At 43.7% G+C, this 144,179-nt stretch overlaps 2 protein-coding genes across 2 annotated transcripts; one reads left to right on the forward strand and one right to left on the reverse strand.

Annotated features, from left to right (window-relative positions):
* Positions 1–6,483: 6,483 nt before the first annotated feature.
* On the reverse strand, positions 6,484–61,871 carry ATP6V0D2 (ATPase H+ transporting V0 subunit d2). The gene is made up of 8 exons (XM_069600684.1): positions 61,199–61,871; positions 46,329–46,500; positions 20,924–21,102; positions 19,646–19,725; positions 17,731–17,808; positions 10,317–10,493; positions 9,097–9,174; positions 6,484–7,409 (listed from the first exon to the last, which is right to left on the reverse strand). The coding sequence occupies exons 1-8, from the start codon at positions 61,326–61,328 to the stop codon at positions 7,248–7,250; spliced, it is 1,056 nt and encodes a 351-aa protein (XP_069456785.1). The 5' UTR covers positions 61,329–61,871; the 3' UTR covers positions 6,484–7,247.
* Positions 61,872–76,270: 14,399 nt separating this feature from the next.
* PSKH2 (protein serine kinase H2) lies at positions 76,271–105,371 on the forward strand. Its single transcript, XM_069600353.1, is given in 11 exon segments — positions 76,271–76,334; positions 81,223–81,335; positions 87,747–87,904; positions 96,410–96,444; positions 96,447–96,536; positions 96,539–96,762; positions 96,764–96,960; positions 96,962–97,067; positions 105,072–105,120; positions 105,123–105,228; positions 105,230–105,371. Coding segments are annotated over 11 exon segments (1,284 nt in total).
* Positions 105,372–144,179: the final 38,808 nt, after the last annotated feature.

Here is a 144,179-nt window from a genome sequence, read left to right on the forward strand (position 1 = left end):
TACTGAAGGACATCTTGATTGCCTCCAAGTTTGGGCAGTTATGAATAAAGCTGCTACAAGCATCCGTGTATGGGTTTTTGTGTGGACATAAATTTCCAACTCCCTTGGCAAAATACTGAGCAGGGAGGTGATTGCTGGTTAGTTTTGTAGGAAACCACTAAACGGTCTTCCAGAGTGGCCGTACCATCTTGCATCCCCACTAGCAATGAATTTTGCTCCAATGCCACCCTCCCCCAACCCCACCACCAGCATTTGGTGTGTGAATCCTGGACTTTGGCCATTCTAATAGGTGTGTAGCAGTATCTCGCTGTTGCTTTAATTTGCATTTCCCTTATGATCTATGATGCGCAGCATCTTCCCATATGCTTATTTTCCATCTATGCATCTTCCTTGGTGAAATTCCTCTTAAGGTCTTTTTTTAAATTGGGTTGTTTATTTTTTTAGTGTGGAGTTCTAAGAGTTCTTTGTATGTTTTGCGTAACAGTGCTTTATCAGATACGTCTTTGCCAATATTTAATCCTAGTCTGTAGCTTGTCTTGTTATTTTCTTGATACTGGTTTTTGTAGATTTAAGTGAATGTGTAATGTCTATCATTCTTAGGGAAGGTGTCCATCGTGGTCATCAGATTCTTTAAGGATTCAGTCAGTTCAGTCGCTCAGTCATGTCCGACTCTTTGCGACCCCATGAATCGCAGCACACCAGGCCTCCCTGTCCATCACCAACTCCGGAGTTCACTCAAATTCATGTCCATCGAGTCAGTGATGCCATCCAGCCATCTCATCCTCTGTCGTCCCCTTCTCCTCCTGCCCCCAATCCCTCCCAGCATCAAAGTCTTCTCCAATGAGTCAACTCTCAGCATGAGGTGGCCAAAGTATTGGAGTTTCAGCTTTAGCATCAGTCCTTCCAATGAACACCCAGGACTGATCTCCTTTAGGATGGACTGGTTGGACCTCCTTGCAGTCCAAGTAACTTTCAGGAGTCTTCTCCAACACCACAGTTCAAAAGCATCAATTCTTTGGTGCTCAGCTTTCTTCACAGTCCAACTCTCACATCCATACATGACCACTGGAAAAACCATAGCCTTGACTAGACAGACCTTAGGTGGCAAACTAATGTCTCTGCTTTTCAATATGCTATCTAGGTTGGTCATAACTTTTCTTCCAAGGATAAGCGTCTTTTAATTTCCTGTCTGCAGTCACCATCTGTAGTGATTTTGGAGCCCCCCCAAAAAAGTCTGACACTCCCCATCTATTTCCCATGAAGTGATGGGACCAGATACCATGATCTTTGTTTTCTGAATGTTGAGCTTTAAGCCAACTTTTTCACTCTCCTCTTACACTTTCATTAAGAGGCTTTTTAGTTCCTCTTCACTTTCTGCCATAAGGGTGGTGTCATCTGCATATTGGAGGTTACTGATATTTCTCCTGGCAATCTTGATTCCAGCCTGTGCTTCTTCCAGCCTAGCGTTTCTCATGATGTACTCTGCATATAAGTTAAATAAGCAGGGTGACAATATACAGCTTTGACGTACTCCTTTTCCTATTCGGAACCAGTCTGTTGTTCCATGTCCAGTTCTAACTTATAATAATCTTAAAGGATTATTTGAACTCAAATGATTAGAGCCACAGTTAATGACTCATGTTAAAGTTGGTGGCTCAGGTAATCCTGGTATTTCACAGAATTACCTCTAGCACAGGGAACAGTTGAACTATGAACTGATAATTCCCTATGATATGGTTTATGTTTATTTATTTGCATGCGTGGTTCTTGCATAACTTTCTTCCAGTCTTTCTGCTGAAAGCCTTTCGGGTTCTGAAAGATTTGTTCAATACAAACCTCTCATCACAGCACCAGGGTGAATCCTTGCACACAACCATGTGATCTAGACACACGGAGCTAGAATTGATGGTCACCCAAGCTTCCATGTTTCCGCATATCTTAAGAAATAGATTGAGTTAAAATATATCTAATCATGATCACTAAAGGGCTTTCCTGATAGCTCAGACAGTAAAGAATCAGTCTACAATGTAGGAGACCTGGGTTCAACTCCTGGGTTGGGAAGATTCCCTGGAGAAGGGCATGGCAAAGCATACCCTAGAGAACCCTTGGATAGAAGAGCCTGGTAGGCCACAGCCCATGGGGTGGCAAAGAGTCAGACATGACTGAGCACCTAACACAACCGCTACAGCCAACAATCATGACCACTAAAATCTTACCCATAGATTTCCTCTAAATTTTCACTTACATTTGGGAAAAAAAGAAGTCAGTCTCATAGAAACAGAGTAGAAAAGTGACTAACAGGGGGAGGGGCTGGTACAAATAGGGAGAAGTTTGTAGAAAGGTCCAAACCTTTGGTTATAAGATGAATAAGGTCTTATTAATAGAATCTAAAGTGTTACTTGATGACTATAGTTGATAACACTGTATTGCATATTTGAAATTTGCTAAGAGAATAGAACTTAAATATTCTCTCACATACAAGAATAAAGGTGTTGACGTGATGGGAGGACTCCTTTCACAGTGTCTGTGTCCATGCATATCAAATCATATTGTGCACTAAAATATCTTACAATTTTGTCAATTATTCTTCAAAAAACTGAAAATAAATGAAAATCTGTTAATTAAAAAAAATCCTGATGTTGCAGAAATGAACTGTAATATTTCTCTCATTTTTTAAAAATGAATTTCACTCATTTTTTTAAAAAGCAGAAAATTAAAAATAAAACACTAAATCAAACCAAAAAATTAAAAACAGTGAACATCTTATACAACAAAATATGTATCTCATCAGCATGAAGAGCTGAATACAGAATGAATTGCTTTGATTTTTAAAAACTTACAAAAGAAGAATCTGAAAATGTTTAAATAGTTTAAAATCTAAAATTGCTGTTTGTTCAAAAAATGACAAAGGTGATAATGACTATCACCTCTGAAGAGCGAGACTCGGTGTCAGTGAATCTGGTGCTGCCAGACCTTATTGGAAAGCAAGATGCCACACTGTCGCCTGGAGTTGCGCTCCTATCTGGCCTTGGGCATGACATTTCTGTCTTCAAATGGCACAGAAGTAGTCCCTCCAGGTCAGAGTCAAGACTCATTTGCAGGTGATATACGTAGAAAACCATGCCTACCCCAACCACCTGCAAAGATGCTTGGAGAGTGGATGACTTAGGCAGGCCTAAGAAAGGACTTCAGAGTGGCCACAGGCACTATAGGCCATGTCAGTGGATGACTACTGAGCGCCATCGTTCCGTTTGTGCTACTGCATAGAAGTACCCTCGATTTAGTGGTCCAAAGCAACAACTCTTTATTAAGCTCAAGGATACTGCAGGTCAGCAATTTAGGACAGGACTTGTCTAGGTAATTCTCGCCTGGGATCTCTCATGCAGTTGTGGTCAGGTATTGCATTGAGCTTTAGTATCTGAAGACTGGCCTGGGCTCGACATGGCAGTCGAGACGTGATACTGTTGGTTGGAGTTCAGCTGGGATTGTCTGGAATATACCTTGCTCCTCCACGTTGTCTGAGTGTCTAAACTTGGCTGCTGTATGTGGCTTGGCTTCCTCACAGTATGGGAGGCTCAGGGGAGCTGGACTATTTACATGGGTAGCTCAGGACTTACAATCCAGTAAGCAAAGGGAACTGAATAACCTTGGAAGGCATACAGCACTGCTTTTCTGGATTTTGCTGGTTATGAGTGAGTCCCTAAAGATAGCTTATGTACAAGGAGAAGGGACAAAGACCCCCATCTCTAGGTGGAGGAGTTTTAAAGAATGTGAAGACATGCAACCTTGCAGTGAGGCACGACAACCAGTCTTAATGACAGCCTGCTCTATTGAAAGGGAGTCTGGTACTTGCTTCCTGACATGGAGATCTAATAATTTCTTATGTATTTATCTATAAAACTTGCTTCCAACTTCGTCAATTAGAGATCCACACTAACCGGAATGTTGACAACATTCTTACAGATATCAGAAGTCTGCCTAGAGCTACCAATGTACTTTTATAGCTTCTCAGTGATCCCAGTCTTTAAACGACATTTTGTGGATCTGAACAGAATGATAATTTTCTGGGGACAATTTCCAGTATATTGCTTGCCACTTGTTTCTGGGTGCGTCTTCTTAGTGCATTCTCTTTTCTTTTCAAAGAGAATTCCAACTTGCCTTCCCTTGGATAAGCAGCCAGATGTTCTCATTGAGCAGTGCTCTGACCAATCATATTTCACTTAGTGATCAAGTTGGTTGTTGAAGCTGGAAACTGAAGCAGAAAGTGACTGAGGAGAAAGCGGGCAAGTGATTGATGGGAGGCCAGACAGAGTAATGAAGATGTGAAAGAGGAAAATGAGCATAGGAAATTGCTCAGGGCAGGTGGTTTGGCCCTTATGATAGTTTCTGCAGCCTATTCTCTTATTTATAAAGCTCGTACATTTTGTAACTATGTTTGCAGCAATCCAAACTGACATAAAAACTCCCTAGATCAGGTCTTGCCACAATGCAGGAGACGTGGGTTGGATCCCTGGGTTGGGAAGATCCCTTGTATTCTTGCCTGGAGAACTCGATGGACAGCAGAGCCTGACGGGCTACAGTCCATAGGATCGCAAAGAATAGGACAGGACTGAATGACTAACACTTTCACTTGCACATATATCTACATCTTACCTGTGAGATCTGACATTACCAGCATGTTTCAAGTTGTAGGTTAAAAGTTATTACTGATGAAACCTCTCAAATCTGATCACCAAGTCTTTCTTCACTCTACAAAGTTTTATTTATCTTTCTTAATGTCTTATTAAGTTGCTGTCATGCTGGGGGGAGGGGTTAATTCAACTTGTCCAATATTCAGCAAGCCAGCCTTAGGTGAAATTCACCCAGATTCAGAATGGTCCCTTTTATTTGCTCTCAGCATTCCTAAAGCATTGCAACAAATGAAAGGACTGCAATTTTTTTTCCTGCCTCAGATATCCTCCAAATTTCCTGAGAACTGCAATTGCTGATTTTGAATCCCCAAGCACTGCAAATTTCGACTGCAAAACTTTCTTAGAGGTTTAACAGGTTCCTGCCCACAGACAGACTGATAAATGACTTTGGAACCTTCGAGAAGGTGGTGGGAATGAAGGGGTAGGGGTGGCCGGAAGTCTGCCTGTGGCGCGGGCTGGACCGGGTACAGACTGAGCAATTCTGGGTGTAGAATCCACTGGACTACCATGTGCCAAGACCAACCTCAGCCGATTATAGAGGTGGAAATCTTAAGACTGATGGAATACTGCTATGAGGTGGGTGCTAAAGGGATGACAAGGAGCCTCTGCTTCCACCACTTAGGAAACGAAATGCATTTTTGCCTCGTGGTTTTTTGTATTGCTCTCTGTACCTGATCTGCTGGCCTGGTTTCCAAATGGTCCCCGAGGTATGACAGAGAAATCGGATCCCAGTCATACTTAGAGGCTATAACTTCGAAGCCAAGTTTTTCCAATGGCAGAGGGTGCGCCCCTTCTCTAACAGGGCAAATCCTGCAGCGTGTGCCGCATGAGGTGACAGGAAATTCCTTTCTCTTCTGCCCACACGATGGTTAGACTTGGTGGCTAGGGAGGGGTTCGGGGGGCTGGCGGCTTCATTACTCGCACAGAGGTGATGAGAGAGGTAACCTCAGCCTGCAGCCCTGGGCACGTGAAGGGCCCACACGGGTCATGGAGAGGCGGGTGGGAAGGTCTGAGAAAGCACTGGACTTTCTGTAAGGGGCCGCTTTGCAACCAGCATCTTTGCTCTCGACCCTTACGGACGCCCAGTCTTACCAGTCTCCCCCGCTGCAGACTGCAGAAATGCAGTTTATAGGCATCTCCTGGCCCCGGGCTTCGGAGGGGAAGATGGCAGCTGCAGGTAGGGGCAGGGGAGAGCCGGGGAGGATGCCTTCCGCGCCAGAGGATGCCCCTGGAGCAGCTCCTGGTTCCCGCTGCTGAATCCGCGCTGGAGCCCTCACAGCGCGGCCTCCACGTGGGCACACGGCCCGGGCCCCCTGCACAGCTGAGCGGCGAGGCACCTGCCTGCCTTCTGACTCTCTGAGCCACTGTTTTTCCTCCTGCTTAAAAATTCCCATCACTGAAATTAGAAAATTTTTTATGAGAAGTTTATTTTTCCCCCCAAATGGATTTACTTCTTGGTCTTTGTGCCTAATTCAGTGTAGATATACTCTCTGTGTATTCCTGGACTTCCCTGGTGGCTCAGACGGTAAAGCGTCTGCCTACAGTGTGGGAGACCTACGTTCGATCCCTGGGCTGGGGAGATTCGATCCTCTGCAGAAGGAAGTGGCAACCCACTCCAGAACTCTTGCCTGGAAAATCCCATGGATGGAGGAGCCTGGGGGGCTACAGTCCACGGGGTTGCAAAGAGTCAGACACGACTGAGTGATTTCACTTTCTATACTCTCTGTAAATATTCTTACTTGAAGAACTTTAAATATATGTTTACCTTTTAAAATATAACAAAAAACCCAGATTTTTCTATTTAGGAATTTTTTATTTTTAAAGAAAGCACAGTGTTTGTTGATTTTTCTTTCTCTGGTAAACTGGAGTTTATTTATAGAGAATTCATATCCTGTGAACTTATAAATCATGTTTCTGAATGAATAAATATAACAACTTTTTCTTCTCAAAGTATTAATATGAAGAAACTGTAAGAAAGAGAGGTATACCTTTTGTTTAATGAAAGTTGTGAGACAATAAGTTATAATTGGTAGCCTTAATAAGAAATTTAACACTAGCTGCACCTATGGAATATGATTTGGAACTGTGTAGCTTTCCCAAGCCTACCAGATCAAAATCTGTATTAGAAGAAAAATACAGTGTTTTCCACCATGTGTGGTCCTTGCTGCCTATGTACCACTCTGGATTTTTGCGGACATAGATAAGGAATGGACAGTTAACAAGTAAAGGAGGCACTCAGTGTTTGGGCCTGTGGAGAAACAGGAGAAAGCAAAACACTTTTTAATAGATTTGATTTTATAAGAAGGAAACAAGAATAGGGAAAGTACCACAGGTTAATTAAAATTAATGTCTAAGGCCCAGTGAAGAATGAGACATAACGAGATTTAAGGCTCCTGGAAAAAGATATGCTTTGTCTCAGGGTTGCTTTGCTGTGTTTCATGAAGTGCAACGTCTCTTACTTTTGTGTGATCTAGATAACACAACAGAACTCTTTTATTTCCCTCATAACTTCCTCTTAACATTTATGATTTTCTGCATTTGAGGCCCCTCACTGGGCTATAAGATTGGAATGTAACTGTTAATTTTAGTTCGTTGTCTCTGTGAAATGCATTCGGCTATCCACACGATATTTCTCATTTCTTGTTCCTTCAGCTTGGTGTATGCATAAAACACGCCATAGTGGAACTGCCGGTTAAATGCCAGCACGTTCATCTGTACCTGAGGAAGGAAAAAAAACATGGACCATCAACTTATGTGGAACATTCTACGTTAATGAAATAATATGAAGCTACAGACCAGCTAGTGCTTGTTTGGTGCTTATCTGTATTTAAATAGACAGTTTCCAAATTGGGTCAAAGAAAGGAAAGCAGCAGGAAATTTAGCAAGTCTAGAGGGAGAGTGTCACTTTGCAGAGAAAGGCAGGCAACCAGCAGTTTAAGAAGTTAAGTTTGGAAAATTATAAGAGAAGCTCCAAATCTCAGTAGCACTGCTAGCACTGACTCACCGATTCCTAGGAGGACGTCATGTGTGTGTGTGTGTGTGTGTGTGTGTGTATGTGTTTGAGTAACTTGGTAGTGGTATTGATTTGGCTTCTAGCTAGTGGGCTTCTCTCATTTACATAAGGCCTTTCCTTGGCCACAACGGTTTACAATTTTCAAGTCGTTTTTAGGCTGTTGAACTCCTTTTCAGGGCAATGGCATACAGGACTCTGGAATCCGGACCAGGTGACACTATGAGTTTCCTTAGAAACTTGACATATAGTTAAACCGTTTAAAGAAAAATTTTAAAAAAATCATTTTAAACTAAGGTACAGTCTGAAATGGAACAATCCCTTTCTTCTTTTCCATTTAGGAAAAAAAAGAGGTACCAAGTTCCTTACTCTGTTCTGAAAACCTCAAGCAAAGCTGTCAGGAAGGGGAGGCTCCCCACTGTCAGGAGCAGGCAGGCATTCTTCCTGCCAAGGGGGGCCCTTTAACAGCGGTTTTTGCAGCAGAAGGGCAAGAGTGTGGGCTTTTAAAACATCCCTAATATATGAAACAACTTGCATTGCTTTCACTTCCTTCTAGAGAGCTGTTAGACAATGTCTAGAGTAGGACTTACAGGAAGATTCTCACACTGCTTTCTGGAGCCAGTCTGACCCTAAAGTGTGGGTAAATTTCAGGCTTCTCTCTAAAACCAGTGGTTTTAGGGAAATGAATAAAACACATCGTAAAAAATTCTCCAGATGTGAGAGGCCCCCCATTGGGCTACCTGCCCAAAGTCCTCTCGTTATACGTTTCAGTAGCCCATGAACTGGCTACAAGATTAAAATACTCTTCTGCCTTTTCAGGGAAACAGAATAATCTAGACTGGATGGATTTCCACGCAAATAATTCCTAAGTGTTGTAACTGCACAGGAGTGATCAACCCTCCTTGAAGAAGGGATGGGTTAGAGGGTGTGCCCTTAACAGAGTGTGATCCATGACGGCTGTCAACACACAATCGTGAGGGCATCCTGGCTTTGTTTCTCTGGGTAATTATGGACGAGCTACCTCACTTCCATATTCTTGCCTGGAGAATCCCCTGGAGAGAGGCGGCTGGTGGGCTACAGCCCAAGGGGCCGCACAGAATTGGGCACAACTGAAGCGACTTAGCACAGCACAGCTGGCTCACTCCCGGAACTTCACGATGAGCACATCTGTCTGGATGGGACAATCCCACAGGAAGCCATCATTTGTGAACCTCAGGGCCTTGACGCTCCAAGGCAGGGACACTAACTAAGACCTGTCCAAGCTACGGACGTGCCTAGTCAATTGGCCTGGTCAACTGTAAAGAAAATCCAAGGCATTAAAAAAAACCAAAAACTAAAACCCAGAGTATGAGAAAAAGGGCGTAAACGCTAGGAACACTTCCATTTCCACCGTACCTCACGCTCATAAAACACATCCTCCAAAGTCTTTCCCCCACTGCTGTCACTTACGGCCTCAAACAAAGGCTTGTATACCTGAAAAGTAAAGGCAAGACATTATTTTTTAAACAAGTTTTCACGTTTTATAAGCATAAAAATTATATCTTTCCAGCAACATAAGAATTGCGCATCTATTTTAGAAAATCTATCCAGAAGGCCTGAATGTTTTTTGTAGGCTCTTTGGTCTCTTGAGGAAATAAAAAAATCCAAACAAGGAGAGGAGGGATGGAATTCCATTCTGTTGGCTTATTCAGGCCTACAAGGCGGGAGGCAAATGCAATTCTACGCTCTGTGCACATGGTTTGAGCTAATTTCCACATTTGTCTCTTAGGGCTGGTTAGACACATTATAGAGGCTAAATGAGTGCTTGTGGGTTAATCAATATGGCTTCACGGGTTTTGAGATGACACCTGATAAAATTCATATGGAAGGGGTGAAAACCGCGGAGAAGCTCACATTTTAGGATTATGCTCGAGAGACGTTACAAAGGTTCATGCATTGTTGGTTGGCTTATCTTTCCCTTGGGGCAAAAATCCATAGGCAAAGATGAGAAGGGTGTCATTCTGGTTCTGGAAAAGCTCCCTAGAGGGTCTGTGTGTTACTGTCTGCACGTCAGAAGGGAGGGTGCCAGGGGATGTGGTTGTAACCTTGAGCTGAGAAGCTTCAGGCTGTCCAAGAGCAGCCGGGTGCCGCAGTAAGAGAGGAGGTGGCAGCCCTCTTTCCTGAATCCTGGCCACCGAGCAGAGGGAGCATTATAAACAGTGTGACCATTTCTCCCCTGTCCTTCTGGGGACATTCTGTACCTAACACTGTTTGTCCAGTGGGGCATTTGAAAGGGCGGCTGGGGCAGGCTCTTTCACATAACTCTGACATGAGCTCACATTTCCACTGTACCAGTCCCTTGGGGAATTTGCTCTATCAAGCACTTAAAAAAAAAAAGGCTCAAATGACCATCCCCTGGAGATTTAAACAAGTACTTGCTTGGCAGGAATCTTAAAAAACACACTAGCTTGGGTTAGAAACTCGATGTATTTCTTTGGGAGAGACATCATAGCAAGAGATACTGCCTTCTAGCCTATAAACATTATAACCGCGTTAGATAAAGTGTAAATGTGATGTGTGGCCTTCTAAAGCATGCGAGAGGAAAGCACGCAAGACATTCCAGGATAAGCACGCACTCCGTAACTGTCTGCCACCCTCTTCATCTGCTCGAAGTCCTCAGCCTGGGCCAGCAGGCGCAGCCCCTCGGGGTGGAGCTTGCCGCAGGTCGGGTAGAGGGTCTCCCGGTCCTCTTTGCTCAGCTCGGTGCCAAAGGAGTTCAGAGTGATGATAAACGCACGCCGGTCAGCCTCAAACTGAATTTGCAAGACATCAGAGTCAACGAAATTGAACCACCTACTAAATGCTCTAGACAAATTCATTTTCAAAACGATCTGCTTTCTTTCCAATCTATGGCTAATTATAATACGGACATGTGTTATTAACGCTCGCACAGTCTCTTCCTGCCACAGAGCAGCAATGCTGGCCAGAGAAGGAGCTCACAGCCCAGGCGGCCAGGGCATCCCACTCACTGCAGCTCCCAGGCTGTCATCAGTTACTCACGCGTTCCTCTCCTGTAGGCTCCTAGAGTCCCAAATGTCTCCTCCATAAAAATCAGAATAAGACCTACTTGCTGGGATCAATTCAGAGATAGGACAAGATAATGTACACAGAAGGTCCTGGCAAAGTGTTTAGAACAAAAACGGGCATGTCATACCAGTTAACATCCATTTCTGAATGCTGACATGAGTTCAGTTCAGTCGCTCAGGCATGTCCGACTCTTTGTGACCCCATGGACTGCAGCACGCCAGGCCTTCCTGTCCATCACCAACTCCTGGAGTTTACCCAAACCCACGTCCATCAAGTCGGTGATGCCATCCAACCATCTCATCCTCTGTCGTCCCCTTCTCCTCCTGCCCTCAATCTTTCCCAGAATCAGGGTTTTTCCAATGAGTCAGCTCTTCGCATGAGGTGGCCAAAGTGTTGGAGTTTCAGCTTTATCATCAGTCCTTCCAATGAACACCCAGGACTGATCTCCTTTGGGATGGACTGGTTGGATCTCCTTGCAGTCCAAGGGACTCTCAAGAGTCTTCTCCAATACCACAGTTCAAAAGCATCAATTCTTCTGTGCTCAGCTTTCTTTAGAGTCCAACTCTCACATCCATACATGACCACTAGAAAAACCATAGCCTTGACTAGCCAGACCTTTGTTAACAAAGTATTGTCTCTGCTTTTAATATGCTGTCTAGGTTGGTCATAACTTAAAACAAACCGAGCTACTTACCATTTGTTTGTACTTCCCTGGTATTGGTTTTATTCTTTCAAGTCCTAGGGTAGATATCAATAAATCTAAGCCTGTTGCTAAGGATCATGGGACTTGGCACAAGTGACTTTGCTCTCCGGACCTGTTTCCTTATTTGTGAATGGTGAAGTCTGACCACACGCTCTCTCAGGAGGGGTCAGTCTACCCCAACCTGTCTCCTCTGTCTGAGCCCTACTAGACACTGAGCTCCCAGCCCCACTTCCCGCCTCTCTGTTTCATCTAACCACCAAATCCTTCTTGAAATCGCCTTCTATTTCTCCATACTCCTGATGGTTCTGCTTCCACCCATGCTGACCGTTCCATCTCAGTCCGTCCCCCACAGCTACCTCCTCTGCGCGCCAGGGGAATCTGCCGTGATGACCTTGGGCTAAGAAGACCTTCTCCATCTACCGAAAGCAACCTGTGCTTACCACATTATTTTAAAATCTCTGCATGCGCCTTTCATCCCACTGCACTCTAAAATCTTTGAGGGGTCATGTCTGTCTTGTTCATTTTTGAATATCTAGTGCCTGATACAGGAGGATCTCAAATGTTTACCAACTCCAACAGAATGGTCCACAGTCCTACCACTCTAAAATTCTCTAATATTCTCTACCATGTTGCTACCCTAGGTGTGTTTCAAGGATTTGTAGCTTTGACCTCACTGGGAAGCTGGTTAGAAGTTCAGAGTCTTAGACTGCAGTCCAGACCTAGTGAACTAGACTCTGCTTTTGAAATGAGATCCCAAGCACGCTCATATGCACATCAGAGCTGAAATGAATTGCTCTACAGTATTATTTATTTTTACTAATTAACCAATAGCAAATCCAGACTTACAACAGATCTTACTGGAACTGTTGTGTTAGAACAGGTGTTTCCTATCAGTAGAGTGAGAGTTGGTTTCTTCTGTTTCTTTTGATTGCTCTCATGGAAATTATGGGTGCGTCAGAAGCAAGGAGAAGCCTTATATGGAAGCAAAGGCAGCTGCCTCTGGCTACTGAATATAACCAAACCTGTCAGTAATCTTAGGCCTTCCAGGGATAAAAGAAATGCAAGAGGGAGATTTCATGGCAATAAGAAACCCTGAAAATAACCAACAGGGCAGGCGGAGGGACAGTGGAGTTCGTCGTCCCAGATGCTCTTCAGTGTCCTTTCTAGCGCCAAAATGTTAGAATCACAAGGAGAGAAACGGGCCGGGGAGGGGAGCAGTGCAGGCACCAAGGCGGAGGAAGAAGTCGCGCGGGCAGAGCGTGGCGTCGCGGGGGAGCGGCCGAAGCTCCAGGTCCGGGGACGCAGCCACAGAGGCGGCAGGGACGGGTGGCTGGGAGGGAACGGAGAGGCTTCCCAAGCCTCGCCCAGAAGAGAGGACTTCGACAGACGCCACTACTTATCTGCACACGCCGCTCACTTTCCACCTTCTGGTCCTTGTTAGCACTTGTCCTACGGAGCACACACGCCATCTCATAATGCTCCAGGTTGAAATTCTACCTGCCTTTAAGGATCTCCTCAAATACAATCTTTTTAGTCTGAAGCCTTTCTTCTCTCTAACCGGATACGATTTCCTTTGGCGCCTTATTATATTTTAATTTCCCTTTTATTATAAGTGTCTATCTACCGCTTTCTTCTAGCCTAGAGGCCGTGTGTGTGTTTGTGTGTGTATTCTCTTCGTGAAAAGAGCTATAATTTTTGAATTGTAAAGAGGCCACCCTGTCTCTGACCGTCCCTAAGCAGACACTTTGCCATGACACCTGATGACGGAGGCGTGTAGCTGGGGTGGTGCTGGTTTCCCGGAAGCCCTGTATCACCTGCCGAGGGCAACCAGCCTGTGTGGCCCAGCGTACCCTAAACATCCTGTCTTTCCTTTCCCTGCAGATACTTAGGCATTGTAAACCCATAACGTATTTTCCGTTGCTGTTGCAAAAGATAGCTGTGCACTGTTGACAGATTCAAAACCTGTGTTCGTTGCTTATGACAGAGTTGGGCTGATCAGTTGAAAATTCTTGCCAGTTCCTTACAGGAGGAAGGGTCTCCCTAGTGGGAGCAGCGGATAGAGGGGTCGATGGCAGAGGAAGAGAGTGAAGTGAACCAGCCCCTCCTTATCAGCATGTGTCCTGGCCCAGGGAGGTGAAACAAACATACTCTGTGCTTATTTTCACGGCCTCATTAACCGTGCAGATCATCGGAAAAGCAGGAATGAGGCAAACAGTCCACTGCAGCACATTTGCCTGGGATGTAAGTCAATTTCTTTTTTTAAATATGAAGCCACAATCTCGTAATTAGGTCACATTTTCATCTGCAAGCCTAGGTTTATTCCCTCTTCCACTATATTCAATCTTTTGAAGTCTCTTATCAAATAAGATCAGATGAGAATATATACGGAAGAACTTCAAAATTCTAAAGACTCTATGGTTGTGCAAACAAAAGGGGAAGTAATTACATGACCTGGGGTATTGACAAAAAGCTGACACACCTTTTCTGATTATATCATTAGACATGTAATAGTTGCACACCATGTGTAACTGATATTTTTACTTAAGCACATAAAGTTAAATGGATTTTTATGTTTAACACTGCTTGAAAAAAAAATCCGATAAGGTAGTATCTTGGGTATCGGGAAAGGACAAAGAGAACACAGGGTATAAGTATTTTGACCAAATCCTCCTGGCGATAAGTATTCTAATACTGCGCTGTCCTTTTCACGTGACCAAGGATGACAAAGACGAAATTCTTATTTGCTTCTGGTTTTTAGAGCATGGGGAGTGTGATCTTGCTTAAGAATGAGCACTTAGCGTCATATGGCAGGGCTGCAGGTGAATTTGATGTAGAGGTGATCTAGCGCGGTAGATAAACACATCAGAACTGGAGCCGGAAAAGCTGTGTTCAAATCCTGGCAGCTGTTTGACGTCAGGCAACTTACTAGCCTTCTCTGCGCCTCAGTGTCCCCTCTGAAAGAGAGGTCCTAAGCTACACATCTCAATGTGCTCTTTTGAAGTCCTTGTGAATTCGTATATATAAAGCACCTAGGACAGTAGCTGGTATACAATAAAAGTTAGCTATTAATACTGCCATTGTATACCTCTGTAAGGCTATTCTTTTTTCTTTTTTATTAAATGAAAGATTATTCTATAGCACTTTACGATTTTTGCGTCACATTTCATAAAATCCCATGATAACCCTTCCTTTCCCCCATTCTGCCCCTCCCATTAATTTGTCCTCTTTATCCACCAGTCTGCTTCTTTTCTTGTTTTATTCACTGGTTTGTTTTATTTTTTAGATTCCACATATAAGATAACACACAGTACTTTGTCTTATTTCACTTAACATGCTGCTGCTGCTGCTGCTAATTTGCTTCAGTCATATCCGACTCTGTGTGACCCCACAGACAGCAGTCCACCAGGCTCCCCTGTTCCTGGGATTCTCCAGGCAAGAACACTGGGGTGGGTTGCCATTTCCTTCTCCATCACTTAACATAATGCCCTCCAAATTCATCCAAATTGCTGCAAATGGTGAGATTTCATCCTTTTTCATGGCTGAGTAGTATTCCGTTGTATATATCTACTACACCTTCTTTACCTTTTCATCTGTTGATGGACATTTAGGTTGCGTCCATTCCCTGGAAATTGTAAATAATGCGACTATCCACACTGGCGTGTATGTATCTTCCCAAATCAGTATCTTTGCTTTTTTTAGATGTGTATCCAGGAGTGGAACTGCTGGGTCACGTGGTAGTTCTAGTTTCTTTTTTTTTTTTTTTGAGAAACCCGATACCATTTTCCACATGGAGAAGGCAATGGCACCCACTCCAGTACTCTTGCCTGGAAAATCTCATGGACGGAGGAACCTGGTGGGCTGTAGTCCATGGGGTCGCTAAGAGTCGGGCATGACTGAGCGACTTCACTTTCACTTTTCACTCTCCTGCATTGGAAAAGGAAATGGCAACCCACTCCAGTGTTCTTGCCTGGAGAATCCCAGGGATGATGGAGCCTGATGGGCTGCCGTCTATGGGGTCGCACAGAGTCGGACACGACTGAAGTGGCTTAGCAGCAGCAGCAGCAGCATACCATTTTCCACACCTATTTATGTTCCTAATTACAGTGGCGACGATTTCCTTTTCTTCACATCCTTGCCAATATTTGTTGTTTATATTCTTTTTGGTGATAGTCATTTTGACAGATGTGAAGGTTATTAATCTTAACATAACTCTTTCCCACATATTTGGTAGGTACAAAGTATGTGAATCATTGCTAAGCCACAGGAATTATGCCATGTAGAATCTATACTTTGAGCCATAGATAATGTGGCTTTTTATAAAGTGGCTAGTAGTTAAATTTATGAAAAGAAAGTGAGGTGCTTCAGAGGGTCACTAGGCTGCTTATATTATGTGCTCAGCATGTCTGGAACTCACTTTCTGACAACTGGCATGTCTTGAAAAAATATCTTTTGATGCCCACTGCCTATGTAATACAGATAGAGATAAAAAAAAATATTTTTGGAGTCCTCCAAAGAGTTCTTACTTTGAGGACTGCTTTGATTTTAAATTTTCAACAGTATCTTTAACTGTAAAGGTTTAATAATTAGATCTTTGAGGGGAGTTACTTTTATCAGGGGGCTTCCCAGGTGGCTCTAGTGGTAAAGAACCAGAACTGCTAGTGCAGGAGATGTAAGGGATGTGCTTTGATTCCGGGGTCAGGAAGATCCCCTGAAGGAGGGCACGATAACCCACTCCAGTATCCTCCCTCACCTGGAGAACTGCATGCACAGAGGAGCCTGGTGGGCTCCGTCCATGGGGTCGCAGAGTTGGACAGGACTGGAGCAACTATGCACACACACACTTTTATCAAATGCAGTGTCAGAACATTAGGTTAAAATGTGTGCAGATGAAGCTATTTCAGCTTTTTCTCTTCTTCTGCAGTGAGTAGCTCTTATCAGGCTTTTCTTGAAATCAGAAGTCATTCAAATATGTAAATGTTAATATCTACCCAGTCCTGAGGGTTCATTGGAAGGACTGATGCTGAAGCTGAAACTCCAATACTTTGGCCACCTGATGCGAAGAGCTGACTCATTTGAAAAGACCCTGATGGTAGGAAAGATTGAGGGCGGGAGGAGATGGGGACGGCAGAGGATGAGATGGTTGGATGGCATCACCGACTCGATGGACATGAGCTTGAGTAAACTCCAGGAGTTGGTGATGGACAGGGAGGCCTGGCGTGCTGGTTGCAAAGAGTCAGACACGACTGAGAGACTGAACTGAACCCATCAATGAAGCCAGTATAACTGATAATCTAATGATTAAGGATATTCTTTAGACAGAACTTCTTTCCATAGGGCAAAGCGAGAGCTTTCTAAGCCCAGTAAGTTTTGTTTTGTTTTGTTTTTTGGCCGTGCCATGTGGCTTCAAAGATTCTTAGTTCCCCAATCAGGGATTGAACCTGTGCTCTTGGCAGTGAAAGTGAAGAATCCTTGCACTGGACCACTGGGGAATGCTTTTTTTTTTTTTTAAAGATCCGAGTGAAATAGTAAGTCAGCAAGAGAGATCCAGGTAAAACAGTGCAAACTACGCCCAGAATTCCCCTCCCATCCCTTATCTCTGGCCTGAGTCTCCCGTGTGTGTGCAGACTGACATTTGCAAGCAAGAGAGCCTCTGGGCACAGATGAAAGCTGTGATGATGAAGAGGAATTAAAGGGAGTATAACATCAGTTAGAGAGGTGGGCGCCGATGGTGGCATCTGCCATGCTGTGAGGAGTAAGTGAGCACGCCAACTGTGAATCACCACCCCTGGTCTTTCTGCGGTGGTGCTCTAGGGTTGCTCGTGGAGGCTTTTATTTTAGGACTTACATGAGAAGTGCCACCCACAGTGGGTTTTGCTGACAAGTTGTGGGGGCTCCCAACAGGCCCAATATTGGGAGGGAACTTGGTGATTGTTATGGGTACCTATAGTCCACCAGTTGTCCAAACCATACTAAATTTTTAATGAATTATAATCTGCTTCCTTCATACTATATCCAAGTAAATCATGATCAAACTTCTATACACATTATTCTTTTTTAATTCCCAAATAGCTCTTCTCTGTAGAAAACTAGGAAAATACCACTGTTATTTGAAGACATCAAATGATACGTTTAATAAAATATACTGCTATTTTATTTCTAGATAAAAGAACTTCTGAGAATTAAAAAAAAGGTAGGATTATATAAATAAGAAGTGTGTAAGCCTGTTATTTGGCATAAAAAAGTCAAGGTCTCTTTCTTACCTCCAGAATGGGACACATGACTTCCGCTGTGACATCACCGTGATTCTTACAGAATTTATAGAATGCCTCGATGTAGGACTTAAAAAGAAAAACAGAAAACAATAAAATGAACATATTTTCCTTTTGGAAATTTCTAGATCAGCTTTTCAAGACTTATTAAACTCTTTAATGAAAATTGAATTACTTCTCCCATAGGGAGATACTTTATAATATACTTGATGGAAACTTTCGCCAGGCAGTACAACGCATAGCCTAAAAAGCAAAACTCTGTAAAAGAACAAAATTGAACTTATCATAGCATGAAATACCTTCCCAAGCACTTTTTTGCATGGCTGTTTGATTATTTCACAGTCAATTCTCACTATTCTAACAAGACTATGAACCTCTCTTATGAGCTCAGCAAATAAGTCCAGAATGGGCCCTATGAAAAGTGAAAGTCCTAGCGCTCGGGAGACACATTTGGGATGGCGCTGAGCGTGGACAGTGCACGGGGAAGGCCGAGTCTAGGCTGTAGAGTCAGGCAGTCTGCATCTGAGTCTCAGCTCTATTGCCCACTGGCTCGCTGACTTTGTCTGAGTCTCAGATCTATTGCCCACTGGCTCGCTGACTTCTACCAGCCAAATTTACCTCTCCATGCTTCCGTTTTCTCATCTGGGAGCGGGGACGGCATGTAGTTTTGTTGAGTGGATTAAATGAGCTAATGCCTAGAAATGTTTAAAACAGTGGCTTCTGTTAGCTGTATCTCAGGGATGCCTCCTCTAAGCCCATAAGTCTCTTTATAAAAAGGAAACTGCCACAATGCAGTGCCCTGGAGAGGTTTCATAGGTTTCAGCATAAGAAGCTAGACAGAGGGCATGTCCATTCAGTTGCTCTGTGAGAGTGTCTAAAGATGCTGGGGTTGCATGGGTGAAAATGGACAGCCCCTTTGACTCAGCCCCTATCACACAGGGCATCTCAGAGGGCAGCAGCACGGTCCAGACAGATGGCCGCACTGCACAAGGTGGTGCCTGTGGGGTTGTGTCCACAGGTTGGCCATCCTCGGGTGCTGCACACTGTCAGTAACTTAAAACTGTGTGGGCAGGTTCACTGTGAAATTCACGGACTCTAACAGGGCTGAGGACAGAATGAAACCTACATAACCCAGGGGTCGCTGTGTGCACTGCTGCTCTGGAAATGGATTGGCGCTGTTCACCCCACTTGTCTATCTACCTATCCGTCCATCTGTCCATCCAGGTGACACCTTTTATGTGCCAGGTGCCATGTAAGAGCTAAGTTTACAGAGAGGAATGGGATCATCTCAAGAATCTTGCTGGATGGGAGAACTTGACATACGTGTATTTAACTAGAGGACAAGTCAGGACTAAAAAGAGATTTGTTCCCATTATGCCTAACCTCATATTTCAGAAGTTGGCTAGCAAGAGCTAGTGCTAGCGTTGTTGCTTTCAGTCATGTCTGACTCTGTGCGACCCCATGGACTGTAGCCCGCCAGGCTCCTCTGTTCATGGGATTCTCCAGTCAAGAATACCGGAGTGGGTTGCCATTTCCTTCTCCAGGGGATCTTCCCGACCCAGGGGTCGAACCCACTTATGTGTACTGCATTGGCAGGTGGGTTCTTGACCACCAGCACCACCTGGGAAGCCAATACCAAACAGCCGAGCCGATCGTTGGTCAATAGAATAAAAGTATTAGTCACCCAGTCGTGTCCTACTCTTTGCAACCCAGGCAAGAATAATGGAGTGGGTTGCCATTTACTTCTCCACGGGATCTTCCTGACCCAGGGATGGAACCTGGGTCTCCTGCTTTGCAGGCGAATTCTCTACCAGCTGAGCTGCTAGCAAGTAAGTGACATCTAATGAAGAACTCTGGTTACAATGTATTATGTAACAAAGAACATCACATTTGGGGAAGCAGTTACCTTGTATAGTTTATTACGCAGGATTTCAATATTCAGTTCATCTAGAGCATTTTCAGAGGTACAGTCTTGAAAGAACGGAGCTGAAAGCAGAAATTATCATACAAAATAAATCAAAATAGGATTTTAAATTGTAGAAAATGTTTCGTGAATGTACCACCCTCTGCTCACCCCTAACTAGGAGACTGTACAGTGATGGGCACTTAACAGCCTCAGTGAAGCTAACAATGACGGTGAAGGGGGAGTGATTACTGAGGAAGCGCTTGCTCTGTGCCAGCCGTCAGTAAACACTGGATACACTTGAACATATTCAGTCCTCACAACCTTGAACTACTCACTTTATGGTTTCCATTTTTGAAGCCCCTCCCCACATCAGCCAGCCGTATTCACCATTTGCAACCTTACTATGTACAAGTATGGAGCTGTATTAAAACTGTCCTAGTTTTTAAAACTCTTTGATAGGAAGAGAGTATTGTTTTCAGAATGAGGAAACTGGAGTGAAATGAATTGTCCCAAATCCCTTGGTTGGGGGCGACAGGACCTGGTTTCATGCATGTGGACCTGGGTTTTCAGACTCACCGTCTTTCAGCCATGCTATGCTCCTGGAGCAACCGACACTTAATAATGATGCAATTACTTTTCTTTTTAAAGTTTGTTCTAAATGGCAACTATTATGATGAATGATCAACAGTGAACTGCTATTATCTAGGTTTCCTGACAATGAAGATATAAAATGATTCCTTCAGCATTTTAAATGCTGCAACTATTGTCAGTGCCAAAGTATGATGACATTAACATTTATTTTATTACTACTTTAGGTAGTTTGACAGACACTCCTGAGCATCTCAGAAAAAAATGGCATTCCCAAACTTCTTAAAACAAAGGGTTTCCCAGACATAGCCTTATACAGACAGAAATTTAAAATGAAAAGGTAAGGAACTAATCACCTAAAACCCAGCTGGAAAATTTTTTGAAAAATTACAAGTTTTATCATTATTTGCTGTGATCAGGAGTGAAGCCCATGGGTTTGGAGGCTGGAAGATGAGGCCTGGCCCTTCTCGGCTACCAATGGTCTGCATGGGATCTGGGGCGGTATTACTCCACTCATCTTGATCTGAAAAAGGAGGGAGCTGGACCAGATGATCCTGCAATGTCCCCTCCCCTTCGAGGAATCTGTACAGTATGGCGCTGTGTTCATGGAGACAGCTGTGACTTGCAACTGCATTTTCAAATAGTGTGATAACACACACAAGCAGCTGCACGATTACTTATGCATCGTACCCAACGGTGTCTCGACCAGAATGGCATTGAAGAGGTCAGAAGGTGTCTCCGCAATGTTGACTGCTTCCATTTCCGTGAAATGGCCCAGGGGGTGGCACTTCACCAGAATGTCCTTCACGGGTTTGTTGTGCAGCGCACCGTTCATCAGGAGAATCACGTTGTCTATCATGTAACTGCACCTGGTGTGGAAGGAAGGCTCGGTCGTTAGGAAAACGATGAGGATAAGAAGCTTCCCGCAGCTTAGATGAAAGCAACACACACTGCTCAGCCACATACTCGTTCACGAAGGAAATTAGATCTCCTTTTATTTTAAACTCTGGTGTATGAGCGATGTGGCTGGGGTAAAATACACGACTCCCAGAGGGAACTGTAGTTTGAAAAACCATATTCATAGTTATAATAACTGACCAGTGGAACCACCTAAAAGATGACCCTACACACTAATTGTCGTATGTGGAGGGTGGGGCTGGGGGCAGAGAGCCACGAGAGTGTAAAATTGCTTGATTTCTCATGGTGGACTACGGATTGACAAAGCTGAGAAACAGAACTGAAGGGTTTCTTTCTACTTTAAAAACTGACTTTTGAAATCTGTGATGAAGCCCCATCACTGAGGATTCAAAGTTCTAAGTATTTAAAATAAAAAGGAATAAAATTAAAATATTCATTTAAAAATTAAAATGCTTTATTTATTAAAAATTAGACTGTTCCGGTCTTTTTCTCTTATGAGAGAGTGAGCTTTCTAGCCTCTTCCCCCTCCCAGAACCCCAAGCGTCCGTAAATTCACACTTGATGTGATTTCTTCCTTCAATATAAAGCCCTATATTCCAAGGACGTTCCAAACAATGAGGTTGAGAAGTAAGAGAGACAGAGTCACCTCCGAACATAGCTTAAGGGCGGTACTGGATAAGGACCCACTGGGATGCCCTGTACAGCACACTGGCTGCGTAGAGATTGTGGGGTGGTGTGCAGCTTCAGAGCCGGGCATTTAAACCCATCTGGGATCACATGGTTGGATGGCATCACTGACTCCATGGACATGAGTTTGGGTAAACTCTGGGAGTTGGTGATGGACAGGGAGGCCTGGCGTGCTGCAGTCCATGGGGGAGAGTCAGACACAACTGAGCGACTGAACTGAACTGAACTGGGATCAGACTTCCTAGGGAGTGGCTTCAGGCTGCAGCTTGCAGAATGAGCAAGAGCTGTCCAAGCAAAAGCGGCTGGGAGAGGGGCGAAAGAGTGCTTCCAGGCAGAAGGGAGAACACGTGGAAGGCCCCAGAAGCAGCCAGCCAGGAACAAGGACGTCCTTTTGCCTGAGGCTGAGTGCTGGAGGTGGGGCCCAGACTGAACAGGCGGGGTCCTGAAGGACAAGATGAGGAATTTAGATCGAGGGCCCTGGGAGATGCTGAGTGCCTTCAAGGACAGGAGAGAATTATGATCTACAGAGACAGGACAGGCATTAAAACAGAAGAGGGAAGCACACTTTAGTAAAATGCTTTTCAAAAGTTATACTGCATTTTTATTTAATTATGATAATCGCAGTGATGATAATAGGTACTATTATTAGTGAAATTTTACAGATGAGCAACTAGAGGCCCAGACAGGTAAAAAATCTCAGCCATGATGACACAGCTAACAAATGAGAGAGCCATGTGTCAAACTCTGTCTGCTCCTGGAAACTTTCTCTGAACGCTCAGGTTTGTGTTGTGTTTAGTTGTCAAGGATGACGCATCGGTTTCTGGTTTTAACAGTTAGAAGCTGGAGCTATTTGTTGAGATGCAAGCATTGGAGGAAGAGCAGGTTATAATAGGAGCAGGTATATGGGCAGAGTGAGCTCAGATGCCTAGGAGGAGACCCCAGGCAGGCTTCAGACATCTGAGTCCTGAAGACAGCGGTGGGGCAGAGACGGTCAGGGGACCGGGTGCAGCGTGGGGCGGGTGGGGGGCAGTTTAAACGTGTTTGGGCATGCTTGAGGTCACACCTTCGAGTGCACCTCAAGAGTTCCATCCTGAGAACTCTGGGGAACCCCAACATTCAAGGCCCTGGACAGAACCTCAGCAAGAATGACCAGACGGGAGCAAGAAAGCCGCAGGAGGGAGTTCTAGGACATTTCAGAAAGAAGTCAAAGGCCACAGGAAAATCAAGGTGAAGTGAAGTTGCTCAGTCGTGTCTGACTCTTTGCAACCCCATGGAGTATAGCCCATCAGGCTCCTCTGTCCATGGGATTTTCCAGGCAAGAGTACTGGAGTGGGTTGCCAGTTCCTTCTCCAGGAGATCTTCCCAACCCAGGGATCGAACCCAGGTCTCCCACATTGTAGGCAGACGCTTCACCCTCTGAACCACCAGGGAAAATCAAGGTGGACACTAAAGCCAAGTGTTTTCGGGATGTAGCCACTAAGAAGCCCTCTAACACCAGAGCGAGCGCATGTTCAGGGGGATTTGCTTGTGGAAGGGAAAGGGGAGAAGGCAGGAACCTGGCCATTGTGTGTTTAAAAGAAGTGGGAAGTAAAGAGGTTTTGTTCATTTTGTTTTTTAAAAGAGTTCACGCTGCAGGGCAGCGGAAGGTAACTCTATGGAGACCTAGCGGCTGAAGGAACTTTGGATTTCCAGTGTTGGTGTTTTTTTCCCGAAAGATCGGAGCGAACAGAACATGATTAAGAGCTGAGGGGAAAGAGGCAGCGAGAGGCTGAGGTGGAAGAGATGGAAGGGACAGCTAAGCGATGAGATACAGTCCTCAGGTTTGGCAGCGATGGGACTCAACCTCTGCGAAGATTAAGCTTGAAAATAAAACACCTTTCAGGACGTCCCCTGGTGGTCCAGTGTTAAGAAGCTGCCTTGCAATGCACAAGACAGGGCAACTAAGCTCACGCGCCTCAGCTAGAGCCGTGTGCTGGAAGCTAGACCCACGCGGAGCGGAGTCCCGCCGCAGCCAGAGAGGCCCGTGCCCCTCAGCAGAAGATCCTGCAGGTCGCCACTAAGACCAGACACAGCCAAACGGAATAAATGAGTGTGAAAAAGGACAAACCCACCGTTCACTGGATGAAAATAAGCCTGTCCACTCAGAGGCACAGTTACTGGAGTCTGGCTGCCTGGGTTACGGACTTCCTGGGCAAGAATGCATTTCCAGCAGGAAAATAGTCTCCTGCACGGCACCTGAGCTTCTAAAAGTTATCCCAAGAAAAATTTTACCTAAAGAAGTTGAGAAGAAGGCACGTATCCCTTCATGAAATTGTGTAACTACGAAGTTTCTTCACCTCCTCCAAACAGCAGTGCCAGATTTAGACGTTACAGAATTGGAGAATCCTTTTTATCTCCTGAAAAGGATATTAAAATGGAAGTGCTTATTTAACTGTCCCTTTATGGCTCAGAAGCTATTACCTGAGAGGGGAATTGCCAGCACTTAATAATCTTAGCAGACTCCAGATGTTTAACTGATCCCCACAGCATCCCTGTGATGTAGAAGCAGGGGAGCCGCCAACATTCCCGATTTGCAGAGGACTATTAGACCGACGCTGACGGGGGCGAACAGTCAGTGAGAAGTCAGCCCACAGGTAACGAAACTCAAGCGCACGCCTGTGCAGCGCATGTGGGTGTGTGCACGTGGGTGTGTGCACATGTATGTATCGGGTCCTTTTTTTTTAAGTTAACAGAGGCTAGGTCCTACATTGCAAAGAGAAAGGCATACGGAGATTGAGTTGCTTTACTTCAATTCATTTAAGTGGCCTTGTTTTCAAGATGGGATAATAATGGCAGTTCTCATAGTTTTGTTCAGAAAACAAAGCGAGAACTCAAGATTGGACCACGGCAGGGGAGAGGCGTCTCTTTCCTCACCTCCAGCACGCAGGCACCAGGTGCATAATGAGCGGCAGTTTGGGGTGGATGGGGATAATATGCCCAGAAGATAACTTGTTCTCTCCAGACTGATCCTGATAACCTTCAGGGCCATGCCTCCAGTGGTTAGGAATGAAATCTCTAATGGGTCACTTGAGTCATGTTTGAGTTTAAAGTCACATGAGTGATTATATTCTTTGCAGCCAAAGATGGAGAAGCTCTATACAGTCAACAAAAACAAGACCGGGAGCTGACTGTGGCTCAGATCATGAGCTCCTTATTGCCAAATTCAGATTTAAATTGAAGAAAGTAGGGAAAACCACTAGACCATTCAGGTATGACCTAAATCAAATCCCTTGTGATTATACAGTGGAAGTGAGAAATAGATTTAAGGGCCTAGATCTGATAGATAGAGTGCCTGATGAACTATGGACTGAGGTTCGTGACATTGTACAGGAGACAGGGATCAAGACCATCCCCATGGAAAAGAAATGCAAAAAAGAAAAATGGCTGTCATGGGAAATAGATGGGGAAACAGTGGAAACAGTGTCAGACTTAATTTTTCTGGGCTCCAAAATCGCTGCAGATGGTGACTGCAGCCATGAAATTAAAAGACGCTTACTCCTTGGAAGAAAAGTTATGACCAACCTAGATAGCATATTCAAAAGCAGAGACATTACTTTGCTGACTAAGGTCCGTCTAGTCAAGGCTATGGTTTTTCCAGTAGTCATGTATGGATGTGAGAGTTGGACTGTGAAGAAGGCTGAGCGCTGAAGAATTGATGCTTTTGAACTGTGGTGTTGGAGAAGACTCTTGAGAGTCCCTTGGACTGCAAGGAGATCCAGCCAGTCCATTCTGAAGGAGATCAGCCCTGGGATTTCTTTGGAAGGAATCATGCTGAAGCTGAAACTCCAGTCCTTTGGCCACCTCATGCGAAGAGTTGACTCATTGGAAAAGATTCTGATGCTGGGAGGGATTGGGGGCAGGAGGAGAAGGGGACAACAGAGGATGAGATGGCTGGATGGCATCACAGACTCAATGGATGTGAGTTTGGATGAACTCCGGGAGTTGGTGATGGACAGGGAGGCCTGGCATGCTGCGATTCTTGGGGTCGCGAGGATTCGGACACTACTGAGCTACTGAACTGAACTGAACTGAACTGGGCGCTTACCTAGTTCAAACTCCTCATGTTTCAAATACTTGTGCTTATAAGCAGTAACAGAGCCGAGACCCATGTCCCTTCAGTTGGGCCAATGTTTCTCCCACTCGTGGTCTAGACAACCATTCTCATTGAGCCCCTTCTAAATGTTTTCTTCTATAACTCTGACATTGGCACCTGTGAAAATCATGAAGTGAAGTCACAGTCACTCAATCATGTCTGACTCTTTGCAACCCCATGAACTATACAGTCCATGGAATTCTCCAGGCCAGAATACTGGAGTGGGCAGCCTTTCCCTTCTCCAGGGGATCTTCCCAACCCAGGGATCAAACCCAGGTCTCCCACATTGCAGGCAGATTCTTTACCAGCTGAGCCACCAGGGAAGCATGTGAATGAACCTAAAATTGTGAGAGTAAATGACACGATTTTAAAAAGTTTAGGTTTTAAAAAGACTAATTTTTTAAAATGCCAGCCTTTCTCGAGGTTGTCAACATGTGTCAGGCATTACATGCAATACACACATGGTTCTACTCAAGACTCCCCACCAGTCAGTGCTTAAGGGTCACTTTACACAGAGCAATCAGGCTGTGGGGGTTCCACACCTTGTCCAAGGTCACGCTGCTGGAGAGGGGTGGGGTTGGGACCCCCCCACCAGAGCCCGGCTCCATTCAGACAAAACAGCTTCGCCTTAGTGCTGTTCTTTTCCCTTCTGCCCCCAACTTATTTAAGGATCTTGAAGCTAACTAAATTAACTTCCCTGTGATATAACTATCGAATTCTGGGCTAATATAACAGTTGCTAAATGGTCAGACACTAGAGAGAGCCATAATTCAGTGTTAGTGGAACTGTTCTATGAATAAAAATTTTAAGTACTTAAGTGTCGTTAGCAGCAGCTGAGAAATGACCATCATTCCCTAAGCACTCTGGCACGAGACAGTTAGGCAAAGAGAGAGAGCTCTTTTAAGAATATAGTTGGGAGAGGTTCAGAAGAAAGTGGTCACGTCCTTTCTGAAGACACATCTGCTAAGATGGTAGGCCCAGGGAAAAGCCAGGGGATTTTACAAATCTTTCAGGCTTCTCTGGTCGGATTTTGGTCTGAGCATATCATGCACCATTTGACCCCGCTGCCCAAACCACATTAATATTCAAGGTATATGAAAAGGAAAACATTCATCAATAGAGTGAAATGAGGGGAAAAAGATTTCAATAAATTTCTAGAAGATCTCAGACAAATAGAGTTTTATTGATGGCTTTAGAGCAAAAGAAGTCCCTGATCAGAAAGTACATGTGATGAAGCAGCTGCAGAGTTGGGACGTTGCCGTGAAGGGTGTCAGGCCTGGACTGGTTCAGCAACAGCGCCAGCTGGTTCAAGGCTGTAAGGCAAGGGGGCCCGGGCAGTTAACTACAATAATCTCCCAGAGGCGTGACCTCCCAGGTGGGGTAAGGCAGCAAGGCTTAAGAGCGTTGCCATGGAACCACAGGAAACAATTGCTGGAAAGGATGGGCTAGCTCATTTACTCTAAGCTGATACGTAAAACCTTTCATTGCAAACTTAAATACTGCAAAGATATTTCTGGTATATCATAGATGTCAGTATTTAAAGTGAACCTGTTAAATCAGTCAAATTAAATTATTCAGTGACGTGTCTGGATACTCACCTGCTATAGGCTGATTCTTGTCCTCCTAAAATTCATGTTGAATGAAATTCCAGCAGAACTATTCAAATCCGTAAAGGATAATGCCATCAAGGTTTTGCTTTCATTATGTCAGCAAATCTGGAAGACCCGGCAGTGGCCACAGACTGGAAAAGGTCAGTCCTCATCCCAATTCCCAAGAAGGGTAGTACTAACGAGTGTGCTAACCACTGGACAACTGCACTCATCTTCCAGGCTAGTAAGGTCATGCTTAACATCTTGCATGCTAGGCTTCAGCATTATTTGAACCAAGAACTTCCAGATGTCCAGGCTGGGTTTAGAAAAGGAAGAGGAACTAGAGATCAAACTGCCAACATTTGCTGGATCATAGAGAAAGCAATGTAATCTCTGAAAAACATCTATCTCTGTATCATAGACTACACATACCACACACTTTGACTGTGTGGATCATGACAAATTTGGAAAGCTCTCAGCAAGATGAGAATACCTGTATGTGGGTCAAGAAGCAACAGTTAGAACCCTGTATGGAACAACCGATTGGTTCAAGACTGAGAAAGGAGTATGACAGGGCTGTCTGCTATCACCCTGTTTGTTTAACCTATATGCTGAGCACATCATGAGAAATGCTGGGCTGGATGAGTTACAAGCTGGAATCAAGACAGGTGGGGGAAACATTAACAATCTCAGATATGCAGATGATACCGCTCTAATGGCAGAAAGCGAAGAGGAACTAAAGAGCCTCTTGATGAGGGTGAAGGAGGAGAGTGGAAGAGCTGGCTTAAGACTAAAAACTCAAAAAACTAACATCATGGCATCTGACCCCATTTTGGCATGGCAAATAGAGGGGGAAAAGGTGGAAGTGGTGACTGATTTCCTCTTCTTGGGCTCCAAAATCACTGTGGACAGTGACTGCAGCCGTGAAAGCAGAAGATGATAGCTTCTTGGCAGAAAAGCGATGACAAGCCTAGACAGTATGTTGAAAAGCAGAGACATCACTCTGCCGACAAAGGTCCATATCGTCAGGGCTACCGTCTTCCCAGTGGTCAGGTATGGTTGTGAGAGCTGGACTGTAAAGAAGGCAGAGCACCAAAGAATTGATACCTTTGAACTATGATGCTGGAGAAGACTCCTGAAAGTCCCTTGGACTGCAAGGAGATCCAACCAGTCAACCTCAAGGAAAATCAACCCTGAATATTCACTGGAAAGACTGATGCTGAAGCTGAAGCTCCGGAAGTTCGGTCATCTGATGCAAACAGATGACTCATTGGAAAAGTCCTTGATTCTGGGCAAGATTGAGCGCAGAAGGAGAAGAGCGCATCAGAGGGCGAGATGGCTGGACGGCATCACTGATGCAATGAGCATGAGCTTGGGCAAACTCTGGGAGATGGTGAGGGACAGGGAGGCCAGGTGTGCTGCAGTCCATGGGGTTGCAAGGAGTCAAACACGACTGGGAGACTAAACAACAAAGAATTCATGTTGAAGCCCTAGCCCCAGTGTGATGGTGTGTGGAGTTGGGGCCACGGAGCTGTTGATTAGGTTCAGGTGAGGTCCCGACGGTGCGGCCTGCATGATGGGATTAGTGCCCTTCTAAGGACAGACACCTGGCATCTTGCTCTCTCTCCTGCTGTGTGAGGGCACAATGAGGAAGGGAGCCTTCACCAGGGGGCCAAACTGGATGGCACCGTAATTTTGGACTTCCGTGCCTCCAAAACGGTAAGAAATGAAGTCCAATTATTCAAGTCACCAAGTCCGTGCCATTTTGTTATAGAAACTCAAGCTCACTAAGACACCACCACTATTCAATTACAAATACATAAACAGAAAGAAATCATGTTGTGCTTTTTTTTCTCTGGAAATGTCATTTCTACTCCAATTCTCTGATGAAATTTTACACTAATATAGCGTTTATGTCTTTATGTTGAAAGTCTTTTATGTCTCTCTCTAACTCTCTAGACATATAATTAAACACTAATTTTCCATTTCCTGTGATCATAGGCTTCAGATGTTAGAAGAGATTTTACGAGTTATTATTACTGTTACTACCATGTGCATACAACAATATGGAATAAATTGTTAAAGCTTTTAATCTTGAAATAACTATAGATTCTCTGGGAAGTTGCAAAAATCGTACAGAGAGGTCCTAAGTCCTCTTCACCCAGGTTCCACCAGGGGTTGCATCTTCATCGCTGTAATGCTGGCATTAGACAATCGACATCGATCCTCTGCATGTGTGTAGTCCTGTGTTACTTTACCCCGCGTGTAGATTGGTGCAGGCACCGCCACAGTCCAGGTGCGGAACTCCCTTGTCATCTAAAGGCCTCCAGCGTGCCGCCCCTTCATCATCAGACCCCTTTGCCATCAACCATCTCCTGCTGTAAAGTTTAGGCAGTCAGTCATGACTCTTTGTGACCCTGTAGACTGCAGCCCGCCAGGCTCCTCTGTCCATGGGGATTCTCCAGGTCAATGATACTGCAGTGGGCTGCCATGCCCTCCTCCAGGGGATCTTCCCAACCCAGGGTTTGAACCCAAGTCTCTTGCATTGCAGGTGGATTCCTTACCATCTGAGCTACCTGCGAAGCCCAGCTCTGAACCTCTGGCAAATACTACTTTGTTCTTTCTATAGCTTTGCCATTTTTGTGAATAATATTTGACAAGAATTATATATGATGTGACATTTTGAGATTGGATATTTTAATTCAGCTTAATTCCCCTGAGATACACATAATACATACACGTTGTTGCCTGTAAATGATGTAAACATGGACATTTGTGTGTCAGTTTTTATGTAGAAATAAATTTCAACTTATCTGGAATAATGCCTAGAAGTACAATTTGAGTTGTATGGTAGAGTATGCTTAGTTTTTTTAGAAACTATATAAATCTTATCTCTTAAAATTTCTCCTAATCTTCCCTACTTATAATAGAACTGTCTAAATATTTCCACCATATACAGTAAAGACCACATTGGAAAAATATTAATTTTTGCTTCAACTGTCAACTATAATATAGAAAATCAAGATAATACAGAAAATCAAGATAAAACAGAAAATCAAGATAAAACAGAAAATCAAGATAAAACAGAAAATCAAGAGGAGGGAGTCTGCTGCATTTCCTCACATTTTCCTCCTGCTTTGTTGTTCTTTTCCTGATAGTTCCAGATTCCTTCTTTTATCATTTCCTTTCTGTTTCAATAATTTTGTTCAGCCATTCTTTTAGGGTAGGAAGAGGAACTAAAAAGCCTCTTGATGAAAGTGAAAGAGGAGAGTGAGAAAGTTGGCTTAAAGCTCAACATTCAGAAAACGAAGATCATGGCATCTGGCCCCATCACTTCATGGGAAATAGATGGGGAAACAGTGGAAACAGTGTCAGACTTTATTTTGGGGGGCTCCAAAATCACTGCAGATGGTGACTGCAGCCATGAAATTAAAAGACGCTTACTCCTTGGAAGGAAAGTTATGACCAACCTAGATAGCATATTGAAAAGCAGAGACATTACTTTGCCAACAAAGGTCTGTCTAGTCAAGGCTATGGTTTTTCCAATGGTCATGTATGGATGTGAGAGTTGGACTGTGAAGAAGGCTGAGTGCCGAAGAATTGATGCTTTTGAACTGTGGTGTTGGAGAAGACTCTTGAGAGTCCCTTGGACTGCAAGGAGATCCAACTAGTCCATCCTAAAGGAGATCAACCCTGGGATTTCTTTGGAAGGAATGATGCTAAAGCTGAAACTCCAGTACTTTGGCCACCTCATGCGAAGAGTTGACTCATCGGAAAAAACTCTGATGCTGGGAGGGATTGGGGGCAGGAGGAGAAGGGGACGACAGAGGATGAGATGGCTGGATGGCATCACGGACTCAATGCACATGAGTTTGAGTGAACTCCGGGAGATGGTGATGGACAGGGAGGCCTGGCGTGCTTTGATTCATGGGGTCGCAAAGAGTCAGACATGACTGAGCGACTGAACTGAACTGATGGGCCACAGATTCTTAGTTTTCTGAGGCTGTTTTGAGTCACCCTTCATTCTTGAAAGATGCCTTCATTGTATACAGAATTCTGGGTTAACATTTCTTTCCCGTTAGCATTAAACAATGCTATAACCCCTCCTTCTGAACAGCATGGTTCATAATGAGAAATTCACCACTGCTCACGTTGCTTTTCCCCACGAGTATCACCGCTTTCAGGCATTTCTGTGTTTGCCTTTCACAGGTTTGACTCTGACACATCTTGGCTTGGATTTCACTGGGTTTCTGTTATTTGGGGTTCGTTTAGTTCTTGAATCAGCAGGTTTGTGTCTTTTGCCGAATTCTGAGGGTTTTCAGTCATTGTTTCCTTGAACAGTTTTTCACCCTTTCCTCTCTTCTCCTCTGCTTTGGGACTCACTGCTGCTTTGCATTGAGTCCCTGGTGTGATGGACAGTGGAGCCGGGGGAGTCTTAATCTTAAAGAGTGCAGAGGGAAAAGTTGGAAGCTTGAAATCCAGAAGCTTGGAGAAGGGCTCTGCCCCCACACACCCCCAGCCACCCCTGCGGACGAGTGACTGCACCTCCACCTGCAAAGCAGAAGCCTGAAGAGACACTGCCATCGCATTCTATCAAAGGAGCCTCCTGGCAGCATAGTTCATGACCGCCGGTGCCATCACGGGCACCCGGCTGAAGCAGTGTTTGCCAGACTCCTCCACCGAAAAGGCCCTGCCTCCTCTTTCCATACTGTCCTCTTTGGAGGTCAAGCATAAGAGAGGTAGGAAATACGGTACCCCCCTTGAGGGTGGAGCGTCTACACAAATCATTCTGCAAGGGAGACGTGTCTCTTCTCCCTCATTTATTAAGTTAGCCAATCATTTATTTAGACCAGGATGGTCTTAAAGAATATTTATTTTATATTTTGGATGATAATTCAGTACAACTTCCCTTAACTGGCTGCTCGAATTGCTCCAGTTTTGGCCCCTGGGGGCCCTTGCAGTCCATTCCTGTGAGCTCCTGTAACACACCCCAAACCACTGCAGGTTCTTCTGATTCATTTCTCACATCCTCATATTCTGGTGTTACAAGATAGTTCAAGTTCATCTTGCGTATTTCTCGCTCCAGTCCTAGAATAGCTGTTTTTGCAAGGAATGTCGGTTCCTTTTATGGGGGAATGGTTTTAGAAATCAAGATCTAACAAAAGGGCTGAAAATATACCCATTACACTTAGCAACTGGAGTGACTTTGAGGGCATGGTGGGGCTGGAAATAAGACTGAGGTGGATTGAGAAAATAAGTGAGAAGATAGGAGTAGAGACCACCCTTTTTTAAGAAGCTTGGCATCAAGGGGTGGGGAAGGGCAATACCACTGTCTTCACACGATTGCTGTGCAAATTAAATCAAACCACACATATGAAGACAGTTTGTAAATCAATCATAAAAGGAGGCCAAGCTTCAAAACAGATAAGCCTAATTCTCAGCCCAGCTCTATTACTTAAAAACCAGTTTAAAAAGAGCTCCATTTCCTCAGTCTCAAATGGAAATATTTATTCGACTTGAATTGCTGGCACCAGGATTATTCATACATATGAAAACACTAGTACAGTGCCTCCAGTAAAGGAGAGTCACATACCCTTAGAGGAAGCTAATTCCCTGTAAACTGGACCTTGGAGGAAGAGGAAGAAAAGATTAGAAGCTGCATATATAATATTTAGTGTAAAAATTTTGCAATGTTTATACTCTTTCATCAAGCCTGAGATTTCTATATCTGTACTTTCACACTTAGTTCTAGTTAATAGAATCCTTTCTAAAGTTACCTATTGCTCTTAGAAGACAAGGGATTAACCCCTGGTATGGCATGGAGATATGAGGCTGAGGGCTACAGTCATCTGGGAGACAGAACATCCACAGGACATAAACCGCGATACCTGTTGGGATACTGGCCCTCGGGTTTGATTTATATCTTTTACAAAATCTGTTACCAACCTGTTCTGCATCTTATAGCCCTAGAATTATCCTTGCGGGGTCATCATTTCATACGATGTCTCCGTTAAGATATCTGAACTTGAAAATGGTTAATGTTTTCTCTTTGGAAATGTAATCACTAGTTTCAGAACATGCTGGTTAACTCATCATAAGTGATAGCTGCTTTTATGTATACGAAAAGCTTGAGCCCCTTAGTGAAGATGGAAGCTCTTCATGACTCAGACTGAACTCCCGCCTCCAGGCACGGCTGGATAGGAAATAAGTTGGTGAACTTGGAGATGGGCAATAGATTCACCATCTCAAAGCACTGTGACTAAGGTCTGGCTTCATCACGGAGGCACACCCTGATAGCAGGACTGGTTTCTTCTAGCTAAGCGGCCGGGTCAGTACCCTTTCATCTGCAGCGTCATGCCGTGCTCTCAGCGTCCACAGTTCTGTTCTGGGTGAGCAGGACTGCGATATGTTTCCGGGTCACGCTTGTACGTACGGAAAACACAGGGAGAGGGACGTGAAATGCACAACTCATGGAAGGTGTGCGGGGAGGACGTGTGAAATGCATTAGCTGCGCTTATTTCATGCTCAGCAACACTCCTCGGTGAAAGGGCCTGATCTGCCTTAACAACCCCGCCGGTTCTTTGCTGTGACACAGACGGTGGGGCTGGGCTTCTCAGGCGGAAGAATCTGCCTGCCCGCGCAGGAGACGTAAGAGACGCGGGTTCGATCCCCTGGAGGAGGGCATGGCGACACTCCACTGTTCTTGCCTGGAGAATCCCGTGGTCAGAGGAGCCTGGCGGGCTACAGTCCATGGGGTCACAAGGAGTCGGACACAACTGAAGCGACTTAGCACAAAAGCAGACGACAGGGCCAGGTAGGAAGTATTTCCAATGTGGTAATTTTCAAATGAAAGCTTTTCTTGACTGCACTGATAAACATTTCTGTGTTACCCCAGATGTACTCAGTCCAATGCTAATCCTACATATTCAGGTGGGGCAGCCCTGCATTTAGTCTGATTTGCTGAACAGGCTGCTGAGATTTAGAATCTCCCCATTAATATTCTGCTCCTTCTTGAGACTGGACATTGGGGGCAACATGTCTTACTCCCCTGAAGTTTCCTACCTTTTAAATAGAGGAAGTGAAAATTAAAGCAATTTTTAAAAGCAATTCATTTTGCTGTCACGTGCATTTTTTTTTCCTTCCAGGAAAATAAAATATGGGAAAACTGTTCTGAAGTCAGCATTGCTGGAACAGCACATTTCGAGCAAGAATGCTGGTCACTATGCATTTCTCAAACCCGTGGTAGCTCTGGAATCTTTAGTACTCTTCCCTAGTACTTAAGATTCTCAACAATCGTGGTCTAACCCATTTGTTTGGATTAAAAATTCTTCAAACTCATTCGTCCTTTTCTATCTCAGTGTCTTTGTTCCTACTCCTCTTTAGATGGAAAAAGTATCCATGGCCCACCAATTGCTAAATGCTGAAATCCTTCCCATCTTTTAAGGCCAATATTCAAATATTTATTTTAAGCTTTTAAAATATCTCTAGCTGGAAGTGATATCTTTCTTCTGTCTCTAAAGCTCTGTATTTATATTTATCTTGGTGTAAAGTTAATTTTCAGTATACATTGGCAGCAGCCATGGTGAACACGGGAAGGAGTCAGCTCATTCATTCACAAATATTTATTATATATATCTGAGGAGCTGAGACCCGGATTCAGCATTAATTCTGTCGCCATTCAACTGTGTAATCTTGGGCAAGTGATTTCACATGTTCATTTCAAATTAATTATTTACAGATCATTCCTACTTGTCTTTATTCCTTACAATATCCTTAGAGACTGTTCGTTTTTTTGCGGCCTCAAGAGGCCTGAACCATACTTTCCCAGGACAATAGCACAGTGATGATTTCTTTCAATGGATGAGTAGGTTTCTTCCTATGTTCAGACAAGTATGTTAACTCTGATAGTCCCTGGGTGAAACAGATGAAGGAGATACCTGGTACTTTTTCTAGGGATCATAGCTGCTTATTCCTTGCGTTTCCTATACTTTTCTATTGAGAAGAATAACATTAGCAAGATGGCTTCAATGCTGCCTCTTCCATAGCAGTGTATGTAAATATTACAGAAATTGACAGGAAAACTCCAATGGGGTGGCGATTCTTCTTGTCCATTAGACAGGTAAACGTGCTGTGACTATATATTATAGGCTGTTCTCCATCTGGACAAGAGTAGTGACTGGTGAATCTCATGTTTATTATATTCAAAACACCAGTCACAACAGGTTTTGGAGAATCTTATTTCTTTCAATAAGGAAAGAAAAAAAAAAAGAAACAGCTGAGAAGATAAGGAGAGGAACAAAACATTTCAAAATAGTTGGAGTATGAGAGAGCAGTTTGCTGATAACTGTCAAAATCTAGAACCTGCAGTTACGGACAAAGCAGTTTCACTTCTGGAAATCCCTCGTAAAGAAATGCCAGCAAGAGAAAGCAAACATAATTGGTACAATGATTTCTATTGTAGCATTACTTGAAATAGCAAAGAAATAAACTATATGGACAAAAAAGGGAACAGAATACAATGTATGCTTTAAAATAAGGTAGATCTATGTGCATTTATGGGCTTTCCAGGTGGCTCAGTGGTAAGGAATCTGCCTGCCAGTGCCGGAGACACAGGTTCAATTTCTGGGTCAAGAAGATCCCCTGGAGAAGGAAATGGCAACCCACCAAAGTATTCTTGACTGGAAAGTCCCATGGACAGAGGAGCCTGGGAAGCTACAGTCCATGGGGTCACAAAAGAGTCAGATATGACTTAGCCCCTAAACAACAACATTATGCACTTCTGTAGAAAATTCTTAATATCAGTACATTACACTAAAAAAAAAATTGTAAACAATGCATCATATAATCTAACTGTTCTAAAAAAGTTAAAACCAGCTATGTATATTTTACATGTTGGTTTAGATATAAATATATGCATACATATAAACTTTTTTCACGTTGAAAGAAATTTGAAAAGGCATGCATGAAATTTATGAATGTTCCTTCTGGGCTTTAGGAGGTAGGTACTAAAGTACAGACTTAACTTATGAAACCTCTGTTCTGTGTTTCTAAAAAGCCACCTCATAGGATTGTTGTGAGAATTAAATTTCATGCATGAATAGTGACTGTGGGCTTCCCAGGGGTTCAGTGGTAAAGAATCCGCCTGCCCATGCAGGAGACTTGGGTTCGACTCCTGGGTGGGGAAGATGCCCTGGAGAAGGAAATGGCAACGCGTTCCAGTCTTCGTCGCCGGAAAATCGCACGGACCGGAGCCTGGCAGGCTATTCCATGGGCTCTCAAAGAGTCAGATGTGACTTAGCAACTGGACAACAACAAAGGGACTGTAAAATTGCTGGTTTGCAGAAAGCACTAAATACATTTTTAAGTAAAAACTATTTTTAAAAATTTAAATTTCATTTTAAATTTAAAAAATAAAGCAAGATAAAATACAACTAGGGCAGTGGTTATATGAATTAATACCAGGGTTATGGGACAGTCTCAAGTCTTACTAAACAATTGCTGGGGAAGGAGCAGAGATTCGGGGGTTACGGGGATCAATCGCGCCCACTGGTGGTTGACTGCCGCCTAGCCAGAATGTGGCTAAAACAAAGGAAGCAATGTTTCTACCTTGATTTCTCACTCTGGGGAGAACTGTTGTAGCATCCTAAGGTCTTTTACGCCCATGACCTTAGCATCCTTAATCCTCAGACGCTACTTTTGCTGTTATCAGTTAAGTGGCAGGGACAATCCAGCAGCAGTACTGGTTAAGCCTATGTTTCTGCTCTCTCCGCTAGATTTTTCCCTCCTGGCCATTTCCCATCCTTCCAACCTCAGTCTCAGCATTACCTCCTTTATGCAACCTTTTCTCACTTTCACAGGTGATAAGACCCTAATGAGTAAAGTTAGCTGTATTGAGCAAATGTATGTGGATATACTGTGTGTGTGGATTTTTTATATATTATATATGAGTATATTTTCCAGTGAGCTTCCCCGATGGTGCTAGTGGTAAAGAATCCACCTGTCAATGCAGGAGACGCAAGAGACACGGGTTCCATCCTTGGGTTGGGGAGATCCCCTGGAGGAGGCCACAGCAACCCCCTCCAGCATTCTTGCCTGGAGAATCCCATGGACAGAGGAGCCTGGCAGGCTGCAGTCCATGGGGTCGCAAGAGCTGGGCACAACTTAGCTACTAAACCATCACCATGCTTGGCTTAATTCTCTGCTGTTGGTCTCTTGAAATTACTGTTTTTTAACGAGGCCATGTATTTTCATTCACTGGGCCTCATGCAACACATAACTTTCAGTTACCACTTATGACTCTATATTGTATACGTGTTTTCAGTTAAACTTGCAACTCTATTGTATATAATTATTATTCTAGATGAGGAAAAGGCTTTGATTGACTAAGGAACTTTCTCAGGGCCCCGCAGCTGGTGTATTGTAGACTCAGAGCCTGCCTACTGGCTGTAAGAATTTCTCGTGCATCAGGGTCACTAGAGGGCCTTCTGAAAGTGTAGATTCCTAAACTGCAGTCCAGGACTTACTAAAATCTGATTTTTAGAGGCATGGTCTTGGAATCTGCACCTTAAGTAACTCTTCCACTGGCTTAGAGAGGCAAGTCCGTATTCAATTCATCTCCTGTCTTAGAACCTAGCATAGAGCTTCACTCAGAGCAGTCACTTAATAAAGGTCATGCTGATTAATTAGGCTTCCGTTGTGACACAGCTGGTAAAGAATCCACCTGCAACTCGGGAGACCCGGGTTCTGTCCCTGGGTTGGGAAGATCCCCTGGAGAAGGGAAAGGCTACCCACTCCAGGATTCTGGCCTGGAGGATTCTCAAAGAGTTGAACACCACGGAGTGACTTTTATTCACTCACTCATGCTGATTAAGTATCATTCAGTTACAGAAAGACCAAGTATTGCTTTTGTAGGAGAGCACCAGTGTTTTCAATTCCAGCACTTGGAGAATTTTACACAAAGAAGGTCTCATCAGCAGCTGGACCACGGACCTTTTTGCTTCCCATTGAACATTTCACATAGAATCTCTGGATATAAAACCTTTAAGATGGTGCAATCTGTAAGGTTTCAGAAGACCTTTTCTGGCCAAAGAGTCAAAATCACAAATACACAGTGTTGTCAACTGGATATTATTCAACCTGATACTTTTTCCTGGGAATTTGATTCTTGAAATCAGAATTTAACAAATGAAATACTTAGCAGACTTGGAGGTCAAGAAGAAACAAAACACACCTAGAATGCTCATGACCAGATGGAAGCCTAAACAGTCATTTAAAAATACTAGAAAGAAGCCTTTGGCATGAAAAAATTCTGGTAATAGATATCAAAGATTAAATTATTTTACAGAGTGATCTTAATTCTTGTAAAATGTATGAGTATAAATATGTCAAATCATGGTGAGACTAAGGATAATTTATTAATTTAATGTAACTTAAATAGGCTTGTTATTATTTTTGATTAGAAATAAAACAAAACCCTTTATCTTATCTGCAAATGCTTTTCTCCCTTAGCTTAGGATCCAGGAATCACTGATTGCTTTCTCTCACTCGTTGCATCATGGGTCAACATGCTAAATTCTGTCAGGTCTACCTAGCAAATGCATCTAACCACTGTCTTCTCCTTCCTATCTCTACTATCAACATTTTCAGTGTAAACGTTTAAAGTAGCTTCCTCTATAGTTTCTCCGCTTCACGTCTCATTTCTTCAATGCGTCTTTCATAATACCAGCAGAATCCTCTTCCTAAAATATGTAGCAGATCATTCCCCCTCAGCTGAAAAGTAAAAACAAACAAGAAAAAGTAGCATCTTTGAAATGCTATTTGGAAAACCCAGTGTCACGTCAGAGAAGGAAATGGCAACTCTTGCCTGGAAAATTCCATGGACGGAGGAGCCTGGTAGGCTACAATCCATGGGGTCGCAAAGAGTCGGACATGACTGAGCGACTTCACTTTCTTTCTTTCTACAGATCCTTTTGGAGAGGGAAATGGCAGCCCACTCCAATGTTCTTGCCTGGAGAATCCCATGGATGCGGGGGCCTGGAGGGCTGCATTCTGTGGGGTTGCAAAGAGACGGACCCGACTAAGCACCTAACACACACACATACACAATGGCACGTCTTAGGGTCTCTATTTCTTACTAACAAAAAGGACGTGGGTGTTTGAAGCATGGAGCAGTAGCACCCTTCCTGAAAAGCGTCCCTCGACGGGCTGTTGCTGATGGAGACAGGTGAAGCCCTGCGTCAGGCCAGCCTCTCGTCTCGTCCCCAGTTACGCGCCTGCTCTTGCCTGGGCTCCAGCCACGCCTGAGATGACCCATCACCCCCAGGTACACAGTCTTTCCATGTCTCACTTATGCAGTGTATTCTTTCAATCTGGCGCCCACTTGAAATACTGGTTCAAATTCTACCTTCTCTGCAAAATCTTTCAAAATCAGGATTAGTCATTTCACCCTCCAGCGTCCTCCAGTTGAATGCTCACGTCTCTATTACAGCTGTTGTGTAATTCTGTCAGCTTTTCACCCTTCGTGGACACGTCTACCTGCTCCATTAGAATGTGAGTTCTCACTGACTCAGAATCATGTTATTTACGTTTTGACTAACAAGTGATGGGGTGACCAAGTTTGTGATCCAGTTTGTGGAGGACTCTGGTAAAGAATTTTCCTGCAATGCAGGAGACCCCAGTTCAATTTCTGGGTCGGGAAGATCTGCTGGAGAAGGGATAGGCTACCTAGTATTATTGCCTGAAGTATTCCATGGACTGTATGGTCCATGGGGTCGCAAAGAGTCGGACGCTACTGAGCAACTTTCACTTCTTCATTTTAGCACCAAAAGACCTGATTCTGAGAAAACTTGTAGGGCAAACTAAGCTGTTCAGGCCCCTAAAGTACAACACAACGCAAAACCTGTAGAGGGTTATACAGTGTCCCTGAGATAGTCAAGAACTTTTGATTAGCTTTTATAAATGAATCTCTAAAGCTTTCTTCACTGTGTGGATCTTAACCTATGACTCTTGGTTGATGTTACTGTGAAGTATTGAAGATCATATATCCTTGGTTATCCTACATTGAGAAAATTTATTTTAAAAGATTAATGAAACTTACAGCTTAAAAAATTAAATTAGTATTTTGAATATTAAAATATTTTAATCAGAGAGCTAATTTCAAAAGATAGAAGTTGAAATGCTGTGGGGAAGTGTTGAGTAGGAGGGAAGAAAAACAAAAGAATCCAAGCCTACATTACACAGTCTCTTCATTAAAATGCTATAGGATTCACTCCTTTGTTTCCCAGCACTGTGTATAATTATAGTACACAAAACCTCCAGATCTTCCTGCGATTAGGCACTCAAAAATATCCATTCCAGATTTTCAAAGCGAGTTTCACATATATGGTAATTATATCACATGAATGTACGGTTCTTGTACATTCATATTGTATTTATCATACCACTTTAAATATAGACCATTTCTAATAGGGTTGGCTTGATCATTTTCAAAATGATACCCTGGGAATTTCCTAGTAGGGCAGGAAGTAAGCCTGTTTGATGGCAGTTCAAGGAGCTAGACAGACACTTGACTTTGCAATATGTTCTAAAAGAGAAGTAAGAAAAACAGTTTCAGAACTACTGGACACCTGTCCTGCACACATACACCTTTCGTTTTGGTAATGTATCTCCAGGCACTAAAGGAAATCAGTCCTGGGTATTCATTGGAAGGACTGATGTTGAAGCTGAAACTCCAGTCCTTTGGCCACCTGATGCGAAGAGTTGACTCATTGGAGAAGACCCTAATGCTGGGAGAGATTGAAGGTGGGAGGAGAAGGGGATGACAGAGGATGAGATGGCTGGATGGCATCACAGACTCAATGGACATGGGTTTGGGTGGACTCTGGGAGTTGATGATGGACAGGGAGGCCTGGCGTGCTGCAGTTCATGGGATCGCAAAGAGTCGAATACGACTAAGACACTGAGCTCAACTCCAGGCACTGCTGGATGCTGGCCCGTCACATGAATGGTGGGACAAACCACAGACTGTGATTCAGAAGACCTAGGCTTTGGTGTGATTCCTTTGGTCTCCGACAAGGAGATAACACTATTCATTGTAATTAACTGTGGCCAAAGACTCAGGAATAATTGTGAAAGTGACTTCCAAGTCATAAGGTTGGGGCACCATAGTGGGACATTTTCAATTAGGGGTGCCCATCTGAATAACACGGGTGCCTTCCAAAATACAGGTGGGCCCCACTCCCAGGTCAACTAGGTCAGAGTCTCCTGGGACAGGGATCAGGAATATACTTACATTCTAAAGGCCCACAGAAACTTCTGATTTACTTGCCTTTTGACAAACTTTGGAGTGAGTGCAAGACCACCAGCTTTCTAGAATGATGGACCCACACCAAATGCTTTCCAAATCTCTTAATAATGCTCTGACTTAGAAATACACATTGATTCATTGAGCCTCTGTTTCTCTAATTTGAAAACTGGAGATATAAACCCTTCTTTGCATGGTTCTGATGCAAAGATGTAGGTAAAACATCTAGGTCTGATGCCTGATAAGAAACTTCAACATCTGGGGTCTGATAAGTAACTTAAATACCTGCAGATCATAAGACAGAAGGGAGCGTTGGAGACCGTGGCTAATTGGGGAATGCAAGCCTTAATGAAACATATTTTTTAATACTACTGTAAAGACTATCCTGGTCACATAAAACAGATCTATAGGAATGACATCTGGTTTTTAGCCCTAACATACCGTTCAATAAATAAGCAATCCTCAAGTACCATATATAAATTAAATACAAGATACAAAATCCTGAATTGTCTGAAAGTATGTTTCTATATGCAGGTGTAGGATGCTGCTAAATACAGGATTATATATTGATTCAACAAATATTCAGTGTTCATTATTTACTAATGAGTCCAGATAGAGATACTTAAAAGGACTAGTTCAAAGGGTTTACCGTCGAGAGAGAGGAAGAAGATGAATTAAAACACGTCCATTACTAACAATACTAATACTACCAAAACTAGGCTCCCGTGTCCATTTTCGCATTAACATTCTACCCAGGTATCTGTGACTATCTATACATACTTATACACAGTTTTTAAATATCAGTAATGACTGAAATATTTGGAATTTTAAGTAATTATTTTTAGAAACGGTATATTTTAACTAGATCGATATGATAGTTTGTTGTGAAATAAGAAGGCTTGCTTAATTAATCTAAGGTTCCTTCCAGGTTTAAGATTCTATAGTTAGAAAACAATCAATCATGGAATCATCACATAAGAGGAACCACTGATCAAATGACTCAGAGTCATTCTTAGAGCATTTCTTAACATATTTGGGGAAAATTTCCATCATGTGAGATCGTCTCTCAACCTAAAAAGTACAAAACCTGGCAGCTTTCAGATTTAATTAAAATTGGACTTGCCCTCTGTCTTCATCACAGGTCAGCTTTTCCACACTCATCTAAAGTCTGAGCAAAATAATTCTGCAAAGCCTACTGCTAACATTTATTTCAAATCACTTTTTAGTGGTTTGGGCAAGTTCCTGCTCTTAAGTTTTCATTTCCTCTTCCTTAAAATGGTGATGACCAGAACTGAGTAAGACTTGTCTCTGAAGACTCCATAATCTGACTGGAATTTTCTTCCCTAGCCTCCCTTCCCCATTCCTCTCCTCTTTCTGCACAGCCTGCTCCAGCCAAAACTGACCGGTTATTATTCACTCAGGGTCCTTCCCATCGGCATGCTTCAACCCCAGCCTTCTCCAGAATCTCCAATTTCGACTCCATTTCCAACCTTGGCAACAATGTCGGCCCTTCTAGGAAACCTTTCCAGAATCTTCCTCAAAGAAAATGCTCGGGCTTTGGACTGAGTCAGACCCGGGTTCATATCTGATCTTCATTCTCACTAGTTGTTTCTTGGTGGATTCTTTTAAAACGTCAGCATCTATATCTTGTCTATAAACAAAACCCCAGACTACAGCGCTGTTAGAAGGCTAGATTGCATAAACAAGGAACACAGGTGCTAACAACATGTCTCAAGTACATCAATGATTACTTCCTGCTTTGAACTATGATCATTCCCTCTAACTACTTACTGGATCGTTATTTGGGAAAGACAATTTGAGCTGGATCCCTACTCTCATTCTTTACACCAAAATACATTTTACATGAATCAAAATTTTAAATGTAAACAACAACGAAAGAAAGGAAGAAAAGACAGGTGAATTTACTGATGCTTTGGAGTGAAGGCTTTTCTAAGCAGGACGCAATAATCAAAAGATTGTACAACAAAAAGACTGGTGATAACTAAATAAAAAATTTCAATATTCCTACAGCAAAAAAATTAAAAGTTAAGTTATATCAAATGGATGAAGGGCTAACTTTCTTAATTTATAAAGAGTTTGTATATCAACAAAAAATGCTGCATACGCTAATAGGAAAAATAGACAAGGAATTTGGTCAAGCAGCAAATATACATGACTAGTAAGTGTGAAAAGATGTTCCTTTTTGCTAATAAATACGAAAAGTGAAAGTCAGTTGTGTCCAACTGTTTGCCACCCCATGGACTGTGACCTTTCAGGCTCCTCTGTCCAAAGAATTCTCCAGGCAAGAATACTGGAGTGGGTAGCTGTTCGCTTCATTCGCCTCTCCAGTGGATCTTCCCAAACCCAGGTCTCCCACATTGCAGGTCGAGTCTTTAGTGCCTGAGCTACCAGGGAAACCCAAGAATACGGGAGGGGGTAGCCTATCCCTTCTCCAGGGGATCTTCCTGACCCAGGAATTGAACCGGGGTCTCCTGCATTATAGGCAGATTTTTTTTTTACCAGCTGAGCTACCAGGGAAGCCCATAAAGAAATACAAATTAAAGCAAAGAGATAGTTTTTAACCTATTGTTAGGGTAAAAATTTAAAAGATAATATCTGATGTTGGTAGTGGTGTAGGGGCACAGGCCTTCTCATGCAGTTTTGGGGTACAAATTGGTGCTACTTCTGTTGCGTTCAACTTAGCAAATTTTCTAAAATAAACAAAGGGACATTCCTTTGACTCACTCCTTGCACTGCTAGAAATTTAGCTTAGAAATAAATTCAAGACCTACACTATAATGAGTTAGAGCTAGTTGCAAAACGTTTTGTAATAGAAAAAAAAAAAAAGAGCAGGACACCACTGAGCAACTTCACTTGACTTCACTTCTTCAGTTCAGTCGCTCAGTCATGTCCGACTCTCTGCGACCCCATGGACTACAGCACGCCAGGTCTCCCTGTCCATCACCGACTCCCGGAGTTTACTCAAACTCATAATAATGCCTGATAAATTGAGTTATAATGTATGCCAAACATGGACTTCTACACAGTTATTAAAAATGCATGACATGGATGAGGATATTTCTAACAAATATTAAGTGGGGAAAAACTGATGCCATCTGTGTGGATTGAAAGGTGGGAGTAGGGTGGGTTGAGTATGTATCAATATTCATACACAGTGCAATTTTTTTTAGAAAAATAATAGGTAACTGAGAAGTGCTTACTTTTAGGAAGAACGGTGTGGGGAGGAAGGGGATAGGTGGAATAGAGGGGTATTTTTATCATAAGCCTTTCTGCACCCGTCTGTGGCCTGGATGTAGTAACCATAGCTGTATATTAATCTAAATTACATGCACATGATAGTCGGCTCATCCTTTGTGGGCGTTTGTTCTCAGCTTACCAGCTAAGACAACTAAAGGGGCCCAAAGTTTTGAGCACTGGATATAGTTTATTAACTAGATTAAGAAATACAATTTATTATTGTGTAGAAATTCAAACACTTTTTAGAAAGAAGGGCCTTCACACCGAAAGGCTGGAACCACTGGTGATGGAGAGGGATAAAAATAAGACATGTCTAACTATGATGGGCGGAGAAGGCAATGGCACCCCACTCCAGTACTCTTGCCTGGAAAATCCCATGGACGGAGGAGCCTGGTAGGCTGCAGTCCATGGGATCGCTAAGAGTCGGGCACGACTGAGTGACTTCCCTTTCACTTTTCACTTTCATGCATTGGAGAAGGAAATGGCAACTCACTCCAGTATTCTTGCCTGGAGAATCCCAGGAACGGGGGAGCCTAGTGGGCTGCCGTCTTTGGGGTCTCACAGAGTCGGACACGACTGAAGTGACTTAGCAGCAGCAGCAGCAGCAACTATGATAGGAACTCCTTATTCTGTTGAAGGGGTAGGTGTGACTTTAAGAAAGATCTGTGATATTTCAACCCCACCTTGACAGTCGATCTGAAAATGTGGCGTAGTACCTACCTTCAGTTCCAACAGCTGGAATGTTTCAAATATCAGCAGCACTTATCACTGCTTAGAATGAATGACCTAATCATGTTTATAAGTAAATGAAATCTATTTTCTAATAGTGAAAATGTGGCTCTATGCTCTTCCCTGGTCGCTCAGACGGTAAAGAATCTGTCAGCAATATGGGAGACCCGGGTTTGATCCCTGGGTCGGGAGGATCCCCTGGAGAAGGGAATGGCCACCCACTCCAGTGTTCTTGCCTGGAGAATCCCACGGGCGGAGGAGCCTGGTGGGCTACAGTCAATGGGGTCACAAAGAGTCTGGGGATGGAGTGACTAACACTAAGATAAGACAGGCTCTTCTCAGTTCTCAGATTTGAATCCATTCAAACTTACAAACAACAGAAGTGGTCTTGAACTGCGGGCCAGCCTAACCCCACCTGGAATTCTTAGGGGTCGTTTGCAGTCACCCTGGGGGGGAGCAGGGGCCCCTGCTGTCACTTACGTCATGTATGTGAAAAAGGTGCTTAGCGGCTCCAGGGAGTGATTCCGGAAATACTCAAACTCTCTGCAGAGCTTTTTCCTCATCTCCGTGTCAATAACGGAAACAGTAAGAGGAGTGGCTTGATTGGCCAAGAAGTTGCCATAATCCGTGGTCTGGAGATGAATTTTCAGATCTGAAATCAAACAAAGCACCAGATCAGGTTAAATTTGGAACATGCATGAAAAAGCTTTACAACACTGACTGAACTTGCAGTAACTTTATGATAAATGTATATTTATTTACTGTTTGTTATTTATTTGATTGCACTGGGTCTTTGCTGGTGCCTGTGGACTCTAGTTGCGGTGACGTTTCCTGCTGCTGAGCACAGGCTCCTGGGCTTCAGTAGCTCCAGCCCCTGGGCTCAGCTGTGGCTCGCAGGGCCCGCGGCGCTCAGCCTTCAGCAGCTCCAGCCCCTGGGCTCAGCTGTGGCTGCAGGGCCCGCGGCGCTCAGCCTTCAGCAGCTCCAGCCCCTGGGCTCAGCTGTGGCTGCAGGGCCCGCGGCGCTCAGCCTTCAGCAGCTGTGACTCAGGGGCTCAGCTGCTCCACAGCATGTGTAATCTTCCCAGATCAGGGATGGAACTCTGGTTTCCTGCACTGGCAGGTAAATTCTTATCCACTCTTCCACCCGGGAAGTCCGATAAATGCATATTTAATTATTACTACCTTATTCAGTTCAGTTCAGTCGCTCAGTCATGTCTTACTCTGCGACCCCATGAATCGCAGCACACCAGGCCTCCCTGTCCATCACAAACTCCCAGAGTTCACCCAAACTCATATCCATTGAGTCGGTGATGCCATCCAGCCATCTTATCCTCTGTTGTCCCCTTCTCCTCCTGTCCCCAATCCCTCCCAGCATCAGAGTCTTTTCCAATGAGTCAACTCTTCGCATGAGATGGCCAAAGCACTGGAATTTCAGCTTTAGCGTCATTCCTTCCAAAGAACACCCAGGACTGATCTCCTTTAGAATGGACTGGCTGGATCTCCTTGCAGTCCAAGGGACTCTCAAGAGTCTTCTCCAACACCACAGTTCCCTTAATATAAGGTCTACATATGATTTAGACTTGAATGTTAATCTCTAAAGCAATAAAAGATTCAATGTTAAAGCAGATAATAAAAAACGACTTTTAATTACATAAGAACTTAGAATCATTGAACACAGTTGAAAAGAACATTAGAAACCACCTTGTCCAGAGATTGCAAACTGGTTTTAACTGAGCCACTATTTGGAAATGGTGCTAGGAAAACTGTTTGAGGATAATAAGCCTCCATCCCTGCTTGATGGCAAAGAAAAGTTTATTACTAATATTTACCCTACAGATGAAGAAATTGAGTCACAGTGGATCTAAATGGGTTTTAACATTCAAAAAACGAAGATCATGACATCCGGTCCCATCACTTCATCAAGATCATGTTGTGAAATTGATTCAAAGCCAGTATCATACTTTAAAAAATATCTGTATTTTATTACCAATAAATTAAATCAGATTATAAATTATTCTGTTACAGAATTAAGTAACAGAATAATTGATAAAATGATTTAATTGATCGGTAATTATTTAACCTCACTCATCTGAATTTCAAAAATACCTGGATAATACTTCTGGCACACCTCCTGTTCTGAACTATTACAAAGTCTTAATATGTTAACTCCAAAGAGGCAGTTCCAGTTTCTTAGTAGTATCTTTTATCTTTTGGTTCCTTGGGTGGTACCCAACACATAAGTGTCTCAAATATCTGAACATCAGAAATGTCTTTGGCACCATGTCGCACATGACTGCAGTTAGTAGAGCATCCTAGACTTTACTGTAATTTTCACGGAAACATTTATTGAGTATCTGTTATGTGCTGTTACCACAGGAGACAAGACATATTCCTCATCTTCAAGGAAACTCATAATCTGGTGGAGGTAGAGGCAGGAAAAAACAGATGATGCACCCAGTTGAGTTCAGGGATAAAGATAAGAACCTTGATTTATGGGAACATAGAAAATGACTAGACGGATATGAGTTTGGGTAAACTCCGGGAGTTGATGATGGACAGGGAGGCCTGGCGTGCGGCAATCCATGGGGCCGCAAAGAGTCAGCCACGACGGAGCCACTGAACTGAACTGAGAAGATGAGAGCAAGACTCGGAGGGATGAAAGCAAAACAAACCTAGGAGAGTTTCCAGAAGAAGGTTAAGCTTTCAAGTTCTGTGCAAGAGTGCGAGGAAGGCACGCCATGAATTCGTACCGGTGGGGAGGGGCGAGAGATTCAAAGCAGTTCAGTGCTGTTGAAGAGCTGAGTGGGAGAGAAGGAGGCGTAAGAAATGAAGCCAGAGAAATACGCAGGGGCTGTCCCCAGGAAGCCTTGGTGTGACATTCTTGATCCTGAGGATAGCAGGGAGCCCCCGTGGGAGATGAGCTAATCGCTCCGGGAGCTGATGCGCGAGGGGGCACTTGCATTCAAGTGGTTCTTGAGTCTCAGCAGACAGGCATTCTTCAGGGTCTGGAGTAGATCATGCATCAGAAGTGCTCTTCATCTGACTGACCGCAGAATTTATTTGCTCAATTACCTATTTAATTAGCTTACCTAAAAAAAAAGCATACTCTTGCGCCATGCCTTGTTTGGCTGCTACTTTGACAGTTGAGACTTTTATACAGTTGACAGTGTGCAGTCTCAGCACGGAGAAATGTTTGCCAACAGGAGTGACACCAATGGTATTTCTTCCAAAACCATGATATATGGCTCATGTGACATATGCTTCTCTTTCAGCTGCCAGTGCGATGCTGAAATTAAATGTCTCAAGTGTTTCAGACCCTGCTTAAGCAATCTTGTAAACCTGTGGTTGGTGGACAGTTAAGTTAGAAGGAGCCTTGCCTCCCCACCCCAAGGTGATCCAAGGAACCCTTGAAATCAGATCTGAAGAAAATCTTAGCTTGAAATATCTGCTCTGAGTTAATATCGTTATCTTTCGATGATAACGATGTTTTGGGGTCACATGTTTTTCCTCGCATTTCCCCAAGTGCTTATGTAAACGTGCGTGCCTACGCGCTCAGTCACGTCCAACTCTTTGCGATCCCATGGACTGCAGTCCATCAGGCTCCTCTGTCCATGGGACTTTCCCAGGCAAGAATTCTGGAGTGGGTTGCCATTTCCTGCTCCAGGGGATCTTGCCGACCCAGGGGTAGAACTTGAGTCTCCTGCATCTCCTACACGGGCAGGGCGATTCTTGCTGAGTCACTGGGAAGCCATGCTTATCTTAATAGGTATGTGATAAACAGAGCTTTGTGGTCAGATACATTTGGAATAAATAAGCTTCTTAACTGCAGGAACTGAAAGCCTTTAATACATTAATTTGAATGATTTCTTTGGAAAGAATTTGGCACAGAACTTCCCAAGCCACTGGAAAACAATGCAGCCTCCCACAGAGCACACTTGGGAAAATTACTCTTTTTTCATCCAGAGTCGTGTCGCAAGTGGCACTCTCTCTTTTTTATTCAGATGAGCAACTATGCAATCACTGCCAACTAAATCCATTTTATAGGTCCCAAACACAGTAGCACAAGGGGAACAGATTCAGCCATTAAAACAAATATCTGAGTATATCACACAGAGTATAATAGCATATATGCGTATGTGCCTGCATGTGTGTACAAAGAGTCATAATGTAAAAATGCTTCTTCTGTGGGTTGCAGTCATTGGGTTCAGGGAATTAGCTGAGATCTCTTGACTAGCGAGGCAGGAAAACTCGCTGGTTGCTATATTTTCTCTGTTGGTTTGTTCGGTAGTTCATTTTTTTTTTTCCCTGTGCAGCTTCCTGTTGGGACTCTTTAAAAAAGAATGTTCAGACTGTCACACTGCAGGTAGGTTTATGCCAAGGCAGCACCTGTACTTGTGAAGGATGCTATCTTTGAGCAGCCCCCTACCTCTTCCCCACACTCTGCTTGATGCTGAACTTATGGAAATTACCTGACCTTTCCAAACTCAGTTTTCTCACCTTCAAAATGGGTTAGAATGTATGCTTTTTGGGTTACTGTGCGGCTTTAAAAAAGATAACGTAGATGAAGACCTTTTTTGCCCCCTTACTTGCACCTATCTCCTTCCAAAATAATTTGATTCGATTGGCTAAGACTTTGATTTTTATTCCCTAAATCAGAATTTTCTTAAATAATATATTACCATCATACTTTACAGTTATTTAAATTTGAATAAATCTGTCAGTATTTTTAAAGCCAGATGCTTCTTCCTCCATTTTTGCTACGGCACTGCCATTTTCATGGTGATGAAACTTTGAAGAGTTTTCTTCAAGTCCTCTTTGAGGATTTATTAACTCCAAATCCCCTGCATCGTTTCTGGATATCTTCCCAGAGTTCCTCTGCTTATACCCCAGTTTAGAGTGACTGTGTCATAAACCTAGATCCTGTGGCAATCTCTTCACAGATTCTTCCAGGTTTGTTTCCTTTCTGTATTCCATGCCTCAAACTTTCATCTTTCCTAAGAAACACTCGGATCTTAGAATGACCCTCTAAGTAGCGTGGAGCTACTGAATTTTAGGCCGATTAAAAGCAACTTGCAAATTATTTGTATTTTACCACTGACAGATGATTTAACATACAATATAAGCCTTAACAATAATTCCCATTCTATAGATGAAGAAGCTGAGACTCAGAGAAATAACTTGTACATCTTTCTATGTATACAGGTATTTGACTGAAGATTCGGACATGACTCTCCTCACTCAATATTCTGAAGTTCCATAATTAGACCTTCAGTGGCCCTCGAAAATTTTCCCAGCACAAACTCCTGCGTTATTGTAATACTCTAGTATTGCAGGCAACCGCTTTATCCCTCACCAGTATGCTTTTATGTTTTTCTACCAATAGTCCATTAATTCTCCCCAAGAGCCGAGAATGGCTTATCAGCTCAACTCCCCTGACCCCACCTCCAGTTCCCCATTTCATTGGCATTTTCCCAACCCACTGTCCTTCAAGATTCAGTTTACTTTTGAATATATCCTCTAGCTATAAACTCTTCTTAAATTTTAATAGTTTTTGTTTATTCATAGAATGATTGTTTCCAAAACAAAGCAGTGCTCTTCGAAGGAAAGCAGAATCGACAACATAAGAGTCATACACCAAACACTATTAACCACAACCAGGAAATGGGAAGGATTTTTTAGGGATTTAAAAGTCTAGCAGAAGAGGGTAAATTAATTCTTGTACAAACACGGTAATTCAGGCGGTGTTCTTATGACTTCCTGGGAATTCTCATGATTTACAGTTTACAAAACATTTTCAGAAATGTCTGATTACTCAGAAACTGGGAGTTAGGCCAGGGAGATACCATCAATCAGAAAGGAAAGCACCATGGCTAAAAGTTAAGCAGCTGGCTTATACCCCAGGCCCAGAAAGCAAAGTCAGGACTTAAACAGGCAGACATGTCTGTTGCATATTTTCAAATTTTTACCACGTGCAAAACACAGCCTTAGGCTAGGGAAGCTAGGAGACAAAAAAGGATATGGTGTGGTTCCTATCCTTTAAAAAAAGTCTTTTTTTTTTTTTTTTTAAAGTTCAGTTTTACTGAGGTATAACCAACAAATCAAATTCTAAGGCATTTAAAGTATAAATGGTGGTGATCTGATACACTCTAGCACTGTGAAAGGATTCTCCCACCTCCCTAACTAACACCTCTATAAGCAGACCTATTTATAGTTTCTGCCCTTGAGAAGCTTACAATTTAGGAGGGGATAGATTCATTTATTCATTCAGGAGTTAAGTGTATCTTTACAAATAGCTCTGAAAAGAAGAGAAGTGAAACGCAAAGGAGAAAAGGAAAGATATAAGCATCTGAATGCAGAGTTCCAAAGAATAGCAAGAAGAGATAAAAAAGCCTTCCTCAGCAATCAATGCAAAGAAATAGAGGAAAACAACAGAATGGGAAAGACCAGAGATCTCTTCAAGAAAGTTAGAGATATCAAGGGAACATTTCATGCAAAGATGGGCTCGATAAAGGACAGAAATGGTATGGACCTAACAGATGCAGAAGATATTAAGAAGAGGTGGCAAGAATACACAGAAGAACTGTACAAAAAAGATCTTCATGACCCAGATAATCACGATGGTGTGATCACTCACCTAGAGCCAGGCTTCCTGGAATGTGAAGTCAAGTGGGCCTTTGAAAGCATCACTACGAACAAAGCTAGTGGAGGTGATGGAATTCCAGTTGAGCTATTTCAAATCCTAAAAGATGATGCCGTGAAAGTGCTGCACTCAATATGCCAGCAAATGTGGAAAACTCAGCAGTGGCCACAGGACTGGAAAAGGTCAGTTTTCATTCCAATCCCAAAGAAAGGCAATGCCAAAGAATGCTCAAACTACCGCACAGTTGTACTCATCTCACATGCTAGTAAAGTAATGCTCAAAATTCTCCAAGCCAGGCTTCAGCAATACGTGAACCATGAACTTCCAGATGTTCAAGCTGGTTTTAGAAAAGGCAGAGGAACCAGAAATCAAATTGCCAACATCTGCTGGATCATGGAAAAAGCAAAAGAGTTCCAGAAAAACATCTATTTCAGCTTTATTGACTATTCCAAAGCCCCTGACTGTGTGGATCACAAGAAACTGTGGAAAATTCTGAAAGAGATGGGAATACCAGATCACTTGACCTGCCTCTTGAGAAATCTATATGCAGGTCAGGAAGCAACAGTTAGAACTGGACATGGAACCACAGACTGGTTCCAAATAGGAAAAGGAGTACGTCAAGGCTGTATATTGTCACCCTGCTTATTTAACTTCTATGCAGAGTACATCATGAGAAACGCTGGGTTGGAAGAAGCACAAGCTGGAATCAAGATTGCTGGGAGAAATATCAATAATCTCAGATATGCAGATGACACCACCCTTATGGCAGAAAGTGAAGAGGAACTAAAAAGCCTCTTGATGAAAGTGAAAGAGGAGAGTGAAAAAGTTGTCTTAAAGCTCAACATTCAGAAAACGAAGATCATGGCATCTGGTCCCATCACTTCATGGGAAACAGATGGGGAAACAGTGGAAACAGTGTCAGACTTTATTTTGGGGGGCTCCAAAATCACTGCAGATGGTGACTGCAGCCATGAAATTAAAAGACGCTTACTCCTTGGAAGGAAAGTTATGACCAACCTAGATAGCATATTGAAAAGCAGAGACATCACTTTGCCTACAAAGGTCCATCTAGTCAAGGCTATGGTTTTTCCAGTAGTCATGTATGGATGTGAGAGTTGGACTGTGAAGAAGGCTGAGCGCCGAAGAATTGATGCTTTTGAACTGTGGTGTTGGAGAAGACTCTTGAGAGTCCCTTGGACTGCAAGGAGATCCAACCAGTCCATTCTAAAGGAGATCAGCCCTGAGTGCTCTTTGGAAGGACTGATGCTGAAGCTGAAACTCCAATACTTTGGCCACCTCATGCGAAGAGTTGACTCACTGGAAAAGACTCTGATGGTGGGAGGGATTGGGGGCAGGAGGAGAAGGGGATGACTGAGGATGAGATGGCTGGATGGCATCACCGACTCGATGGACATGAGTCTGAGTGAACTCTGGGAGTTGGTGATGGACAGGGAGGCCTGGCGTGCTGCGATTCATGGGGTCACAAAGAGTCGGACAAGACCTCTGAACTGAACTGAACTGTGATAACTCAGGGGACTAGATAGATAAACCAGACAAACGTCCTGCCCCAGAGTGACATTCTTACGCAAATATCACAGATGCCGTACAGAATCAGGTACATTACACAACACAGTAAAGCACAAAATTGAGGCCTGTCTATTCTGTCCCAACAGGAATGAGTAGAAAGGTGTTTATAGAGAAAGTGACCTCGAATGGAGACTTTAAAGAGGAATGCACATTCTCCAGGCAAGCAAGATGCAGAATGGAATTTGTGGCTGAAAGAACTGTAGAGAAAGGCAGAAGAGCTCTGAGGAAACGCTTACCAGGTAGAGATGGGATGGAAATTGGCCAGTTAGCTCAACTGCTTAGCTGCTGCTGCTCAGCAGCTTCAGTCGTGTCCGACTCTGTGTGACTCTATGGACTATAGCCCGCCAGACTCCTTTGTCCAAGGGATTTTCCAGGTCAGAATACTGGAGTGGGTTGTCATGCTGTCCTCCAGGGGATCTTCCCAACCCAGGGATCAGACTCAGGTCTCCTGCCTTTCAGGAAGATTCTTTACCATCTGAGCCACCAGGGAAGCCCCATTGGTTAGAGTGTGGTGCTAACAATGCCAAGGTCACTGGTTTAATCCTCATAGGCCAAGCTGTCTGGCTTTTAAACTGAGTTAAATTTATCCTGCCTGATGAAAGTATTTTTGAACACTGATAATATTGTATACGCATTTTTTTATACAATGCAGAGAAAATAAGTACTATAATTAGGGCTTCCTGGGTAGCTCAAATAGTAAAGAATCTGCCTGCAGTGCGGGAGACCTGGGTTCCATCCCTGGGTTGGGACGATCCCCTGGAGGAAGGCATGGCAACCCACTCCGGTATCCTTGTCTGGAGAAACCATGGACAGAGGAGCCTGGTGGGCCCCAGTCCATGGGGTCCCAAAGAGTTGGACACGCCTGAGTGACTAATACTTTCACTTTCACATAATTAGAGGTACAAATAATATGTAAAGGAAATTGGTGAAATCCCTTTGAAATAAGAGTCTTCCTTATATAAGAGTTTTTTAAAAGTTAGACTACTTTTTAATAGATAGTAGGTATTTTCACTTTCATGCATTGGAGAAGGAAATGGCAACCCACTCCAGTGTTCTTGCCTGGAGAATCCCAGGGATGGGGGAGCCTGGTGGGCTGCCATCTATGGGGTTACACAGAGTCGGACACCACTGAAGCAACTTAGCATAGCATAGGATAGATAAGGTCTCCTACTTGTCAAAGTACTACTACGTATCCACACGCCACTCATTACTAGTCCCAATAACTACTATTTTTAATTCCACATGAATCCTTTCACAGTTTATTAAGCCTTTTCTTTTTTTTTTGTAGTTATAGGATATTACATTATATAACTGTTTCATAATTTATTTAACCAGCTCCATTACAGTGGACATTTGTTTTTCATTTTCTGCCAGTCCCAACAACGCTACACGAAGTCCCAGGCCAAGTGTACATGCATTTAGAATTTTGAGGCCCAACCGCTCTCATTAAGGGGTTCTTACTCTTTCAATGTTTTATTCTTTAGAGTGGGAGCCCTTTTAGGGCTGCGTATTATCTTTTTCATCTTTCCTTCCCTGGCTCTAACTAGAAAGTGCTGAGTACATGCATTAATTCCCACATGAAGCCACGGTTGGAAAGGAATGGAGGTCATGTCCCTTGAAAAGGAAGCATTAATGATTGTGCGTAAGCTGTAATCAGCTCCTCTCATTCGCTTCCCAAAAATGACGGCAGAGACGACAAGGGAAAGGCTGGGTCCAGACCTCTCACCATACCCGAGAGCCAGGGGTCACGTTCACCACGGACTTTAGAGAAAGCTTGCTGCTGCTTGTTGTTGAGTTGCAGTCCCGTGGACTGCAGCCCCGGCCACCACCCCCATCCCCTCCGCCCGCCCCGGCTCCTCTGTCCATGGAATTCTCCAGGCAGGAATACTGCAGTGGGTGGCCACTTCCTTCTCCAGGGGACCTTCACCATCCAGGGATCCAACCTGCGTCTCCAACATTGCAGGTGGATTCTTTACCTCTGAGCCACCAGGGAAGGCTATTTCTTACTCAGTTTTTGAGCTCTGAAGTGTTCATCTTACCACTTTGTCTTTTTTTTTTTTTTTGAAGAGGAAAGAATACTTACAAACGGTCTGGTTTGTAATTTAAAAATCTAATGAAAATAGCATTGTTGCCATGAAAAGACATGAAGGAGCGTCAAATGTATGTTACTAAATGAAAGAAACCAGTCTGGAAAGGTTACATACTTAATGATCCCAACTGTGTGACATTCTGGAAAAGGCCAGACTAGGGAAACAGCACGATGACCGGTGGTTCCTGCAGGGGGTCACGGATACGGAGAGCAGTCAGATCACAGAATAATTTCAGGGCCGTGAAAATACTCTGCATAATGTAACAGTCGTGGACACATGTCGTACATTTGTCCATTCCCATAGAATATGAAAGAGGAGAGTGAAAAATCTGGCTTAATACTCAATAGTCAAAAAACTAAGATCATGGCGTCTGTCCCATCACTTCATGGCAAATAGATGGGGAAACAATGGAAACAGTGACAGACTTTAATTTCTTGGGCGCCAAAATCACTGCAGATGGTGAGTGCAACCCTGAAATTAGAAGACACTTGCTCCTTGGGAGAAAAGCTATGCAGTATATAAAAAGCAGAGACATTACTTTGTCAATAAAGGTCCATATAATCAAAGCTATGGTTTTACCGATAGGCATGTATGGATGTGAGAATTGGACCATAAAGAAGGCTGAACACTGAAGAATTGATGCTTCTAAACTGTGGTGTTAGAGAAGACTCTTGAGAGTCCCTGGGACTATAGGAGATCAAACCAGTCAATCCTAAAGATCAGTCCTGAATATTCATTGGAAGGACTGATGCTGAAGCTGAAGCTCCAATATTCTGGCCACCTGCTTGGCAGCGCTGACACATTAGAAAAGACCCTGGTGCTTGGAAAGATTGAAGACGGGAGGAGAAGGGGACGACAGAGGGCAAGATGGTTGGATGGCCTCACTGACTCAATGGACATGAGTTTGAGTAAGTTCTGGGAGATGGTGAAGGACAGGGAAGCCTGGTGTGCTGCAGTCCAAGGGGTCGCAAAGAGTTGGACACAACTGAGTCAATGAACAACATAGAATGTATGAGTGGTTGCAATGTAAACTCTGGACTCTGCGTGATTATGACGTATCGAGCCTAGGTTCACGGATTATAAAAAATGCACCTCTCTAGTGGAGGATGCTGATAACGGGGAGGCTGTGCATGTGTGGGAACAGGGCTTATATAAAAAATCTCTGTACTTTCTCCTAAATTTTGCTGTGAACCTATAGCTGCTCTAAAAAAAAATTAATTAAAAATTAGCAGTGTTAATTCTTCTAAAGACAATTTTATGGCCCTTTCACATTATTATTTTGGTTCAAGTTAATTGTAAATAACTTTTTTTAGAAGTCACTTGTTAGGAATTTTCTGTGTGCAGTACCAGTGAACTGGCTATGTGAACTGGCTTCCTCCCTATTCCTGGGAAGGACTGAGCCATGGAGGGCCTGAAATAGAGGGTCCTAGTGACTGGTTCAGGCGGCTGTTAGTCAGGGTCAGATCCTGGAGCAAGTGAGTATTTCTGACCACACTCACTTGCGCAATCATAAATGCCAGGATTTTTCAAAGCTTTTGTGGACAGTCTTCATATTTCTTTCTTCCAAAATGACCTGAAACCTCCTGTGTTCCTGGTAAGTGGTTCTAAAACAATTCGTTGGTGCCAGGATACTTTTCTTTTAAAGACTAGAGAAATTTAAAAGACTAAAGGCAAATTTAATCTTTGCCAAATTAGCTTTCCTTTACCGTAAGTGCCTGCTTCGACACACAGTACCATCCCAACAGTGCTTCCCCTGCCCTTCTTTACCCGTCACGTGTATGGTGTATATTACGTGCAAAAGTAAACAGAAATCCTAAAGTCCATAACTTCTGTCCCAAGGAGTATCCATGATTGCTCCCCGTGTGTTTTAAGCCAGCTGCGGGTGGCTGGGTTTCTCTCAGTGAATTCACAGATGCAATAGCTGGGCTGATTTTCACAAGTGCCTTATTTCCCAACATCCTATAAGATAAACAGGCAAGGCAGACCTTATTATTTTCTATATCAAAATGGAGCTGAGAGCAACATCAACCTATTCATGGATCTTCCATTCATGCTCAGGAGGCAGACTTTTAGTGGAAAAAGTATAATAGATGCAGATGTCTGCATACCTCACCCTTGGTGAGGTGGTTAGATTGGTCATAGCCACGCCAAGCCTCAGAGTCCTCAACTGAAGACATGAAACCTTTATTTAGATTGATTTTCTCAGCAGTCATTATAACCTGCAGTTTGAGGGCATATTTGATATTCACAAGAGTCTCCAAAAAGATTGGGAACAGATTCAAACACAGTTGTGAAATGAATGGTTGACAAAGAAACATTACTGGGAGAAAAGAAAGGTAGAAACCATGAGATATCATGAAAGTAACGAACGGTGTACGTAGGAAGGTTTCTTATTCGGCGCTCAGGATGACTTCAGCTGCTCCGTGACTCCTTGATATTACATGGAAAATTCCGTATGTGTGCACCTGTGTGTATTTTTCTAAGAAATTCACTCTTCAGGCCTTCAAGAGTCTGAAACCTTTCCTTCTCCCCCAAATTGAAGCTGAGGGTGGTTTCTCTCTGAATTCTTTAGTGAGCAGGCTTAAACCTTGCTTTGTATCACGAAGACATTTATGTATGGTTTGTGTTTAAATTTGCATTCCTCAACTCATTTAAAAGCCTGCTGAGAACTACTGAATTCGTTCAAATGGTTTCTCTCGGAAGCATTCACTCTGCCTTGGGCTCATTAATTTCTTCCTCCTCAATTTATGCTTATTTTCTATATGTATTCTCCAGGCACCAAACTCCAAGTTAAATATGCTGAAATGACCTAGGATTTGGAATTAAACTGCAACTATTTGTAGCCAACAGAATTAGTTATCATCTACAAGATTTGTCTAGCCATTTCCATCGCTAATGAAAAGAGAGGCCCTCCCTTAACTCAGGCAGTTCTGCCTTAATTCTGTTTGGCTTTAGCCTCAGCCCTGCCTGGGAAGCCTACAAAGTCACCTTGTGTTTCTGTCTTGTTTTCGCTTTCTAATACTCTTCCTGGCAGTTTATTACTTTCTTGTTTTTTCTAGAATGATCTGGACATTTTAAAGCACCCCATTATTGACATTATAATGCTTTTATAAGCATGTTTCAAAGTTATAAATGTAGCCGTATTTAATAATAAAGCGAAAGTGAAGTCGCTCAGTCGTGTCCGACTCTTTGCGACCCCATCCATGGACTATTGCCCATCAGGCTCCTCCATCCATGGAATTTTCCAGGCAAGAGCACTGGAGTGGGTTGCCATTTACTTCTCCAGGGGATCTTCCTGACCCAGGGATTGAACCCGGGTTTCCCACATTGCAGGCAGACGCTTTACTGTCTGAGCCACCAGGGAAGCCCCTTTAATAATAAAAATACTATATTATAGATGTGAAATCTTTGGTAAGGCTTTGAAAACATTGTAGTTTAATTTCCAGAGAGGAAGGGGAAATCAGGAGGCACTGGTCAAAGGGTATGCAGTGTTGGTTACACAAGACAAATGGATCCTAGAGATCTGCTGTAGAGCCTGGAGCTGTAGTCCTCACGCACACATGCACACACACAAACAATAGAGGGCAGGAGAAAACCTTTAGAGGGGTCAGGTGGGTTCATGGCACACTGTGGTGATTTCCCAGGTGTATACTCATCCCTAAGCTCATCAAGTTGTATACATTAAATATGTACAGCTTTTGTATGTCAATCATATCTCAGTAAAATAGAAAAAAAAAAAGATAATTGGCTGTGTAGAGTCCTAAAGAAAATCAACCTTGAACATTCACTGGAAGGACTGATGCTGAAGCTGAAGCTCCAATACTTTGGCCACCTGATGCAAAGAGCTGATTAATTGGAAGAAAAAGACCCTGATGCTGGAGGAGAAGGGGATGACAGATGGTTGGATGGCATCACTGACTCAATGGACATGAGTTCGAGCAAACTCTGGGAAGTGGTGAAGAACAGGGAAGCCTGGCGTGCTGCAGTCCATGGGGTCGCAAAGAGTCGGACACATCTTAGCGACTAAAGAGCAAGAGTGCTTCAGAGCTCTTCACACATTCTCTCTTGTATTGCCTTATTTATTTCTCCAAACCACTCGGCAGAGCAGGCAGCATTACCACCCCATTTTACAAAGAAGGAATCAGGCTCGGAGGTTTTGACCTTCAGGTCTGACCCTCTGTAGAGGTCAAGTGAAGTGAAGTGAAGTGAAGTCGCTCAGTCGTGTCCGACTCTTTGTGACCCCATGGACTGTAGCCTACCAGGCTCCTCCGTCCCTGGGATTCTCCAGGCAGGAATACTGGAGTGGGTTGCCATTTCCTTCTCCAGTAGAGGTCAAACTCAGGGCTTTTGAATCCAGGGTGACCTCACCACATGCCTGTCTCTTGATTTTTTTCCTTAAGCTCCAATGAAGACAAATCTCAAATACACATGCCCTCATATTAATAGACACCGAGAAAGCAGATAGAACAAAATTCCCTATACCAAAGTTTCAGGGGCGGGGGAGGAGGGGGAATTAAGGCTGTAGATCCCTGGACAGTTTAGTGACACCCTTCTCCAAACACCCTTCTCCAAATATTTATAAACATGTAGAATAAAAATACATAGAATTACAAAGAAAACAAAATATATCAAAATATCATTACCAAAAAATTGTAAAATGTGTGACAACGTGCTTCTTTATTAAGACAGTAAATATCAAGGATGAGTCCAATATCTGGCATACTTTGAAACCGTGAAAGCATAAACGGTATTTCAAGGCATCTGCAAGAACAGTAAGAGGATACGAAAACACTGGATTTCCGTTCAAAGTGCTAACCAGCTGTGATTTGTTGCCTATATTCATAATGAAAGGCAGACTATCGAAATAGAAATGCAATTTTTTCCCCCTAGTCAAAATCCAGGACCCCTGATGTCTGGATCTTGGGCTGAAGACACCGCCCTGGACTAAGCAAGGGGGACACAGCCCCTGGCCCGCGCTTCCTTCCAGGCGGCGTGTCAGCCCCCTTTTTCCCTTTTCGAAGAGCGGCGCTTACCTTCCAGGTTCTCACACTGGACCAGGTTGACGTAGTCCCGCCGGGTCAGGAGGCCGGCCTTGCAGCCGCGCACCAGGCCCTCCAGGTAGCCATGGTCGGCGTTGAAGTTCAGCTCTGCGCTCTCGAGCATCGCGGGAAAGACCGCCCGTGGCTGCAGGGGCGCTCGGGTCCGGACGGGCGCGGGGGCCTGGAGGGGCCCTCGGGTCTGGAGGGGCGCGGGGGTCTGCAGGGGCGCTCGGGTCCGGACGGGCGCGGGGGCCTGGAGGGGCGCTCCGGTCTGGAAGGGCGCGGGCGTCTGCAGGGGCCCTCGGGTCTGCAGGGGCCCTCGGGTCCGGAGGGGCGCGCGGGTCTGCAGGGGCGCGCGGTTCTCCCGAGTGGCCAGGCGGCGATCTCTCAGCTGATAGTCACGCTGTGGTGACCGGTTTCCTCCGCTTTCAAAGGCTTTCCACACAGCCGGCCCAGCCCTGTTTTTCCATCCACAGTGGATCAGCCAGATAACCCGAGGGGGACCCGGGAGCAAAGCCCTGCGAGGGAGGGGGGTCTTGGGAGGGACGGAGGGTCAGACGCCCGGTCCCCGCCCCGCTCTGCTCTTGCAACCTTGCTACACCTGGATGTTGTGCAAACAATCCTCCCCCGTCCGAGCTTCTGTGCTTTCAATTGCAAATTACATTCCTCGTAAACGTATTGAGGGCTACTAAGAAGAGAGGGGTTTAACACACACACACACACACACACACACACACACACACACACACACACACCACCTTCTGTGAGTGGATCGAATGTGAGCAGGCGGTTTGGAGAACCCGAGAAGCTCATTTGGAAGCACGGTGTTTGTAAAACAAAACTCTAGTAATGCCTTGGGCTTAGGCGCTCAAGTCGTGTCCGACTCTTTGCGACCCCATGGACTGCAGCCCGCCAGGCTCCTCTGTCCATGGGATTCTCCAGGCAAGAATACTGGAGTGGATTGCCATGCCCTCCTCCAGGGGATCTTCCCGACCCAGGATTCGAACCCAGGGCTCCCGCATTGCGGGCTGATTCTTTACCGTCTGAGCCCCGCGCAGGGAAGCCGCAGTAACTGCTTACCCTGCTCCAAGTCTCCTAGCTGCTTCCCTCTCGCCCCGGTCCTGGGGCAGAGACCAGAAGGGAGTCCAGGAGCAGGCACGCAGCGCTGGCTGTGATTCTGTAATAATAAGCCGCTGTCTTTGCAAACTCTGAGTCTTTAGGAGGTCCTCTTCATTCTCTTTTTCCCTTTTAAATCTCAGGATTTACTCAGAGGAGTATCTGGACATATTTGATTCCTGAGGTCAGGCCGGTCCTGCTCTTTACTGCAGCCCCTCCAGGCTCCTCCGTCCAGGGAATTTTCCAAGCAAGAACGCTGGGCTGGGTTGCCATTTCCCATCCAGGAGACGTAGCCCTACTCCTGGGGCTTCCCTGGCACCTCAGTCAGTAAAGAATCCGCCTGCAATGCAGGAGACCCGGGTTCAGTCCCTGGGTGGGGAAGATCCCCTGGAGAAGGGAATGGCTACCCACTCCAGGATTCTTGCCTGGAGAAGCCCATGGACAGAGGAGCCTGGTGGGGTACAGTCCATGGGGTCACAAGAATTGGACCCGACATAGCAACTCCACCACCACCTCTCCAGGGGACCTTACCCACCCAGGCCTCCAACCTAGTCTCTCGTGCCTCCCGCATTGGCAGGCGGGTTCCTTACCACTGCGCCACCTGGGAACCAGTGTTGGTGTGGGGGTGCTGGTTTAGTGGCTAAGTCCTCTTGTACTGTTTGTGACCCCAGGGATCAAATGCACAGAAGCCATAGTATTATTACCAAATCACAAATAAGGGACTGACTCTCAGAAGTTGGGAGGCAGCTCAGAATGCACAGCAAAATTAAGCCAGGATGTAACGATTGTTTCCTGCTCCCCAAAGGAACGCTGGTTCTCCCTTATACCTAGCTCGAACATTGTGCCAAGCATCCTGAACATGCTTTTACACGTGTTGTATTTCACTGTCATGTACATTATGTCAAATTCTTAACTGAATTTAAAGTGTCAGAAATTCTCCAGTATTTCTAAGTCTTTTTCAGTATTTCTAAGACTGCGCACCATGGAGCAGGGCAGCTCTCGGGTTCCCTTACCCTGATGCCCTCCGGCCTCTTCCCAATCAAAGTCTTTTGCTTTGTCAGTACGTGCGTCTCCTAGGACAGTGTATTCCCCAGTGTTACACAAGAGCCCACTCTTGGGCTCTGAGAGGGGTCCCCCTTCCGGTAACAGTCACATTGTGAATTGCAAAAAATTTGAAGAAATAGTCTTTCAGTATTCAAAAACCATTGACTACTTCTTTTTTTTCAACAAAGAAGCCAGTCATGTTACATATGTCTTCATTGTTTCATTTTTGTCCTACTCATTAATATAAATAAAAATACCAGCCAACCACCATTGGAACTACACTTGTTTCTCAGTTGCAACCAAATGTTGGCAACAGAAACTAGAGCTGAACAAAAATCAATGAAAGCATACTGTGAAAATCAATAGGGTAAATGGAATTTATATGAAAAAATATTATTTTATTGCTATTTGTAATTTGGGGGATACACATCCATTATATCATAAAATTTATGATAAACAAATGTACCTGTTTTGGAGGGAGAGCCAGTTTTTAAGCATTTACAGCGCAACACAAAATCTTCATAGTTCTGCTGTGAACTAGCCCTTAATGTCAACACGCTCAAAAAAGAATGGATTTTGGGTGTGTGTGAAAACTTGTTTGTCATATTTTATATTCATAAGCAGATGAGTTCCAATGTTTCTTTAAAATTTATATACATCTACTTTTGCTACTTTTATGAAATTGGCAGATGAGGTAAGCAAAGTATTTCCCTTTTTCTTGAATGAGCAAACATGTCTTATCCTTGCTAAAGATGCTTGTGAAAAATGAGATCAAACTCACGGAATATGAGAGGAAACCCAGAACAGTGACAGCAATCAAGAGCTTCTTCTTACATGGCTCCTTCTGGTGGAAACATGCATAATAAGAAGGTTCACTTCAGTGTTTAAACTACCAGCGACGTTTGGGAGAGTGGGCTTCAGCGTGCGACAGAGCATGAGCTTCAGTGACTTCTTTTCTCTAAGTGCCAGTGTTTTCATGTGTAAAATGAGGATACCAACACCTCGGTTTGTTGCAAATATTAAATGAGATACAACCCTAAATATACTTAGCAAGTGTGGGTATATGTGCTAAGAAGCAGCTGCAACGGCGTCTCCTCTTCCTCTCGTTACTGTGAAACGCTGCGATTTCAGTTCCTCAACTAGCCTGCATTCCTGAAAGCCAGGATCAGTATCTTACTCATCTTTCTGTCTCTCAAGCGCCTAGCAGCATGCTTTGAGGAAAGCAGATACTCGATAGCTGTCCACTGGATAAAATTATGCTTAACAGAATCTTTAGCTCCAGGTGTCTCCAGGAAACCTTATGTTTGGCAATTGTATTTGAAGAATGAAGGTATTTTGTGGTTTTCTAGCATGCTATACATCTGTGTATATGTGTAGGTATGCCTATCTATATAGAATATATAGGACTTCTTACAACTTTCTGATAATTTTAAAAGCTCCCAAGAGTCATTAGTTTTGCAGCCATTAGAAGGTCAACTTATTCTATAAAGAATGGAGCCATTTTTTAGAGAGATACAATGCCTATTCTCCTAAGCAGAAAATGGTTGTCTTTTTTTTAGATGTAGCAGGCTCTCGAGAGGACAGGGAGGAAGCAAAGAAGATCTAGACTCCTTCCCACGGGCCTGGATGTTACCATTCAGTTTACTAAAGCAAGCCAGGGCTAAACTCTGAGGTGGCTGTAGACAGCCACATCTGCCCTCAGACAGTCCCTCAGAGTGTCTTCAAAGGCCGTGCTGTGTAGGGTTCATCCTGGGGTGGGCCCGGGGTGCCATCCTCAATGACAAAGTCAAAGGCCAAGTCAAAGGCCTTTCTTAAAGCTGCTGCTGTTGCTGCTGCTGCTAAGTCGCTTCCGTTGTGTCCGACCCTGTGCGACCCCTTAGATGGCAGCCCACCAGGCTCCCCCGTCCCTGGGATTCTCCAGGCAAGAACGTTGGAGTGGGTTGCCATTGCCTTCTCCGTTCTTAAAGCTCTCAGCACTTAAAACAAACAGTCTCTGTTGCAACTATTCACCTCTGCCTTTGCAGCAGTCCTAGATCAGATAAACAAATGAACTTGAATGTTTCCCAGTAAAACTTCACCAAAAACATGTGGTGAGCCAGATTTAGCCTCTGGATCACAGTTGCTGGGTCTGCTCTATAGCATCACCCATCTCCTCCCTTCCCTGACTGACTGTCAAGGAAACCCAAGATATCCTATGTCTTGTCCATAAATATGTCAGTATCTCTAAAAGACAAAAATCCTATAGTAATAATATACTATTGTTATGTGAGTGTGTGTGTTAGTCACTCAGTTGTGTCCAACTTTTTGTGATACCATGAACTGTATATAGCCCACCAGGCTCCTCTGTCCATGGAATTTTTCAGACAAGAAGACTGGAGTGGGTTAACGTTTGCTTCTCCTTGGGATCTTCCCAAACAAGGGATCAAACCTGGGTCTCCTGCATTGCAGTCAGATTCTTTACCATCTAAGCCACCAAGGAAGTCCACTGATTTATATACTATATTATATCTTAATGACCTGGATAACCACGATGGTGTGGTTACTCACCTAGAACTTCACATCCTGGAGTGTGAAGTCAAGTGGGGCTTAGGAAGAATTACTACAAAAAAAGCTAGTGGAGGTGATGGAATTTCAGTTGAGCTGTTTCAAATCCTAGAAGATGGTGCTGTGAAAGTGCTGCCCTCAATATGCCAGAAAATTTGGAACACTCAGCAGCGGCCACAGGACTGGAAAAGGTCAGTTTTCATTCCAGCCCCAAAGAAAGGTACTTCCAAAGAATGTTTAAACTATTGCACAACAGCACTCATTTCACGTGCTAGCAAGGTAATGCTCAAAATCCTTTAAGCTAGACTTCAATAGTATGTGAACCAAGAACTTCCAGATGTACAACTTGGATGTAGAAAAGACAGAGGAATCAGAGATCGAATGGCCAAAATCAGTTGGATCATAAAAAGCAAGGGAATTTCAGAGAAACATCTACTTCTGCTTCATTGACTATGCTAAAGCCTCTGAACTGTGCGGATCACAACAAACTGTTGACAATTCTTAAAGAGATGGAAATACCAGACCACCTTACCTGTCTCTTGAGAAACTTGAATGCAGGTCAAGAAGCAACAGTTAGAACTGGACATGGAACCATGGACTGGTTCCAAATTGGGAAAGAAGTACATCAAGACCATATATTGTCACCCTGCCTATTTAATTTCTATACAGAGTACATCATGAGAAATGCAAGGCTGGATGAAGCACAAGCTGAAATCAAGATTGCTGGGAGAAATATCAATAACCTCAGATACACAGATGACACCACTCTAACTGCAGAAAGTGAAGAGGAACTAAAGAGCCTCTAAATGAAGGTGAAAGAGGAGAGTGAAAAATCTGGCTTAAAACTCAACATTCAAAAAGCTAAACTCATGGCATCTGGTCCCATCACTTCATGGCAAATAGACGGGGCAACAATGGAAACAGTGTCAATCTTTATTTTCTTGGGCTCCACAGTCACTGTGGAGTGACTGCAGCCATGAAATTAAAAAATGCTTGCTCTTGAAAGAAAACTATGACCAACCTAGACAGCATACTAAGAAGCAGATACAACTCTCAGCTGACAAAATTTTGTATAATCGAAGCCATGATTTTTCCAGTAGTCATGTATGTGAGAGTTGGACCATAAAGAAGGCTGAGTGCCAATGAATTGATGTTTTTGAATTGTGGTACTGGAGAAGACTCTTGAGAGTCCTTTGGACTGCAAGGAGATCCAACCAGTCCATCCTAAAGGAAATCAGTCGTGAATATTCATTGGAAGGATTAATGTAGTTATTCTTTAGTATTAAATATCCAGTCAATGTCCAGATTTTCTCAAGGTAATGATTTTTTACACTTGGTTTGCTTTAATGAGGAGACATTACAATTGGATTTTATGTATCTTGATTTCCTTGTAGGTACACCTTCTCTCCGTTAGCTTTGCATTTTGTTTAAAAAACCTGGTCACAGACTCTAGAGAGTTTTGCAGTTTGGCATTTGTTGATTACATCCTGATGTGTCATTGAACTTGCTCTATCTCCTGTTATTCCTATAAACTGGTAGTTAAATCTGGCGGCTTGATCACTTCCATGTTAAAGGTTTTGTAAGAACACTTCATAGTGGTATTGCCTACTTCTATCAGGATGCATGTAACATGTCTTCTTTTTTAATTTTATTTCACCGGCCATTCATGATTACTACTTAGATCCACTGTTTCATTGTCACAAAATGATTATATTTTAGACTATCATTCCTTCTTCATTTATTAGCTGGAGAACTTATATAGAAAGAGACTTTTCAGCATCAACTGTTGGTTACCTTAGCTTACATTTCATTCAAGAAAGATAGGATAGAGGACTTTGCTGGTGGGTCAAGAATCTGCCTTCCAGTGGGGGGGACCTGGGTTCGATTCCTGGTTGGAGAACTCAGCCGCACGTGTGCAGGAGAGCTAAGCCTGTGTGCTCCAATGAGAGAAGCCTGTCTGCAGCAGCTACCGAGCCTGCACACTCGAGAGCCTGTGCTCGGATAAGCCTGTGCGCCGCAGCTAGGGAAAGACAGTGTGCCGCAGCGAAGATCCAGCACCGCCAAAAAAAAAAAAAAAAAAAAGGCTGGATAAACGCTTAGCTCATTCCATTTGCCAGCTTTCCAAATAATGTGTTGGTTCCCTAGAATCCTCCAAAAGTGACCAATAAAGGTTTTTCTTTTTATTTAATTATTTTAATTGGAGGCTAATTACTCTACAATATTATAGTGGTTTTTGCCATACATTGACATGAATCCACCACGGGTGTATAGTTCCCCTTCCTGAACCTCCTTCTCACCTCCCTCCCCATCCCATCCCTCTGGGTCATCCCAGTGCACCAGCCCCAAGCACCCTGTCTCATGCATCACACCTGGACTGGTCATCTGTTTTACACATGGAAATATACATGTTTCAATGCCATTCTCTCAAATCCTCCCACCCTCCCTTCAGAGCCTTCTCCCAGAGTCCAAAAGTCTGCTCTTTACATCTGTGTCTCTTTTGCTGTCTCGCATACAGGGTTATCGTTACCATCTTTCTAAATTCCACATATACGTGTCAGTATACTGTATTGGTGTTTTTCTTTCTGACTTACTTCACTCTGTATAATCGGCTGCAGTTTCATCCACCTCATGAGAGCTGATTCAAATGTATTCTTTTTAATGGCTGAGTAATACTCCATTGTGTATATGTACCACAGCTTTCTTATACATTGTCTGCTGATGGACATCTAGGTTGCTTCCATGTCCTGGCTATTATAAACAGTGCTGCGATGAACGTTGGGGTACATGTGTCTCTTTCAGTTCTGGTTTCCTCAGTGTATATGCCCAGCAGTGGGATTGCTGGGTCATAAGGCAGTTCTCTTTCCAGTTTTTTTAAGGAATCTCCACACTGTTCTCCATGGTGGCTGTACTAGTTTGCATTCCCACCAACAGATGTAAGAGGGTTCTCTTTTCTCCACACTCTCTCCAGCACTTACTGCTTGTAGACTTTTGGATAGCAGCCATTCTGACTGGCGTGAAATGGTACCTCATTGTGGCTTTGATTTGCAGTTCTCTGATAATGAGTGATGTTGAGCATCTTTTCATGTGTTTGTTAGCCATCTGTTTGTCTTCTTTGGAAAAATGTCTATTTAGTTCTTTGACCCATTTTTTGATTGGGTCGTTTATTTTTCTGGAATTGAGCTGCATAAGTTGCTTGTATATTTTTGAGATTAATTCTTCGTCAGTTGCTTCGTTTGTTATTTTCTCCCATTCCAAAGGCTGTCTCTTCACCTTGCTTATAGTTTCCTTCGTTGTGCAAAAGCTTTTAAGTTTAATCAGGTCCCACTTGTTTATTTTTGCTTTTATTTCCATTACTTTAGGAACTGGGTCATAGAGGATCCTGCTGTGATTTATGTCAGAGAGTGTTCTGCCTATGTTTTCAAATCTCTAGGAGTGTTATAGTTTCTGGTTTTACATTTAGATCTTTAATCCATTTTGAGTTTATTTTTGTGCATGGTGTTACAAAGTGTTCCAGTTTCATTCTTTCACAGGTGGTTGACCAGTTTTCCCAGCACCACTTGTCAAAGAGATTGTCTTTTCTCCTTTGTATATTCTTGACTCCTTTGTTAAAGATAAGGTGTCTATCGGTGTGTGGATTTATCTCTGGGAATTTTCTTTTTGATAAAAATATTATTAACACATAGATTTAAACATAGTCATCTTCTCCTTTTTAAATATTTATTGATTCATTTGGCTGTACCAGTGGCTGGTTGCAGCACGTGGGATCTAGTTCCCTGACCAGGGATCGAACCTTGGCTCTCTGCCTTGACAGCCCAGAGTCTTTGCCACTGGGTTACCAGGGAAGTCCCCATCATGCTCTTTTGATTTAACCCTAGTCGTCTTGGACAACTTCCTTGCTTTCTGTAATGACAGGCTGGTCCATGATTATTTTGTTCCATTTTCACCCAGACTTAGAATCAGCTATTTCGCCAAGGAGCTCTGGTTTAACACTGCAGTTCAGAAAAGAGTGTTCAGGAAAAAAGCACATTCTCTGAGGTGGGGTGGACAGTGTGCTCAGCGGTGTGAGAGCCCCGCACTGCCCACTGAAAGCTAAGGTTAGTCCATGCAGGAGGGGGATTTCTAAGAGCACGTGGACCCAGTAGAGGCAGTGCTTGCGTCGATGAGTTTGCAGTGACCTCTGCTTAACTGCTTTCTCCAGTGCTCAAGCTCTCCAGTTAGAACATGTGAACACAAACGCAGACTTCCCATATCAGTCCAAAAATCCCCATCATGATGAAAAATTGAGTTTTGAAGCCACATGAACGTCCGTGTATGTTCTTCAAGAATCCCAGCTGGGTTAAAGGGGGTTACAGTGAGAAACCCGAGACAGCATGTGACTGAATTCAGTACAAGAACTCCGCAGGCAAAGTAGGATGCTCCCTTGACACTGATCCAGAACAGCTATCACGGTGCTCAACCCGGCTGTGCTCCTGGTTTTGCTCTCTTAAGAGCAGGAGGGTTTGCCATCAGCATCATTGCCTTCTGGGCCACGCCAGTCAGGAGAATCGCTTGTTTAAGGTTAAAAGTGGGCCTGTTTTTGCTTTGTTGGCTTTGGCTAATTTAAAGTTTTAAGGATGTTTTAATATTTTTCTTCTTGCTGAAGAGAAGACTAAAAGGACTTCATGTGTTGGCTGGTGATAAAATCTGTTTTGTCAGGGGTTTGTAAGGTGCTATTTACCCTAATATTTATCTCTTATACTTTATCAAAACGATGTTCTTTAAACCTTAATTAAGGCTGGACCTGATATAATATGCGTCTTCCTTCATAATATCTTATTGTTCTTCAGTGACCCTATTTAATGTTTTAGTACTAAATCTGTTCTAGGGAAAAAAGTTTTAATCTGATTAGAAAAGTACAAAAAATGAATCATCACTCATAATATTTAGATAAAATACTTATATAACTTTAAAGCAAAGGTGAAAGGCCCCAAATCCTGTTTATTTAGAAAGATTAAGAGCATTAATGTACTTTAATCCGGATTCCTTCTTTGGACTTGCAGATAAATGAATACCTTCCTGAGAAGGGTGGTTGTTTTGTTTAGTCTTCATCGTGTTTTGCTCTGATCACCAGAGCAATGCATACTTTTTGCAAAACTTTTGACTATTACAGAAATATATGAGATGAAAGTCCCTCTAATACCACTCTGAAGAGATAATCACTGACAATAGTGTGGGGAAACATTGAAAGGAGTTACTTAAACTCTAAGACACTTGCTGCTCATGGTGCCAGGATTCACTTTTCAAAGGACCATTTTGACTTTGAACTACAAGGGGTCATCATAACATTATAGCAAGCATCTTTTCATTTCATTTACCAGTCAAAAACCAAGTCAACTGAGTATCTCTGAAGGTGTAATTAGCTTTATTCAACAAGTCATGAACCAGGAAGCATTCCATCTGGTACTAGAAGGGCACTCCAGAGGCCAGGAGCAGTGCAAAGCAGAAGGCTTTTATAGAAAGCAGGGTGGGGTGAGGAAGTCATTAGTAGAAGAAAAGAAAGGATTATTTGGGGCCAGGATAACTTTTTTTGGGGAGGAAGAGACCCAAGGGTTTTATCACGTGATTCCCTCTTCTTCCTCTGGTGTGGTGTCAGGAAGAAGGCCCATGAGCTGCCTCAGTGCAGTCAGTTCAGTCGCTCAGTCGTGTCTGACTCTTTGCGACCCCATGGACTCCAGCACACCAGGCCTCCCGGTCCATCACCAACTCCCGGAGCTCAAACTCATGTCCGTTGAGTCGGTAATGCCATCCAACCGTGTCATCCTCTGTCGCCCCCTTCTCCTCCCGACTTCAGTCTTCCTCAGCCTCAGGGTCTTTTCAAATGAGTCAGCTATTGGCATCAGGTGGCCAAAGTATTGGAGTTTCAACTTCAACATCAGTTCTTCCAATGAATATTCAGGACTGATTTCCTTTGGGATGGACTGGTTGGATCTCCTTGCAGTCCAAGGGACTCTTAAGAGTCTTCTCCAACACCAAGTTCAAAAGTATCAATTCTTCAGTACTCAGCTTTCTTGATAGTCCAGCTCTCACATCCATACATGGGAAAACCATAGCTTTCACTAGACTTTGTTGGCAAAGTAATGTCTCTGCTTTTTAGTATGCTGTCTAGGTCGGTCATAGCTTTACTTCCAAGGAGCAAGTGTCTTTTAATTGCATAACTGCAGTCACCATCTGCAGTGTTTTTGGAACCCCAAAAGATAAAGTCTCTCACTGTTTCCATTGTTTACCCATCTATTTGCCATGAGGTTATGGAACTGGATGCCATAATCTTAGTTTTTTTAATGTTGAGTTTAAGCCAGCTTTTTCTCTCTCCTCTTTCACTTTCACTTTCATCAAGAGGCTCTTTAGTTCTTCTTCACTTTCTTTTTTAAAAGTGATATCATCTGCATATCTGAGGTTATTGATATTTCTCCCTGCAATCTTGATTCCAGCTTGTGCTTCACCCAGCCCGGTATTTCTCATGATGCATAACATATATGCATATAAGTTGCATAGAAGTTAAATAAGCAGGGTGACAATACACAGCCTTGATGTACTCTTTTCCTGATTTGGAAGCAGTCTGTTGTTCCATATCCAGTTCTAACTGTTGCTTCTTGACCTACATACAGATTTCTCAAGCGGAAGGTAAGGTGGTCTGATATTCCCATCTCTTTAAGAATTCTCCAGTTTGTTGTGATCCATACAGTCAAAGGCTTTGGCATAGTCAATAAAGCAGAAGTAGGCTTTTTTTTTTTTTTTAACTTGGCTTTTTTGATGATCCAAGGGATGTTGGCAATTTGATCTCTGGTTCCTCTGCCTTTTCTAAAACCAGCTTGAACATCTGGAAGTTCACAGTTCACATACCATTGAAGCCTGGCTTGGAGAATTTTTAGCACTACTTTGCATGTGAGATAAGTGCAATTGTGTGGTAGTTTGAGCATTCTTTGGCATAGCCTCTCTTTCAGATTGGAATGAAAACTGACCTTTTCCAGTCCTGTGGCCACTGCTGAGTTTTCCAAATTTGCTGGCATATTAAGTGCAGCACTTTCATAGCATCATCTTTTAGGATTTGAAATAGATCAAATGGAATTCCATCACCTCCACTAGCTTTGTTCGTAGTGATGCTTCCTAAGGCCGACTTGACTTCACATTCCAGGATGTCTGGCTCTAAGTGAGTGATCACACCATCATGATTATCTGGGTCATTAAGATCTTTTTCCTATAGTTCTTTTGTGTATTCTTATCACCTCTTCTTAATATCTTCTTATTCTGTTCAGTCCATACCATTTCTGTCCTTTATCAAGCCCATCTTTGCATGAAATGTTCCCTTGGTATCTCTAATTTTCTTGAAGAGATCTCTAGTCTTTCCCAATCTATTGTTTTCCTCTTATTTCTTTGCATTGATTGCTGAGAAAGGCTTTCTTATCTCTCTTGCTGTTCTTTGGAACCCTGCATTCAAATGGGTATATCTTTCCTTTTCTCCTTTGCCTTTGGCTTGTCTTCTTTACTCAGCTATTTGTAAGGCCTCCTCAGACAACTATTTTGCCTTTTTGCATTTTTTTTCTTGGGGACGTTCTTGATCACTTCCTGCTGTACAATGTCACAAACCTCCGTCCATAGTTCTTCAGGCACTCTATCAGATCTAATCCCTTGAATCTATTTCTCACTTCCACTGTATAATCGTATGTGATTTGATTTAGGTCATACCTGAATGGTCTAGTGGTTTTCCCTACTTTCTTCAATTTCAGTCTGAATTTGGCAATAAGGAGTTCATGGTCTGAGCCACAGTCAGGTCCCAGTCTTGTTTTTGCTGACTGTATAGAGCTTCTGCATCTTTGGCTGCAAAGAATATAATCAATCTTCTTTCGGTATTGACAATCTGGTGATGTCCATGTGTAGAGTCTTCTCTTGTGTTGTTGGAAAAGGGTGTTTGCTATACCAGTGTGTTCTCTTGGCAAAACTCTTTTAGCCTTTGCCCTGCTTCATTCTGTACTCCAAGGCCAAACTTGCCTGTTACTCCAGATATCTCTTGATTTCCTACTTTTGCATTCCAGTCCCCTAGAATGAAAAAGACATCTTTTTTGGGTGTTAGTTCTATGAGGTCTTGTAGGTCTTCATAAAACCGTTCAACTTCAGCTTCTTCAACGTTACTGGTCGGGGCATAGACTTGGATTACTGTGATATTGAATGGTTTGCCTTGGAAATGAACAGAGATCATTCTGTCGTTTTTGAGATTGCATCCAAGTACTGCATTTCAGACTCTTTTGTTGACTATGATGGCCACTCCATTTCTTCTAAGGGATTCTTGCCCACAGTAGTAGATATAATGGTCACCTGAGTTAAATTCACCTATTCGAGTCCCGTTTAGTTCACTGATTCCTAAAATGTCGACGTTCAGTCTTGCTATCTCCTGTTTGACCACTTCCAATTTCCTTTGATTTATGGACCTGACATTCCAGGTTCCTATGCAATATTGCTCTTTACAGCATCGGACCTTGCTTCCATCACCAGTCACATCCACAACTGGGTATTGTTTTTGCTTTGGCTCCACCCCTTCATTCTTTCTGGAGTTATTTCTCCACTGATCTCCAGTAGCATATCGGGCACCCACCCACCTGGGGAGTTCCTCTTTCAGTGTCCTATCCTTTTGCTTTTTCATGCTATTCATGGGGTTCTCAAGGCAAGAATACTGCAGTGGTTTGCCATTCCCTTCTCCAGTGGACCACACTCCACCTTGACCCATCTGTCTTGGGTGGTCCTACAGGGCATGGCTCATAGTTTCACTGAGTTAGACAAAGCTGTGGTCCATGTGATCAGATTGTTAGTTTTCTGTGATTGTGGTTTTCAGTCACTCTGCCCTCTGATGGAGAAGGATAAGAGGCCTATCAAAGCTTCCTGATGGGAGAGACTTACTGAGGGGGAAACTGGGTCTTGCCATTCTCAGTAAATCTTTAATCCAATTTTCTATTGATGGGCCATGCTGGGTTCCCTCCCTGCTATTTGCCTGGGGCCAAACTATGGTGAGGTAATGAAGGGAAAGGGGGCTTCCCTGATGGTTCAGAGGTAAAGCCTCTGCCTGCAGTGCTGGAGACCTGGGTTTGATCCCTAGGTCGGGACCCTGGAGAAGGCAGTGGCAACCCATTCCAGTGCTCTTGCCTGGAAAATCCCACCAATGGAGGAACCTGGTAGGCTACAGTCCATGGGGTTGCAAAGTGTGGGACATGCCTAAGTGACTTCATTGTATACTATATATAACAAAGATAATGGCAACCTCCTTCAAAAGGTCCATGCACGCGCCCAGTGCTCCCTACCCTGCCGCAGGCCTCCACCGACCCACGCCTCCTCCAGAAACTCCTGGACCCTCCTGGGCAAGTCTGGGTTGGGGTCCTGGTGCACAAGGTTCTGCTGGTGCCGTCCCAGAGTCTGTTTCCCAGTCCTGTGTAAGTTCTGGCAGCTCTATGGTGGGGTTAACGGTGACCTCCTCCAAGAGGACTTATGCCCAGAAAATTCCAACTGCTTTATAAAATAAAGCTGCATTTCTGAGGAAGGTTGAAAGTTCAATTAGATTAAATCCAGGTGGAATCAGGGGCTCTGGTGCAAGTGGCATTACATGTGGCCTGTGGTTCTTCCCTGTAACGTACATCAGCAAACATCAAGGCGTTCTCCTACTTCCTGTCTCCCTCTGCTGACCAAACTGTTAGGGGAAATGCTGCCTGAAACCGTCCACCCTGGCCAGGCACCACAGTTGCCATTTGCATGAGCCATTTTACAGTTATTTTATGGCAGGAGGCCTGGTAAGGAGCAAGGAGCTGACAAGCCACCGCCGACCAGGAGAATTCGGGAAAGGGCAAAAGGAAACACCAGTCCGTGTGACCTACCAACCTCCCAGAATCCTCTTCGCTGGAATCCATCTTGGCTGAGCGATGCGTGTGCCACTAAGAAAGACCCTGAGCCAGAATGACTGGCCGGAGACAACCTGGAAGCGAATCCCCTCGCCATGACGCTGGAGACTGAGAGCCCTGTGGCAGGGCTGGGTCCTGTTACCCTCCTGCTCTCTGTCCAGGTGCTCCTTCCCAGAGAAGCCTCTGGTTCTGTCAGCACGTGTGTCTCCTCAGAGGACCTGTTTCCCAGTGTTACACAAGAGCCCACTCTGGGGCCCTGGTGGACATCCCCCTTCCTGCAACAAAGCCATCACTGGTTTCCTCCATAATGCAAGCCCTTCTCTTCATCCTAAATAGCATTTTTAAAAAATGTTTTCCTCTGTTATTCCACAATCTGGTTGCATTTACCTTACATATTCACTGCGACTTACCTTGTTTTAAGGATCCGTAAACAGAAAAAACCAGAATGTTGCTCACCATCCAGTTACACAAAGGATTAAGTCGCAACGGACTGCAGTCAGCCTCCAACAGTAAGTCCTGAATTCAGGGAACTCAGGATGGAAAAAACAGGATGAGCATTCTGTGCTTTGGATTTTGGTCCCAAGATAGTTAAGATGCATGCCTAAGGAAGAATTTTGGTGACTCCAGATTCTTGCACCTTCCCATAAATAGAAAAGCACGAAACTCATTGACTTCACATATCTGGTTTGTGTGCGTGTGTGTGATTAGCAATAATCTTTTATCAAGATGTATGCTTGACTACACATATTTTCCAGCCCCAAATTCACATACATATTGGCGGCTCTTTTCCTGCCTCTTCAGAGCCATTCTTCAGAGCTATCTGAGAGACTCTCTCCTGGGCTACAGTCCTCAGTAGTGTTCCCAAATAAAACTGAATCTCACTGCTTTTAAATTGTGATTTTGGGTTTTCTACTTTTTATTTTCAGTTGTTATTTCCTTGAGAGATGTTCTATGGTGGAAGGAGAAGCTCTGTGAACAAACAGGTTAGATAGTACCCCCCAACTTGGACAATCAAAATGCATGCTAACGTACTGAAGTCTCTGGGAAGTCCTTTGGTGATTAGAACTTTTGAACTTTAAGATAGCATTTTCCAAACAATAGATTGGACAATGGCTCCCTTTGTTTGGGCAACTAGTGTCTTTAGTGACTTGAAGAAGTAGTATTCTTTTGAATAGTATTTGAGAAATTCTGATTATAACATTAATTATTTTAAAAATTTATAAAACTCATATATCACACAATTGTATAAATATTCATGTTTTTACTTGAAGAAATTATCTACTTTTGAATTCATGCACATTTTAAAATGTAATAGCCTTATAGTGTTTATCTTCTCCACTCCAAATATTTCTGATTTTTCATTTTTTTCTATCTTGATGGCAGAGATCCCAGGACCTGTCTTGCTACAACAGTAAGCTTTTATGGTGATTATAGGAACTAATGATGGAAAATTCACCAGTGGGAAGAATAAATGGCATTGTTATGCTGAGAACATTATTTCTATGAAAAAATATGAACTAAGAAAAAATGAATTGTTAGGTAGAAAGGTCATTATTTTACATTATTATTATAGAGGTCATTCTTACACATTATATTTACATTTTTTAAAATGTTGCAGAAGAAAGATTTGTAATCAGAAATAATTTTATACATACAAAGCTTATAATCTTAGCATAGGAAAGGATGTTATCATAGAAAATTTGATAGGATGTCATACCAGCTGAAGAAATATGGAGACACTCATGGCTTTTTTGTGGTTAATTCTTTAAAGAATCTGGAAAAGAAATTTATTGATTTGAGTTATTCCAGTGTCACATTTCATAAGATTGTAAAATGTACTGGAAATTATAAGGAACTTAGGAACATCAAAAACAGTCTTCTTGGCCTTCCCTGCTGGTCCAGTGGTTAAGAATCTGCCCTGTGACACAGGGGACACTGGTTGGATCTCCCGTCCAGGAAGCTCCCACATGTCAAGGGACAACTTGGCCCAAGGACCACAACTACTGAGGCTGCACCGTGGAGGCCCTGAGCCGCCGCTGCTGAGCTCAGGTCCTAGGGCCTGCGCTCCACAGCAGGAGAACCTACTGCAACGAGAAGCCTGAACACGGCGCCTAAAGCGTGGTCCCCACCCTCTGCAGCTCGTGAAAGGGAGAGTGAAGTTGCTCAGTCATGTCCAGCTCTTTGCGACCCCATGGACTGTAGCCGGCTCTTCAGTCCATGGAATTTCTCAGGCAAGAATACTGGAGTGGGTTGCCATTTCTTTCTCCAGGGGATCTTCCCGACCCAGGGATCGAACCCAGGTCTCCCGCATTGCGGGCAGACGCTTTACCGTCTGAGCCGCCAGGGAAGCCCTCTACAGCTGGAGAACTAGAGAAAGCCTGTGCACAACCACCAAGACCCAGCGTAGCCAAAAACAAAGAAATAAATATTAAAACACACACACACACACAAACCCGACCTTCTTACCTCGAAGAAAGGGAGGCCCAGCTTCAGAATAGTTAAGGATTAAAAAAAAGCAGATATTACAAATCAATAATTGCAAATCTGGAGATAAAGATATTCTGACTCTAGGTTTATGATTCATTCTACTATTTAAAAAGTGATTCATAAACTATTCACATTGTTGTTTGTTGTTTAGTCGCTGTCATGTGTGAGTCTTTGCGACCCCATGGATTGTAGCCAGACTCCTCCATCCCCGGGATTCTCCAGGCAAGAATACTGGAGTGGGTTACCATTTCCTTCTCCAGGGGATCTTCCTGACCCAGGAATTGAACCTGTGTCTCCTGCATTGGCAGGCGTACGTGCTCAGCTGCTTCCGTCGTTTCCTACTGTTTGCCACGCTATGGACTGTAGCCCAACAGGCTCCTCTGTCCACGGGATCCTCCAGGCAAGAATACTGGAGGGAGTCTTCCCCACCCAGGGACTGAACCCAAATCTCCTGTGTCTCTTGCATTGCAGGCGGATTCTTTACCGCTGAGCCACGGGGAAAGCCTAAACTATTCACTGCTGCTACTGCTACGTCGCTTCAGTCGTGTCCGACTCTGTGCAACCCCATAGACGGCAGCCCACCAGGCTCCTTGTCCCTGGGATTCTCCAGGCAACAACACTGGAGTGGGTTGCCATTTCCTTCTCCAATGCATGAAAGTGAAAAGTGAAAGTCAAGTCGCTCAGTCATGTCCGACTCTTCACGACCCCATGGACTGCAGCCCACCAGGCTCCTCCCTCCATGGGATTTTCCAGGCAGGAGTACTGGAATGGAGTGCCATTGCCTTCTCCAAAACTATTCACAGTTTTATACAAATAGTAAGTTATTACCAGAGTGAGTGACCTTAGAGCTGTATTGTGAAATAGGATTATTCTCTAAGGGGGAAAAACCTTCACTTCCCGATTTCCACCACTAGATGGCAGGCTACTGAATAACACACAATACAGGATTTCACAGGTCTAGAGTGGTAAATTGGAGAAGGCAATGGCACCCCACTCCAGTACTCTCGCCTGGAGAATCCCAGGGACGGGGGAGCCTGGTGGACTGCCGTCTATGGGGTCGCACAGAGTCGGACACGACTGAAGCAACTTAGCAGCAGCAGCAGCAGAGTGGTAAATAGGGTCAATGAGGAGAATGGCAAGTTGCAAAGTCACAAGAGATAGGAAGTGATAAACAGTCTGGTGAATTGGGATTTACCCGAGGAGAATGAGGCCACAACTTTCCCCTACTTTACTTCTAAAGCAGTGAGAGCCAGGTCTAACAACTCCTGAACCCTGAGATAAAATTTGCTTTGGTGACCTCCAATCTGTGTGATGGGTAGAAAATGAGAAACTGATTAAAAGTTCAAAGGCTGATTTCACAGTGCTTTTCTACATCACAGTGTATCCAATTTGGGAGTCCTTTCTAAGCACAATGCAAAAAGCAGAAACAATACAGGGAAAAGCTTAAAAGATTTCAACACGAATATTTAAAATATCTATGTGTTGGGATTTTGCTGGTGGTACAGTGGTTAAGAATTTGCTTTGCCATGCAGGGGACGCAGGTTCGATCCCTGGTCAGGGAACGAAGATCCAGCAGCAGCTAAGCTCACACACCACAACTAGAGAGTTCATGCATCCAAACAAAAGTTCCACATGATGTAGCGAAGACCTTGCATGCTGCAACTGAGACGATGCAGTCAAATTAATCAGTCAATATCAAAAATAAATAAAGTGAAACATCTATGTTGAAAGACATCCCACATCCACCACTCCGTGGGACTAAATATTCAATGACAAAGGAATATTTAATTGTGGGATAGCTATATGAGGGAATGCTGGTTAGTCATTTAAAATAATCGTTTAGATAATTTTCTACGTAGGAAATAAAGATACTGATAGATGGAAAAAAATGTTACATTATATCAATTTATACCATAATATGTTTAGGGAATAATGATAAATAAAAATGAAAAATAATGACATTTATTGACATACATAAACCAAAGTTCTTTTTAAAGGTCGGCTTTCTTTTCGTGGTTTCAAAAGTGTTACACTCAGCATGTATTATCTCTGAAGTGGGAAGAGAACAAAACTAAACTTTTAACAGGAAGGTTGGTAAAGCAACTCTTTACCGATTGCGCTCCTGCTGTCCAAGCCGCCGAGAGCTTGCCCTGCCCCCTCTCTTCCTTTCTCTCTCCTTCTCCTGGCGGTGGTGGTGGCTGCCTAACATCCGGTTTCCCTGGAGGTGATGGCACTAGGGTGGTGTCCATGAGCTCGCTGTTCAGGTGGTCAGTTTTGCCATTCATGATAATAGTACTGAATATAGTTATGATTCTTTGGTTTAAATTTTAATGACTTTTAGTTTTCAGTGTCTAAAACAATATTTTCAAACTGGGGTTTATAGACCACCTTGCATTGATTTGTTCAAAATGCAGATTTGGGGGCTTTTCCCCAGGCTCAGTGAATCTGAAATTTTGGAAAAAGTGTTCTGAATTTTCATTTTTAACTAGCTCCTTGAGTTATTTTTATGCATATTGAAATTTGAGAGCTGTTGGTAATGGTTAGGATCAAGTGTGAGAAGAACCAGGGTGAAAACATCAAACCAGGGAACACTTTCAACGTCTGAATATTTATCAGACTTCTCATCTCAGCTATTTTTCCAACAGATGCTTATTTATTCAGTATTTTTAAAGGCACAAACATATAGTGACCAACTAATGATAATAACTTTAATAACCTAAGCACTTTCCCTTCAGTCATCAAAAATTTGCTACTTCATAAAAGCACCCAGGATATATGTGGAAACTGCAGAAAATAAACCAGAATTAGTGTCTTAAAAAGGACAAAATGAAACAAAATAACATTTCAGAAATAAACTTCACACAGTGGAGGAATGAGTCTGGATTTAGACATTCTCTGCTATTCCTGAAGGCAATTGGCACCTGACAAATTTGGATGCCAGAGGCGTGGACGACAGCGTGAAGAGCTCAGGTCTTGAAAGCTTTCACAGGTGGCTTCAGCATGACCATGGGCTCCTCTCGGAGGTAAGGTTGTGTCCTGGTTCTGAGACTGACGTTTGCAAGGAATCGGTGACCTCCGATTTCAATCCGCAGCAGGTTTCCACAAAATGTTGGAGAGAGAAAATTAGTCACAGAATAACAGTTGGAGAGAAATGCATTGCCAAGGATACAGTTGTCAGTTTCCAAGGATGAGAAAGCTATTTCCCTGGTGAGAGAGGCTTATGTGGGAATAACAGATACTAGAGAAGTATCACGTTGTGGAAATGCCTTGAAAGCACAGGCCAATAAAATACCAAGGTTCTTGTCCCTGTTGACTTTTTTGTAGAGTCTGGTTTGAATTAAATATTGCAGCGGGGAAATCCAGAGCATGTTTCAGTAAATAGATAAGAAATTTGGATTTATTCAAGTTACGAATCAGCGTCTAGGTCACTGGCTTTTGAAATGTTTATGAAAACTGTGCAAACTTTCTTGGAATAAACATTTTGATTTGGGGCTTCAGTGGTGGAGAATCTGCCCACCAGTGCGGGGGACACGGTTCTATCCCTAATTCGGGAAGATCCCACATGCTGCGGGCAGTCAAGCCCGAGGGCTTCCACTACTGAGCCTGCGCTCTAAGAACCCAGGAGCCGCGTGACTGAGCCCGCGCGCCCCGAAGATGAAGACACTGCAAAGACAAGCTCGTGCCCCACAGCTGGAGAGGAGCCTCCGCTCGCCGCAGCTAGAGAAAAGCCCACTCAGCAACCAAGACACAGCACAGCCAAAGCTAAATAAATGCACATTTAAAAAAAAAAAACAAAACAAATTTTGAGTTTTGTTAAAAAGCTCATTTCAAAGTAGTTTAGCTTTTGAAATATGGCTTTCTTTTCATAATAACTGTCTTGATACTTGACTACCTGTGGCAGCCGTGAGAACTGCACCTTGAGAACTTCCTACTGGAGGGAGTTGACTGCCGGAGGAGCCGACCAACCGTGCGTGGTCGGACAGGCATTCTCTAATGGCCTGGCGTGGTAGGCATGCTGGGAGAGCCTTGGTCCTGAGAGTCAGCGGATGCTTCTCCTCTGACTTTGTTGTTTGAAGGCAGCAAAATTTGCAGATGTCTCATGAAACAAGAGATAACGAACACAATCCCTTAAAGCCACTTATTTAGGCTAGTTTTTAGTGAACTATGTAATTATTACGGGGCTTCCCTTGTGGCTCAGATGGTGAAGAGTCAGCCTTCGATGAAACCTGTTTTGATCCCTGGGTCAAGAAGATCCCCTGGAGAAGGAAATGGCAACCCAGTCCAGTACTCTTGCCTGGAAAATCCCATGGATGGTGGAGCCTGGCAGGCTACAGTCCACCGGGTTGCAAAGAGTTGGACAGGACTGAGCAACTTCACTTAGCCAAAAGCGACTAAATTTGGAGGTAACTGACACAATCCCCTGGTGGCTCAGAGGGTAAAGTGTCTGCTTGCAATGCAGGAGACCTGGGTTCGATCCCTGGGTCAGGAAGATCCCCTGGAGAAGGAAATGGCAACCCACTCTTGTACTCTTGCCTGGAAAATCCCATGGACAGAGAAGCCTGGTAGGCTACAGTCCATGGGATCGCAAAGAGTCGGACACGACTGAGCGACTTCATTTACTTATGAGCAATTATAAAGTTCTAGGTAGTTGTTCTAAGTGCTTTACATGAATGAAGTTATTCACAGCAACCTTATGACGTTTGTGATGCTGTCATTTCAAATTCATGGATAAAGCTGGGAGCACAGACAGGCTAGGTAACTTTCCTAAGGTCACAGTGCTGGGGAGTGGTATTAAGAGGACTTGAACTTGGAAGTCCACTTTCAGAGCCAAGCTTTCCCAAGGTGGTATCAAGCTGTCATGTGGGGCTGCAGTCATCTTGAGGCTCAGCTGGGGGTGCAGAATCTGTTCCCAGCTCCGTCACATAGCTGTCAGCGGGCCTTGGTTCCTTGCTGTTTGATTTTTGGCTGGAGGCTTCATTCCACACCACAGGAATTTATCTCATTAGTGAGTTTTACAAATGAGATCACACAATATAGGGTTTCATTTTTATCTTTTTTCCCACCCAGAAATATTAATATATTGTAAATTTTTTTCCCATGTAACTAAACCTATTTCTAATCATCATTTTTTTTCTAAAGGCTTTGGATACAATTTGTCAACTTAAAAATGCAGAATTCTTTTGGGCAAAACATTTAAAATATTATGGAAAAACTCACTTTATCTTCTTTGATTTATGCACTAAAACTTCACTCACAGTTGGCTGTTGGCTTCTTTGACTCATTACTATTAAAAAAAAAAGAAAGATTTGTGCTTTTATTGTGCTCTGACAGCAGAGCTCTTACTGGCAATTTATTGCTGTATTTTAATATTTATCTTCTTTTTGTAATTATCGAACTTCTAAAAAAATGAAATACTCTTTTTCAGTGCTAAATGTAGAGCTGTGCAAATTAACAGGAATGACTCACTACTATAGTGGAGGTAAAATATTTAAAGTAATTAAGAATTTCTTGCTGACTTGTCTGAATTATAATATTTTTTAAAATGCGTGTGTGTGTGTGTGTGTGTTGGGATAGTGAAACATAGTCTGCCAGGGGTGGCAGGAATGATCTTCTCATCTCTAAATTTCACACAGAGGCATCCTACTTGATGGTTCTTAATTATTGGTTTTATGGAAAGAAAGCTCAGAGAGGAGTTTTGCACTGTTGGCGCCACACTCCACTGTGTATGTGAAATTGACTTAAAAGAGCCCCATTCTAGTCCTCCTTAGAAACACAGACCCTGCACCTTGGGAAACTGGAAGTCAAGAAGATGAACACCTTCAAACTGATGTTTCAGGCATGAGTTCATTCTAGAGAAAATTAACCCCAATGGGGGGCGGGGCTTTAAAAAGAAGGAAAAGTTGAAAGACAACAAAAGTGCAGCTATTTAAAAAAACCCATCCCAAATGCAGCAAATTCCTCATTTTTATCTGTTAAATATGTCTTTTGGTTATATCTTCTTATTCTTAATCTAAAGAGGAGGTCATAGAATTGTAGGGCTTCCCAGTGTGCCACTTTTGGTGACACCCCTAATTTTTTGTGTTTCTCTCTTTCCTTTAGTGACGTATACTAAAGACTGACAATAGAAGAGAATAGAAAAATTTGTATTATTTTTCTGTGTTGTTCACCAGTATCATTCATTTAAGAGGGAAATGAATTTTCCCTAAATGATAATTTTATTGAGCTTTTGATTTGCCTTAATTCCTTATATCCTTTCAACGGCTTCCCAGGTGACTCAGTGGCAAAGAATCTGCCTGCCAATGCAGGAGATTCGGGAGACACAAATTCGACCCCTGGGTAGGGAAGATCCCCTGGAGAAGGAAATGGCAACCCACTCCAGTACTCTTGCCTGGAGAATCCCATGGGCAGCGGAGCCTGGCGGGCTGCAGTCCCTGGGGTCTCAGAGTCGGACGTGACTGAGCGCAGCACAGCAGCAGCGATAGCAAAGGCTCTGTGTGGAAGGCAAGGGCGTCATATCTTCCTCACAGGGACAGAGGAGCCTGATGGGCTACAGTCCACTGCATTGCAAAGAGTCAGACAAGCATGTGCTCTTAAATCCTTTCGGTGCAATATTCCTTAGGATTGGATTATAATTTGTTGAGTATATCTTTCACACATCAAGTCGCTTAGTTGAGAGTCTCTGTTGCCTAGGATTCCCTGTGCCCTTCCGACTCTACTTTTTGAAAGCTGGGTATAGGAGAGAACCCAGCACTGACTGATTGGTGCAATGTATTACATATTGCTTTGAATGTTATCACCAACCATTTAATGAGAACTTGTGACTTGCGGGTAATGAGTGGGAGTTGAGGATGAGGTCGGATTTTTTTCTTTAGAAACTGGAGGTTCAATTTATTTCATCCTCTTCAGAAAACACCACTGGAGTAAACTTTAGCACCAGAACCAGATGTTAGTTAAACAGCATCATCCTTCTTCAACTGCTGTGAGTCTCACAGGAAGCCTTCATAAGCACTAAACACATGAACATGGAAATAAAATTCATTTTAAATGAGCCTTACGTCTAAAACTTACTTCAACAGTTGTATTACTTCAATTAGGAGAAATATATAATTTAAATAGTTAATTAATGTATAAATAGCATGCGATCCCAAACAACGCTTGCATGATTTCAAAAACAATGAAGCAATTATGAGAACAAAGAGAAATACACACAGGGGATGCCACCACCAGTTCTTTCCGAGGGATTAGATAGGCTACAGGAACAAGCTGATGGTGTGTGCTTAACATTTTGACATTTCAAAGCTTGGTGAAAACCCATAAAAGTTTTGACTAGGTAAGTCATTAAATTTTGTCTCCTGGCATGAAATTTATATTTTCAACAACACTTGCAGTTATTAACAATAGTTGGTGCTTTTCAAAAGAGAACTTTGTTTCTAATTTACTTTTTTCGTTTTTAAAGGGCTTAAAAGCCAGAGATTGTATTAGCCAGTTTTCACGGAAAGTTCGGGCTGAGCAGTAGGCTCTTGATGAAGCTCACACTGCAGGGTGCCAGCTCCATGGACGGACCTCCTCGGGGAGCTGCGGGAGGCTGTCCTCGAGGCCCAGGGCCCGGATTTAGGAGGGCGGGGCGCTTCCTGTGCGCTGGGCCTCCGACCGCATCCTCAGCTCACAGCTCTGGGCTCCCCAGAGCAGCGAGCTGGCTCCTTGAGCAGCCTCTAAACGTTTTATTTCTCTCCATCAGCGCCCCTTTCTTCTCTTTCTCATTCCGCGTCTTTCGGTCTTTTGCCTATTCTGCCAATTCATTCAAAAGCCTGAAACGCAAAACCGCAGATTCTTTCCTGGCTTACCATCAATCTTCTCTCTTTGTCCCCCAGTACCTGGAGAATCCTGCAGGTTCTTTCTCATGGAAAGTCTGTTTATGTGGCTCCCTCTGCAGGATGGGCTCATTTTCTCTAAGCTACACGCAAGTCATATTTTAAAATTTCCTTCAAAATACAGTTAGTTCTTCCGGGCAAATCCAGGACTAATTGACCCATCACAGATGTTCCCTGTTAAAACAGACTAAGCGCTGTCTGAGAGTGCTCAGTCCTGTCTGACTCTTTGTGACCCCACGGACAGCAGCCAGCCAGGCTCCTCTGTCCACGGGGTTTCCAGGCGAGAATACTGGAGTGCGTTGCCATCTCCTTCTCCAGGGGACCTTCGCGACCCAGGGTCTGAACCCATGTCTCCTGCTTGGCAGGCAGATTCTTTACCACTGAACCACCTGGGAAGCCCAAGGTTACCTGAAATTATGGAAGAAATGACCACTAAAAGGGTGCTAGACTGGGAGACTTGGCCTCCAGTTCTGGCTCTATGACTTGTGAGGGGCGTCTGATCTTCACTGAATTTCACTTCCTGCACATCATTTATATAAACTATCAATATAAATCATATAAAATCAATCTATTGATGTATAACCCAAACATGAAACATCATTTATTAAAATAGTTATAATACATGCAAAGACATAAAAACACTTATGAATGTAAAAATGAAATAGACAAAACAGAAGATTCTATATTATAGAATAATTAAAAATTATAGCACAATTATATTATTAATATTATATATAACTACTAATATCTGAGACTCGTAGCTCAGTCAGTGAAGACTCCGTCTGCAATGCAGGAGACCCTGGTTCGATCCCTGGGTCAGGAAGATCTCCTGAAGAAGGAAATGGCAACTCCAGTATTCTTGCCTAGAAAATCCCATGGACACAGGAGCCTGGCAGGCTACAGTCCATGGGGTGGCAAGAGTCAGATGCGACTTAGTGACTAAACCACCACATAATTATTATTACAGTTTCCCCCACGGGTTTTATCCTGGTGTTTGCATAGTGTACTGTGCTTAGTTCTAGGCATCTGGTTTTGCTCAGAGTTTTTGCATTTCAGATGCATCACTGGGAGGGTGTAGCTCATGTCTCTTCCGGCTGCAGGAGCTAGCAGAGTGCCAGACACGGACTAGGGTGCACAACTGACCCGAAAGAGTACAGTGATGTCTTATGCTTGAAATATTACAAGCTCTTAGAGCTTAAAAATAATATGTCTAAAGTTCATGTCATCTTAATATGAGTGAGCTCTGCTTTGGAGACAGGAAAAGTCCTTTAGAGGGAAGCTATACTTTATAAATAGATATAACTTCGTATGTTCACATCCCCATTTCACAGACTGGAAAACTGAGGCTCCTGCCTTCTCCTCCGCTATGCTTTTACCACCTCTAAATCTACTAGGGTAAGTGGTCAGTGTGGATCCAGGCAGCCTGACGTTGGCAAGGCCTCCTTCCCAGCAAGGACTTCTGGGCCGGGCGTTCTGTCCCACCTCCCTTGTGGTTCTGGCAATAAGTGGGTGGCCACCTCCTGCGGAGTAGGCCCTGCTCCCTGCCTTGGCCCTGGGTTGCAGCACCAGCAGGAAGGGGTACCTTCTGGGGCGCCTGCACCAGCCTGGGTGGAGAGAGAGGGTCAAGGCCAAGGCCCCTCTGGAGGACCTCGACCCACAGCGGTGCACAGGATGCAAGCTACCTGCTTTTGTGCCAAGTTCAAGCCCCGGGGCCTCACCAGGTAAATCGCAGTACAGCGCCAGGGGAGCGGCAGGGCTGGAGCATGGCTGAGAAAGGTGACCAGCGACCCAAGGCCTTACCATTCCCCTAGGCTTGCCAGGAACCTAGTGAGAGTTGCTCAGTCGTGTCCGACTCTCTGTGACCCCATGGACTGTATAGTCCATGGAATTCTCTAGGCCAGAATACTGGGGGTGGGTAGCCTTTCCCTTCTCCAGGGGATCTTCCCAGCCCAGCGATGGAACCCAGGTCTCCCACATTGCAGGTGGATTGTCTACCACTTGAGCCACAAGGGAAGCCAGGACCCCAAGGTCTTCTGATAAAAGGCCCCTGACCTCCCTAGATCTCGGCCCCTTTGAGATGTAAATGTTCTACAACCCAGGAATGTCTTTCTCCAGGACTTGGGCCATCCTTTCTTTTGAAATACAATCAAGAAAGATAACATGGAAACGTGTATATTACGAAATATGTGAAGCAGGTCACAGGTCCAGGTTCGATGCATGAGACAGGATGCTCCGGGCTGGTGCACTGGGATGACCCTGAGGGATGGGATAGGGAGGGAGGTGGGAGGGGGGTTCAGGATGGGGGACACGTGTACATCCATGGCGGATTCATGTCAATGTATGGCAAAACCACTACAGTACTGTAAAGTAATTAGCCTCCAATTGAAATAAATAGATTAATTTTAAAAAAATAGATCCTGGAAACAAACCAAAAAAAGAAAGATCCTGGCCTTATGAACCAGTCTCTATGGGAGTCTGGAATCTAACTCCTAGTTTCCTTTCCCCGTGGCCTCTGCTGTTGATAATTTCCTACAAGCTCCCTCCAGCCTTACGCTCTCCTGCCGTGTGTTTCCACAGTTGAGTTCAGCTGTTCTTTCCAGCTCAGTAATGTTGACCTCTATTGCAGTAGTCTGGAATAACACCTTCTTTGTTCTTTTAGCCAGTGTCTCTTTGAAAAGAGTGGGGAGGGCAGAGGATAGGGAAAGTTCTAGACTAAAAGGAAGGAGGAACCGCAAGGAGGAAAGGGAGGGAATCCCTGATCTCAGAGTTCAGGGGTAGGAGGGAGGCCTCCCACCTACACAGCGTCGGGTGGAGGTGGGGCGCAGGGGGATTTGGTGGAGGGGTGTTGTTCCGTGGCACAGCCGTGTCCGACTCTTTGCAACCCCATGGACTGCAGCACACCAGGCTTCCCTGTCCTTTACCATCTCTTGGAGCTTGCTCAAACTCATGTCTGTTGAGTTGAGTCAGTGATGCCATCCAACCATCTCATCCTCTGTTGTCCCCTTCTCCTCCTGCCTTCAGTCTTTCCCAGCATCAGGGTCTTTTCTAATGAGTCAGGTGGTCAAAGTATTGGAGCTTCAGCTTCAGCATCAATGAATGAATAATCCTTCCAATGAATATTCAGGATTGATTTGCTTTAGGATTAATTGGTTGGATCTCCTTGTAGTCCAAGGGACTCTCAAGAGTCTTCTCCAACACCACAGTTGGAGAAGCAACAGTTCAAAAGCATCAACAGCTCAAAAACATCAATTGTTCAGCACTCAGCTTTCTTGATAGTCCAACTCTCACATCCATACATGACCACTGGAAAAACCATAGATGGACCTTTGTTGGCAAAGTAATATCTCTGTTTTTTAATATGCTGTTTAGGTTGATCGTAGCTTTTCTCCCAAGGAGTGTCTTTTGATTTTATGGCTGCAGTCACCATCCACAGTGGCAGCGAGGAGGACCTTACTTCGGATACACTGGGGCTGGGTGTGTGAAGGAGCTTCTGTTGCATTGTACTAGTGTAATAGAAACAGGACTTTGACTCAACTAGGCTTGAGACCCACTCATGTCTTTCATGTCATGTGTCTTTGGGAGTGTTCCTTCGCCTTTTTCTCCTTGTTCAGTTTCCACTCTGTAAAATGGAAGTAATAATAAATACCTGCTTCATAAGAGTGGACTGTAAAAAAGGCAGGACACCAAAGTATTGGTTCCTTTGAACTGTGGTGCTAGAGAAGACTCCTGAAAGTCCCTTGAACAGCAAAGACATCAAACCAGTCAATCTTAATGGAAATCAACTCTGAATACTTGTTGGAAGGACTGATTCTAAAGCTGAAGCTCCAGTATTTTGGTCATTTGATGTGAACAGCCGACTCATTGGAGAAGTCCCTGATGCTGGGAAAGATTGAGGGCAGAAGAAGGGGACATCAGAGGATGAGATAGCTGGATGGCATCACTGATGCAATGGACATGAACTTGGGCAAGCTCCGGGAGATGGTGAGGGACAGGGAGGCCTGGTGTGCTGCAGTCCATGGGGTTGCAAGGAGTCGGACATGACTGAGTCACTGAACAACAACAACATAAGAATGTTGTGAGGTCAGTTCAGTAATATATGTAAATGACTGCCGGGGGCCAGCGTGAGGAACTCCGCCCATGGCAAAGGTCATGAGGAAGGAGGCTTGACATACGCAAAGGCGTGATCAAGCCTCAGGAAACCCCCTGTTCCCGAGCATCTAACCCCAAAACCAGAGTCTGTTTTATGCTCTCACCTACACCTCTGACTTTACGGGGGGCTCTCCCCCATAACCGTTTCTCTCGGAGAAGGAATAAACGTGCAGCTCCAAGGCAATAAAAATTCTTGGGCGTGACAAGAGTGTTTCAGCTTACGGACTCCTCTGAAGGTTATCTAGCCCACCTGTATAGGTTCGTCCGGCCACATGTGATTGTTTACAGCCTCCCAACCTGAGAGGCATGAGATGTTTTAGACTTACTAAAGGCAAATTCTTTTGGGGAGTTGGAAATTATTAGTATAGTGGGTTGGTTAGGAATTATATTGGTGAAGGGTTTTTCATTTGTTGTGCCAATAATTGCTGCTAATTCCCTACCCTGGGTGTGACAAGGGTGTTTCAGGTCAAACCTCTCTGCTGACAGACTAGCTTGTGTGACAGGATTATCCATACTCCTGCCACTATGCACATGATTGTTTACTACCTCTCAACCATAAATAGCACAGAGAGTTTTGGAGTATTTTGAGAGTCTTAATTAGCATAGGGCTTTTTCTTCTTGTTGAGTCAATGATTGCCGCCAGGCCTCCATATCCTTAGGCACCTGGGAATACATTAATTCAGGTATTTGGAATATAGAAAAGGAAATATAGTAGTTTTTAAGGTTAGCAATACTAGACTTTTCGAGTTAATGAATTTTCTCTTTTGTAATAGATCACTGTACTTTGTTATAAATCACTGTGTCCTTGCTATGTAAAACTGTAACTTTATCACTATCTTAAGACTAAATAGATCTTAAGGGGAGCATTGGTGAGAGGATTTTCATTTGTTGGGCTGATGTTTGCTGCTAAATCTCCATGTTCCCTGCCCTTATAACGAATATAACTAACATACAGGAGAAATAAGCATTAACCTTTAAGCATATAGGAGAAATAAGTATTAACCTTTAAGATTAATCATGTTAACCTTGGGTTAAATAAATTCCTTTCTTGATTGTAACTCACTACACCCTCACCCTATAGGAATGCAACTTTATTTGGAGGGTGGTGCCTGGTTTAAGAAAAAACACCCTTGGAAAAAATAAGTTTTTTGGTTATCAGAAAGAAAGGATCATAAAATGTCAGCGGGTCTCATGGCCAGAAGATGATGTAATATTCCTAAGACCTTTTTTTTTTTTACATTTATGTGAAGCACCTGATTTTGATAAAGGTCAGGACTGCTGACCCCCGCGTGACTCTGTATTCATCCCTATGTGTAACAAGAGGCATATAAGCAAACCCAAAAATAAAGAAATTGGATCAGTTTCCAGAAAGACTGATTCCCCCATGTCGCTTCTTTCTTGCTCCCGTTTTTCTGGCTGAATTCCCATCTGGAGCATGGATGCTATTCCACATAATCCAAGTTATTCAGCCTCTTTTTCTCCACTAATCTTCCTACTACACTATCCGTTTCTAATCTCTCTCTATATCTGTAATTAAATATGTATTTTTCCAAGGATACCGACTCCGTCCCCACCTTCGAATCACCCTGGATCCACCAGGGCTGGACCCTGGCAAATGACGGTGCACATCCTCCTGTAATATTATTGTCTTCTTAAGGTAAAGGAAATCGTTCCTGAGTGTTCATTGGAAGGACTGATGCTGAAGCTGAAACTCCAATACTTTGGCCATGTGATGCAAAGAGCTGACTCATTTGAAAAGACCCTGATGCTGGGAAAGATTGAAGACAGGAGGAGAAGGGGATGAAAGAGGATGAGATGGTTGGATGGCATCACTGACTCAATGGACATGAGTTTGAGTGGACTCTGGAAGTTTGTGATGGACAGGGAGGCCTGGCTTGCTGCAATTCATGGGTTCACCAAGAGTCGGACACAACTGAGCAACTGAACTGAACTGAACTGAACTGATTGAGTGGTTTGACGGTGTCAGTCACTGCTGTAAGTCTTTAATAGGAACTTTCTTCCTCTTCTTCAGATGGTGATTGCAGCTAGGAAATTAAAAGATGCTTACTCCTTGGAAGCAAAGTTATGACCAACCTAGATAGCATATTCAAAAGCAGAGACCTTACTTTGCCAACAAAGGTCCGTCTAGTCAAGGCTATGGTTTTTCCAGTGGTCATGTATGGATGTGAGAGTTGTACCATGAAGAGAGCTGGGCCTTGAAGCATTGATGCTTTTGAACTGTGGTGTTGGAGAAGACTCTTGAGAGTCCCTTGGACTGCAAGGAGAGCCAACCAGTCCATTCTAAAGATCAGTCCTGGGTGTTCTTTGGAAGGACTGATGCTAAGGCTGAAACTCCAATACTTTGGCCTCCTGATGTGAAGGACTGACTCATTGGAAAAAACCCTAATGCTGGGAAAGATTGAAGGCAGGAGGAGAAGGGGATGACAGAGGATGAGATAGTTGGATGGCATCACTGACTCAATGGACATGAGTTTGGGCAGCTCTGGGAGCTGGTGATGGACAGGGAGGCCTGGTGTGCTGTAGTCCCTGGGGTATCAAAGAGTCTGATTTGACTGAGCGACTGAACTGAACTGAAGGTAGACATAAGATTTAACTGACACGTAAGTAATGAGCAAGGAAGGCCAGCCGGTTGGTTGGCCTCAGAAGAAATTTTGTCAGAGTGCCCCGGGCTGGCCACGTGGAGGACAGTCATCACGGAATCCTCTCCATTCTGCAGCATTTGGAGGAACACAGATGTGGAGGCCCGACTGGATTCTAGCTCTGGGGTTATTTGCTTGCTTCTTCACAGTGTTCTGACCAGAGTCTATGCAGAGCCTCTTCTTGCCCTCCACTGGAAGTTCTGGCACAAAGATGACTTGATGATTAGTCTAGTATCTGCTAAGCTTAGAGAGGAACAAAGTTGGCTGATGCAGCTGAACTTGAATTAGAAAGGACGTGGGATCCTGTCAAGCCTGAAATGGCTGGGTGGCATCTCTGGCCATTCCTAGCCAAGGGGTTCTGGGCTCGTGTTTATCTACCCTTGTAACTCAGCTCCTTCTATGAAAGCATCGTAGAAGGAGAGGATCTCAATACTGGAAAGACTTTAGAGACTAACTCAAGGCTCTTTTTAGCCAGCGAGGAGTTGAGCCCCAGAAGATTAAGTGACTTGTCCAGGTTGGTGGCAGTATTAGGTCTAGAAAACAATTGTCTTTCCTCTCTGTTGTGAGCCTGCAGGGAGAGATAGATGATAGAATTTAAGTCTGACTATCTTTACTTTCTTTTTGGGAATTCATTACAATTGTTTCTGTCAAATAGGTATTATTGTCTTTTCCATTTAAAAAAAAATCATGTTCAGAAAATTCCCAGTTTGTAGCAGCTGAGGTCAAAGTAATAATTTGTTTCCTATAATCTCTGAGATGATGACCCAAAAACTACCTTTGGGGATGCTTTGTGGGAGGGTGGGCATGGAAGGTGGGAGTGGAGGCGGTGGGCTAGCCTTGTAGATGTATTCTCCCATGCCTGATTCCTTTCTTAATGCTTTAAAAATACAAGTGATAATTGGAAATAATAAGCATTCAGTGACTGCGTCTCTCATTCAACATTTATTGCGGTCCCCTCTGTGTCAGGCACTGTACAAGATATAGCCACCCGAATCATAAAAATAGTCACCATCCTCATAAAAAAGTCACCATTCATGGCCATAAGTGGCTCACAAGCAAGGCCACAGCTTCCAACTTGTTATGGGACGTTTGTTTTCTAAAACCATTTATTTCCACAACTCTAAAATTTGGCTTAAAGCTTGCCATTTCTTCCAATGCCAAATTATTAGCATTTTTTCCAAACTGTTGGAATATAAAAGCCTGTAACAGTGTTGAATAAAGCTTCTTTTATTTGAGTAAGAGTGTGGTTCCTCAGAAATGGTAATTTCTGATAGCTGATGATTAATCCTATGAGCAAATGAATTTTCCTGCAGTTTTGAGGGCAGAGTGATAAATTAGTATTTGCAAAATCTTTCATCCACTTTAGAGGTAATGTGTTCATCTGCAAACCAACAGAATTTGAAATGCTCGTGATTATCTTCAAAATCACACTGGGAGTGCATGCGAATAAAAATAACAGAGTTGGCACGAGAAGAAGGGGCAGAATCCATTTATGATCGCTAAATTGCTATCTGTTTTGATAAGGTAATTGGCCAGAAAATTAAATGCACTGTATAGAACAAAGCTATTTCCTGTAAGCTGGTACAGCCAAAGGCCATTTTTATTCAGCAAGCACAGGAATACAAGGAATAAGTAAGTGGATCAAACCAAAAAGAGATTAGAGGAAGAATAAATTCAAAAAGAAATAAGATTATTTAAAGTACAGGTTGATATCTGCATTTGAATCTTTGGTATTGAGTATGTGTCTAAAAAAATTATCTTTTCCCTGCATCCCGCATGAGTACATTTCGTTTGTTGAAATCCCTACTTGGGAGAAATTTTAATAAAGTGGGGAAAGCACCGAATTATGATGCAGGTAAAGACACCTGGGTTCTAGACCCCACTCCACAGCTTAACCAATCAGCTAACCCGATCTTCAAATGGCTTCATTGCTAAAATGAGAGACTGGATGAAATCATTCTCTAATATTCTTTCCAGCTGTAAAATCATGATTCTAAGTCAAGCGCTTTCTCAACATTTCTTAGATAAAGATAGAAGATTAAATTCTGATAGGATTCTTAAATTTACATAGACTTTAACACAGATAATTCAAGTTGAAGAGCCCTAGCTTTTGAAATCCATTTGACTTCCTGGCCTTTCTGAGAGATGATTACTTTCCACATTACTGACACACATCCGAGGTTAAAATTCTGTTGGCTCCTTAAATATTGCAAGTGCAGAGGAGTCTTTGGGGAAACAATGAGAGCTGCTGGCCGCAGGGTGGTCCTGATACTGCCCCTCCCATCTTCCGAAAGCTGCCCTTTCAATAGCACAGCCACGTTGACTTTCTCAGCGGTCACCTAGGAAGGAGCATCTCCGGCGAGAACTTGAGCAAAATACGAAAGGTTGCTGGGACTGAGAGCTCACAGTCAAGCCTGAGGAAGCCTACTGCTTGTACCCTGCCTCCTGATACCGTTTCCTCCCTCTTTAGAGACGTTATTATTAGGACCAAACTGAAGCTAGGACAGGCTCTAAGGGGCAGGCTAGGCCTGAGGTTTAGTCTCTAGGAAAGCTGAGGCACTGGGAACTCCCGCAGGCAGCGTAGCTCGACCAATCAGAAAAATCCCCATAGCGCCCCCACCCGCGCCAGACCTGAGCTAATCCGGATAGGGATGCGAGGTTTAAAAGTCCCGGGTGCGCGTACAGTTTAACCAATCAGCTATGCTGTTACAGGAACAAAGAACCGTCTGTATAAAAGTAGAAGTGATTCAGAGCTCGGGGCTCTCGTCAAGACTCCACTGCGCTGGATGAGACTTGAGCCCTAGCTTGAGCTAGCAATAAACCCCTTTATGCTTTTGCATTGCTCTGGATGTCTTATTCTCTCAGTTTTGGGGACTCGGACACTGGGCATAACAGTTATAAATAGGACTAAGTTTATTTTTTATTTTCTCCACCTGGTTTGGTGGTTGCTGTTGCAGAATGATAAACATAAAGAGTTGGAGGGAGGAGGGAAAATGCTAGGTGGAAGTCCCAAAATTATTCAAGGAAAATTTGGAGCAACACATTTGAAGGAATTAGATTTAAATTCCATCTATTGCAACTGTATAGCCTTGGGAAATCACTTAACTTTTTAATATCACCCAGCAGGAATTTTATTGGATAAAATTTAAAACAAAGATCATAACACATAAAAAATGTGTAATAAATGGTAGTTATTGTTATTAAGGTTGTTTGTCTTTCTGCCGACTAATTACTTTTTATCCCTTGCCTCCGTTTCAAAAGAGGATTTGAGGGGGAGTTTAAAAATAATGAACACAAGTAAGGAAAATGGATGAGGGAATGTAAAGCTAGAAAAATTGATGCAAAACATTGAATTAAATCATTTTGAAAATCATCACTTGAGAGGATAGCAGATTCATTTGACTTTTCTTCCAACAGATATGATATCAAGACTTTTATTGGGACTGGCAGTTTCAGGAGGTGGTCAGGGTGGAGCTGAAGACCACCAAGAAACCTTTTGCAATACAAGTGATGGAAACCAGAATGAGAGAAGGCAGAGAGGTGTGTAGTCTGAGCTGCCTCTCCTATGGGGGGTTAGCCACCGTTCCATCATCCAGCTCCTGGAGATCTTTGGGGCCCGAGATCGAGTTTACATGGTGGTGGGGTTGGGTCCAGAAAGGGAGTTCTTTGATCGACTCATCACTCAGGGATCCTTTACAGAGCAGGACGCTGTCAGAATCCCCCACGTGGTTGCTGATGGCATGAGGTATGTGCATGCATCAAGAATAACTCAACAGGGACCTAAAGCCTGAAAAACTCTTGCACGATCACCCAGGAGTAGACTCAAACATTTTAACCACAGACTTTGATTTGGCACACTCTAGGAACAAAGTGGGTGACTGGACAGTGAGGATGTTCTGTGGGACCCCAGAGTACATAGCTCCCAAAGTTTTGCTGAGAAAACCCTGTACCAGCACAGCTGATGTGTGGACTAATCGGGTATGTGTTACTTGGCAGATCCCTGTCTTTTGACGATGAAAGCCATGTGAGGCTTTACGGGAAGATTCTGAAAGGCAAAGATAGTTATACAGGAGAGGTAAGAGCTCAGTCTCCTGCTATTGACTTGGTCTTGAATAGATTTTCTTTTCAAAGAAATTAACGTGCTTTATTTGGGGTTGTGCGGGGTCTTTGTTGCTGCATGCGGGCTTCCTCTGGCTGCCGTGCGCAGGCTTTTACTGAGGTGGCTGCAATGTTGCACAGCACAGGCTTCGGTGCGTGGGTTTCAGTGGCTGCAGCGCGCAGGCTCAGCCGTCGTGCCTTGTGGGCTCCAGAGCTCAGGCTCAGGAGCTGCGGTGCGTGGGCCTCGCTACCCCGCGGCATGCGGAATCTTCCCTACGCAGGGTTTGAACTGGTGTCCCCTGCACTGGCGGGCAGTGGAACAGCGTTTCTCAATTTCAACACTATTGTTGTTTGCAGCGGGATGATTCTTTACTGGAGGGGGTGGGGAGAGCGGTGGGGTCTGGCTGTCCTGGGTGCAGTAGGATGCTAAGCCTACCAAACAGGTACCAGGAGGCACACCACCAGCAGAGTCTCCCAGATACTGGCATCTAGAAGCTACACGAGATACACACCTTCCCAAAGTCGTGACAGTTAAAATTGTCCTCAGACATTCTCAAATGGCCCCCATGGGGCAAAAACCACTCCTGATTGACAGCCATGTCTCAAGGTAGCAAAGGGCCTCAATGACTGAGCTGTCTGTGGCTAGCCCGTAACGTTGACAGTCAAGTAGGTAAGTGAGTTTGCCATGTCTTAAGACTTCATGCAGAGCCTGAGCCCCTGTGTAGACTAATGTGTACCCAGAAGCTCAGGGTGATGCTTGGGTGTATGGTGAGACATTTTCCGCCTTGATTCTAGAGGATCCAAGCCCTCTGTGAGATGTAGTGTTTTCTCAAATATTTAACCTTATAGTTTGTGTAAAATATTTATCCGTTGTTTAAACTTGGAACTCCCAGTGCTTAGGAATCTGTTAACTTTTCATTGTTTTGTTTAGGGAAGGAAGGTTGCCAATGCCTCTGTGTGGGAATCCTGACAAAACAGGAGATTTACTTCTTATTGAGCAAGTAACCAAATTTATTTTATGTTTAATGATGAAAGGGCTTTTTTTTCCCTCATATGGAAAAGTATTGATAGCTTGATCGTACATACTTAAAGTCTAACATCTATATGTATAACATCTTAAGCACAATCAAAAGTTCAATAGCAAATTGAAAAATAATATTTTCTATCCTCTTGCAGATTTAATGTCTTATTGTACATGTATTTGTTTGAATACAAATTGGTAATTAAGAACAGAGATTTACACAGGGAGGTAGGAAAGGATGGACAGAATTCACAGACAACGCAGATCATGAGAAGCTTTAAAAGAATGACTAGCTTCACTAATGCCCAAAGAAATGCAAATGAAGACAACCATATCTTTTCTTTGTCTTTCAAGTTGATAAATTTTTTTTTTAAGTGCTCAATTTTACTCATTGCTGCTAAGAGTACTAAGGGATTAGCCCTCTTATCCACTGTTGGTAGGGGAAGAATTGTTACAGATTTCTTGAAAAGTAATTTGAAAGATACATCTAGAACAGAGACTGCAGCCATGAAATTAAAAGACACTTGCTCCTTAGTAGGAAAGCTATGACAAACCTAGACATCGTATTAAAAATCAGAGACATCATTTCGCTAACAAAGGTCCATGTAGTCAAAGCTGTGGTTTTTCCAGTAGTTATGTATGATGTGAGAATTGGACCATAAACAAGGCTGAGTGCCAAAGAATTGTTGCTTTTGAACTGTGGTGTTGGAGAAGACTCTTTAGAGTCCCTTTGATTAATTTGCATATATTGAAGAATCCTTGCATTCTTGGTGTAAATTCCACTGGATCATGTTGTATGACCCTTTAAATATGTTCTTGGATTTTGTTTGCTAGTATCTTCTTGAGGATTTTTGTAGAGAGATTTTTATGTTCATCAGTGATATTGGCCTGTAATTTTCATTTTTTGTGGCATCTTTGTCTGGTTTTGGTATCGGGGTGATGGTTGCCTCATAGAAAAAGTTTGAGAGTGTTCTTCCTTTTGCAATTTTTGGAAGAGTTGAGCATGGTAGGTATTGTCTCTTCTCTAAACATTTGATAGAATTCACCTGTGAAGCCATCTGGTCCTGGACTTTTTTGTTGGAAGATTTAAAATTACAGTTTCAATTTCAGTGCTTGTGATCTATCTGTTTATATTTCCTGATTCTTTCTGGTTCAGTCTTAGAAGATTGATACCTTTCCAAAAATTCTTCCATCTCTTCCAGGCTGTCAACTTTATTGGCATATAGTTGCTACAGCAGTCGCTTATGATCCTTTGTGCTTCCATGGTGTCAGTTATGATTTCTCCTTTCTCATTTCTAATTTTATTGAGCTATCTCTCTTTTTTCTTAAAGAGTCTGGCTAAAGGTTTATCAATTTTTTTTATCATCTCAAAAAACTAACTTTTACTTTTACTGATCTTTGATATTAGTTTCTTCATTTTTATTTCATTTATTTCTGCTCTGACCTTTATGATTTCGTTCTTTCTACTGACTTTGGGTTTTCTTTGTTCTTCTTTCTCAGGTTGTTTTAGGTGTAGGGTTGGATTGTTTACTTGAGATTTTTCTTGTTTCTTGAGGTGAGGTTGAACTGATCTAAACTTCCCTCTTAGAACTGCTTTTGCCTCCCATAGGTTTAGGGTCATCATATTTTCACTGGCATTTGTTTCTAGGTATTTCTGTTTCTTTAGTCCTTTGATTTCTGCAGTAGTCACCTGGTTATTTAGCTACACACTGTCTAGTTTCCATGTATTTGTGTTTTTTAAAGATTGCTTTACTGTAATTGATTTCTAATTTCATAGCATTGTGGTCAGAAAAGATGCGTGATACAATTTCAGTTGTCTTAAATTTTCCAAGGCTTGATTTGTGACCCAAAATGTGGTCTATCCTGAAGAATTGAGAAGAAAGTTTATTCTGCTGCTTTTGGGTGGAGTGTGCTATAAATATCAGTTAAATCTATCCGGTCTATTGTGTTAGTTAAAGCTTGTATTTCCTTATTTATTTTCTGTCTGGATGCTCTGTCGATTGGTGTCAGAGGGCTCTCAGAGTCCTACACTACTGTTCTGTTACTGTCAATTTCTTCTTTTATGGTTGTTGGCATTTGCTTTATGTATTTAGGGGTTCCTATGTTGGGTGCACAAATGTGTATAATTGTTATATCTTCTTGGATTGATCCTTTTAAAAAATAATTTGATTTTTTGCGTTCATGTCTGGCTGTGCTGAGTCTCTGCTGCTGCACGGGCCTTTCTCTACTTGCAGCGCACAGGCCCCCTCATTTCAGCAGCTTCTCTTGTTGCAAAGCACAGGCTTCAGGGCGCTTGGGTTTCAGGACCTGCAGTGTGTGAGCTCAGTGGCTGCAGCTCCTGGGCTCTAGAGCGCAGGCTCAGCGGTTGTGACATACAGGCCTAGTTGCTCCACGGCACGTGGGCTCTTCCTGGATTCGGAATCTGCGTCTCCTGCACGGGCAGGCAGATCCTTTACCACCGAGCCATCAGGGAAGCCCTGCCCAACCCTTTTAGCTTCAGTGCTTTCTATATAAGTGAGGAGCTGAAAGCATCCTTCCTTTAACGTCAAGAGCCTCTTCAGTTCAGTCCAGTCGCTCAGTCGTGTCCGACTCTTTGCGACCCCATGGACTGCAGCACGCCAGGCTTCCCTGTCCATCACCAACTCCCAGAGCTTACTCAAACTCCTGTCCATCGAGTCGGTGATGCCATCCAACCATCTCATCCTCTGTCACCCCCTTGTCCTCCTGCCCTCGATCTTTCCCAGGAATCTGTCCCGTTGCTCCCAATTTCTTCTATTTCTCCAAAGCTACCAGTGCGATTTCTAATACTTGCAGTTTTCTGCCTTCTTTGTTGTTGTTTTGTACAATTTAGCTAGTTTCTATTACAGAGAAACAGGCACAGATAAGGACAGGGACAAGAAAGGCGAAAAAGGCCCACATTGCTCATGAATATTACGATGTGCTTGTAACTAACTGGAGGAGCCTCAGATAAAAGCAAAGGGCTGTCTCTGTATATGGTTCATTGCCTCTTCACACAGAATGGTGTTTTTTAGTTTTGAGGGCACATATTTGTCACAGCAATAGTGAGTGGAATAGGTCTGAGAACTTTTGGACAGTTTTCATCTTCTAGCCCTCTAAATGTTGTCAGTGAAATGTATCTATAAAGAGTCACGTGGTGATTTAATAGTAACTAGAACAAGAGCAACAGCAATCTAGGTAATATTTTGTACTTCGGAAATAATTTTTCACATACTTTATTACTTTGGTTCTAACAGCAAATCTTTTATTTTATTTATCTATTTATTTTTCTTTTTCGATATTTCTTATGTATTAGCCTGCGCTGGGTCTCAGTCGTGGCATGCGAGACCTTCCCTGCATCACATGAGATCTTTCTTTGCAGTGCACAGACTCTCTTGTGGGGACGCAGGGGCTCCAGAGCTCGCCAGCTCAGTAGTTGTGGCCCGTGGGCTTAGTTGCTCTGTGGCACGTGGGATCTTAGTTCCCAGACCAGGGATCGAACCTGCATCTCCTGCGTTGCAAGGATTCTTAACCACTGGACCCCCAGGGGAGTCCCCTAACGGCAATCTTATGAAAGAGAGTTGGTGATCCCCACTTTTCTGGTGCAGGAACTGAGACCTTGCTGTTCAGAGTTGAGTGTGGCCGCTCAGCCTCTCTGATCCAGACCCACTGACCTCAGTCCCCAGCTCTCTCCGCGTTCCGGCGGGTTGCCAGGCCAGTTGACAGTGCTGTCTTCCTGAGGCTGAGGAGAAACGCCAAATGGGAAGTTTCAGGCCCAAGAGTGGACATGGCCAACTCTTAGAAGAGAAATGATGCACAGTGGCCATCACGTGGGTGTGAAAGCTGCTGATGGGGCTGAATGACCTCACCAGGTGACAGTGGTCCAGAGGAGGAATCTGATTAAACCTGTGATCCCACGAAACTGATCGTTTTGTGTCAGTCAAGAAGTTTGAGCATGCATGCTGTTTTTATGCATTTCTAGAATATATACATGCATGTATACTAGCCTGTTTTGTACTTTATGAAACATAGACAAAAATAAAATTTAGATTAAGAAGATACAAATGTAGTAGACATTCTGACATTTTTTTCATTGTGCTTGTTGTTTTCTAATATGCAATGTGAAATCGTCTTCTGTATACTCTCCAGCTGTTCTTTATGGCTCAGGGATTCTGTAATTTATAACCTGTGTTTGAATAATGAGCTTTGTCTGAAGAATTTTTGTCCAGAACACCAGTTACCTTATTTTCTGCATTTTCAATGTATATTCATTTGGTTATCTTAATGAGCTCTCCATAAGTCTCACTGCGCTTATTTTGTATTCTTTCCAGGTTTCAGTGGCTTGTCTCATTGTAATGTTCCACTGAAGACAAATGATTTAACTTTAAGTAGCAGAGAAGGCAATGGCACCCCGCTCCAGTACTCTTGCCTGGAAAATCCCATGGACGGAGGAGCCTGGCGGGCTGCAGTCCATGGGGTCGCTGAGAGTAGGGCACGACTGAGTGACTTCACTTTCACTTTTCACTTTCATTCATTGGAGAAAGAAATGGCAACCCACTCCAGTATTCTTGCCTGGAGAATCCCAGGGACGGAGGAGCCTGGTAGGCTGCCATCTATGGGGTCACACAGAGTCGGACACGACTGAAGCAACTTAGCAGTAGCAGCAGCAGCCTTCAACCCAGATAAATATGTATGGATCCTGGACCAAATAAATGTCTAGTCAGAATCAGAGGACATGGCATCATGAGTCAGCCACTGACACGTTTGGTCTAGACTTGCAAGGTTTATGTTTGATTTTCCCTGTGTTTGAGTATTTGGCAAACACATTCATTTATTTCAAGAATTTTATTTTGGGGAAAAATATTTCTCGTAGGTCATCTATCTAAATAAACTGAGTGGGTAAAAGAGAAAAGTAATTCCTTTACTGGTTTCTTTGATCCAAAATTTCAGAATGCTAAGAGGTTGTAATGTTTATGTATGGAATTTAATTTTTTTTCCCCACAAGAACAAAGACAATATTTTGCAGGGATTCCCGTATTTATCTTGAGATTTACAATTAAAAAAATACACACGAACTAGAAATTGTTGTTTGAGATATAGCAAATATATGGGCAGTTTTCTCAATCTCTCTCCTTTGTAGATGAGGAGGGATACAAAATCGTAGTGTTCCACTCTCCCCCACCCCCACCCCCCCGGCCCCCTCAGATACATGCTCATTGGTAGGTAACAGAAAAGGAGTTTGAGAAAAAGCACCTGCCCTTTTGTCCCCGTTCTCAGAAAAGTCACTGTGATTTTCTGCCATTGCACAGACGTGCAAACGCTGTAGACTTTGCCAGAATGTCCCTGAAACCTCAAATAGCTGAATGCACATGGCATATCCCTGCTACAGGCGGGATTGCCCTTGCAGGCAGCCCAGTGGCGCAGTGAGGCCTCCTGTGCTCAGAGGAAATGCACTGTGGTGGGCTCTCCCCGGAAGCCCCCTTCTCTCTCCACACTGGAGATGTAGGCGTAGTAAGTCCAGAGTAAGCTCTCTCCTTGTTGCTGTTGCTTTGTTTTTATTTTTTAGTTGGAGGAAAATCGCTTGGTAATGGTGTGTTGGTTTCTGCCGTGTAACAGTGCAAATCAGCCGTAATTAGACATATATCACCGCCCCCTTGCGCTTTCCTCCACGCCCCCGCCCGGGTCCTCGGAGAGCGCCAGGCTGGGCTTCCTGTGTTAAACAGCAGCTTCCCGCCGCAGTCCCTTTTCTGCATGGTTGCGTCTATGTGTCGATGCTGCTCTCTCCCGTTTTGAATTCTCCCACGCTCTCCCTCTCCAGTGTGTACAAGTCCGTTCCTTACGTCTTCATCTCCATTCCTTCCCTGCCAGTAAATAGCTTTAGCAGCGCCATATTTCTAGATTCCATATATATGCGTGTGTGCGTGCTTAGTCGCTTCAGTCGTGTCCAACTCTCTGCGACCCTGTGGACCATGGCCTGCCAGGCTCCTCTGTCCCTGGGATTCTCCAGACAATACTGGAGTAGGTTGCCATTTCCTTCTCCACCATATACATGCATTAATGTACAATATTTTCTCTTTCTGACTTAACTTCACTCTGTGTAATAGGCTCTAAGTTCATCCGCCTCATGGAACTGACTCAAATTCACTCTTTTTTCAAGGCTGAGTAATATTCCAGTGTATGTATGCACCATATCGTCTTTACCCATTCGTCTGTGGGTGGATATCTAGGTAGCTGCCATGTCCTGGCTATTGTAAATAGTGATGCAGCGAACGCTGGGGTATATGTGTCTTTCAGAATTGTGGCTGTCTCAGCGTATATGCCTAGTTCTGGGATTGCTGGGTCATATGGTAGATATCCTCCTAGTTTTTAAAGGAATCTCCTTTCTGTTCTTCACAATGGCTGAATCAGTTTGCATTCCCACCAACAATGCGGGAGGGTTCCCTTTTCTCCATATAGTAAGCTTTCAAAAGGAGAGAAATCTGATGATTTCCCAGTCCATTCCACTTTCCACTCTGACTCATTCTTGGAGTCACAGGGACTCTCTGACATGACCACAAAGGGATAAATGCTCACCTAACATTTGTTGGTGGAGTTCACCAGTAACGGCTGCTTCACTTTGTCCTGCTCGTGTGAAAGGATGTGGGGACTTTCATTGCTGATGGCAGCACACTGGACAGATTTTGGAAAAGAACTCTCATTCTTTAGAGAGTTGAAAGAGAATTTTTTTGTTTATGTTTTTCTTTCACTAAAAAGAATGAGTTTTTTTGTCTTTTTCAAAAGTGGATTTTTAGGCTCACTATATATTTGATGACATGATCTTTGAGTGGCTTATTTGAAGAAGTCATTTGAACTTGATAAGCTTTGATTTTTATAATTAAAAACATAATTCTATATATGTGTTTGTGTATATGTGTGTTTGTTTTATTATTTTATTCTATTTTACCTGCTTACTTTTCCTCTCAGCCTTGGCCAGGTTTTTTATACTGGGTGAAGAACTTTATAGGCAAACTGGTGATTTGGGGGGTAATCATCGCTTGTCAGCTGGGCAGGCCTGGAACCATTCCTGGGTCATCACCATGGCTGTAGGGTCTTCCATGAAGACTCTTCAAGGGTCATTTCCTGGAATCTCATCAGGGCGCATCTCCCCATCCACAGAGTCCTGGATCTGCACAGTCTTCGAAGGCATATTCTTATCACAAATTAAGGCATACGTGGAGCAAGAGAAGCTTAATGGTAGAAGAATCACCACAATCTGTACTTTAGTGAGTAGATGACCTTTAACTCACTTTATCCAATTTTAAACCAGATACATTGACTTCATAAGTAGCGTTAGATCAATAGGGACCATTTCATCATGGTTAAGGCACCCTAAAGTTCCAGAGATCTGAGGGCATATGATTATTATTGGATAATGGTGACCTTCATTTTTAACATTTTTATCTGCAGTTGTTCCATATAAAAATATACAATTCTCCAAAATATACTACTGTAAAAGATGACTCATACCTTCATAAAATAGGAAATAGTAGATAAATCTGTTAATAATTGATGAATTAAATAAAATATGAGATTATAGGCAAAAGGGATAAATATGTGAGGGAATGCTGAATCAGAGATGTAGTGGGCATGGTTAGATATGGGGAATAAATGCACTTGTTCTGAAATTACTGATTTATAGTTAAGACCAGTATATGGGTAACACTCAGGATAGTCAGAAAGAAAGAAAGAAAGAAAGAAAGAAAGAAAGAAAGAAAGAAAGAAAGAAAGTGAAGTCGCTCAGTTGTGTCAGACTCTTTGTAGACTCTGTGTAGCCTACCAGGCTCCTCTGTCCATGGGATTCTCCAGGCAATAGTACTGGAGTGGATTGCAATTCCCTTCTCCAGGGGATCTCCCCGACCCAGGGATCGAACCCGGATCTTCCGCATTGTAGACAGGTGCTTTACCGTCTGAGTCACCAGGGAGGTCAGGATAGTCACAAGTGTTCGTTAATTTCATTTTTAGCCTGCAAGTATTCATTGAAGTTGTTAATTATGGGGAATATAAAGAAACTTAACAGGCAATAGAATAAAAATAAATGGTGGTGTTACTTCAAACTAAAAGGCTTCTGCACAGCAAACTACAAAACAAAAGACAACCCACAAGATAGGAGAGAGTATTTGCAAACCGTGTATCTGATAAGAGGTTCACCTCCAATATAAAAGAGACTTCTATAGGTCAATATTAAGAAACAAGCAAAATAAAAAAACCAACACAGTTTTTAAAATGGGCTAAGGACTTGAATAGACATCTCTCTGAGATGACATACAGATGGCAATTAAGTACATAAAAAGGTGCTCAACATCACTGACCATCAGTGAAATGCAAATCAAAACCACAACGTCACCTCACATCTGTTACTAACGAAGCAAAAGACAACACGTGTTTGTGAGGGTGTGGAGAAAAGGGAATTCTTGTACAGTGGTGATGGGAACGCACATTGGTCCAGCTACTCTGGCAAGCAGGGTGGTGGCTTTCGGGTTTAGGAGACATAGAGCTGGCTGGAAGATGGGTTGAGTCCCAGAGAAGAACAATAGAAGGGAGCGTGGAATCCAGGGAGGCAGTCTGGGGCAGCGGGGACCAGACCAGAAGGATCGGGCACCCAGGTGGAGGGAGGCAATTAAGGCTCAGTGCCCAGGAGAGGGGAGAAGGCAATGGCAACGCACTCTAGTATTCTTGCCTGGAAAACCCCATGGATGGGGGAGCCTGGTGGGCTACAGTCCATGGGGTTGCCCAGAGTCGGACACGACTGGGCAACTTCACTTTCACTTTTCTCTTCATGCATTGGAGAAGGAAATGGCAACCCACTCCAGTGTTCTTGCCTGGAGATTCCCAGGGACGGAGGAGCCTGGTGGGAGGCCATCTATGGGGTCGCGCAGAGTCGGACACGACTGAAGCGGCTTAGCAGCAGCATCCCAGAGAGGAGCTTGACACCAGGCCCGCAGTTCCCCAGGGGCAGAGCGTTTGTTTCCACGGTGACTGGGGACCATTGGTGAGAGAACTCACCGAATAGAAGTACCTAGAGGGATCGTGGCTCATGTGATTCACGTCTCCTACATTTTCAATTTTTGAAGAGCAGGGACCAGATCGTATTTGCTTTGGAAACCCCAGAGCCTGGTAGTCTGCACTTAGCAAGCATGTGCTGTTTGAAAGTGAAGCTGGACTGGTTTCCCCCTACCCTTGTCCCAAGGGTTTCCCTGCTGAAAAAACAAGTCCCCGCTGACCTAAATCTCTTAATCCTCTGTAGACACTGGGTGGATGAGACCGGAAGGGCTTGAGTGTCTAGCAGGGTGGACACCGGGGGTTTTCATGAGCAGAAGAAACGCCCTCTTCTCTCCTGCTGGCTACTCGTGGACCCTGCTCACTGTCACTGACCCAATAAAGGATTTTGAATGGAGGGCTGTGATTTGGATAAGCCCTCTTCATTCCAGCTTTTGTAAATTTCCTACAAATCAACTTGTTTTCAGCGGTCTCTCTGAAACAGTCCATGGGGTGGCAAAGAGTCGGACAGAACTGAGAGACTTACACTTTCACTGAGAGATTCACGGTTCTTTCACAGGCCCGCTTCCTTGTTCCACTGGTTTGATGTGAGCAGGAGCTTGTAGGTCGTATTCTAATATCCGGGGTGTTAGTCCCACCTCCCCTCTCCACCACGGAGAAACAGACTGATGAGCCAATCCACCAAAACCCCGGCAGTATCATCTTCCGAAATGCTAGCTTTGAATAAAAAGATGTGCATTTATTCATTTACGGCAGCTCCGGGCCTTCGTTGAGGCACTGGGGCCAGCTTAGCTGTCACGGCATATGGCCTCTTCCCAGACCAGGGACCGAACCTGCATCCCTGGCATGCCAGGCGTGTTATTAATACCACGGAACCACCAGGGAAGCATTGAATAAAACGACTTTGACAGGTTTACAAAACCCGGAACTTTGTTGTGAGCTCCTGAGAGAAAAATACAAATTAGCTGTTTTTCTTACGTTTTGACTCTCTCCTACCATCCTCTGGTGATATGAGGTATTGCAAACCAATTTCTAAATATCTGAATCTTTACTTGACCGTGGTTAATATGAATTGAGTGAAAAGAACACAACTCATTTTATAAAAGATACCTTGTCTCATATTTCCTTTTACGTTTCTTCTTTCATTACTTTTATGAAATTGTTTCTATTTTTCTAATAGAGAAAAAAGATTTATCCTGAATAATGATATCAATTTCCTCTTTCACCATTGTCTAATATCCATTTAGATTGTCTTGTATTATTATTTGTCCTGGGTTTTTTATCTAAATATTTTCTCTCTTACCCTTTCTCCCTGTCTCCGGGTGGTTATGTGACTGTTTATTATTATCTTTGTTTGCATATTTTTAAAAGATTTGTCAAAAAAGACCTACTTTCCATGATATACGGTTGATAACTATATTTCAAGGAGCTCAATATTTGATTGATATAATCTGAATAATAGAAATCGTGCACATGTGAGCTATATTTTTTTCATTCTATTGCATATCATGGCATTATTTATTAAAACACATCATATAAAAATGTAATGGTGAATAGCCTTTACGTGCACAAGCTTCTGGAAAGTTAAAACACTTAAGCTGCAGTGAAAACATCTTCAACTGGATATGTGGAATAATTACTGATTTGTGGTTTGAAATTTTCCTTTTTTATTGAAGTGAAGAAGTTTCACTTTCAAAAAGGCACTTTAGCCAAGAGTTAAATTCATAGAGAAAGGTTCTGAAACCTGAAACATGGATTGACGTGAACCTGAATCTGGAGATGATGCATCAGTTTCCCGGGGCTGCTGGAACAAATGACCACAAACTGAGTGGCTCAAAGCAACAGAAATGTGCTCTGGAGACCGGAGTCTGAAGTCCGGGTCCCGCGGGTCTGACTCCTCGTGGAGGTTCTCGGGGAGTTGGCTCCGCGCCGCTTTCCCGGCTTCCGGTGGCTGCTGGCGACGCTGGGCGCTCCTTGGCCTGGGGCCGCCCTCCGGCTTCGGCCTCGGTCTTCACATGGCTTCTCTCTCTGTGTGTCTCTGTCTCGTTCTGTCTTTTATAAGGACGCCCATCACCAGATTTACCACCTTAATTTAGGATGATCTCATCTCTGGATCTTTACCTCGGTTATATTTTAAAAGACTCTTAATCCAAACGAGATTGAGATCACGTTCTGAAGTTCTGCTCAGCCTCGTGTTTTAGGGTCACCATTCAACCCGCTACGGATGGAAATCGGCACCTGTGTCTGCGGCCCTGAGGTCACACGTGGGGTCCTCAGATCTGCCTTCCTAAAGCATTTTCCTTTTTCTGCTGCCAGTGGCCCTGGTCTTGGGGTCCCACTTCCAATCTTTCATGAAATGGTGCTCTGAGCATTATTAACTAGTGGGTTTGTTTGAAGCAATGTTCTATGGAATTGTCCCAAGTCTATAAAATTGCATAATTCCATTCTATTTCCTAGTATATCAGTTCAGGAAATGGGAACAGTTTACTTTTTCCTCTGAGAAATAAAGCACCAGATATTCTGAAATCTTTATTAATTTATCCATTTCTTGTTTCAAAGGTTTTAAGGTATCTTACATAAGTAGATAAAAAATGAGGTAAAAATCAATTTGAATTAAGTCGAAGAGGAAAGCTGGAAAAAGGAAAATGGGAGCAGAAGGGATAAGAAGGAGCTAGAAGGTAAGATTATTACATAAAATTTATAAGCAAAAATATTAAAAACCATAGATTGTAGAAGGTGATTTGCTAAAGATAAACTTCAGATTTGACTCTCAGCTTTCTAGGAGTCAGTTCAAAGGAGAAAACAGGTACATGCTTCAAAGTCCCCGTAAAATTAAAGCAAATTAATTGTAATTAGTTGCTCGGAGGGAGCACATTCATTCCTGACTCTGGGACTCAAAAGAAAATTTCTTGTGGGATCTCCCAGAGAGGATGTGCTGTGTAATTAGCAAGTGCAATACGATCAGCAGCATCTTTAGAGTAAACACAGTGAGAAGTTTCAACAAGTTTCTTGCTCATGATGTCCCTTAATATAAACCAGTGGGTGATTTGGTGAAGATAGTTCCTGGGAGCTCCAAAGCTCCAGGTACCAAGCTCAAACGTTCGTCCGGATTGCTGGAAAGAGGAATTGTGAAAAAATCAAAAGGAAGGGATGTCTCACGTCTTCCAAGTGACACTGCAAATATATTGCTTCTCAGCGTGATTTTGGCTTGTGCTGTATGGCAGTGACAGCAGGCTGCTGCAGAGCCTGGAGGGCGGCGTCCTGCAGGGTCAGCTGTGTGTGCTCCGGCCGGCAGTCAGAGGGGCAGGCCGACAGCCCGTCTGGCACCTGCCCAGGGAAGGAGGGTGAGGTAACAGCCTGAGGGGCCACACGATCTCCTCCAGGAGCCGGCACCTCCTGCAGGGCCCAAAGGGGCTTCCCAGGCGGCTCCGTGGTAAAGCATCTGCCTGTCAATGCAGGAGATGCAGGAATATCCCCCAGAGGAGGGCATGGCAACCCACTCCAGGATTCTGGCCTGGGGAATCCCACCAACAGAGGAGCCTGGTGGGCTACAGTCCATGGGGTCGCAAAGAGTCGGACTCGACTTAGCAACTGAGCACGCACCAGGTGCCCCAAGGAAAGGGCATCCAGAACCACTGAAGCTCCACAGCAAAACGATAGCGGTGATTTTATATTTGAAAAATCTTTAGATGTCTACGGCAAAATACTTTCTATGGATGTGAAAACATTTCAGGAAAGTTTCACAGAACCTTTACCATTAAATAATGTGTTTTTTTTTCTTGGTGTTATTTATGAATATTCATTGGAAAGACTGATGCTAAAGCTCCAATACTTTGGGCACCTGATTCGAAGAACTGACTCACTGGAAAGGACCTTGATGCTGGGAAAGATTGAAGGCTGGAGGAGAAGGGGATGATAGAGGATGAGATGGTTGGATGGCATCATTGACTCAATGGACATGAGTTTGAGTAAACTCTGGGAGTTGGTGATGGACAGGGAGGCCTGACGTGCTGTGGTCCATGGTGTCGCAGAGAGTCGGACACGACTGAGCAACTGACTGAACTGAACTGAACTTCTGAAATAAACAAGCATAAAAATTACTATTTCTAGGGACTCCCCTGGTGGTCCAGTGATTAAGAATCTGCCTTCCAAGGCAGGGGTTTCAGACTGGATCCCTGGTCAGGGAAGTAAGATCCCACACGCTGTGGGGCAAGTAAGCCCACGCACAGCAACTTGAGAAACCCCAAAGGGCTATAGCTACTGAGCCTTCGGACTGTAGAGCCTGTGAGCCTCAATCAGGAGTCCAGGGGCCACAACACAGACCCAGCAGAGTCCAAACTTAAAATATATATCTCTATCTATCTATCTAAACAAACAAATAAAGCACATCATTAATTCTGCCTTATGGCATTTATTCAAGAAATATTAAAAAAAAAACTATTTCTAGATTTAGGAATTAACATATCATGTAGACAAGTAGCTTTATGCTAGTTAAAAGCTGGGAATCATCTGACCAAAACAATGACTTTGATTCTAAAAGATCACTAGCCTTTCTTTCCAATAGATACCAGACAGCAGTCTCATCTGTCTGTTGAAACCATACTTAGTTTGTGGCAACAAAACCTTTTATTCTGCATTTTAAAAAAGTGACAACCTATGGTTTTATTTTATATAGGATTCCTTACCAGGTATTAACATGTTTTCTTGATAAAATTAATGATCTAGCTGCAGATAGAAGATAAACTCCTCTCAGTGGCAAGGAAAAAAAAATCTTTGTTTTAGCAAAAGAGCAAGCACATTTTTGTTTTGGTGACTTTATGCCGTAGCAGGACCAGAGAAAAGCCAGTTTCACTTGCTTGCCATCACTGCAAAGGCTTGAGATGTGTGAGAGGGGTTGTCACTTTTAGGCTGGGTACTTGACCACATGCACCTTTGTGAGTGCACGCCAAGTCGCTTCAGTCTCGTCCAACTCTTTGTGACCCTATGGACTGTACCCACCAGGCTTCTCTGTCCATGGGATTCTCCAGGCAAGAATACTGGAGTGGGTTGCCATGCCTCCTCCAGGGGATCTTCTTGACCTAGGGATCGAAACCTTGATTCTTATGTCTCCTGTGTTGGCAGGCGGGTTCTTTGCCACTAGCACCATCTAGGAAGCCCGCGCTTCTGGTCCCCTTGAACACCAGCACCTCCAGCATTTGAAAACTGGGGCCAGAGCCTGGAGCAGGGGCCCTGCTCAGGGTCTGAGGGGCTGTCCAAGGGGCCAGTTTGCAGGGTTCCATTGGATGGTTCTCCTGTGAATCTAGAGGCAGAGTTCTGCTTGTTCTTCAGTTCAGTTCAGTTCAGTTCAGTTCAGTCACTCAGTTGTGTCCAGCTCTTTGTGACCCCATGGACTGCAGCGCGCCAGGCCTCCCTGTCCATCATCAACTCCCAGAGTTTACTCAAACTCCTGTCCATTGAGTCGGTGATGCCATCCAACCATCTCACCCTCTGCCGCCCCCTTCTCCTCCCGCCTTCACAGCCTCAGGGTCTTTTCTAAGGGGTCAGTTCTTCGCATCAGGTCCATCTGAAGTTAGATTCACGCCTCCGGCAGTGCTCCTGGTACTAACTCAGTGTGGCAGCTCTGGCTGCAGTTTAGAGCAGCTTCAGAAGAGCCCTGTGCTGGGGCTGGCTTTGGACTGAGAGTGATCAGTGCTGTGCAGTCCTAGGTGCTGCACATTTTCAGGACTTCTGTGCTAAGGACATTTATGCCACAGTAAATGCCACCTACTCAGTGTGGGTTAGGGACAAGCCAGATACTGAGAAGGGGTGGGTGGTGTGGGAGACAGCATTTTATGGCCTTTTAGGAAAGATTAAGACAGAGATGCAAAGCCGAAGGGAAGGGAGTCAAGGACAGGTCACTTCTCTGCATACACCCTGGTGTCCCCGAGGAAACCAAAGGACTCTCTTTCCCCAGCCAGAGCGAGTCTGAAGCAAAGCTGCGCTCTGCAGTGGGGAAGGTGCCCCAGGGTGCGTGGCGAATCCCAGCTTGGGTTGAGGTTTTCCACCCTTATGGCAGAAAGTGAAGAGGAACTAAAAACCCTCTTGATGAAAGTGAAAGTGGAGAGTGAAAAAGTTGGCTTAAAGCTCAACATTCAGAAAACGAAGATCATGGCATCCGGTCCCATCACTTCATGGGAAATAGATGGGAAAACAGTGGAAACAGTGTCAGACTTTATTTTGGGGGGCTCCAAAATCACTGCAGATGGTGACTGCAGCCATGGAATTAAAAGACGCTTACTCCTTGGAAGAAAAGTTATGACCAACCTAGATAGTATATTCAAAAGCAGAGACATTACCTTGCCGACTAACGTCCGCCTAGTCAAGGCTATGGTTTTTCCTGTGGTCATGTATGGATGTGAGAGTTGGACTGTGAAGAAGGCTGAGCACTGAAGAATTGATGCTTTTGAACTGTGGTGTTGGAGAAGACTCTTGAGAGTCCCTTGGACTGCAAGGAGATCCAACCAGTCCATTCTGAAGGAGATCAACCCTGGGATTTCTTTGGAAGGAATGATGCTAAAGCTGAAACTCCAGTACTTTGGCCACCTCATGCGAAGAGTTGACACACTGGAAAAGACTCTGATGGTGGGAGGGATTGGGGGCAGGAGAAGGGGACGACCGAGGATGAGATGGCTGGATGGCATCACGGACTCGATGGACGTGAGTCTGAGTGAACTCCGGGAGTTGGTGATGGACAGGGAGGCCTGGCGTGCTGCGATTCATGGGGTCACAAAGAGTCGGACATGACTGAGTGACTGAACTGAACTGAACTGAACTGAGGCTCCTGCCAAGACAGGGGCCCTGGACTGATACCTTTCCAGCGGCTGGCTGGCCTCCACTGGGGTCCCCAACAAAGCAGGAAACTCCACCAGCTGGGGGAGGCGCGCTCACTACTGCCCAGAGGGAAAGCCGGGAGGAAGCTGGCACTGTGGAGATGTGACTGTGTGCAGAAGCCACTGTGACGTGCCTGTGAGTGGAAGTCTTCTGAGGGGACCCTGCTTGCCCATGGTGGGAATTATTCTCCTTGAAAGACCAGTATCACAGGAGCAACTGCTTTCTACGTCCAGATGTGGGTATTTCTGAAAATAGGCTTTCTTTAAGGTCTTAAATAAAGAAAAACCAACAAAAACCCAAAACTTTGTAGCTGCTGGATGGAAAAGAAAAAAAGAGGCAAAAATTAGTCCAGAAGGATCCTCAAAATTCCTATCTAGTCAAACCTTCAAGAAGGAAAAAACCTATGAACAACTTCATCAGAAGCCTTTATGTAATTGATAGATTGAAATATGTTTCAGACCTTAGAAAATCAGCCTTTGATATATTACCTCTATTGGAATGTATACATCTGTATGAGAGAACTTTCACGACTGTGATAGCCATTCAAAACAAGTAGAGGAATACATTTCATTCAGAAGCAAGCATCGAATTACAATGCTGTAAAGCTTAGACAAGGTTTTCAACAATAATAAAGCATAATTGACTATACGATCTTGTTAATACATATTTTAATAAAAGTAAAATTTATTTTTTTAACCAATGACATTTACTGTTAATAAATAAAACTTAAATTTCTTAAAAAATTTTATTTTATCTTTAGTCTACCCTTTTGAAATCACTGTGCATTTTCCGTAAAGCATCTATCAATAGCATATTGGTTGGACAAAAGTTCCTTTTAGTTTTTCTATAATGTTACAAACTTTTGGGCCAACCCAATAGTATTTGCAAACAATTTTAAAGTATATAAAAACACAAATACATTTACTGATTAAAAACTAGATAAGAAAGTTTGGGGACCATTCATTTAAAGTATCAAAAGAGTATTTCTAACTATTAGCACACTCAGAAATAACTTTTCAATATTCTTGAATATTCTGATTTCTGCTTTGAATTCAGGAATGTAAACTTACAGAGTCAAATTCAGAAGAAAGGCCAATAAAACCCACAAATAATTTTGCTATTCCTGACAAATTTTCCCCTGAAAGACTAAAAGTATATAACTGTGGTCAATAGCCTAGTCTAGAATTAATTCGTCAAGAAGAAAAACGAGGGACTTCCCTGGTACTGTCGGTGCAGGCGACACAGGTTCGATCCCTGGTCCAGGAAGATCCCACGGGCCGTGGAGCAGCTACTGAGCCGTGGGCCCCAGAATAAGACAAGCCCCTGCAGAGAGAAGCTCTCAAACATCAAGAGAGACCCAGCATAGCCATGAGTAAATGAAAGAAGGACAATGAGAAATGACACTTCTTTGCAACGTCCAAGTTAATAGTTTAGACTTAGGAAGAGAATTGCTCCTTTAAAAATGGGAAAGGCCACCACTGGCCCCAGGATAATGTCGTAGATATTATAACCAAAGAGGCCAGAGTTGAAGCTCAAGATTCATAACAATTGTTACATAGTTTTGAAGGCAGAATGTCACCTTGTGGTCACGCGGCGCCTCCCCGTCCTGAAAGCCCCCGCAAGCTGCAGCGCCCCCGAGCGCGCTGCGCAGCCTCGGTGCGGGCTTCCTCCTCCCCGCCTGACTCAATATGAGCCTGGCGCAGGTGCGTTGCCCTGTCTAACCCTGCTGCGGGACACGCATATGAGTTATTATGAAAACAAAGGCTGAAGGAGGTTCATGTCGTCTCACCCCTTGGATCCTAAACAGCAGGGACTCTTGGCTGGCCCCCGTAGGTCTGCGGAGCCTCCCTTACACAGTCACGAGTATCTCAGGAGAACAATGGGCGCTTCTGTGTCTTCATTCGGCTCATGACTAGAGCCGACACATGGCACTTCCTCCTCTTCCTTTTTTATATGCAATTGCACTGTTTATTTTCCAGACTACAGTGGACACGCACGCTCATTGTACAAACCTATAAACTGCAAAGAGAAAGCCAAATTGCTTATAGTAACAATAACCAGAGATACCTACAGTTCAGGTTGTCCTACTTCATAAATACGTACACTCTGTTTTACAGTAGGTTTCTTCTCTATTTTTAGATTGTGAAAATTTTCTCTTTAGAAACATTCTTCCATACACTTTTTAAAATGACTGCATGTTGAATATCATGTGGATAAGATCATCACGTGTTTAGCCACGATAGACTCTACTTTTGAGTGTATAGGTTGTTTCCAAAACGTTGTTATTATAAATAAAAGTACAATGAAAATATTTGTAGCATCCTTCTTTCCACATTGGTCCTTGGGGTAAATCTTCAGGATAGAATTAAGGGATCAGAGGGCATGCACGTTTTATTTTCTAGATATTCTCTATAAATTGATACCTCCCACACCCTTGCCAAAATATTGGGTGTTGGTAGTTTAAAAAGAATCTACTCAAATGGGTTAAAAAAAAAAAAAAAAAAAGGTGACTTGAACTGCTTTTTTACTTTTCAGCTGCAGATGATTCCAAAGGAGAACTGGAGGGTAGAGAACAGAACTAAACTTACGTGTGCCAGGATAGTGTGTTGTACTAGAAAGGGCTGCCTGACTTCCCCATCCAGGGTGAGCCCGCGTCGGCCTGCCCGGAAGGACCACAGTCTGACCGCTTATGACCTTCCGCTTGAGGCAGAGGCAGGGATAGACTTCACTTCCGCCCACGCTTCCGTGAGCTGAAATTTTCTTACGGACGACAGAAAGGACATCCACCTTTCTGTCACTGTGAGTGGCTGCTCTCAGCGACTTCTGTGGATCTGATGGTTGGTTCGTGCTTTCAAGGAGCCTGCAGTCAAGCGGCTTTGCTCAAACCTGGGAAGCTGTGGAGTCTCATAGGTACTTTCTTATACAAAAAGGGCAAAATTTAAAGACTCGTTCATGATCGCTACTGGGCGGTGGGCGCACCAGGTGGGGATGGGCGTGGGGGCGGGGAGGGCATAATAGCTAACACCTTCTCACAAGCAATGAAAATACCAATTGTTTGCTTTTCTGTTTTACCTTGTTATTTAATTTTATTGACAATTGTTTCGGTCATCAATATTTTCTTTTTAAAAGACAGTATCATTCTGCCACAGTATTTCTATTCTCATCCATTCAATTTGCTTAGCTTACCTTGTTCCAGGTACTATGAACAGTGCGGTAGCCACAGAGAGGACTCGCCGTGCCCTTTGTTGGGTTCCCACCTGTCCAGGCATGACTGGGGGTGAAAACCACATGGATTCAATGGGCAGTAGGTAGACTGATTGCTAAGTCCATTCAGTTGTGTCCGACTTTGTGACCCCGTGGACTGCAGCACGCCAGGCCTCCCTGTCCATCACCAACTCCTGGAGTTTACCCAAACTCATGTCCATTGAGTCCGTGATGCCATCCAACCATTTCATCCTCTGTCATCCCCTTCTACTCCTGCCCTCAATCTTTCCCAGGATCAGGGTCTTTTCAAATTAGTCAGCTCATTTTCAAATGAGTCAGCATCAGGTGGTCAAAGTATTGGACAGGGATACCTAGTCCGTCTACAATGTGGAAGGCCTGGGTTTGATCCCTGGGTTGGGAAGATCCCCTGGAGAAGGAAATGTCAATCCACTCCAGTACTATTACCTGGAAAATCCCATGGACAGAGGAGCCTGGTAGGCTACAGTCCATGTGGTTGCAAAGAGTGGGACACGACTGAGCGACTTCACCTAGTCCTAGAAGAGCTGCTGCTGCTGCTAAGTCGCTTCAGTCGTGTCCAACTCTGTGCAGCCCCATAGACGGAAGCCCACCAGGCTCCCCCGCCCCTGGGATTCTCCAGGCAAGAGCATTGGAGTGGGTTGCCATTTCTTTCTCCAAAGCATGAAAGTGAAAAGTGAAAGGGAAATCACTCAGTCATGTCCGACTCTTCGAGACCCCATGGGCTACAGCCCACCAGGCTCCTCCATCCATGGGATTTTCCAGGCGAGAGTACTGGAGTGGGGTGCCATCGCCTTCTCCGTCCTAGAAGAGCAGATTACAGTAATAACTCTGACACTAGAGGGCGCCATAAGACACTCATATGTTAGTCTTCTGGAAGTCGAGTTCAAACTGAAGCTTGAGGTTGAAAAAATTCATTAAAGAAAAGGCATGGTTTCTAAAGTCTACATTTTTTCACCTTTGTAAAAATCTTCATATATTCTTCAAAACTAATGGATTCTAGACATGCATTTCCTGAGATAGGTAAGAAAGGCATCTGGTGTGGATATGAGACTTTATGCTTGCTGAGCAGGAAGAACAGAGAGACACGCTCTGGCAGAGGGCAGCTGACATGAAGAACATACAGCTGTGATCACCGCTCTCTGTTGCTGGACTTATAAAGGTGCCAAAATTCAGTGACAAGCTTGTGGGACAAGAGACAACTGAACAGCCAGAGAAAACAAGGGCGATACCTGCGGTATTAAGAGAAATACATGACAGCACGTGTGTGTGCACTCAGTCGCGTCCAATTCTGCCACCACGTGGTTTGTATTAAGAAGAGGTGCCAAGACTACACAGAAAAACTGTACAAGAAAGATCTTCATGACCCAGATAGCCATGATGGTATGATCACTCACCTAGAACCAGACATCCTGGAATGCGAAGTCAAGTGGGCCTTAGAAAGCATCATTACCAACAAAGCTAGTGGAGGGGATGGAATTCCAGTTGAGCTATTTCAAGTCCTGAAAGATGATGCTGTCAAAGTGCTGCACTCAATATACCAGCAAATCTGGAAAACTCAGCAGTGGCCACAGGACTGGAAAAGGTCAGATTTGATTCCAATCCCAAAGAAAGGCAATGCCAAAGAAGGCTCAAACTACCGCACAATTGTACTCATCTCACACGCTAGTAAAGTAATGCTCAAAATTCTCCAAGCCAGGCTTCAGCATTACGTGAACCGTGAACTTCCAGATGTTCAAGCTGATTTTAGAAAAGGCAAAGGAATCAGAGATCAAATTACCAACATCTGCTGGATCATGGAAAAAGCAAGAGAGTTCCAGAAAAACATCTATTTCTGCTTGATTGACTATGCCAAAGCCTTTGACTGTGTGAATCACAATAAACTGTGGAAAATCCTGAAAGAGATGGGAATACCAGACCACCTGGCCTGCCTCTTGAGAAACCTGTATGCAGGTCAGGAAGCAACAGTTAGAACTGGACATGGAACAAGAGACTGATTCCAAACAGGAAAAGGAATAGGTCAAGGCTGTATATTGTCACCCTGCTTATTTAACTTCTATGCAGAGTACATCATGAGAAACGCTGGGTTGGAAGAAGCACAAGCTGGAATCAAGATTGCCGAGAGAAGTACCAATAACCTTAGATATGCAGATGACACCACCCTTATGGCAGAAAGTGAAGAAGAACTAAAAACCCTCTTGATGAAAGTGAAAGAGAAGAGTGAAAAAGTTGGCTTAAAGTTCAACATTTAGAAAACTAAGATCATGGCATCTGGTCCCATCACTTCATGGGAAATAGATGGGGAAACAGTGGAAACAGTGTCAGATTTTACTTTGGGGGGCTCCAAAATCACTGCAGATGGTAACTGCAGCCATGAAATTAAAAGACGCTTGCTCTTTGGAAGGAAAGTTATGACCAACCTAGATAGCATATTCAAAAGCAGAGACATTATTTTGCCAAAAAGTTCTGTCTAGTCAAGGCTACGGTTTTTCCAGTAGTCATGTATGGATGTGAGAGTTGGACTGTGAAGAAAGCTGAGCCCTGAAGAATGGATGCTTTTGAACTGTGGTGTTGGAGAAGACTCTTGAGAGTCCCTTGGACTGCAAGGAGATCCAACCAGTCCATTCTAAAGGAGATCAGTCCTGGGTGTTCTTTGGAAGGAATGATGCTAAAGCTGAAACTCCAGTACTTTGGCCACCTCATGAGAAGAGTTGACTCATTGGAGAAGACTTTGATGCTGGGAGGGATTGCGGGCAGGAGGAGAAGGGGATGACAGAGGATGAGATGGCTGGATGGCATCACTGACTTGATGGACCTGAGTTTGAGTGAACTCCGGGAGTTGGTGATGGACAGGGAGGCCTAGCGTGCTGTGATTCGTGGGGTTGCAAAGAGTCAGACACGACTGAGCGACTGAACTGATCTGAACTGGAGTGTCTGTAGGAAGGCTGTTCAGAGGACGTGAGGAGAAATGAAGTCCTGGAAGATGAGTAGGGGCTTGTCGTCACACTTGTGTGCTGCGCAGTCACTCAGTCCTGTTAGACTTCTTTTTTTCCCTTTGGACTGCAGCCCACCAGGCTCCTCTGCCCATGCGATTCCCCAGGCATGAACACTGGAGTGGGTTGCCATTTCCTCCTCCAGGGCATCTTCCCAACTCAGGGATGGAACTCGTATCTCCTGCGATGCAGGTGGATTCTTTACCCACTGAGCAATCAGGGAAGCTGAGTAGGGGCTTTCAACCTATCAAAAAGGAAGGAGACTCCAGGAAGAGGAAATACGTACGTAACAGCACGAAGGTGTCAGAGAGCAGAGTGACCCAGGGCGGAAATGGGAGGAGGCAGGTGGCAGGTCGCGAGGGAGGTCGGCCCGGAGGCCAGGCTGCGGCTGGGGTGTGAGGAGCCGGACACCATGCTGAAAACCGCATGAGGTAATTTTTGGCGTTGGCAATGGGAAAAAAGTTTATTTTGTCCGTTTAAAAATGGCACAGCAATTAACGACTTCCTGGGGTGAGCAGTTTTTGTCTGGCTTCTGGTGGAGTCGGCCCTTCTGAGGTTCTCACAGTGGATGCTACAGGCAGAGAATTCTTCAGAAGCGATCTGCTTCCTCGATTACTGCGGCAGACAGGAGGGTTTCAGAGGCAAGAGCAGATTTCCTGACTCCTCAGGGGAGTTATTCTAGCAGGAGACAGATAGCCAGATGGTACAGCGGGTTCAGAGCAAAATTTTGGCGTCAGAGTGCCTGAGTTTGAATTCTGACTCCACCGTAAGTTAGTAATCCCTTAAAAACTCCCAGTCTCTTCTTCTGTGAAATGATATGCAAATAATGCCAGTCACCTCATGGGGCTATATAGCGACTGAGACCATGCTCATAAAGCATTTAACTCAGTACCTCCAGCACAGGGAAACGTTCCGTAAATATTAGCTAACAAAAGGTCCAACTATTATCCGAGATGCGTCTCGTGCACACGAGAATCCAGTCTCCTGTCCGTGGAGCCTGAGTCTGTCATGAGAGCTGCCTCATTAGAAATTCACTGAGGTTAGAAGTGAGTCTTGCTTCCTGGGACCCTATTGAATATTCCTTCCCAGGCTTTATATGATGGAAGCTCAGTGACGGGTGAGCAACAGCCATCTGTGCGTCTGCCATTCTGAGACCCTGAAGTCATTAAGACCATAAATCTGAACACAAGTGGTTTTCTCTCAATTATTTTTGTGACAATTAAGATCTTTGAAACTCGCATTTTTGGTTATTGTGAAGCAGAAAGATTGGAGGGATGTTGAAGAGGCCATTGCTCTTGTCATCATGAAAATGAAAGAATGAAATGAGCTAAAACGTGGACATTAGTGGAGAGTCAAGTGTACATCCTTGCACAGCGTGGCTTAGAAGATGCAAAGAAGAGTTGTAGTCAGGCAAGCAGAAGGCGGTGGAGGTAAAAGGCCCCAAGAGAAGAGCTTTGAAAGAAATGGCCGGTAAGAACAGCTATTAATCTCTGCTTCCCCTCTCTCAGCAGGACTGGAGGATGAGATGGCGTGGGGAAGGATTGGCTAGTTTAGCAGACGCACGACATCGACAACTTCTAGAGACCAGTCCTAGACACTGTGAATGTTTAACAAAGGAAACACAGCAGAATATGCAGAAAACCTTTTTGTTAAAAGGGGTAAGAGGCACCTCTTCTCATATTACCAAGAAGGGGAAGATCTTTTTCATTTAGCTCATTTCTACTCACCGCAGAGGAACCACAGACAACGGGAGGGATGCAATTATGTGCAGAAGCCACAGAGAACTGAGGAATTTCACGGAAAAGCAATGATGCTGACTTAGAAAGTCACCTCACCCCAAACTGTTGATTTGACTCTGGGGACTGTGGAAATGAATCCTTCTCGTATGTGATGCTTATATGGAGGACCTGGAAGGTTTGTACTCGTATTTCTTAGGTCTGCTGGGGATAAGGTTGATACAATACACGTTCTTTCTGTCTCTCTTTTTCTGTCTCTCTCAGTCCCTTTACTATTTCAGTAGTACTTCAAGGAGAACAACACAACATTAGAAGCAAAACTAATGATGACTAAATTAACATGCATATATTTCAACCTTTATCCACTAGATTTTAAAGACCTTAAGGACAAAAAAAAAATGTCATGGTGCTCCCGTAACATTTTATAACTGCTCCTAATGGACAGGGGAGCCTGGCGTGCTGCAGTCCAGGGGGTTGCAAAGAGTCAGACACGACCGAGTGACTGAGCTGAACTGAACTGATTGCGGCCTTGGGTAAGCCATGGAAGCTGTCAGTGCTATGCTTTTGCTGACTGTAAATGTGGATAATAGTAGCTCCTGCCTCATTTGGTTGGCGTAATAATGCAATGAAATAACACAAGGAAGTCACATCCCAGGGCCTGACAAGTGTGCTCTGCCTACTAACGTGGCACGTCCCAGGCTTATAAATGCACCACAAGGCATTTCACTCGGGGTGTTGTATCTTTCAAAACTTTTATCATCTTACTCCTAAGTCCCACAGACTGGGTGGCTCAAAGCAACAAAGACCAGAAGTCCAACATTAAGGTGCTGGCAGGACCATGCTCCCCCAGAAATCCGTGGGAGGGTTCTCGCCTTGGCTTCCAGGGGTTTCCTGTCGGCCCCTTGTAGCCGCAGCCTTCCGTCTCTGCCTCCATCATCACATGCTGTCCTTGTGAGACAGTCTCTCCTTTTTCTACAAGGACACCAGTCATCGTGGGTTAAGGGCCATTTGTACTCCAGTGTGACCTCAACTTAACTGATTACACCGCTAGCTAACTGCATCTTATTTATAAGGTCACATGATGAAACACCAGAAGTTAGGACTCCAGCATATCTTTTGGGTGATACAATGCAAAACATGACATTATTAATACTTCATTTTATGCTCATTAAAACGATGACTATATATGATCATCAACCATTTAGTTCACAATCAAATCATTTGAGAAAGGGGAGGTCATTCAACTTGCCCATTATTATGGCATACTAGAAGTCAACCTCTCTGCTTCATAGCTCTTTCTTAATACAAAATCTTACCTGCAGTTATAGACTGTAGATCAATGAATAGCAAATGGAATATTCGTTTCTTTGGTTTATATATACTTACACATATTGTATTGATTTTAATCATGAACCAGCTATGATGGTGTTTTCATTCCAAGCTTTGTTGTAACATGACCAAGTGCAATCACAAAGAAACAGCCTAGAGACAGAGCAGATGATATTATGAACAGTCCCTGGTGCAGATGAGGGGGACAAACATGGAGCTGAAGGCCTTTGCTGTTTCACTGTGGTTTTTGGCCCATCTGTTTGTTCAGTCAAAAGGGAAAGGTAGGAACTTCTCTGGCAGTCCAGTGGTTAAGACTTGGTCTTCCCATGCAGAGGGTGGAGGTTCAATCCCTAGTCCAGCAGCTAAGATCCCACATGCCTTATGGCCAAAAAACCAGAAAATAAACAAACAAAACCCAGTAATGTAACAGATTCAGTAAAGACACACACACACAAATCTAAAACAAAAGGGAAAGATATTTTTCTAAGAAAAGGCTTACAGAAGAGATCCAACAAGAAGAGAAATTTTGAGAATTTTTTTTGGATACAGATGTAGATTTAAGAAGTTGGCTTATGCAATCCTGGGGACCGGCAAGCCCTGAGTCTGTCGGGCAGGCCACGGCTGAGAGCTGATTTGCAGTCTTGAGCATGGAGTGTGTGGGCTGGCTGACAGGCTGCAAACGTAGGGAGGAGTCCTCTGCCGCAGTCTTGAGGCAGAATTCCTTCTTCTCAGGGAAATCGCAGATTTTGCTCTAAAGCCTTCACGTGACTGGATGAGGGCAATTGCCCGTTAGCAAGGGCAATCTCTCCTCTCTTTTTCACCTTTGTGACCTTGATGAAATCAGAATTAAGTGGCACTGTTGTCCAAATGTGCAAGAGCACACCTTGAGAAGAGCAGTGGAAAAGTTTTATTTGCAAATGACTCGAGCGGTTCAAAGGACTAAAAGGGCGGGGAGACACAAGTGCAGGAAGTGACTCTCGCGTGGTTACCGGGTGGGGCACCGCTAGAAAGCTCCAGACCCCTCGCCCAGCGCGTCTAGTCCCGCCCCGGGCAGCGCCTCCTGCCGGCCTTCTGCTCCTGTTCTTGGCAAGTGTCTGAGGCATCTCTGTTTCAGGGCTAGTGCGGGCCTCTCAGATCCCAGCTGCTCAGAGAGAATGCCGTCCTTAACGATTCTTCCCATCACTTCACTCTTGCTTTATGTTGTCACTGAAGGATGTCCAATTTTGATAGATTATACTTTCTAGGAATAAGCCTGATTATTTGTAACCCAGTTCAAAAATCTATATAATAGCAAGAAAATCCATGGAACATTGATTGAAAAATGTTTAGCTACGAGTCATCAACCTCACCTATCACTTTGACCCTGAGAACTCCCAGAAACAGAGGCGCTGTGACGTCCTGTTCAGAGGTTAGAAAACACACTTGGCAAAGCTGGTGCTTGGTCCACAGCCTTTCAGGAGGAAACAAGTCCGTCTAAAGTGACCTTAGGATCATCTGAGTGTGTTTTTCCCCCTTTCTTATTGAGGCATCGTTGATTTACAATATTATGGACGTTTCAGGTATACAAGGGATCATCTTGGTGTGTTTTTTCCCCTTTCTTATTGAGGCATCGTTGATTTACGATATTATGGATGTTTCAGGTATACAAGGGATCATCTTGGTTCTTAAACATCTCTATTTCCTTCTGAAGGCTGGCTAGGACTAAGGCTCCTGCCAATCCTGTTTTTGTCTGCTGAAGTCTATCATGGGGCCATCACTCTGCAGTGCCCCTTAGCTAAAATATTCTAAAGCACGTCTCAGGGGCAGTGAAAGTGCTGGTGGCTCTCAGAGTCACACCTTAGAGTGCTGGAGGCTGTTCTCGAGGAAGCTCCCATTTGCAGTCGTCAGCTCTACTGTGGACCGTGCTGGCTTGTCTGGATCTCTGCATTTTCTAGCTGCTTACATACAGAAACGTGCCAAGAAAATGTACACAGACTATTTGAGAAGAGCAAAGATTTATGAAAAAAACCCCGGTGCTTTTCAGTTTTTCTTCTGTGTGCCTGACTGCTTTCTTTAGAAGATAATTCTTATACTGAGTGATGGTTACCACAGAACATCAAAGGTCTCATGATCACAGTTCATCCCTCAGTCAGCATTTCTGTTGAGTTCTAAGTACTGCCTGCACATTCCCAAACCATTTGTGTCTTTCTGGCATTTGCTTGAAAGAGTAAGTTCCGTTGCTCTTTTCAATCATCTCTATTTTTGACGTATTATCATCCAGATCTTCCTTTACACAGGATGATGAGCTGTCCCTCCTGTGAGGAGCTGGTCACTGCTACTTCTGAGGTTGCAGGAAGCTGATAGCATGCAGAGATGAAGTGTGTGAGCTCTCAGCTCTGCTTCTTGCTCAAAATTGCTCAGCCTCTTTAGTCTGTGTACCGATCAGTTAAATAAAGATCATAGCAATTGTACCTGCTCTTAGGGGTTTGGAGAAGATTATAGGTGAAAGGACACACAAACAAAATCTAGAAAATATATTAGCTCAAATTATTTTCCCAGTCATTCCTATCAATTCAGAAGCCAGAGGACTTGCACACATACATATGTCTTGAGAAATCTTTTCATTTTAATTTTATTATTTTTGGCTGCCCTGGGTTTTTGTTGCCTTTTTTTTTTTTTTGGAGGGGGGGATAATTTCTCTGGTTGTGGGTGAGGCTGGGCCACTCTTCACCGAGGTGTGGGGCTTCCCATTGCGGGGACTTTCTGTGCTGCCAAGCACAGGCTTTAAGCTCAGGGCTCCAGTAGTTACCTACGCAGATTCAGCGGTTGCATCTCGTGGGCCCTGGAGCTCAGCAGTTGCGCTGCACAGTCTTAGCTGCTCCTGGGCAGATGGAATCTTCCCAGATGGGGAACGGAACACTTGTCCCTTGCATTGGCATGCGAGCTAAGTCACTTCAGTTGTGTCTGACTCTTTGCTACCAAATGGACTGTAGCCAACCCCCTCGCTGTGCCCCCCACCCCAAGGCTCCTCTGTCCATGTGGACTCTCCAGGCAAGACATTGGAGTGGGTTACTATTTCTTCCTTCAGGGTATCTTCCCAGCCCAGGTTTCAGCGGGCATCTCTGACCTCTCCTGCACCGGCAAGGGTGGGTTTTTTACCACTAGCGCCACCTGGGGGCGGACTCTTATCCAGTGTGCCACCGGGGAAGTCCTTCAGTTCAGTTCAGTTCAGTCGCTCAGTCGTGTCCGACTCTTTGCAACCCCGTGAATCGCAGCACGCCAGGCCTCCCTGTCCATCACCAACTCCCGGAGCTCACTCAGATTCATGTCCATCGAGTCGGTGATGCCATCCAGCCATCTCATCCTGGGTCGTCCCCTTCTCCTCCTGCCCCCAATCCCTCCCACCATCAGAGTCTTTTCCAATGAGTCAACTCTTCACATGAGGTGGCCAAAGTACTGGAGTTTCAGCTTTAGCATCATTCCTTCCAAAGAAATCCCAGGGCTGATCTCCTTCAGAATGGACTGGTTGGATCTCCTTGCAGTCCAAGGGGCTCTCAAGAGTCTTCTCCAACACCACAGTTCAAACGCATCAAGTCTTTGGCCCTCAGCCTTCTTCACAGTCCAACTCTCACATCCATACATGACTACTGAAAAAACCGTAGCCTTGACTAGACGAACCTTAGTCGGCAAAGTAATATATCTGCTTTTGAATATGCTATCTAGGTTGATCATAACTTTTCTTCCTAGGAGTAAGCATCTTTTAATTTCATGGCTGCAGTCACCATCTGCAGTGATTTTGGAGCCCCCCAAAATAAAGTCTGACACTGTTTCCACTGTTTCCCCATCTATTTCCCATGAAGTGATGGGACCGGATGCCATGATCTTTGTTTTCTGAATGTTGAGCTTTAAGCCAACTTTTTCACTCTCCTCTTTCACTTTCATCAAGAGGCTTTTTAGCTCCTCTTCCCTTTCTGCCATAAGGGTGGTGTCATCTGCATACCTGAGGTTATTGATATTTCTCCCGGCAACCGTGATTCCAGCTTGTGTTTCTTCCAGTCCAGCATTTCTCATGATGTACTCTGCATAGAAGTTAAATAAGCAGGCTGACAATATACAGCCTTGACGTACTCCTTTTCCTATTTGGAACCAGTCTGTTGTTCCATGTCCGTTCTAACTGTTGCTTCCTGACCTGCATTCAGATTTCTCAAGAGGCAGGTCAGGTGGTCTGGTATTCCCATCTCTCTCAGAATTTTCCACAGTTTCTTGTGATCCACACAGTCAAAGGCTTTGGCATAGTCAAGAAAGCAGAAATAGATGTTTTTCTGGAACTCTCTTGCTTTTTCCATGATCTAGTGGATGTTGGCAATTTGATCTCTGGTTCCTCTGCCTTTTCTAAAACCAGCTTGAACATCAGGGAGTTCATGGTTCACGTATTGCTGAAGTCTGGCTTGGAGAATTTTGAGCATTACTTTACTAGCTTGTGAGATGAGTGCAATTGTGTGGTAGTTTGAGCATTCTTTGGCATTGCCTTTCTTTGGGATTGGAATGAAAACTGACCTTTTCCAGTCCTATGGCCATTGCTGAGTTTTCCAAATTTGCTGGCATATTGAGTGCAGCACTTTGAAGGCATCATCTTTCAGGATTTGGAACAGCTCAACTGGAATGCCATCACCTCCACTAGCTTTGTTTGTAGTGATGCTTTCTAAGGCCCACTTGACTTCACATTCCAGGATGTCTGGCTCTAAATGAGTGATCACACCGCTGTAATTATCTGGGTCGTGAAGATCTTTTTTGTACAGTTCTTCCGTGTATTCTTGCCACCTCTTCTTTATATCTTCTGCTTCTGTTAGGTCCATACTATTTCTCTCCTTTATCGAGCCCATCTTTGCATGAAATGTTCCCTTGGTATCTCTAATTTTCTTGAAGAGATCTTTAGTCTTTCCCATTCTGTTCTTTTCCTCTATTTCTTTGCACTTATTGCTGAAGAAGGCTTTCTTATCTCTTTTTGCTCTTCTTTGGAATTCTGCATTCAGATGCTTATATCTTTCCTTTTCTCCTTTGCTTTTCACTTCTCTTCTTTTCCTTGGGACATCTTAAATCAGTCTTATGAATTAATGTCTAATTAGTCAGTGAACCCTTGGACAGCGGGACGCTAGGCTGGGTGCTGAGAATGCAGGGGGGGAAGCAGGAACCCCATTTGCAAGAAGCTCACAGCCCAAAGGGGAAGTTGTCCTGGAGACGCTGGGTTGCACAGTGCGCCTGCAATGACACGGGGACAGGGGGAGGCATAGGGGTGGCCCCAGGCAGGGAGCCCCGAGCAGAGGTCACCCACGGTGAGGACGCCCAGGCAACAGGCGGCTCTTCGTGCCCTCCCTTGTCCAGAGTGTTGTCAGTGCCTACAAAGTTACCCTAGCAAGAGGATCCTGCTGCTCCAAACCACTGCAGATGCCCATCAGCTCTGGCCTGGATGATTGCAGCGGTTCCGTGTGATCTCCAAACTTGCTCCTGCCCTGTTGGAAGGGGGAAAAAAATGGGGGGTGGTGAGGGGTGGGATTTTCTGTTGGAATCTGTTGGGGAAAAAACAAAAAACAACAACAGGTCCAGACTTTGTAAGGGAAGACTTTATCCGAAAGGATGATTGCAAAGAGATGAAGGAACAGTGTGAGATGAACTGTAGCAATGGGGAGGGTGCTCTGACCGTGAAGCTGCACGGGCTGCTCTGTGTGGAGCAAACAAGGCTAGAAAGAAGCGGGCTGTGGACTTGGGAGGAATGGGCGTGGCCTATGGGCCCCGGCAGCAGAGAGTGTTCTCAGGACACGGCCGGCTTTCAGGAGGGGCTGTTGAGGAGGGGCAGCTTGCTGGCTCAGACTGATGGGGCCAAAGTTCATCTCATCCCAAAACTGAAGAACAAACCCTTTGTTCTGACTGAGCAGTGGGGACAAAGCAGTTCTATTTACGAAGCAAAAATGGAGATCTGGCGGGTCCGTGTCTGGCCTTGTCAGAGATAAACGCAAGGTGTCCTCGAGTCTTATCTGAGTCACATGGGAACGTACTTCTTTGCGTAAGGGCTTCCAGAACACACAAGAGATTTCTGAAGCTTTACCTTTCTGCAGCCATAAAATTAATCGATGCTCCTTGGAAGGAAAGCTTTGACAAACTTAGGTAGTGTATTAAAAAAGCAAAGATAGCACTTTTCTGACAAAGGTCCGTCTAGTCAAGGCTATGGTTTTTCCAGTAGTCAGGTATGAGTGTGACAGTTGGACCATAAAGAAAGCTGAACGCTGAAGAATTGATGCTTTTGAACTGTGGTTTTGGAGAAGACTCTTGAGAGTCCCGTGGACTGCAAGGAGATCCAACCAGTCCCTCCTAAAGGAAATCAGTCCTGGGTGTTCATTGGAAGGACTGATGCTGAAGCTGAAACTCCAATACCCTGGCCACCTGATGTGAAGAGCTGACTCATTGGAAAAGATCCTGATGCTGGGGAAGATTGAAGCGGGAGGAGAAGGGGGTAGCTGAGGATATGATGGTTACATAGCATCACCTATTCAATGGACTTCCCTGGTGGCTCAGACGGTAAAGCATCTGCCTACAATGCGGGAGACCCGGGTTCAATTCCTGGGTCAGGAAGATCTCCTAGAGAAGGCAATGGCAACCCACTCCAGTATTCTTGCCTGGAGAATCCCATGGATGGAGAAGCCTGATAGGCTACAGTCCATGGGGTTGCAAAGAGTCGGACACAACTGAGTGACTTCACCTTCACTTTTCACTTTCACTCAATGGACATGAATCTGAGCGAACTCTGGGAGATGGTGAAGGTCAAGAAAGCCTGGTATGTTGCAGTCCACGGAGATGCAGAGAGTCAGATATAACTCAGCGACTGAATAACAATGACAAAGGGTGGGGCCCTGATTCGATGGAATTGGTGGCCTTATAAGATAAGGAGGAGAGAGAGATGTCTGTCTTTCTGCGTGTGATGTGATGCCATAGTGAGGAGGCGGCCAGTCGCAAGTCAGGGAGAGAATTACCACCAGAAACCAAACTCTGCCTCCTGGACCTCGCTCTGGAACTTCCAGCCTCCAGAACCATGAAAAACAAATTTCTAAGCCACCCAGTCCGTGGTATTTTTCATTATGGCAGCAGGAGGAAACTAATGCAGAAGAAAAGGGAGATGAAGGAAGGAAAAGTACCCAGTTTTCTGTAGGTTCAGATCCCATATAAAGACAAAATAGGAGATTAGGTGGGCTCAGTTTGACATGTGCAAATGAAAGCTTGCTTTTAAAATATTGCCTCATGCATTGGAATACTCAGCAGTTGGAACAGAATTTGGGAAGGGGATGACTTTTCTTATTTTACCAAACCAGGTTCATTTTGCCCCATGAGCATCAAGCCGAAAGTCTGAGACGGTGACATTTGCAATACAGGGTTATTCGCAAGACATCCAAGAGAGGGAAGAACACGTGTTAGATCCGCCTCCCAAAAGGCAAGGGGCTCAGTATTTATGGAGTGAAGAGTAAAGAATCGGAGCAGTCTGAGGCATGGGGAGCATGGGGGAAAAGTGAATGGAAAAAGGTCCAGTTCTGCCCAGAGGTAACTGAGCTATAGGCCTGTGCCTGTTAAAAAATGGAGATGCGCAACTTGACCTGAGGGGGGAGTTTTGCCTCTGATATCGAAAGGGCACCAACCGGACCTTTGCTCATGCGCAGTCGGAGGGTCAGTAGTCCTGTCCAGTCTCCATAGCTCAGCTTGGACTAGACACCACTGTCTCCAAGTTCCTGGAAGACGGCTGGCGAAAACATTGCACTGTGGAGGTGCTACTTGGAGTAAGGCTGTCATCGGCAGCCTTGAGTAGTGAAGGCAGGTGCAGTGGATGTGACTGATGACTCCTTGTTCCAGTTCTCTCATCTTCGATCCCTTCTCAGCCTTGGAGGAAGAGGGGCAATGACAGCTCTGGCCACTTCCTGCTGACGGAGGGCTCCGGGAATGAAAGGATTTAGCACTCCTTTGAAAATATTCTCCGGTTCTCAGCTCTCAGTTAACGTTTTGATCCTGATTAACAAACGCCACCATTTTTTGTCAGCTGTTAAGGCATTCATATGCTCAAGATAGGTGAACCACCGACAAAGACGTCCCCTGAGGGGACACACAGAAATGCCAGATATATGGAGAAGATTTAGGCTCTTATTTTTAGGGATCCTATCTAGGCCGCAGTCAAGTCTGTGGTCAACGTCTTACCGTTTACACATTGGAGGGCCTTCATCATCATCAGTTTGGAATGAGCAACGTGGGCATCACTTATCGTCTGCAGCTTCTAGCCCTCATGCTGCGCGTCTCATCAGAGAGCTGCCGCTACACACCCAGGGACCCTACAATCAGGACCGCTGCGTGCTTCCTCTCAAGCCAGTAACCTCACCAAAGGGGGGATGGCCTGGAAAGGATCTTGTTCCATTATCACTTTCTCTTCTAGAGGAAGTGAAAGCTGCAATGATCTCTGAAAAGAGGTCAAGAGTAAACTGGAGAAAAGTACCATCTTATCAGCACAAGTAGGTCTTGTGCACCCTGGGAGAAGGCAAACTTGGTTCTTCCTAAGGGGATTTATGTGGCAAGAACCTGAGCCCACTGATTCAACTCTGCAGTAATTCATTCAATCTACAGACTATTTTTGATTACCATGTGTAGAGGACTACTCTGACTGCTCATTTTAAAAGCCTCCATTAAAATCTGTCTATCTTCATTTTCTTGCTTAGATGGCAGGCTAGCTTTGCAAAATTTAGTATGTATTTTAATGTGCATGATTCTGGCTCTAGACTCCATGAAATCTCATGTCTTCCCTCACTCCAAATATTTAAAAAGCATTTTAATAAACAAGCCAGCAAGAGCTGAGCTTCTTATTTATATTCATGGTTGTTTCCAAGTATGTCTGTGTAATAATAGGCTTTATAATCATATGGAAATACAGCAGCTGACCCAATCAGCAGGACCTTTTCCTGAGACTTGCCAGTGAAGAGTTTATGCTGAGTCATTCATATTCGTATATCCAGTTTCTATTTTACACATTTCGCTAGAGACCTGGGCCAGCTGCCAGGGTAGTGAGGGGTGGGGAGATGGTGAGGGAGAGATTCCTCTTGAGAAAAGCCAAGTGATCTAAAATGAATAGAATTTCTACTTCAGTAGCTCCAGACTGTCATCAATAGAACTATCTAGGTTGGCCCTTGCCCTGCTGAACTGGCTTGTGTATGAAGAGTTAGTTCCGCTCTGTTGAATGGGAAGCTTGATTGGCCACAGTGTACCACTTTCTAAGTCATGAGGTGACAGCTCTTCTATTTAAATTAAATCATATTTTCGCATGCTCCTATAGTTGCCTATTTTTACCCTCTTGTAACATTCAGTAGTCCCATGATTAGCTACTTAATATACTTTCCACTATGAACTGTGACTTCCAAGAAAGCAAAGATCCCCACGCTTGCATCACAATCCCAGCGTTCAGCACAAGCACTCAATAAAATTGTATGGAATTTAAATACATTTTAGTTTTGTTAATAGAAATGGATGATTCAAAATGATCAATAATAGTAATTTAAATACTCTGAGCTTTTTCCACTATTGCGTATTTATAAAAATTGGTTTAGGTCATCAGGATTTTAACTATTACACAGAAAATTAAGAGAAGAATGGTCTATGGAGTATCTTCAGAAAGGAGCCTTTTATATAATTCTTGATATAAAGGCGAATTATCTTTTGGATGGAGATGTGTTCTTATACAGAAAGAGATCAGTTCCATTTTCAGAGGTAATTCGAGGACACATGTGCTGGTGGCCTCCTGTTTTCTATCAGCACCAGCTACAGAACACAAGCTGCCTCGTGACAGTTTGTGACATTGACGATGCCCTTCAAGATGGAAAATCAAGACTTCATGAGTCTCAAATGATTATCTTATTATTTCATATAAAGACTAAGCAGCAAGTGGTAATTAGGCTTTCAGATTCAGATTTTCAGTGTCACAAAGAGGGAAAACCATAATGCTCATTTCTGTGTTGAATTACCTATAAACAAACCTGCATATTTACCCATTAATACGTGGTCTGTAAAACATGAGAATATATGTAATGTATTACTTTGGCTGCTTAATATCCATTTCCAAAATGGAAATGATTTAGCAACAAAAGAGACTGTGTGTTCTGAAGTATGTGAATACCCTGAAGATTGTTCCAGAGAATTTTTCCTAAGGCCATCGACATTACATCAGCTTTTCACTTGTGCTCATTACTTCAGCGGTGATTAAAATGAGTCAAATATGTTCCAAGAGAGTTTTCACATAACTGTATTAATGCAATTGCCTGCAAGTTAATGAAAATTCTGAATGTTATAGTCCTAGCTGCTACCGACAATTTTCATTTTGACGCTGGATTGTGTACACACAGCGTCACTTATATTTCTCGTCCATTGGGTTTACAATCTAAACGTGACACAGGCAAGTCGCAGAGAAAGGACAGGGATCACTCAAGGGGAAGGAGATCTTCATGCATCAGAAAGCAAGAATGCTCAGCATTGTTCAGTGGACCCTGGAAATCTTAAGGCGACTCAAGCTAGCTCCAAGGAAATGTGGGGTTTGAGAAGGGATTAGTATGAAGGAAGAAAAGGAGACAAGCTAGTGAGCTCAATTATTTTGTTCATATGCATACAAAAAAGAAAAGAAAGTCCAGCTATCAGAAAAAATAAAGAACCTATTTTGTTGCTGTTCAGTTGCTAAGTCATGTCTGTTTGCGACCCCATGGACTGCAACTTGCCAGGCTTCCCCGTCCTTTACTATCTCCCGGAGTTTGCTGAAATTCATATCCATTGAGTCAGTGATGCTATCTAGCCATCTCATCCTCTGCCACCCCGTGCTCCTTTTGCCTTCAGTCTTTCCCAGCATCAGGGTCTTTTCCAGTGAGTCAGCTCTTTACACCAGGTTGGCCAAGTTTTGGAGCTTCAGCTTCAGCATCAATCCTTCCAATAAATACTCAAGGTTGATATCCTTTAGGATTGACTGGTTTGCTCTCCTTGCTGTCCAAGGGACTTTCAAGAGTCTTCTCCAACACCTCAGTTCAAAAGGATCAATTCTTTGGCACTCAGCCTTCTTTATAGTCCAACTCTCACATCCATATATGACTACTGGAAAAACCATAGCTTTGACTCATGGACCTTTGTTGAGAAAGCGATGTATGAATATGCAGCATGAAAAGGCAAAAATTGGAAAGAACCTATTAAGAAGTTACATTTATCCAGGTTAAAGAAAATGTATGGAGTTAAACAAAAAAAAGAAAGTAAGTGGGCCAGAAAAGAGGTGAATGGTCTTGAAAGCAGAAAGGCAGCTCACATCTGATTGAAATGTAACAGGAGGATAAGCATGGTTCCTATAATAATAATCATAGTAATGTGATCATAGACTGTGCAATTATGGACACATTTTTGTTGTAGATAAATGAGTCAGGAGAATTGTGTCCTAGTTATGATTTTATGGGACAAATTATGCAACAGTGGCTGAATTTATTTGGGGGGGGGGCTCTAAAATCACTGCAGATGATGATTGCAGCCATGAAATTAAAAGATGGTTGGTCCTTGGAAGGAAAGTTATGACCAACCTAGACAGCATATTAAAAAGCAGAGACAAAGCTCCATCTAGTTAAAGCTATGGTTTTTCCAGTGGTCATGTATGGATGTGAGAGTTGGACTATAAAGAAAGCTGTGGTGTTGGAGAAGACGCTTGAGAGTTCCTTGGACTGCAAGGAGATCCAACCAGTCCATCTTAAAGGAGAACAGTCCTGGGTGTTCATTGGAAGGACTGATGTTGAAGCTGAAACTCCAATACTTTAGCCACCTGAGGCAAAGAGCTGATTCATTTGAAAAGACCCTGATGCTGAGAAAGATTGAGGGCAGGAGGAGAAGGAGACAACAGAGGATGAGATGGTTGGATGGCATCACCAACTCAATGGACATGAGTTTGGATGGGCTGTGGCAGTTGGTGATGGACAGGGAGGCCTGGCGTGCTGAGGTTCATGGGGTTGCAAAGAGTTGGACATGACTGAGTGACTGAACTGAACTGAACTGATGCAACTTTTATTTTAGTTAAACAGTCTTTTTGATCATCAACTATTTGGCTTGCCCTTTGCAGGTCCCGGAAACTCAGAGGTGAATATCTGTCCTAGAGGAACTGGGAGTGTTGGGGAGGGGAGAGGCTGTCTCGTATATGAAGAAAATCTCAAATTTCCTCAGCTGTAAAATGAAGATAATATGTGTAATTCTGGTTCAAATGAGTTTTCTGGAAGGTTAAATATAATGTTTTGCTTCAGTAAAAATAATGGCCCAATAAAATTAATATTTGAGATTAGTTTGAAGTGTATCTTATTTGTACAGTAATTCCAATTTACTGGTTTTGGTTTTGCTTATTGAAAGTCCTGAAAAAAATGTCTGAGAATGCTCCCCAGATATCACCTAATCTTGGTGTGGTTTTTTTTTTGACAATTAATACAATTTAAAAATTGAAGTATAGCTGAGTTACCATATTGTGTTACTTTCAGGTAACCAGTCAATCCTAAAGGAAATCAACCCTGAATATTCACTGGAAGGACTGATGCAATACATTGGCCACCTGATGTGATGAGCCAACTCACTGAAAAAAGACCCTGATGCTGGGAAAGATCAAAGGCAAAAGGAAGAGGGGGCAGCAGAGGATGAGATGGTTAGATCGCACCACTGACTCAATAGACACCAATCTCAGCAAACTCCAGGAGATAGTGAAGGACAGGGAAGCCTGGCATGCTGCAGTCCACGAGGTCGCAAAGAGTTGGACAAGTTAGTGATTGAACAATAACAGCAACAACAGGTGTGCAATCAGTATTTTGCAGAGTATATTCCACTGTGGGCTTCCCAGGTGGCTCAGTGGCAAAGAATCTGTCTGTGGTGCAGGAGACATGAGTCTGATCCCTGGGTTGGGAAGAGCCCTTGCAGGAAGAAATGACAATCCACGCTAGTATTCTTGCCTGAGAAATCCCATGGACAGAGAAGCTTGGCAAGCTCCAGTCCATAGGGTCACAAAAGAGCCAGACACTACTGAGCGACTAAACAACAGCTACATGAATTCCACTGTAGGTTATTAAAAGACAATGGGTATAATGCCCTGTGCTATATGGTGCTGTTATACACATGCTGTGCTCAGCTGCCTCAGTAGTGTCAGGCTCTTTTGTGACCCCATGATGGTAGCTCGCCAGGATCCTCTATCCATGGGATTCTCCAGGCAAGAATGCCAGAATGGGCTGCTGTGTTCTCCTACAGCGGCTTTTTATATATAGTGCTTCTCTATTTTATATATGCTAGTTTGTGTCTATTAATTGGATACCACTAATTTGTCCTTCCCCCTCCTCCCTCCCCTTTGGTAACCATAATATTGTTTTCTATGTCTCTAATCTGTCCCTGTTTTGTATGTAGATTCATTTATATTTCATTTTAGACTCCACATATAAGGAGTCTCAAATAATACTTGTCTTTCTCTGTCTGACTTCACTAAGCATAATAATCTCTAGATTTATCCATGTTGCTGCAAATGACAATATTTCATTCTTTTTATGATTAATATTTCATTATATATATAGATATATGCAGCTGCGCAGTGCTGGAGCAACTTTGACGAGATACCCCACATCCAAGGGGAAAGGAGAAGCGCCAGCAAGGTGGTAGGAGGGGCGAAATCGCATTTAGAATCAAACTCCATCCCCACCAGAGACGCTCAGAGGGCTCAAGCAAACCTTGTGTGCACCAGGACCCAGAGACCCTGCAGAGACTGAGACAGAGCTATGTCTCCTGAGGAGGTGCGGGCTGGCGGTGGCCTGCCTCAGGGACAGGGGCTCTGGGTGCAGCAGACCCGGGTGTGGAATGAGCCCTCTTGGAGGAGGTCTCTACTAACCCCACCATAGAGCTGCCAGAACTTACACAGGACGGGGAAATAGATTCATGGTGGGAAAAAAACCACAGAACTTTGTGTGCCCCAGAACCCAGAAGAAAAGAGCAGTGACTCAGACCCACAAGAGACTGACCCAGACCTGCCTGGGAGTGTCCAGGAGTGTCCAGGAGTCTCCGGTGGAGGCATGGATTGCTGGTGGCCTGCTGCAGGGTCGGGGGCACTGAGTGTAGCAGTGAGTCCATGGGATCTTTTGAAGGAGGTCACATTATCTTCATTCAGTTCAGTTCAGTAGCTCAGTCATGTCCAACTCTTTGAAACCCCATGAATCGCAGCACGCCAGGCCTCCCTGTCCATCACCAACTCCTGGAGTTCACTCAGACTCACATCAATCAAGTCAGTGATGCCATCCAGCCATCTCATCCTCTGTCGTCCCCTTCTCCTCCTGCCCCCAATCCCTCCCAGCATCAGAGTCTTTTCCAATGAGTCAACTCTTCACATGAGGTGGCCAAAGCACTGGAGTTTCAGCTTTAGTATCATTCCTTCCAAAGAAATCGCAGGGCTGATCTCCTTCAGAATGGACTGGTTGGATCTCCTTGCAGTCCAAGGGACTCTCAAGAGTCTTCTCCAACACCGCAATTCAAAAGCATCAATTCTTCAGCACTCAGCCTTCTTCACAGTCCAACTCTCACATCCATACATGACCACTGTGAAAACCATAGCCTTGACTAGACGGACCTTACTTGGCAAAGTAATGTCTCTGCTTTTGAATATGCTGTCTAGGTTGGTCATAATTTTTCTTCCTAGGAGTAAGTGTCTTTTAATTTCATGGCTGCAGTCACCATCTGCAGTGATTTTGGAGCCCCCCAAAATAAATTCTGACACTGTTTCCACTGTTTCCCCATCTGTTTCCCATGAAGTGATGGGACCGGATGCCATGATCTTTGTTTTCTGAATGTTGAGCTTTAAGCCAACTTTCTCACTCTCCTCTTTCACTTTCATCAAGAGGCTTTTTAGTTCCTCTTCACTTTCTGCCATAAGGGTGGTGTCATCTGCATATCTGAGGTTATTGATATTTCTCCCGGCAACCTTGATTCCAGCTTGTGTTTCTTCCAGTCCAGCGTTTCTCATGATGTACTCTGCATAGAAGTTAAATAAGCAGGCTGACAATATACAGCCTTGACATACTCCTTTTCCTATTTGGAACCAGTCTGTTGTTCCACGTCCAGTTCTAACTGTTGCTTCCTGACCTGCATACAGATTTCTCAAGAGGCAGGTCAGGTGGTCTGGTATTCCCATCTCTCTCAGAATTTTCCACAGTTTCTTGTGATCCACACAGTCAAAGGCTTTGGCATAGTCAATAAAGCAGAAATAGATGTTTTTCTGGAACTCTCTTGCTTTTTCCATGATCCAGCGGATGTTGGCAATTTGATCTCTGGTTCCTCTGCCTTTTCTAAAACCAGCTTTAACATCAGGAATTTCACGGCTCACGTATTGCTGAAGCCTGGCTTGGAGAATTTTGAGCATTACTTTACTAGCATGTGAGATGAGTGCAATTGTGCGGTAGTTTGAACATTCTTTGGCATTGCCTTGCTTTGGGATTGGAATGAAAACTGACCTTTTCCAGTCCTGTGGCCACTGCGGAGTTTTCCGAATTTGCTGGCATATTGAGTGCAGCACTTTCACAGCATCATCTTTCAGGATTGGGAATAGTTCAACTGGAATTCCATCTCCTCCACTAGCTTTGTTCATAGTGATACTTTCTAAGGCCCACTTGACTTCGCATTCCAGGATGTCTGGCTCTAGATGAGTGATCACACCATTGTGATTCTCCGGTTTGTGAAGATCTTTTTTGTACAATTCTTCTGTGTATTCTTGCCACCTCTTCTTTATATCTTTTGCTTCTGTTAGGTCCATACCATTTCTGTCCTTTATTGAGCCCACCTTTGCATGAAATGTTCCTTTGGTATCTCTGATTTTCTTGAAGAGATCTCTAGTTATTTCCCATTATCTTCATTACCTCCACCATAGTTTGAAGTGAAGTGAAGTGAAGTGAAGTCACTCAGTCATATCCGACTCCTTGCGACCCCATGAATCGCAGCACGCCAGGCCTCCCTGTCCATTACCAACTCCCGGAGTTCACTCAGACTCACGTCCATTGACTCAGTGATGCCATCCAGCCATCTCATCCTCTGTCGTCCCGTTCTCCTCCTGCCCCCAAACCCTCCCACCATCAGAGTCTTTTCCAATGAATCAACTCTTCGTATGAGATGGCCAAAGAACTGGAGTTTCAGCTTTAGCATCATTCCTTCCAAAGTAATCCCAGGGCTGATCTCCTTCAGAATGGACTGGTTGGATCTCCTTGCAGTCCAAGGGACTCTCAAGAGTCTTCTCCAGCACCGCAGTTCAAAAGCATCAATTCTGAACGCATGTACACCCGTGGTGGATTCATGTCAATGTATGGCAAAACCAATACAGTATTGTAAAGTAAAATAAAGTAAAAATAAAAATTAAAAAAAAAAGCATCAATTCTTCAGCGTTCAGCCTTCTTCACAGTCCAACTCTCACATCCATACATGACCACAGGAAAAACCATAGCCTTGACTAGACGGACCTTAGTCGGCAAAGTAATGTCTCTGCTTTTGAATATGCTATCTAGGTTAGTCATAACTTTTCTTCCAAGGAGTAAGCATCTTTTAATTTCATGGCTGCAGTCACCATCTGCAGTGATTTTGGAGCCCCCCAAAATAAAGTCTGACACTGTTTCCACTGTTTCCCCATCTATTTCCCAAGAAGTGATGGGACCGGATGCCATGATCTTTTTTTTTCGAATGTTGAGCTTTAAGCCAACTTTTTCACTCTCCTCTTTCACTTTAGCTCCATTAATCAAGGCAAATAGGAAGTGGTCAAACAGGAGATGGCAAGAGTGAGCATCGACATTTGAGGAATCAGTTAACTAAAATTGACTGTAAAGTGTGATTTTAACTTAGATGATCATTATATCTACTACTGTGGGCAAGAATCCCCCAGAAGAATTGGAGTAGCCATCATAGTCAACAAAAGAGTCTGAAATGCAGTACTTGGATGCAATCTCAAAAATGACAGAATGATCTCTGTTCATTTCCAAAGTAAACCATTCAATATCACTGTAATCCAATTCTATGCCCTGACCAGTAACGCTGAAGAAGCTGAAGTTGAACAGTGCTATGAAGACCTACAAGACCTTGTAGAACTAACACCCAAAAAAGATGTCCTTTTCATTATAGGGGACTGGAATGCAAAAGTAGGAAGTCAAGCGATACCTAGAGTAACAGGCAAATTTGGCATTGGAGTACAGAATGAAGCAGAGCAAAGGCTAACAGAGTTTTGTCAAGAGAATGCACTGGTCATAGCAAACATCCTCTTCCAACAACACAAGAGATGACTCTACACATGGACATCACCAGATGGTCAACACCGAAATCAGATTGATTATATTCTTTGCAGCCAAAGATGGAGAAGCTCTATACAGTCAGCAAAAACAAGACTAGGAGCTGACTGTGGCTCAGATCATGAACTCCTTATTGCCAAATTCAGTCTCAAATTGAAGAAAGTAGGGAAAACCACTAGACCATTCAGGTATGACCTATGTCAAATCCCTTAAAATTATACAGTGAAAGTGAGAAATCGATTCAAGGGATTAGATTTGATAGAGTGCCTGAAGAACTATGGAAAGAGATTTGTGACATTGTACAGGAGACAGGGATCAAGACCATCCCCAAGGAAAAGAAATGCAAAAAGGCAAAATGGCTGTCTAAGGAGGCCTTTCAAAGAGCTGAGAAAAGAAGAGAAGTGAAAGGCAAAGGAGAAAAGGAAAGATATACCCATTTGAATGCAGAGTTCCAAAGAATAGCAAGGAGAGATAAGAGAGCCTTCCTCAGTGATAAATGCAAAGAAATACAGGAAAACAATAGAATGGGAAAGACTAGAGATCTCTTAAAGAAAATCAGAGATACCAAGAGAACACTTCATGCAAAGATGAGCACAATGAAGGACAGAAATCATATGGACCTAACAGAAGCAGAAGATATTAAGAAGAGGTGGCAGGAATACATAGAAGAACTGTACAAAAAAGATCTTCATGACCCAGATAATCACGATGTTGTGATCACTCACCTGGAGCCAGACATCCTGGAATGTGAAGTCAAGTGGGCCTTAGGAAGCATCACTATGAACAAAGCTAGTAGAGGTGATGGAATTCCAGTTGAGCTATTTCAAATCCTAAAAGATGATGCCGTGAAAGTGCTACACTCAATATGCCAGGAAATTTGGAAAACTCAACAGTGGCCACAGGACTGGAAAATGTCAGTTTTCATTCCAATCTGAAAGAGGGGCTATGCCAAAAAATGTTCAAACTACTGCACAATTGCACTCATCTCACACACTAGCAAAGTAATACTTAAAACTCTCCAAGCCAGGCTTCAACACTATGTGAACTGTGAACTTCCAGATGTTCAAGCTGGATTTAGAAAAGGCAGAGGAACCAGAGATCAAATTGCCAACATTCACTGGATCATCGAAAAAGCGAGAGTTCCAGCAAAACATCTGCTTCTGCTTTATTGACTATGCCAAAGACTTTGACTGTGTGGATCACAACAAACTGTGGAAAATTCTGAGAGAGATGGGAATACCAGACCACCTGACCTGTCTCTTGAGAAATCTGTATGCAGGTCAGGAAGCAACAGTTAGAATAAGACATGAAACAACAGACTATTTCCAAATCGGGAAAGGAATGTGTCAAGGCTGCACACTGTCACCCTGCTTTTTTACAGTACATCATGAGGAATGCTGGGCTGGATGAAGCACAAGCTGGAATCAAGATTGCCACCACCCTTATGGCAGAAAGTGAAGAACTAAAGAGCTTCTTGATCAAAGTGAAAGAGAGTGAAAATGTTGGATTAGAACTCAACATTCGAGAAACTAAGATCATGACATTGGGTCCCATCACTTCATGCCAAACAGATTGGTAAACAGTGGAAACAGTGACAGACTTTATTTTTCTGGGCTCCAAAATCACTGCAGATGGTGATTGCAGCCATGAAATTAAAAGACGCTTGCTCCTTGGAAGAAAAGCTTTGAGCAACTTATACAGCATATTAAAAAGCAGAGACATTACTTTGCCAACAAAAGTCTGTCTAGTCAAAGCTATGGTTTTTCCTGTAGTCATGCATGGATGTGAGAATTGGACTATAAAGAAAGCTGAGCACCAATGAATTGATGCTTTTGAACTGTGGGGCTGGAGAAGACTCTTGAGAGTCCCTTGGACTGCAAGGAGATCCAACCAGTCCATCCTAAAGGAAATCAATCCTGAATATTCATTGGAAGGCCTCATGCTGAAGCTGAAACTCCAATACTTTGGCCATCATTGTAGAAGGTTTTTACAAGTTGATACTTAAAAAATAAATAAATAAAAACCTTATTCTAAAACTCATGGAATTATTTGCTACTGACTCAGATTGAGTTCAGAGTAGCCTAAAGCATTTGCCCAGGTCCAGGGGAGGTGTGAGTCAGGTGCAGGATGTCTGTTTTTCTGGGCTGGTCCTGGGTCTGCTTTGTGTTTCAAACCAATGTCTCCCTTGTAGTCAAGGCTACAGTGACGCATTCAGAGGCCAGGGAGAGATGCAATCCCAGCCCTGAAGTTGGAGAAAAGAATACAGACTGTTAGAGCTCAAGTTAGTCTCTCGGATGTTTTAGTGATAATCAGGTCATTTGTTTTTACAAATAGTTTTTAAGATACAGCAAATATTAACCCAAAGCAACATTACTCTATTGTTTTCAAACCTAACAGTTTTTTCTCTTAATAGGTCACTTGTGTAAGAACAGGTCTCTAAATATTCACTCAGACTTTATGTTGTTTTGGGGGTAAAGTGAAAGGAAAAATTATGGTTTTGAGAATGTAAAAAGGTACTGATACATTGCTGCCATTATACATCTCACTGTGAAGTTATTTCTTTAATGGGCTGCCAAATGGGTAGAGACCAGACCAGGAGGAATAATAGCTGGTTGACCTTTAAGTATTTTGTTTCTATTGACTAAACAGTAGAAAGGCAAGGGATATTCCTATAGGAATATCTAACTGAGAGCTAGAAAATGCTCCTTTTAATTGGTTGAGAGATATCACCTTAATCTGATCTAGTGAACATTGCTTGTCTTCACATATCAGCTGGAAACTTACTGCACTTAAAAAAAAAAAAAAGTAGTATTATTTCTCTCAGAGAGATCCTTAGAAAAGAACTATTCCAGACCACGTTATTTCTCTCTTTTTTTTTTCTTTAATTAAACACACATACTCAAATGGAAACAAAATATGTTGGCAATGAATTGACCCTAGTCTTCTTATTTGGGGTTCGGAGGAAGTGGAAGATGTTCAAACTGGAAGAAAATCAAGCAGCATGAATCTGAGGAAAGGGGAAGGACAAATGAGCACTGCTCACAAGGCATGGAAACAAATTAGCTAATTAACTAGCAAATTTGCAGTTTCTACCCAAGAGAAAAGGTCTTTGGCTACTAACACATGAGCAGGCTGAAGAGCTTCTGGAGACACAGATGTGAATAAAAACTCCAAAGCCTGTTCAGCTTTACCAGTAAACAATCTCATATGTGAAGATGATTAATCAGTTTCCACTGATGGGGTGGGTGTAAGCGTCAAGTGCTTCAGGATAAAAAACAATACATCCCTTTAATAAAATCTTTCTAGCTGAGAAGTGTCTACCTAGGAAGAGAAAGGTAAAGAAGGTTGGATGGGGGCTGGGAATAATGCTTAAAGGGTTCTGTTAATACTGGACAAGGCTGCTGTTGTACCCACCTTGCTATCCCTCATGTGCCATAATATCCGTATAAGGCATAATTTGAGAAGATAATTAAGATTATTCTCATTGCAATAATACGGAAGTAAATGATTTCCCCAGATGTCAAC

This window comes from Ovis canadensis, chromosome 9 (assembly GCF_042477335.2).
Source record: "Ovis canadensis isolate MfBH-ARS-UI-01 breed Bighorn chromosome 9, ARS-UI_OviCan_v2, whole genome shotgun sequence".
NCBI classification, from domain to species: Eukaryota; Metazoa; Chordata; class Mammalia; order Artiodactyla; family Bovidae; genus Ovis; species Ovis canadensis.

Coding starts and splice junctions, on each gene's coding strand:
- ATP6V0D2 (XM_069600684.1), bottom strand. CDS start 61,328: ATGCTCGAGAGCGCAGAGCTGAACTTCAACGCCGACCATGGCTACCTG. Junction 46,501..61,198: donor CCAGTGTGAGAACCTGGAAG/GTAAGCGCCGCT, acceptor GTTTGATTTCAG/ATCTGAAAATTCATCTCCAG. Junction 21,103..46,328: donor ACCTTTTTCACATACATGAC/GTAAGTGACAGC, acceptor CTTCCACACCAG/GTGCAGTTACATGATAGACA.